The sequence below is a fragment of the Paramormyrops kingsleyae genome, chromosome 4, assembly GCF_048594095.1.
Source record: "Paramormyrops kingsleyae isolate MSU_618 chromosome 4, PKINGS_0.4, whole genome shotgun sequence".
Taxonomy (NCBI): domain Eukaryota; kingdom Metazoa; phylum Chordata; class Actinopteri; order Osteoglossiformes; family Mormyridae; genus Paramormyrops; species Paramormyrops kingsleyae.
Genome location: NC_132800.1, coordinates 32,951,790 through 33,095,968, shown reverse-complemented (window position 1 = coordinate 33,095,968; position 144,179 = coordinate 32,951,790). Strand labels below are relative to the sequence as shown.

Here is a 144,179-nt window from a genome sequence, read left to right as displayed (position 1 = left end):
ACTACCTGCAAGAGCCTGGAATGGTCTGTGGTGGGTGTGGGGAGCGGGGGGGGGGGGGGTCGATTTGCTGACGGTGGGTCTCACTGCTGGGGTGGCAGGTGCTGTAGCTAGGTGTCAAGTGAGCCACAGATTCAAGAGCTCAGCCTCTGAGGTCTCATTAAACACAATTTCACAAGTGTCGTTCAGAGACGGTACAGATCTTACAGCTTGCACAACATCACACAAGCAGGAGACAATTCATCAAAACTATCCTCTAAGAAAATGCATGGCATCATAGCTTAATTGTAGGAACTTAATATTTATTGCAGAACTAACTACTGTAATGGGTTTGGCAATGAATGGCTATTTTCTAAAGCTTGCCAGTGCCGTGCCCGGTGCCTTCTGGGTAATGGGTGGAAGTCTGGCCCCAGTGCTCAGTCTGCGCAGATGTCACGGTTTCTGTTTTTGAAGAGAAACCTGCCTTTGAAGAGGAAACCGCTTTTACCCCGTAATCCATTTCAGGGTCAGGAGCAGGGATGGGCACAAATACATCAAAAAATATCTTGTCACAAATGACAAAATAAAATACAAAACATTGGCGTGAGAGAAGGAATTTAATTTAAATGTGAGTAATGTGTAATTTGAAACTAATTACACGTACATGTTAAATAGTAATAGTTCATGATGAATATGTGCACCATTGCAGCCCTAGTGTCTGAGTCAGCGCTTGTCTAACCCTGCCCTTTGTGTCCACTCCCCGTTTAGCCAGCAGGTGTCGCTGCCCATCCTGTCCTCCCCCCCTGTTTCTTGCCTTTCAGCCCCATTGTGTCTAACCCTAGTTTGTTTTGGCTGTTCCCTAAAGTGTTGCATACTGTAGCTCAATGGGCAAAGCATGTAGCACAGAGACTGTAACCCTCTGGCCAGGGTCCAGTCTCACCTGTTCATCTGTATTTACTGTTTTTGTCTCCCCTGTGTTTGTTACTGTGTTTTGTTTCCCGGTTATCGGTTTGCTTTGCTTTTGTCCTGTTCGCTTCCATTTCTGTTTGTATTTTGGCTCCATGTTACTTATCCAAGTGCAGTAATTCCCAGTGTGGTTAGTGTTTCCTAGTTACAGTGTCTGTTAGAAATCCCTACTTCTGTACTCGTTATTGTAACTCGCTCCACCTGTAGTTTGTTGCTCTGTCTCAGGTTGACTGATTAATTGTCATGTTCCACACCTGCCCTCTTGTTGGCTGGTTGCTTGTTGTTTAGTCGTGGCACAATTGTGAAATGAAAAATGATTTTGTACCATTATTAATGTAATGAGAGCTGTTTCTGAAGTAGCCGGTTAAGGTTGGGGGGGGGGGGGTGTCGGAGTATGCATGTATTTTGTTACAAATTACACTGACTTTTTTTTCCATCAAGCAAAATACAAATGACAAAATACTGAAAAGTTATTCAATATATATTTTAAATATATTTAATTGAAATATTGCCCATCCCTGGTGCCCGAAATTACCTGGGTCGTGTTAACACACGTATCAATCGCCTAGCTAAGGACCATTGTGCCTCCTCCCCCAGCATCCGCAGATGGACGTCCTACCTTGGAGAAGTGAGGTTAATGAAAATGGACGGGTGGCTGTTCTTTTTTTTTCTAAACAGGATGCACCGACACCCCCCCCCCCCCCCCCAACAGCTAAAGGGCATGGAAAAAAAAACAAATCACTGGCAGCATCCGGCAGAGCAGTGGTCTCTAATGGTCTCCCTGGGTGTAACAATCGACTCTTTCTGATTTCCTGTCTTCTCTTCAGCAGGAAATCACAACGTCCGTCCCCCCCCCCAGGCTGCCCGGCTGAAAAGCCGTGATGTATCCGACTGAATGTCGAGAGTCCCCCCGAGCAAGGGAGTGAGACTATGAATGGATTTTCATCCTAGGATGACAGTAAGACAATTTTTTTCTGAATGAAAGACGGACAATCGTTTTTGGAGCACGAGAATGGACACGCTGAGCTTGCATGAACCATAAATGAATGTGAGGATTTTTTGTAGTTTGTATAAGTGCATTTCTTGCTTGGGATTTCTGTTTGTCCATAGTGATACTATTATCCAGTTTACTTGTCATTTTAATCAGGCTGCTGTATACCTTTCTTAGCCTTCCTGTTTGTGATCCAAAATGATAGACAATACTTTTCCTTTTTTGTTTTCTTTTTTGGAATCGGATAGCATTTGTATTAAGGTATATTTCTTTGTTGATGTACAGTGTATTCAGGTATGGTACCATTAGGCACCTTGTATTCACAATCAGCAAAGGCTAGATGACATCTGAGGCCTCTATCACAAAGCGGGATTTCTTGCTTAGCTGGATAACTTGTTGGATTTAAAGTAGCCTGGTTAAATGGACTTTAACTTAGTTCACTTACATTTAACCCAGACTACTTTAAATCCATTGGCTTAGGTTTGCGTATGGACAGTGGGGACATGTCCCTGTCAATATTGTGGGAGTAGCGTGTGTGTTTGGGGGGGGGGGAATTTGGAGATGATTTGCTCGCTACCAAACCTACACCCTCGCTTAAATCAAAGAAGTTATTCAGCTGAGCCAGAAATACGGCTTCGTGATACAGTCTCCTTGTCTTTGTTACAACAATAAATCGAATAAACAAACTGGCACATGCATATGGGAGTTCCCCGTGAAAGCTGTGATGTCAGCAAACAGACCCAGATTAGGGTGATGCTGCAGATCCCATGTTGAGCTAAAGTAAATAAATTTCTGTTTCTCAGCGGGAGAATTGGACGTGTGCTGTGAGCCTCTGTCCCTTTGCTTGTTTGTTTCAGGGACCCATTTGATTATTCTGCGCTTCAGTGAATGGTCTCCAGTGAAGCTGCTGCCCGGATAAACTCACTGACATCTTGTCAGAAACGTAAAACCTCTGGGTCGCTTAGGTTAAAACGCACAATGTACCTGCCAACAAATCCCAGCCTGATGAAATTAATGCCCACCAGTGGAGGTCAACTGCATTTATATAATGGCCAATATTCATTATCTTATAAAAACAAACAAATGATCAGGATGCTTCAAAAGGAAATGGCTACAGCAATGTATTCAATTAAAAAAATTCAATCATACCTATGTTAGCCTACAAAGGTGAAGCACAGTAACTGCATAGTTTATCAAATTAATCTATGACCGAAAGTGAGCCTCTTAGGTTCTGTTTTATCTTGTGACAAATTATCTAAGTTGAATTGTGCTTGGTTTTGGTTCTGAATAAATCATTGTTCATCTCACATCATTTTCATCTATCAGTGTCACAGTAGTTACTGTGTTTTTGCCCATGTGGGGTAATATAAAAAGCTTCTTAGATGGATGTGGGAAACGGGGGGCATATCCCCCCTAATATGAACCAACCCCCCCCCCCCGAAAAAAAAAGAATTGTGTTGTTATTTTCTTTTATTATAAATCCAATTCCAATATATAGCGCCTTTCACTGCAGAGTCGTCCCAAAACGATTTACATGGATGTGTTGTGATACATTAAACATCATTAGAGAGAGTAATACACAAGAAATCCACATGTTGCTTAGGCCAACTCACTGTGCATGTATACCTAACAAAGACTGTAGTCGTGTATCAGACAAATCATTTTATCATATGGGTGAGTTATTTTTTTAGTTATGTTTTGTTGGGAATCTGTACCCTAAACAGTGTTTGTCTTATTGTATATGTTGAAATCTGTATTCTTGAATTATCTTACAATCCTTCTTACATCGCATACTTTCTTGATGCGGTTACAGCATGCGTGCCCATTGAGTGGGCGTGCGCCATTGGTCGGACCAGGTGGAGGGGAGGCTCGTAAGCAACAGGAAGTGACATGGGTGACCAACTACGGCAGCACCGGATTTATGCCAGTCAATCATTTAGTTTCACCTGAACATGATTCATTTGAATCAGACCCTAGAGATGTCTTTGGGCTTTCACTGTAATAGTCCTGTAATACTTGGTGTGACGTACTTCAGTGTGAAGCGTACAGATAAAAGGAACTAATTGTCTTTAACAAATTTGCATTTTGACTAAGTGGCTAAATTACACAAATAATAAACAACCGGGGTCTATAAATTGTGTGACTGTGTATCTGCACTCCACTGGATTGGTGTCCAGTTCAGGGTGATCTCTGCCCATTATGCAAGATGAGTGGCTGGATGGATTAATTAGAATGATTCTCACATGCATACAGACTGAGAAGCCCAGTGCTGCCTATGGTAGGCCTCCAGGCTGTATGTTCTCGATAAAATGGATAATCATGAATCAAACACGGAAAGAGAACTGCAGCATTTCTGTTTTTGCTAAATGTCACCAGTTTCACATCTTTGTAACCGCAACCTGATCTATCATGTTGCAATCGATTAGCCCCAAACTGAGAATAATGTCCGACGAGAGTAAACAAAAATGGGATCGATGACACCGGTCGTCACGATCTGTAACGCTGCCCTTTGATACATTTCCACATCTGATTCCTGAGACTTCAAAGTTGGTCAGAAATAAAAGCCCGTGGGAACCAGCTTTGGCGCAGAGTCCATCCCTTGTGGGAATCTTCTTCTTAGCCCAAGTCTGACAGACAGATTTATAGTAAAGGTTCCTGTTCCACTGCTTTGCGAGTTCCATGGCTGCACATAGCTATCCACATCTAAAATGTGCTGTAAGATCGTACAACTTTCTCACAATGAGCACCTTTGCAGAAAATATTATTTTGGCAAAATTTTGAAGAACTACAATCATTTGCAGGCTTTGGAAGTGCATTGTATTTATTCCAAATTATTTAGTTTTCATTATTTTTACAAAATGATTGTTGTGTAATTTACTGATCTATTTCATGAATTGTGCTTTTAATAAACACGGTCAACCTATTACCTGCTGGTTTCGAGTGTTGGGGAATCTGAGCGCAGTTCAGTTGCGAGGGCTGGAAAAACATCTGGATGACTAGACTTTAAGCAAGAGTGTTAAATGTCAATGCCAACACAAATACCAGTCTACAGGTTTCACATCAGGATGCAATTTTCCACTGGTGGGTGCAGATTTCATGCAGTATTTTGAACCTCTACAGTGCCATGATTTACGGAGGAGATTTATTTTTGTAATGAAATCTTTTGATAGAAATATTATTGACAAGCAACACACCTACAAAACTGTGATCCAGTTTTCCTAATCCGGCCACTGTAATCTTAAATTATCTGGATCACAGAAGTGCTGCCATTTATAAAGCAAGGTCTTACGCAGCCCACGTATGGCTCAATGGTTGAGTGGAACATCTGGACCAGGGAGCAGTGAAGTATTTCAAAAGCCTTTGGAGCAGATACCATCTACTCAGGTTCTTCTCATATGGTCCATGTGGCTCCAGCGACCTCATAAAAACTTGACGCCTTTAAATATCACTCTGCTGGATGTACTGTACCCCAGTACCACTGTCAGCACAGCCACGTTCCGGAATGAACTGCGGCCGATCGACTTTGAACAATCAAATGTTAATACAGTCATGTATGATGCATTATAGATACCTTCATAATGCATTATAATACATTCATAAAGTATTATAGACATAGCTATTTATAAAAAGGCATAACACATTATAACAATGTTTATTAAGCATTATGGATGCTGTATGAAACTCTCATCTATAACACACTATAAATACCTTCATAGTGCAGTAAAAAGTATCCTTAATTCTAATATTGACCATTATAATGCATTATGAAGGTATCTATGCAGCCTTTGTAGGCTGCATCCTTTGACCTTGGGATCTCGGCAAAAGGATAATGCATCTCTAGGCTGCATTCGAAGCAGCCTTCCAAATGCGACGACCTTGTCACGCTGCTGTGACACATTCAATCTTCGAATGGAGCCTTAAAAGGATGCAGCACCAGAATTTGGACACAGCCAGCATTAATGTGACATTTCAGTAACTTTTTTTTGGAGGATTTTTCTCCTCAAAAATTCTGAAAATACACTGTGGTTTAGCTTAATCGCCACCATTATCTGCAATCTCTGTTGGTACAGCAAGTCACTTTCGGCTGCGATGCCTTACAGAATTAAAAGTCATATGTTTATCATGCAGTATTTCTGCGTAGTTGGATTCCTAACCGCCCTGTTTTTCTTGGATAGGCTCCTGGCTGTGACCCAGAATAAGACCCTCTACTTGGTAAGTGGATGGATGGATTCTTATACATTCTTAACAAATAATAATCATAGAAATGTAGGTTTCAAATGGAGGTCGGCTATTTGATTCCAGCGCTTTCTTCCTATCCTGTTAGCCAAAACGAATTTGTAGAAGCAGTTCTTAGATTTGAACAAGGGAGTAAAAGCATATAAAAAAAATATTGCAGCACTATAGTTAAGTTCACACCTACTGTAAATTCATGAAACGAAAGTAACACATTATTCCAGGTAAAGGGAATGAAAGACCGTTAGAATATGGCACTGAGAGAAGGATTTTGGGAAAATGATATTATGGTGAAACTTCTGCTAGAAAACTTGTTTCCATTTTTACATGCAAGAGGTTTGAAACAAAATGTCAGTGTATTTTTAAACCTACCAGCTTCCCTTGTTCATGTTGTTCACGCCGTCTGAATATTATGACTTCTTTCCCATATTCGCCCTGTACGGGGGGGTTAGGAAACAGCAGCCCGTGTTTCCAACGGAAATTAGGAAAATTGACACAAATAGATCTGAGTGTGGGAAAAATGGTTGTCCAAACAACAGCAGTTTGGTAGTATCTTGGGTATTGACATTAATTGCCATGAAAACTGCATATAAAAATCATCTGTCAGGAACAGAACATTTGGATCCACTGGTGTTCCAATTTGACTCTCAATTAATGTCTTCCTCTCAGTTAAAGTCTCATTGTTAGTCACTGTTATTGTCAGTCACTGTCATTGTCAGTCACTGTCATTGTCAGTCACTGTCATTGTCAGTCACTGTCACTTCCTTCGTGTCATTCATTTAAATAAAAAGGAAATAAGTCTAAGACTTATTATTTTTTTATTGCTTTTATTAAAGAACACCAAAATTAATATTTTACCAGGTGGAAACAAGCTAGCTATTTTTTTAAGGGAGGACCTGGTGTTAGTCATTCTGTCAAACAACTGCATGTTCTGCTTCCAAAACGAGCTCTTTTGCTCTTTTCGATAGAGGTTATTCTTACTGAACCTGGCAAATGTTATGTAGCGGATTTTAAAGACAGGTCAGACTTAGGTCTGCTGTGACTCCTACCCACCATGTCCCATGCGGCTGGTAGATGGTCCCACTTTGGCCAGTCTTCTGTTCTGTGCTCCTATGCAGTTCAATGCTGGAGAGCATGTCCACACTCAGCACACCTGCTCAAAGTCCACCAGCCACAATCCAACAGCATCTAGTGGCTTCTGCCCTGTTTGGTGCTGATCCAGGGGACCTAAGGGAATAACACAGCAGATGAGTAATTCTGGTTCTGGTGATTGCTGCTCCCAGGAGGAGTGGGGAGGATGCAAATGAGGAGAGTCCAGGGCTTCTCCTTCTAAGACATAAACAGCTGCTCTCCCCCCCCCCCACTCTGCTGTAATGTGGGGGAGAGGGGGAGCAAAAGGTGCTTAACCTCAAAGCCAGCTTTCAGCAAGCATAAACCTCCAAGCTCTGCTCATCTCGTTAGATAAATGCTTTACTTACAAAAATGCATTTTTTTCAAGCATATTTAAACCTCATTTTAAAATCTGGGACGTTTTACAATAGAAGAGAAAACTGGGTGGATAAATTTCCAAAGCCTGTTTGGAAAGAAGAAGGTAAAGGCAGTTAGTGTATCAGTGTATCTGAGGAGCTCTCGTTCGTTTCTGTAATCTTACAGTCATCTTTGACCAGTCATTGGTAAAAGCACTGGTTACAGTGTGAGTCCTGCAGTTACAGTTTGAGCCCTGTAGCAGGTGCAGTGTTTCCATGGTCACGCCCTGCCTTTCATCTTGTGCCTCCTGGCACAGCCAAAGAATTGCTGTGACCTCCATCCATCCATTTTTCCATACCTGCTTGTCCTATTCAGGATTGCGGGGGGTCTGGAGCCTATCCTGAAAGCTACGGGCGCAAGGCAGGGAGTGACCCAGGATAGAGCGCCAAACCAGTCGCACCTATGGCAAATTCGGCAGCTCCCATTCACCTTAGCATGGTTTTCTGACTGTGTGGAGGAAACCCCACGAGGACGTTTATATTGCATTGTGGGGACACACATGTGGAGAATGTGCAACCTGAACAAACATGGGGAGAACATGCAAACCCCACACATGGAACTGGAGCCCAGAGGTGTGAGGCAACAGAGCTAACCACTGGAACAGTGCTAACCACTGCACCACCGTGCCGCCCCCACTGTCACCTCCACACACAACAAATCTCCGTTTAATGAATTTTCATCTCATCACCCACAGGAAAACTCAAGACTCTCATTGCTCTTTTTCTGCTGAATTGAATTTCTAAAAACAAAGCATAAAAACTGCACTCGGAGTATGCCTTTGAAAGCATTTCACATTTTCGCTTACAGACTTGTATTCTCCAGGTACGTTTTGTTCTGTGATGAAAATTCACCCTTTTTTCCTGAATAAACTTATCACAATTGCCCTTGAATCTAAAATAACTGAATTCTGCTTAGGAACAATACTTAAGTTAAGCTTTAAGATGCCTTATGTCTATAAAGGCATTATTTAAACAAGACTCAATACCTTTCCCAGCGTCCTTGGTGGCCCACAGACACTCGACACACATTGATGAAAAATTACAAACTCTGGGAAGAGTGACGGGATTAACATTTCACATCAAAGGTCTTCTCACATCAAAGGTGTCTTACCCTACATGACTGTACTGGACCCATTATTATCAAGTGTAAAGACAAGTTCTTACACACATTTTATTATCTAAATACCCACATGCAATAGACTGAAATTATTTAATCTCTAGAGATCATTTACTAAAAAATGTTTATTATACATGTAATAAGACTTTACGACATGGCTTATTATAATTGTAAGAAATAAGAAATGTGGAATGTTGAGGAAATATTGGTCTAAGCTGCACTTGTAGGGCATGCAGCAGTTGATTTAATCATGATAGGTGAGGCTTTATCAAACCAGGAAATGGGAGTCCCTTCAGCTTTCTGCTTTTTATTATGTTTCTGATGCTCCAGGGGAAAAATAACAGGAAGTGACTGTCTCAGTAATCAAAAGCGGACTCTCTGAGTTTTCTTTGTCTCTTAATAAAAGATTAGAAGAGAATATTAATGTTATTAATGTGTCTTGCTCAGAAATACACAAAAAACACTAACTAAAGGGCATTACAAAACCAGATTCTCAATTAAAATGGTGTGTGTGTGTGTGTGTGTCTGTGTGGATTACATTTATATTACATTGTGTGGACACACATGGGGAGAATGTGCATACCGCACGCACATGGAGAGAACATGCAAACTGCACGCACATGGGGAGAACATGCAAACCGCATGCACATGGGGAGAACATGCAACCTACACACACATGGGGAGAACATGCAAACCGCACGCACATGGGGAGAACATGCAAACCGCATGCACATGGGGAGAACATGCAACCTGCACACACATGGAGAGAACATGCAAACTGCACGCACATGGGGAGAACATGCAAACCGCACGCACATGGGGAGAACATGCAACCTGCATGCACATGGGAAGAACTTGCAACCTGCACAAACATGGAGAGAACATGCAAACCGCACGCACATGGGGAGAACATGCAAACCGCACGCACATGGGGAGAACATGCAACCTGCACGCACGTGTGGAGAACATGCAACCTGCACGCACGTGGGGAGAACATGCAACCTGCACGCACGTGGGGAGAACATGCAACCTGCACGCACATGGGGAGAACATGCAACCTGCTCAAACATGGAGAGAACATGCAAATCGCACGCACATGGGGAGAACATGCAAACCGCACGCACATGGGGAGAACATGCAAACCGCACGCACATGGGGAGAACATGCAAACCGCACGCACATGGGGAGAACATGCAAACCGCACGCACATGGGGAGAACATGCAACCTGCACGCACATGGGGAGAACATGCAACCTGCATGCACATGGGGAGAACATGCAACCTGCATGCACATGGGGAGAACATGCAACCTGCACAAACATGGGGAGAACATGCAACCTGCACAAACATGGAGAGAACATGGTACCATGTAGGAGTCTCATCCACTGGAGTAATGAATGTCTCTTAAGAGTGACAAAATTATCGATAAAGCTGATGAAAAAAACACAATATTTATTGAACCGTTCACTTTGAGTCTTTTACTAAATTTTGGGATGTTAAGAAAAAAAGGTTAATGTTGAAGGAGGCAAACTGGCACTCGGGCAAGGTGCTATTTAGATATAAGGAGACAGACCTGCACTCCAAGTATAGGTGCGATTTGGACATAAGGAGACACAGGTGAGCTCCATCGGGTTCCATCTATATTTAAACCCTGGTCGTGTGTCTGATGGGTCTATGAGCAAGGAACACCAGATCAATGGCCTGACCCTGTGCTCAGACCTCGAGCTTCACTCTCAACTGTACTTGTGTGTGTGTGTCTCAAAGCAGAGCATGATGGGCCATATGAAAAGAAGCATTCTAATGTACTCGTACTAACCTAGAATATTCACATCTTACTCAAAGTATTAAGAGATGAGTTTTAGAAGACAACATCTGACCCAAGAAAACAAAATAGTATCAATCACTTTGGGTGCCGATAGACACATTTGTCCTTGTGGTAACATTAGCTACAATGGGAAAGCTGACTATCGGTTTTCCTGGGAATCCAGGAATGTCAGGAAGGAATTTTCAGTTTGGTGGTACCTTATATTTTTTACATCCCTTGAGCAACAGCAGTGAGAAAAAGCATTGAAAAAATCAATAGAGAACAGAGATTCATCATCTTTATGTGGGATGGAAGAAAAGGAAGGTGAACTTCATTCAGCGCTCGTGTAAATAAACCGGCCTGGTTATTAGACTCGGCAGAGACACAAACTGATGGACAGGATAATCCCCGGTTGGCCTGTAGGTGGCAGTGATCCAGGCTGTCTACGGTTAGCTGTGCGCCCTTGATGGATGAGCTGAGCTGTCGGACAAACCTCTCTGTTATCCTTCATTAGATCACCGCATGTATACCGAGCTACACTGTACTTCTCCCTCCCTTTTCAATCCCAAACAGCATAAACCAACCGATAATGCAATGCGGACATTTATCTCCCTTAACCTGATCAGATCCTTTCAGATTCAGAGCAATTTTTAAATTATTAAAAATGACTAAACATTTTCCCTACAACAGCCAAGAATTTGATCAGGAACTAGACTACACACACAACTCTGAAGGCTAGCTGAGGATTATTAGTGGAGCTGATTAGTGGAGTATTGTCTTAGTAGTTTTAAGTGGTAAATAAAAACCACCACTTACATATCAGATTACTTTTTTTCTTTGTAGTTTTATACAAGAAGGTGAATGCAGGTAACAAGCACATTATACAACCAAATTGCATCTTTGATATGAGGTGTTACTTTGTTTCACTGTTTATTTTTTCGGTGTTTAAATCACTGAGGCACAGCTATGAACAAGTGAACAATCATAAAATCATTAGGCTTCAAATTCAAAATCTGCAGGGAAGCCTATTATTCGAGCACTTTTTTCTTTGCATTTCTGACTGCGATTCAATTGCAAGGGGCACAAAACGTGATTGCTAGATTACTGTGATTGTCAGACGTCCCAAAGTTCCACGGGAGTACATCGGAGGGAAGTTTCGGCGTTTAGGCTTCTAATGGCATTCGATAACCAAACCTCATATCGAGGTTACTTTGCACATAGACCTGTTCTTATCAAATTCTCCAGGGTTTACTGAAATTTGAGATTCTTTTCAAGGTATGTAATGTGTTTATGATTAAAAGAAAAAAATCCCTTAGGCCAACTCACTGCCCTCAGAAAAGGTGAAGGGTTACAACCAAAATAATGCCATACAGTTCCGAAGTCATTTTAGACTTCCTCTATGATAACTATATTAAGTTTTTAATGATGGAGGCATTTAAGTACTTATACAAATGCGAAAATAGTTCAGATCTATAATACATTGCCAACACCGCCATCCAGAAAATATTAGGTGCATCATAAAATTTCAAATATTCAAGAATACATTGCAGGGCTTCTGAAGAGAGTAACACCTGATGTATAAGGGCGCCATAAAAAATTGAAAGGGTAGCCAAGTGCATTATGGGAGGGGGTTACATTTGCTTTTTTCTTTTTCTATTACCCGATGAAAAGGGTTTTGCCACCATTGCATTCAGAGATAGGGAGATGAGGCGAAGGACTGCCGGCTGACTTTATTTTGCAGTCACATGCCGGCACAATTTGCATCTAAAGTTAATCCAGGTCTCTGCTCCACTCTCCAGGACCATCCTGAAAGCCATCATGGGCCTATTTCCTGCGGCGCTTTGTGGTCTGCACCTTCAGAGAGGAAGTCTGCCACAGGAGGCAACTCAAATTGGAACATGCTGTCTGATGTCTGTCCGTTAACCAGATGCCAGATGGACTGACTGCACTGGAGACAGAAAGACCTGGGAGGACAGAGGAGTGGCACTGGGGGGAACACACTGGCACTGCCCCCTGCTCCTCTCATTCTCGCCGTACGTCCAGGGACCTCCTTCCCGGCTGCGTCAGCCACAACCTTACAAGCGTGCGAAAGCTGAAGGAGCTGGAGGATCTCCAAACACTGAACTTCACACCCAGGATGTCTCTGCCTATATGTTTGCACCTTAAATACAGTCACTGTATCCTTTTCAAGTACGTATAGTAAATATTGCTCCAGCTCTTTGTTTCTCATTTGGGTATCTATACTGCACATTCACATTCCATACTTACTGTGGTGTTTATGTAGGTCTGTTGATTACATTGCATTTATCATTAATACTTAAGCCTGCTAAATTAAATAAAGTGGAGTAAGGGTTTGGTTTTGGGGATACAGAAGATGCGTTCCGTGTGTTTTTCCTCGTATGACCAAGGGGCTTATCCTGATGTCCTCTAGCTGTTTAAATGGATTAAAAATCACCTTGGATCGGAACTGAACAACTACAACTGTAATACAAATGATTAAAACTTAATTTGCATCTGAATTCGGCCCATGTAACCTTAATGTTCTTTGTGCTTTGTGCTGAAAGAATTCCTTCTTTGAATGATGTAATTATTTTATGTGTCAAAAGCATTAACAATGAGGTAAGGCATCACATTCAGATTCATGAAAATTCTACATCTACATGCATATTTAAGTCCATCTCGTTATCCTTAACGTGACGAGGACAGTCCAACAAGACAACGTTCATTTCTCACTGAATGGATCGGGTCTGACAGCCTTATCCGTAGTCACTCGGGCCTCCCAAAATACAGTCATGATATTCGTAATGAAATCGTCCTACAGCTATGTCTTCCTGAGGGTCGGTGACTTTCGCTGTCTTTGGGCGCTCAGTAATTTTATCACAGCACATTCAAATGGGGACCTCGTGATTCCTGGAGAACTTCTCGCAGCTCGAGTTCACTGCCGGAAGGCAAATCCATTTCCTTCTAAGATGCGACAAGACGAGGAGCTACTGAGGAAGAAACATACATAATCATTTACTCCCTTTTTCAATTACTGGCAATTGTTCAGATTGGTTTATCCCCCCCCCCCATCTCCTGAAGCTATTGATTAATTAAGATTAGCTTGATTGACGAGATATGACTGGCAGAGAAGAAAACAGATAACCATGTTTACTATGGACCATGTTTAAGGGTCAGAGTTGTTTTGTTTTGCTTATATTCGGAAGTCATGCATCTGGAAGCGCTTTCAGTTAAGCAGCTGACAGATTATATAGAGGTAATAAATTCTGCACGTACAGCATGTGGTGTAGTATCACAGTGCAGACACCTTGTTACATGAAAGGCCGTTTTAAATGCGTGTGCTAATATTTCTACCATTTACAGTGTTATTTTCATAATTGGCGATTGCCTTGTTTATCACGAACAAAGCCGTATCATAAAACAGCAGCTTCCCTGTCATCCAGCGCATATGGGGATTTCGATGAAATGCACAATACTCGCTGAACAAGCAACAACCGAAATTTTTTTAAATCATGATAAAATCTTGAGAATTTGTCTGTAAGTTTGCTCGGGACAGGATGGTGAACAGACAGGGTCATGAAAGAAAGGACTTGGGATTTTACTTGGGTACCAGAGAGGAGATGATAGGGAGGAATGTAGATGACCTTGTAACCCCCCCCGAGTACAATTTGCACAGTAGAGGGGGTCCCCCCATGGTAGACTTGAAGCACATATAGTGGTATTAGTACACGTATAGTAAACATTACTATGGTAGAGTATGTTACGGTAGAGTATGGTAGAGATTCAGCAGCTTCTGTAGAGTAATGGGCCACCCTAATCTGTCGCCGTATCCATACCCCTTTACCGCCACTGATCAAACAGCCAGCAGAAAGAAGACATATTTCACCACCAGTGGAAGAGAACCCCTGTCTTGTTTACTCCCTTATACATAAACTAGGCTGCTATTAGTCCATTCAGCAATTTGCAGCAATTAGCTGACTCCCTGTGCACATGTGGCTTGTTCAGTACTGATGCAATCTTATATTAATCAGAGTTTCTTCTCCTGACAGACAAGAAACAAGGGCGGCTAATTCATGCTCTACAAAAGCATGGGAACTTTAATTATAATGATACAATCCCTAGACAACTTGTATTTGTAAAATACAAATTTTGTAAGCCTTTCATTACTTGGTTAAACCTGAACGGTGCTGTGCTGTAAATTGGGAAGTTAGACTTTTGTCATGGGTCTTCATTGTGGTGAAAGAGCCCAAATGTGAATTTGTAGTTGAATGTGGTGACTGTCACCACTGCATACAGTAAATACTGCAGAGATAAATAGAATTTAAATAGCATAGTTTGCATTATGCATTACAATGGAAACAAAATTGCACACACACTGTAAACTTGATTGTGATACCACATTACCTTTATTTTGGTCTAAGAATTAGTTAAAAAAAAATGCAAATCATAAGTAACCTCAGCAAATACCAAAATAGGTGTATGTCTAACACAATAGCTATGCCTCAGAACTACAGACTCTTCCAGGCAGTGGAACTCTGTACCAGGAGTTACCTCAAGTGCCAGTTATGTACAGTGTGATCTGCAGGACCATCACTGGTATGGAAAATGTCAAATATAGCATACCTAGGAATATAAGTGGAAAAGGACTGATTTTTCTTTATATGTATCATTTCGTGATTAACACACAATATACGTGTATGAATGTTATATTAGATTCCTAAAGAAGCTTTTATATGAAACAACTATTCATTTCTCCATCCTTGTCCCATATTCAGCACAGGGTTGTGGGAAACAAGGAGAACGAATATAGAAAGAAACTTTAGTGTAAACTTATAGTAAATTATTTCGTAGCTATTAAAAGCGTTATTTCACAGCTTCATTAAAAGCATCATTTGAATGACATTGCAATGTGACACTTCAAAGGAATGGAAATCATTCATTTGTTGTACCTCAATCAGCAAGCTTGTCTGGCCAAGCCCTCGGCCAGCTGACTGTGGCCCCCGTCACTGATTGGATGTCAGAGGGCAAGCAAACACTCACACAGTGGGCAATTTAGAAACACAAATAAATCCCACACAAGCCAGGGACAGAATGCAAATGCAGCACACAAACAGCGGGGACAGGATTCACACAGGATTCAGAGCCTCTTTGCCTCTGATCGGAAGGTTGTCGGTTTGAGTCCCCTCAGAAGGTCGCAGCATTCCTTGTTGCATGTTGTATAACATTGCCATGCATGATGGATTGTTTGTTGGACGCATTAGGGGACTTTAGGAGTCATGATGCTGAACCACTTGTCTGGTCTCAACTGCAAGGTGAGATCAGCTTGCAGAAGAGCTGATTTCTCTGTAGCCTGGTTAGAAATCTAAACTGTGAGAGTAGAAAAAGAACAGTCCCCTTGCCTTTTACTCTGACATGTTAAAACACCTTAAAAATGGTAGGTTGTGTCTTGTTTGAACAAGGATTGCACTTTTATTTATATTTTGCGAACAGCAGACTCAAAATTAGAATGAAAAAACACACAAGTCGCCGTTTCCAGCTGCTGTGCTTGTGTTTCCCCCCCTAACATCATTATTCCACTTTCAGCACTGAGCGGGTGATCTAATGATGCCGTAAAAGGATGACACACTTGCTGCTACCTCATCCCATGCCTGCTTCACCCCGAAAAGGCTTCGCTGGAACAGTGTTGCTGCCATAGACGATGTGCCAGCAGATTTTCACCTCTCGCAGGAGCACGCCTGTTTCCTCAGCTGAACAGCGATCTGGCTTGCCGGGTAAACATGCAACTGCAGTAGTAATCTGCCGTAGATCATGCGCGGCTACCATTTAAAAGGTGATAAAAAGTAGACGAATTTAGACCACACTCTCTGGTCTCTGAAGGGGACTTTAGGTCACACTCTCTGGTCTCTGAGAGGGGACTTTAGGTCACACTCTCTGGTCCTCATGCAAGGGGACACAAAACCCTGACACAATGGGATCAAACCCAGTGTCTTCTGGGGGACTTAAGCCCCAGAATATTCATGGGAGTCACCCCTGGTTGAGACTGGCGAAGAAAGGACGCGACCTCTCCTTCTATTCATCGTACACAACACTCAAAATTTCAATACCACTCACAATTTGCAGGACCACTCCCTCTCTGGTCTCTGTAGTAGACCATTTCGTTTATATTATTAAGGCGTGTCCACTCCTAATATCAAACTCTCTCTTACACCCTTGCCCACATACACTTACTTTACAGTAAGCTGATATGTCCAGTTAAGTTGCTAATAAAGACATTTATAGTATAGACATGATAAAGTAATGAGTAAAAAAATATTACAAATTACATTTGGATTATATGGTGAATATTCAGTGGCCATTTCTTTAGCTACTGCTGAGTAATAAAAGGTTGGACCCCCTTTCGTCTCCCGAATCACTTCAGAGAATGACAATTTGTGCATATAGAGAAGCTATTCTCATCACTGTCATTCCCAGCTGCTCTTTTTGCACTTGTGGAAATCCTGTTAGCCTTAACGAGTCTGGCCACTCTCCTCTGACTCTCTCATTAACCCGGCACCATTCTCTGCACACTCATGACATGGTCCATGAATAACCCTGGATGGTGGCCGTTTCCGAAAAGCAGGAACATCTGGCACCAAGAATCGCAGCACGCTCAAAATCACTTAGATCAGGCGTCTGTCACGTCACAGGCGAGAACGGAAGCAAAGGCAGATGTGTTCATCATTTAAATGAAACTACCCACAGGGTAAAAGGAAATGGGCCACAGTGGGTCAAAACAGGGTAGGGAGTGTCAGGAGAGGACACAGGGCAAACAGGGCAGCACATGCCAGCAGCGACATCAATGACTGGACTGGGGAGCTTGAGACGTGGAGGCATTATATACACCACTAACGAGGGAGCACACAAGAGGCACCTGGGCTGATCCACTTGAGGGCTTTAACGAGAGGGAAGATTAAACAAATAATAGGTGTGGCTCGTTAGAGCCACACAACACAGGGAACGAGGGGAAAGGAATGCAGGGCGTAGCCATATATCTAAACTGCAGAAACACCGCAGCTTTTAATTACATCTGAATATCTCAAAACGTTTTCCTACAGTGACCACGTAAAAAGTGCAGATGGATGAAGGGGGTGGAAAAAAAATTCAAGAGACTCTAATGAGCTCTGATAAATGCATCACAAATTAGAAAATCATCCCTGTAAGACTCTCTGAATGGGAAATTGTCTCACTAATAGATGAGTTTCACTCTTCCACAAAGCCAGGATATAGGGGTCGGGGACTCAGCAAGAACATCGCGATCTAAGCTGACTGGGCCATATTTTATTGAGGTTGTTACTGCGATTATGGAAATATATTCAATGCCAAATTAGTGTGATTGCGTTAAGGTCTGGGGCTTTCAGAATAGGGTACTGCTTTTTGGTTCACAGATGGCACGATAATAAGGGATTTCATAAGTAAATAACAAGTCAGTGAGAATTATAAGGTCATGGCATGTTGGACATGAGTCATGTCAGTTCCTATGAGTTTTTGAGAGATGAAATAGAAATGATTTTTTTTCACAAAAACCGTTAACCACAGCATCCTTTCAAGTGCCACTTTTGTGTCTTTCAAAAAACAGACAACTTGGCATGTGGATTTATTGCCTTTGCAAACTGGAATTTGCAAATGTGTTGGCATAAGTCATACGTCCTGTAAGATGTGCCATCATACAGCCTGTTGTGACTGTGACTCTTTATACTAAACCGGTTGGTTGAAACAAAATCTTGGTCTGGTATTTGAACTCTCTGGACCTGAAATCTCCACCTCTGGTTGTAATTCAGTCTGGAATCCAATATGAAGTGGCTGAGTACTACATAAGTACAGGACAGAAACAAATTTGCATTGTTTAATTATTCCCGTGTGTTGTTCAGTATACTGCAGATGACTTCTCCTGTTGAAGACTTTCAGTAATTACTTCCTGTCATCCATAATCGCTTATGGGTGTTAGTCTCTAATTTGCTCTTTGCATCTCTTCTGTCAATAAACTGCAGAGAAATACCTTCCAGGGAAATGCAACAACTGCTGTTCATTGATCTATTCTAGTGGCTTTGCTCTTGTCAGAAGATCTTTTCATCTTCCCATCTGAGAAGGCATTTCATTGCTCCGATGGGCGTGACTGCTGATTTAGCTAGAGGGTAACAGACACAAGGTACAAACTTTGCTAGATTGGTTTTTCTCAAAACGTGTCGCCTTCTGGCTAACCTGTTCTGAATCCTAAGATGCAGAGATAATTAGGCTCGTTTGGAGTATGGCTTCATTGTAACGACGCAAGAAACACAAAGGTGTTGAATCAAAAAGCAATGCCTATTCTTCCCATTGCTTCTTCATATACAGACAGGAGAATATTAATCCTGTCAAACTCTACACATTAATGGATGTGAACGACTACAGAGCATGTCAGCTTATATTCTTGAAGCAAACAAACCCCGCATATTCGTAAGCACAGGACCTACATTATTTCACCGAAACGCCTTCCTTCCTTTGCAAGATGTAATTTGCTTCAGGTAAAGGGCATTGTCAAATGAAAATGTCACCTGATTCATCACTAACCTATATTATATGTCAATGCCTTTTGTTGACTTCTAATTACATGCCATAAACTGCCAACCAAATGCCAGCCCATATGGAAAAGACCCTCCCATATAATAATAATAATAATAATAATAATAATAATAATAACATGTTCACACTCAATATTTTTCATGATTTACATATTCAGGAAAAGCTTTCACCGTTATCTATTGCTATTAAGTGAAATTAAACAAACATGGGAATCTGCGTTTATTGCATGGCGCTGTTATAATATGATTAACTAAAAGCTAAAAAGCAGAAACAGGAGGTCAGGTTGTTGTTCTGGTTGCTGGAATTCAAAAGTCAATACGTTAAGCCGCTATCGTCTGCAAAGCAGTGCTTTTTAGCCCGCTTGTATTTGACATTACTTTTAATATTACTAGCCTACTCCGGACGTTACAGTGTTTTCAGTAATTAAAGAGGAATCAATGAATAAAATAAAACAAGTATAAATCCTGTGAAACCATACATTTCAGGGTGTGGTTCTCAAATGAGGGCTGCTTTGGTGAAAGCTGAAGTTAAGAAAGAAATGAATGAAGTGTGACGAAGATTCCTGTGGTGGTGTTGTGTGTGGAGGTGGGGGTAGTGTAGGGGGGGCTCTCGACCTGCGATACTCATCGCCTATGGGTAACGTGTCTCTCAGCAGCGACCTTCCTCAGGGTCTGCTCCTCCCACAACACCCACTCCTCTGGAATAGACTGGCCAATGCAGGTTTGAAACCTAATATAGCTAATATCCTTCACCCTGCAGAAAATAGCAGGTGGTGCAGCTCTTAGAAAATGTATGGTGCCTGGCCTTTTGAAACTTCACCCAGCTAATACAGCTAGTGTCACTGGAAAAGAAATAGCGATTTGGGCGACTCACTAAACAAATCGGGTTTATTATCACTGGAATTTGTGCCTTAACCAATAAGCTGTCCAGAAATAATTAATTGCGAAAAAAAAACGTCCGTAATATTTCCTTTCCCTAATTTATTCTACTACTGTGAGATATTAAAAGTCATTTAAATTCCAATGCATTTTCTTATTCGAAAATAAGAAAAAGTAATGAAGTACTGAGAGATTACATAAACACCCGGCAGAGATTTCTGGCTCAATGGTTCTACTATTAATGCATGAACTGTCATTAATTTGGCCATTCGCTTTGGGGAAAGAAATGGTGAGTTGGGTGTTGAAGATCAAACCTCATTAGATGCGAACGCTCTCACATATGGACTAAAGACAGCTGTGATCATTTTAATTGCTCCATCCCCATCACCGAGCCCTAATTTTATTTGTTGAACCGGCCGTGTTGAACTTAAACAAGCTGTACAAATGACGTGCCTGTACAACGTTAGCACCCCTCCTTTGACTAGTAATATCGTAATCTGAATATATCACTCTACTGTTTCGAGTGCTGGTGGATTGGTCCATCAGAGCGAACGTGGGGGGTGCAGGCCAAAAGTTCCCCAAATCGCACCCCGTGACACATTAGTAGCGTGTTGCATAATAACATTACCTCTCCACCCATAAAGTGCTTTTTAAGTCAATTAAATTATTTGTGGGCTGCAATGTGTTCGCCCTAAAGCAATTATCGCTCATTCGGTGTGTCACATTAACATTGTTAATTTTTTTCTACCTCTCCATCTCTGCTGTATGGACGCCACTCAAAATGAACGTATTAATGCACATATCATACCTCGCCAATTTAAATTCTATAATAGAAATGGAGAGGCTCGTTCTACCTCATTGTAAACAATTCCTCCTGACAGAGTGATGGGCGGCTTTATGCTGCTTCAAGCGCAACATGAGAGCCAGACAGGGGTCTGCTTTGTCAAAGCCGTCTCCCCCGCTGCAGTCGCAGTTGCTTCTGTGCGGCGAGAGACCACAGCTCACTTTCAGCTGCTTTCCACTCCCTCCTCCAGCACCCTTGAGCCGCCAGGGCCTAGCTTGCCATAAGGCAGCCATCCTGACAGATAGAATCAAACCCGGTGATAAAATGTTACTCTCAGGGAGGCGATATGGCTGACGTTAAGCCCGAATAAGACAGAATGACAGGGCTTGCCAGTCAGAGCCGGCATCTTTTCCCAGAAATCTGCCACGAGCGATCACACCTCCGAACTCCATCAAACATAATAAAGGACGATTTATCGTCCGTTGTCAGATGGCGATATGTCGTACTAGCTAATTCTGACTGTTGTTTACAGTAACGTCTGAGCCGCAGTCCTCATTTTAATCGCTTATGCGACGCATGGTCAGACATGGGCCTGGCATCTACCCCAGGCAGCACAGGGCACAAGGCAATGGAAAATTCTAGGCCGGAATTTCTGGAACATTCCGTCTCAAATTCCTGTGTTTTCTGTGGTACTGTAATGTAACACACGCATATCCATGTGATCACTGACAGCACTGGCTTTTGTCAGACGTCTCCTGACCAGACGGGTCCTAGACGTTGCCACACCTACGTCAGCAGACCGAGCAAGATTTGACTCTCTTTATTCAGTGATGTTCCAGAGCATTTTGTTTGTGGAGAACTGTTTGCATCTTTGTGGTCATTTGAGAGAAAGACGTGTCTGGATTACTCCTTATGAACTGTTTGTGTCTTTTTTGATCCAGGTTGTGGTCAATGCTTAAAATACAAGGTTGGGGAGGGTGGAAACATTTGTAAACGGCGTCTCCGTATCCTGGAGGGATATCTGGAATTTGATGAAAAGCTTTAGAAACCACTCTGTGTCTGGAAACATTTTTTTTTTAATTATTATTTCGGACAACGAGACGTTTCGCTTCCTAAGGCCAAATTCCACATACAGTGGATCATTTTCGGTCTTCACTCTGTATCACATTTTTCTTCCTATGCTACGCCTGAGCTCGGCTTTGTGGCCATGCTAAGGAGATATCCTCACATTTCACAGTCAGATGTAGTGTTTTTACCACAAAACCCCAGAAAGGCTCTCAGTCATAACAATCAGGTTTGTTATGGATTTCAGCTGTGCGATTGTCAGGAAGCCTTATGGCATTAGCCTCTAAGCCGGCAGTGTGCATCAGCAAAATATGACCAGCCAAGGGGAAAATAAAGTCTTGACAAAAGTTGAGATTTCCCTAATGGCAGAAGCACTTCAATAGCCATTTATACCCTGAACGAAAGTCCAGAAACAGCCCCAAAGGTTTTTTTTTTAGCATTTCAACAGGATACATACTGGAGAAAGAGGAAGTCGTCTCATGGTATGTCACAGGATGTCACATTTTTACGCCGAAATGGAAATGGAAACAGAAGCGATATTTGTCTGATTCCAAAAGTTTGAAAAGGCACTATACATAAACAGAGATATCCCCTGTGAAATTCCATGATTCCATCTTCTAATCACTTACTCAAGTTAGGATCACAGGGGAGCCTGGAGCAGAGTAGGATGCAAGGCTGGGGTTCCACATGAAGTTCAGAGAGGCCGCTTAGCCTGGCCGCATGTTTTTGGATGGTGGGGTGAAACCAGAGTAGCTGTTGGAGAACATGCGAACTGCACATGCTGCCATGGTTGGCACCCATCCATCCCTGTCCTACGTGTCCTGTCCCATTGTGGCCAGCAGGTGTCGCTGGTTATCCTGTTTCCCCCCCCTCTGTCTTATACCCCTTCAACCCCGAGTGTCTCTCCCCACTCCCTGGGCTGCCGCATAGCTCAACAGGGTTGAGCGTTCAGCTCTGAGGCTGATCCCCTTTTGCCCTTGGTTAATTTATATTTGGTTTTATGTTTCTTTAGTGCTTGGTATGGTTTTCTATGTCTTTGCTTTGTGTTCCTGTTTTTAGGCTTCCCTCCTTGTGCCTTGTTTAATTATGTTCAGCTTGTATTTGTTCCTAGTTTTTCCTAGTGTTGTTAGCCTGCTGTGTTTGTTAATGCTACCTAGTCTCTAGTGCTGTTTAATTGTAACCCACTCCACCTGTTCCTTGCTGACCTGAGTCCTTTTGATTGGTTAATTGAGTTATGGTTTTCACCTGTCCAGTGTCATGTCCAGTTGTGCATTTAAGTGCCTACTGTTGTTCTGTTCCTTATTGGTGTGTTGTGGCTGTTTCCCTGTTTGGTTGTTCCCTCTGTTGCTCTGCAGTTTCCCAGTTATGTTTTATAGTTTATTCCCTGTTTTGTATTTGTAGTTTTCCTGAGCACCTCCCTGCCTTGTATCGTGTTCCTGGTGTTGCTCCCTGCCTTGTATCGTGTTCCTGGTGTTGCTCCCTGCCTTGTATCGTGTTCCTGGTGTTGTTCCCTGCCTTGACTGCCTATTATGACTCATCCTTCCTTTGACATGCCCCGCCTTAACATACACAGATCAACTCACCATCCTTGGTGGTGTGAAGGAACAGTGAGGCTCCCTTAGCCACCATGCCACCCTCCTGCGAAATGTCTCCATAATTTTCATTAAAGTCTAACATCCACCATTGTTAATCATTCCTGTTCTTAGCCCAGTTCTCTCTACATTCCCCTTAGGTTTCACACTTTGCTTTCCTCCAGTCTATACTTCTAAATAAGCCTAAGCACTGACATTTTGGTGCTGTATGATAAACTCAAACCACACACATGGTGTGCCCAGCCCCTGTGCATTCTGGGATAGACTCCAGAGCTTCCCATCAACCATATATTGGACAAGTAGTTCTGAAAAATGATGGACAGATGGATTATAATTAGTCCCACCTCAAAGACTTTTTTTTACTCTTGTAACTGCTTTGTATGCTTCAGTATTGAAGCTATTTAGACCAGTCTTTCCCAATCTATTCTATTTAAATGTACACAGTATCTTTTTTTTGATAATATTATCAAAGAGCGACGTCTTTGTCTGAACGCAATGCTGAATTTGCCCAGCTTCATGCTTCCTTCAGCGATTCCCCCACGACGCTGCCCACACGTCTCACACCTGCCTGATACCATCGTCTGCCAGGCTCCTGCCCGGAGCTCTGATGTCGACTCATACAAATCTATTACTTAGATAAAGTCACCGCATAAATGAACCCCGGCACAATGATGAATTGAGGCCAATAGTAGTGCAAGTGTTTAACTGAACAAATGCGCATCTAATTAGTGTGATAAGACACATCATGAAAAGTCACATGATGAAAAGTCACATGATGAAAGGTCACATGATGCCATCTTAAAATTAATCGAAACGATTTGAGGAATATAATGTATATGCATGCATCAGACATTGTGACAAAAAACTATTATGATACAGGTTAAAAGACTACATTGTGATACTTAACTTAAACAGCCAGTAATACCACCCTTAGGAAGTAAAGGGTTAAATGTGTGAAAAATATAAGGACATATCTGCTAGAAGTGTGGAGACGCGGTTTCACAACCCCTTCTCAGCCAAAAAAGAACCCATCCGTCTTGTATTTTGGGTCATTTTCTTCTCAAAGCATGCGTCTATTGTGCAATTTTCACCTCGAGAAGCACTTGATTCTAACACTTTGGACTAGATTCAACTGTGAATTAAAGGACAAATGAAGGAGATTAAAGAGTTGTCTTTCTCTATCTCCAGAATAATGACAGACTGACCCATAGCCGACAATATTTGCTACCAAGAAGAAGGAGATCTCTTAACTATGTGGTTCATTTAAAACCTTTTACCTTGGCTTATTTTTAACGATAACTTCAAACAGAATAAAGACTATAGATACAGATGCCAATCAGTCTCTAATATTCTGGGATGTTGCAGATTCCTTTTATGATTCTGATACTCTTCACCTTTCACAGTAATTAAATGCAAAAAGAATTTTATCTTGATTAAATGTCTTTTTTGCTTTGGAAATGCAAGCTCTTGCTTTGAATATAGTGTGAATTCGTGATGTGCTTTGTACTTTGTGCACTTCATCTTTTCACTATAGATCTCTAACTTTATTCATAATTCTAATATGATTCGTTTTCATAGCTGTGTGTCATTGCTTACCTTAATGTAAACACCGCTATCCATACTAAACAGGTACATTCCTAAGTAATCAACACAGACATAAAATCTACATCTCCTTTTTATTATTTTTTTATTATTTTTAGGGTCAACAGTTTGATATATGAAGCTGGTGTGGTATTCATTTATCTAGAGGACAAGTACTTAAGGTGGAATCATTTCACATGCTCACTGTCCATTAAAAATAGCAGGCAAGAAAGTGAGTCTATATATCTATTTCATGGGAGCTCTGCCAGCAACGGCTTTTATACTGGGAAACTAAAGACACATGTTTACTATCACTGTGCCTGTTTTTTAAGCAATTCATTAACGCCCGGGCAAAAATCCATAGCTGTAAAATACGAGGCAGTGGATTGTGGTTTGTGAAGTATGGTCACGGACTATGCAGAATTATACAAATCCAGAATGGTCAACTCTTTCTTTTTCCTGAAGGGAAACACTTTTTGTCAGATCCATGGAAACTGGAGGGCGAATGGAATTTTCCAGAAAAGAGCCAAAGATGATTGCGATGCTGGGATAAAACCTGCAATTCTGTGGTCCAGCCCTACCTAAGTGTGAAAGACGGACGGGCAGTGTCGGGTTAAAAAGCATATAAATGGACACTTGGTGCATCTTTTCCCTTATCAGACCCTGTGACCGAGTGTCAAGTTTTTATTGTGACGCATTGTGAAGAACAAAGTGAAATTTTTGTGTCACGGTTGCAAGGGAGAGGACAGGTGCATTGGGGGACAACAGGGCAAAAAAACAGTGAAGTACAGGACAAAGAGCAGAGCAATAAGAGAAGAGACGATGCATGGCAAAGGACAATACAGGTAACAAAATTTAAAAATATGCAACAAACAGCTGGTGCATCAGTACTGACCATAGTTACTGCTCGATTATTCACACGGCAATGTTGAAGTGGACGTTAAAACTATGGGATAACTGTCACTTGCTAAGTAAGGCTGTCATAAAAAGAGATGACCATCACGTAGCAGAATTTGGACTACAGTTCCTGCAAATTCACATGCAGAATTAATATGCATCGTCCTTCATATACAGTACATATAACTGCTCGGCAAAAACAACTTCTCTTGCGGACATTTTTGCCTTTTAAAGACCTGGACATCTTGATTTGACACATTAATTAGGTTTAATTGTTTTTTTCATTGGGGCTAAATAAAACCCGGTACAAAAGGTTTACAGGGTACGTCAAAAGGTTGCCTCAGATGTAAACAAGCGAGAGTGCTCCCTCGCTGAGGTACGGACGATGTAGGGTGTCTCTTCATGGGCAAGAAAGCGTAGGCAGTCTGTCTGACACTTTCCTACCTTATGATCTTCCCCCTTTGATGGGCTCCTCACTCTTGTATCTGGGGCTGCAGCAAAATCGGTTTAATCTTCAGCTTTCTGTGATATACGGATGGTATCGCTGCTTCGTTTCAGACGTGGCATGAGAGAGGAAGCAAAAGAAAGAAAAAAAAACTCATTTCTTTCAAATGCAAGAGTTTCCTTGCATAATTTCAATCAGCGCCAGATATGGAACTGCCAGCTATGTGGAGAAAATTCATTTTAATCGTTGTATTAAGTTCATCCTGTGTACGTATTAATAATTAAATTGATTGCGTTTTGTCCTTTGCCATCTGTCTGTGTCACAAAATCACATTCCCCCCATTTTCTGTGTCTGTGATCAGATCTGAGTGCTCACTTAAAAAGTCAAATGGCAGTGGTGGAGGGGCAACACGGAAACTATGTGGAATTAAACAGTTCCATGCAAGCAGGGGCGCTGCTAAGGATTTTGGGCCCCATGAAAAGAATCTTGACAGGGCCCCCAACACAGCTGAGACTTTTTTCTCTGGGCCCCCTTTCAGTCATGGGCCCCGAGAATCGTCATCGTTTACCCCCCCTTTACAGAGCCCCTGCATGCAAGTCGTGTTTAAATCGTATGAACTTTTCCAATAATCTTAACCAGCCGCAATCTACCTGTCCGTCACCAAAACTGTAAGTCTTCGAAAGATTTTTATTATGCATTGAATTAAGCATAAAGACAGCTTCTCGGAAGGGTTCTTTAAGAAACTTTGCAGCTTAAAATTGAGGAACAAATTACTAGCTCTTAAAATGAAAGGATTTACTAAAATATGTCCCTGCTGAAAAAAAAGCATAGACCAGTATAGCTGGTTATCAGCACGACCAGTATAACGCACGCTGGTTATATGAAATATTGCTGGTGGACTAGCTTTGTGTACAGGGGACCAGCAGCTACACCAGCACCAAACTAGCACTAATGATGGAAGTCATGCTGGTCTATGCTGGTCTGGAGCTTTTCAGATGCTCATGAGCAGTGCTATGAGGACCGTCTTGACCCTGGTGGTTCTAGAACATCATTTTAACTGGGGGCGGGGTGGGGGGGGCAGATGCATTTCACATTATTTTCCGCCAATAATTTCTTCCACTAGCTTGCCAGCATTATGAAGCAAAAGACCATTTGTAAAACCAGTAAGTTATCTGAGCAATGTCTCGCAGTCCCATTTCACAGATTTTACGGATACGTAACTCACTCTGATTTCTTGTGCTGACTGTCTTGCTTCCACAAGCTTGATTATTTTTTTCTGTCGCTAACATCGTTTTTGACCACGTGACACACCCACGTTAACTATCCGTCAAGAAAATGTCCTTACGTTTGTGCTTCTCCTATTCCCGGCACCCAAAATTTTAGCCCACATATAAATGTAAGTAATAATAATAATAATAATAATAATAATAATGCATTTATTTCAGGCCCAAGTAGCATGCGTATTTAGGGGGGGCACAGGGGGAACCATACATGTTGTAACAGGGACACTGCCCCCTCCCCAGAACCACCCTTGTTGACTCCTACTGTCCTCCTCCTCCTACTTTTTTGTTTACCTATTTACTCATGTTTATGTGTGTGTTACTTGGAGGAAGAGTTGTACTGGTGCCATGCTGCGGTCAGAATATGAACTGCACATTAATTTTTGCTACAGTCACTGGGTAGCCTACATACCAGTTATTCAAATGTGGATTTTTCTACTTCAATCTATTTTATATTCAAATATTTGACGCAACACTACAGTGATCAATGGGGTGGTATGTCATGTGACCAGATCCCGATGTGGTACAGTACCAGTACCTGCTAGGTGGGTGGATTTCTTGTTTTTTTTTTTTAAATGCATGCTGTATAATCCCTTAAGTCCCAAGTCCACTGCTGCTAGAGGACGTCTTTCACAGTATCCCATTCAACATGGGTCACTTTGACTTCTCTGCGCCGCCATGCCCTAATTCACACTAGCTGTCCCATTTTTCCTCGAATGTTTTCGTAAATAGGGCATCTGACAGCTCTTCCATCGCGTACAGAGAAATTTCTGAGATCGAGGGGGAAAAAAAATAAAATGACAGACGTGTGAGACGCTGATGCTGGCCACCTCCTGTGGATATTTCCAGGTGACCCGGTTGTGTGGCTCTGGGTCAGCAGGAAGAAGATATCGGTACGAAAACCAGAATTCATGGCAGAATAGGCCTACATGTGGGAAGGAGAGGGCAAATGGGGGCCTACAGGGAAATATAGAGGGGTCACAGAAAGATGTACTGAAATCAGAAGTTGGTAAAAGTTCTAGAATGTTCCATGCACCTTGCTATGTTTCTATGATTGTCATGTGAATCAGTCCAAACTGACAATCTGGATATGTTAGTCTTATCACATAATCACCCTATGGCTCAGCTCTGAATAGGCTTTGCTTTTCCCATTCACCGCTGAAACCAAAGTGAGGTGATTATTCTGGTCTGCATCCCACACTCTATCTAGTGTGCAGATAAAGTGAGCGACCTCTTCCAGGTCAAAAAAAAAGGGTTCCATTCACAAAAAAAACTATAGTGTAGTGAAGATCACTAACATGCTGGAGATTAAGTGTATGGTGCTGTTTTGCTATCGTGTGTATTGTGTTAGTATTTTTCAGGCTGCATAAAATGGCATATGGTTTTACAAGTAGCACTGGAATGGTTATAGCATTACTAATAATGTGTAGTTAACATCTTTACATTTTATATTTCCAGTTATTCATCCACCCATGTATAAGGACAAATAATAATGATAACAATAACTATAATTATAATACATTTCATTTGTAATGTGAATTTCTCACAAACACAATGAGACAATAGCAGAATATAAAAACCAGGAAGGAATAAATCAGAGGTGAGAACCCTAAGGAATAATTTCCTATCCTTAACTTATCCAAATAAGGCACAGGGCACATGACCAAGACTGTATGCACAGTCATCCATTCACCTTCCAACCGTTTACGCTGCACAGACTCACATTGCGTCCAAGGTGTCGCTGGTCAGTGTCACCGGTTGGGCCCAATGAAAAACAACATTTTAAACAATGACATGATGTTTTTTGGAATAAACAAACAGGATGGAGCGGCCAAGCTGAGGAGAGCGGAGATGGGGCAAACTAGAGTGTCTCTATGCTGCAGTGTCGCCCTCTGTGGGTTTGTTAAGGACCTGCAAAAACATTGGGTTGTTAGACGCTTAGTCAGCCAGGGTCCCTGCTGGTCTGATGGAAAAGAATGTTTCAGGTTTTGGGTGAAACCTCTTTTTCATAAATAAGACGTTCTGAAGAGGAAACAAAATGAAGGGTCCAAATTGTAATAACAGTCCAGCGATTTTAATCATCAGTCAGTCTAAGTTCAAGGAAGGTGAACATATGTGTCAAAAGATATTCCATTCACCTAGTCAACCATCAATCAAGGCTGGTCTTTGTAGATCTGAGTTTCCAGCAGTATGCAGGCCTTTGCCAGTGTCTGCCGGCCAGCCTTAAAAATGGCAGCCAGAACTGCCTGATTTTCTTCCCTTTAGAGTCAATCGCTCAACACCAAAAATATTCAGAATATGATTCGTCCAAAGCTCCTTTTCACTTCAAGCACATGAAACAAGCTAGGGGGGACACATAAAGTTATTTTTTGTATTATAAAGCATCAATTAAACTGAATTAATTAAATGAGGGGGCTTTTTTCTTTATTACACAGATTTCCCTTTGCTTTGCATTTTCTCATTTACATGGAGCTGAGGTCATAGATTCAACTCAATTTGATTCAAATTATATTCATTAAGCATCCTTCCCAACACAGCTGTCCTAAAGTACTTTATATATATAGAGAGAGAAAAAGATAAACAGAGATGACTATTCAAGCAGAAAAGACCAGAAGGCAGCAAGGAAAGGGAAGAATAAGTCTCTAGGAGTCCAAGCTTAACTGGCTGTCCACTGCACCTGGGCCTACTAACCAAACAAGGTCAGGTGATGCCCGAATACTAACATATAAGCAGGTAACCTATGTGACTGTCTGGAACTACCAATATAATCATCACATCATTATATGACATCATGAGAGTCAATATGACATCATGAGAGCCAGTATGACATCATGAGGGCCAATATGTCAAGCTTCAGTTAATATGATCATGCAGGAATGAGAGCGGGTTTCTCAAAAGCCCATCTGTACAGCATGGTTCTTTCTAGAGGAACCTGAATTACCTATATGTAATAATACACTATGTGTAGAAGGCTGTAGAATAAACATCCATTAATACATTCATGGAAGCATCCATCCAGCCTTCATCCACTTATCCCGTATAGGGTCACACACAGTTAGATACACCAGCTGAATTGTCTGGATTGTTTGAACTGTATTTATAAAGAAAAATGAACTGCAGCACAAGTGTAACAATGTGCACAGTGCTGACAGTATACAGACGTCATTTTTCACAGTGCATCAATGTAATAGCACATTTCTATTATCACCACTAGGTGGCACCACAGCAGTGGAAATATTGTATTTCTGCACCTTGCAGCTGTTTCAAAGCTCTGACAAAAATCCAACATCATATCAGAGTTTTCGTCTTGAACATCTTCATGATGACGCAAACCACAAATTCAAATTTCCCAACAAAGACTGAAACCTGAGCTTATAAAATGGCATCATTAGCATGGGATTCATTATGATGCCTTGAGCACTTAGACTGTGCAGTACTTACTAAGCTCAAATTTAATAATTCATACTTTATTGATCCCTGTGGGGAAATTCTTTTCACCTCCTCGCTCTTGCTCCCTGTAGGTAACAGCAAGGCAAGTTACGCTCCTTGCCTTAAGGACCCTCAGATATACTGAGACCAGGCTCGAACCAGCAGCCTTCTGATCATAGCCAGAGTGGCTTAACCCACTGAGTCACACGTTGGGACCTAGACTGTGTTTAATCTTGATCTCAGCATCATTGTCACACTAATGGGTTTGTAATTCATGAACTTCTAATGCAGCAAATCGATTTTAGAGCATGAAGAAAAATGACATTACACACACGTGCCACGTTGCTGACATGACCAAGTGGTGATTGCATTACCAGTTTAGGGCGCGTATGCGGCCACCATTTGCAGTCAGGAGAGATGAATGAGCTGGAAGTGGTTGGCTGATTTCCCGCCACTTATGGTTCAGAGAACGACCACTGGCGTCTGTGCAATTAGTTTTCTTCAGTTGAGGCCCCCGTTTTTGCCGTAATTGGAGGCTCCTCGCATTCAGCGCAGGATAAGTGTGGTCGGAGCCCCCCGGGGTAACATTCCACGCTCATCGCCTGAAGACTGATCTCCTCAGTGGAGTGGCCACTTTGCTGATGCTCTCTAGCTGCCAGTGACATTTCTGAGCACTCGTGGCAGAGTATGGGTTTGCGGGGGGGGGGGGTTGCAGGGTGGTTACAAGTGCCACATAAATACTATCAGTGTTTGGCAGATTACAGCTTTGTTTCCTCATAGTACTCTTAATTTTACTGTTAATTGATGGCTATAATTAATCATTTCCTCCTTATTTATACACTTCATTTGAAGTACGCTGCACATCTCTGGCTATATTTTACTGTATTTATTGTATCGCTATCTTATTGGGGAGTTGAACACCCTGCATTACACTGCAGATATCCAAGTAACTGTTTACCTTGCATGTGACAAATGAAGCCCTTGAATCCTTGAATTATAGTGTGAAATTGTTAAATGGTCATTGAAGGTGTCCTTTTGAGATTGGAAGAAAAAAAACAATTATGTGGATGTCAAATTCAAATAAAGATATCTTGGACAGGGTCAAGGAGGAGAAGGACACTCTGGACAAGGTGCCTGTCCATAAAAAGGCACAGGAAGTATGTCGGAGAAGGCAAAGGAACATAAGGAGAACATGTGAACTCCAGCAGACAGAGGAAGTAGGATTCAAAACCACAAATCGGTGGGACTGAGACAACAGTGTTGCCCCTTAACAGTGTTGCCCCTTGAGCAATCACAACACCAACATTTCCGAACTACAGCATTTCCCAAGTTCAGCCTCCACACATTCCTAAACTTCAGATCACCCTGAATCCAATGCTCCTCAAATTACACAAGGCCATTAATAAAATAAAACTGTTCAGAATTCCTGCTGCAGCATCTCTGCTTTTGTCCTGTGCAGTTTACCTCTAGAGTCTGTTTTCCACACTGTTGTTTTTTTCTTTCTATTTTTGTTTTTGTATTCATTTGTCAGGCTTAAATGGGACTTTAAAAGGATTTCCTCAACTGCATGAAGCATCTGCTCAACTTAATGCCCCCAGAGACAATCTGGCCTCACTGGCCACTTTTAGTAGGCACCTTTCGTGTTCCTGTCTGCCACACAGCGTGGGGGGAGGAAGCAAGGTTGAGGGTCAACGTGATTTTCGAGAAGCCCGATATAGGAGAGGCATTCCGCATGATGTTTCTGAGAATATGTGGGAAGCAGTAACAGCTGCCCCGGGCTCTCATTTGAGACGGGAGCCGGAGCCAGGCGATGACGTGTCACTGCAGAGTGCTTTCTTGATCTGTTGCTTCTTTTTGAAGGCCTTGAGCTGAAAACAGTCTGGTCAAAACGGGAACTCGCTTACACGAGAGACAGTTGTAGAATATAATGGAAAAGTCTTCACAGCCCATTGAAAGGTGTTCAGTGCGTTCATCTTTTCCTGTTAGGGACTTCCTGCAATGACATAGATGTTGTCAACAGCGATTTTTAACGCCAAAGCTATTTACTCATTCATATGGCAAGATGTTTCAGTCCAAAACAGTCAAACTCCATGAAAGCTATCCTTAAGCTAACATAAAGCTAGCTTAAAGCTAATGTAAAGCTAATGTAAAGTTATCCTAAAGTTAACATAAAGCTAGCTTAAAGCTATTGTAAAGTTAACATAAAGTTATCCTAAAGTTAACATAAAGCTAGCTGAAAGCTAATGTAAAGCTAACGTAAGCCGTTTGCATTTAGCACCTTAGCCAGCCACAGTTTCAACCGGGGAACCCACCCTCAAAGTCTGAAAGTTTCACATTCATCCCTGCTGCCCTCACACTGGGAACCCTTAAATACCCACCCATCCACCCATCCATTTTCCGCCTCTTAACCAGGGTCGGGTTGCGAGGACAGCAGTTTACGCAGGGATGCCCAGACCTCCCTCTCACCAGCCACCTCCTCCAGCCCCTCCGGGGGAATACCAAGGCGTTCCCAGGCCAGCCGAAAGACATAATCTCTCCAGCGTGTCCTGGGTCTGCCTAGGGCCTCTTCCCTGTAGGACAAGCCCAAAACGCCTCCCCAGGAAGCCATCCAGGGGGCATCCTAGATAGATGCCCAAACCATCTCAACTGGCTCCTTTCGATGCAGAGGAACAGCGGCTCTACTTTGAGCTCTTCCTGAATGTCCGAGCTCCTCACCCTATCGCTAAGGCTGAGCCCAGCCTCTTGTATCCGTGATCTCATTCTTTCAGTCACAACCCAGAGCTCATGACCACAGGTGAGGGTAAGCAAGTAGATCAACCAATAAATTGAGAGCATTGCCTTCTGGGTCAGCTCCCCCGTCACCAAAACAGAATGGTACATTGTCCGCATTACAGCTGATGCTGCACCGACTCCCACTCTCCTTCTCCCTCACTTGTGAACAAGACCCTTAGATACTTGAACTCCTCCTCTTGAGGTAGTAACTCATCCCCCATCAGGAGAGGGCAATCTACCCTTTTCTGGTCGTGAACCATAGCCTCAGACTTGAAGGTGGTGATAGAGTGGAACAGAGTCCAGGTCCTCTCCAGGAGTTTGGTTCCAGAGCCCGAGCCGTGCATTGAGGTGAACCCAACTATATCTAGTTGGTATCTCTCTACCTTCCGCACCAACTCAGGCTCCTTTCCCACCAGAAAGGTTACATTCCATGTACCAAAAGCCAGTTTTGGTAACCAACGATCGTTCTGTCAAGGACCCTGGTCTACGTTGCACCCCACCTTCACAGCTCCTCCTGCAGGTGGTGGGCCCACAGGAGAGTGGACCCAAGTTATTTTTTTTTAGCTAAGCCTTGCCCTCAAGCTCCCGCCCCAGTCTCCCCAGTCCAATCAGGTTAACTTGCATATCATCATGGGAGTCTCTTTGAACCACATTAGTACCAATTTACCTTGGAAGCCCCCAACAGGGGCAATTGCCCCAGACAACATCCTATAGCACCGGGCGGACCGAGGCATCGCAAGCTCAGTCAAGGACAAGGAGACGGAACACGCTCTATATTCCAGTCCTGAACAGGGCTGTAACAGCCACCCAACGAGCACCGAGCCAAATACACACAGCATAAACACAAGGTGGTCAGATGCCTACCTGCAAGGTGAACACAGGGTGGAGGAGTCATGCAAGCTAAGAACACACGAGGATCGAACAGGGAAAACAAGAGCCAGGCGAACATACACGCCGCGATCGGGAAGGCAACTATAACCATAACAACTACAACAACACAAGGGCTACTTCATATTAAGTGAAGTTTTGAGAAGTGGGGAGGGGGGTATTTCTCAGGAATAACATGAGGTCAGTCCTTTCAATCTGAATGTTCCCCCAGCAGCTACCTGGCAAGTCTCTGCGTCACACTTTGGTTCTTTTCCTTCCGGCATTTTCGGGCCCATTTACTAGAATATCAGTATTAATAATAAATAGAAATACTAATATTACCACCTAATAGTAACACTTTCATTTACACAAACGTAACAGGAATTCGAATTGTAGCTACCAACCACACTAAAGCAAAAACAAAAACAAAAACAGACATGTATTTATGAACGAAAAAGAACCCAAAGGATCAGATCCTTTGGTTTTTCTCTGGTACGCCACGGGCTATAACAGAGGATGTTTATTTGTGGCGACACACCATGTGTTTGCTTCCGTATTTTGGGTTTGCCTCAGTGTTGTTCTCTTTAAGCCTTTGATACTGTCATTTTTATCTTTCCCTCTAAAAAAAACAAAAAACATTTATTTGTCGGTCCATCTCTTCAGCATGGTTTCATATATATACACTGTGCTGAAGGCGAAAATGCTGGCTTTTCACAACACCGGACTGAGCTGCAGTTGCAGTTACATTTGCTTACATAACCAGGGACCCAAGTCCACTATGACTATTTTTTCTGGATCTGGTAGCAGGAGGTTGTCTAATTGCTTGACCAAAAGCTCAGGGAATGTATCAAGTTTCACCATTTTAATGATGAATGCTCTAACACAGAGAAATTACTTGGAAATGGATCTCAAATTACTCTCCCAATGATCAGTGTGCCAGACTATTAGCAATTAGGCCTCAATGCGTTTATGATTTTATCATCCTCAGGTAGGAATTCTTTCACAAACGCAACCTAAAACACATTACAGCGCAAATTTGTACCTCACTGTATAACAATTCTGTGATTTTTTTCAGAATATAAACTTTGTGAAAAATTTGCAATGTCCAACCAACACCATTTTTTAAATCCAGATCTTTTGTTGTTGTTTTTAATCATTGGTCATTGTGCTTCAAACTAGCAGTCCAGCCTTGTGTAGGCACACTACCCAGGGGTACTGCAATGTCTCGTCTCTGTCCCAGACTCATGGATCCCAGTGTCCTTCCCAGTGACCTCCCACCAAACACCATCTCAATATTTGATTATGATTTCTCTGACTTTACTGTTTATACAAATGACAAGGGTAAGATTTGTGTAGAGTTTGCATTTTCTCAGTGACTAATTGAATACTAATTGAAATTCCACAGCGTTACACAAATGTGTAAATAGCTTTGCTCTTCATTTCCGCTGCCAGCCCACCTTTATAAGATAAGATTTTATAACGCAGTATGAACATCCTTAATGCTTATGCTGACCATTATAATGCATTATAAAGGTGTCTCTACTGCATTATAGAGGAGAGCTTCATAATGCATAATACCTATAATGTGTTATGCTTTTCAATAAATATTTATAACCACATTTAGAATGCTTTGTGAATGCATTATTATTGTTTATGAATGTGTTTATAAATGAACAAAAAATGGACTTAAGCAAAGTGTTACTGAAAACCTTTCCTACATTGTCCATTATTACATTTGCTGTTACTAAAATCATTTGCTGATGGTGTTTTTAACAACCATCAACAACAATTTAACTACTAATACTTAATGATCCTCGTCGTGTTTTAAGGCCTTTATCAGAATTGTACATGTAGAGAGTCATAAGAACATAAGAACATAAGAACTATACAAACGAGAGGAGGCCATTCGGCCCATCGAGCTCGCTTGGGGAGAACTTAACTAATAGCTCAGAGTTGTTAAAATCTTATCTAGCTCTGATTTAAAGGAACCCAAGGATTCAGCTTGCACTACGTTATCAGGAAGACTATTCCATACTCTGACTACACGCTGTGTAAAGAAGTGCTTCCTTAAATCCAGTTTGAAATGTTCTCCCGCTAATTTCCACCTATGGCCACGAGTTCTTGTATTTGAACTAATGCTGAAGTAACTATTCGGTTGAACAGCATCCAAACCTGTTAGAATCTTATAGACCTGGATCATGTCCCCCCTCAGTCTCCTTTGCTTGAGGCTGAACAGATTTAGCTCAAATAACCTTTCCTCGTATGACATTCCTCTAAGACCAGGAATCATTCTTGTGGCCCTACGCTGCACCTTTTCTAAGGCCGCTATGTCCTTTTTAAGATATGGTGACCAAACCTGTACACAATATTCTAGGTGAGGTCTCACCAAGGAATTGTATAATCTTAGCATTACCTCTCTTGACTTAAACTCAACACACCTGGAGATGTACCCCAACATCCTATTGGCCTTTTTTATTGCTTCCCCACACTGGCGAGAATGAGACATGGAAGCATCAACATACACACCAAGGTCTTTCTCATAATCAGCTACCTTTATTTCAGTAGGTCCCATAAAATACCTGTACTTTATATTTCTGCTCCCTACATGGAGTACCTTACATTTGTCTATGTTAAATTTCATCTGCCAGGTGTCAGCCCAGTCACTAATTAAATTAAGATCCCGCTGTAGCTGCTGAGCCGCTAGTTCAGTATCTGCTACACCACCCACCTTGGTGTCATCTGCAAATTTCACCAGTTTACTGTATATATTGGTGTCTATATCATTTATGTAAATTAGGAACAAAAGTGGTCCTAAAATTGAACCCTGCGGTACCCCACTATGAACGCAGGCCCACTGTGACATCGAGCCTCTTATAACTACTCGCTGCTTCCTATCCGTTAACCAGTTATCAATCCAAGTCGCTACAGTTCCTAAAATACCTGTCGCTTTGAGTTTAAGTGAGAGCCTCTTGTGGGGAACAACATCAAAAGCCTTTTGGAAATCTAAATAGATGACATCATAGGCCTTCTTATCATCAACTTCCTGAGTAGCTTCCTCAAAAAACTCCAACAGATTTGTTAAACAGGATCTACCTCTCCTAAATCCATGCTGGCTATCCCTCAAAATGTTATTTGAGTCCAGGTAATCTACCATTTTCTCTTTGATTATAGCCTCCATAACTTTACCAGTTATACAAGTTAGACTGATTGGCCTATAGTTTGACAAATTACTTCTATCCCCTTTTTTGAAAATGGGCGTTATGTTGGCATGCTTCCAATCAGAAGGTACCACACCTTCAGATAAGGATTTTTGAAACAGTAATGTTAAGGGTCGGCAAATAATATCCCTCATCTCTTTTAACACTATAGGTAAGATGCCATCAGGGCCCTGTGATTTATTTATTTTGAGCTTAGCTAGGCTTTGCAAAACATCAGCTTCAGTTATATATATATTAGTTATAGACGATGTTGAATTAGTAATAAGAACTGGTAAGTTACTAGTGTCCTCGACAGTGAATACCCGTGCAAAACTATCATTGAACTCATTTACTATGTCAATGTCGTTTTCAATTATAAGACCCTTACTATCCTGCAGATTAGTAATTTCAGCTTTTAGAGCTCTTTTAGAGTTAAAATACTGGAAGAAACTTTTAACGTCATCCTTAGCCTCCAATGCGATCTTCCTTTCGACATTCCTTTTAGCTCGTCTAATGTCATTTTTTAATTCAGCCTGTAGATTTAGATACTCTTGCTTTATTATGTCATCATCAGTTATTTTCCATCTCTGGAACAAAGCCCTTTTCCTCCTTACTTTATACTTTATGTCCCTATTAAACCACCTAGGTTGCAATTTCCTAGATTTATTCTTGCTAGAAACAGGTATGAAGTCCTCTTGTACTTGCAATAATGTGCTTTTAAAAAATTCCCATGCCTCTTCAACAGTTTTGTTATTTAACTCCATCCAGTTCACGGTTTCTAGTTTTAATCTCATACAATTGAAGTTAGCCTTCCTAACATTATATATTTTTGATTTGGACTTTGCTCTTCGGGCACTAAACTTAACCTCAAATTTAACCATGTTATGATCGCTACTGTCAAGTGGTTCTAAAACATCTAATTTACCAATCCTGTCCTGGTTATTAGACAAAACAAGATCAAGAATGGCATCTCCCCTGGTAGGGGTGTTAACAAACTGAGTAAAAAAACAATCCTGTACTAATTCCACCATCTCAAGTTCATTTTCAGAAGAGCCAGCAACAATGTCCCACTGTATCCCCGGTAGATTAAAATCACCCATAACTACCACATCATTTTTATTGCTCATAATCCTAATATCACTGTATAACAATCTGCTTTCCTCAGCAGCTACATTGGGTGCTCTGTAACAAACACCGACAATTAGGCTATTTGAGTTTGTAGCATCTAATTTTACCCATATAGCTTCCGTACTTTTACTTATATCAGTAAGCTCCCTTGCCTGCAAGATTTCCTTTACATATACTGCAACACCACCTCCCTTCTTACCTATACGGTCTTTACGGAACAATGTGTAACCATCCATATTATATTCTTGTCCATCCTTATCACTCAACCACGTTTCAGTTATTGCTATAATATCATAAGAGTCCGATGAGATAAGAGCCTCTAAATCATGAATTTTATTCCTAATACTCCTGGCGTTTAAATACAGACAACAAAGGGTAGGCTTATTACAGTGCCTACTTATAATATGATTTTTTTGGGCTTTCCGTTTCCCCCCAGTTACATACTTAACTAACCTCCCTGCCCCCCCAGTCCCTAGTTTAAACATTCCTCAACTACTCTACAAATACGCCTTCCCAGTACACTGGTTCCCCTCCGGTTCAGATGCAACCCATCCGGCTTGAACAGGTCCCACCTGTTCCAGAAGGTCCTCCAGTGCCCCATAAACCTAAACCCCTCTTTCCTACACCATCCTTTTAGCCACGCATTTAATCTCCTTATCTCAGCTAACTTAGCCTCACTTGCGCGTGGCACGGGGAGTATTTCGGAAAATACCACCATGGACGTTCTGCTTCTAAGCTTATTGGCGACTTCTATAAATTTATCCTGCAGAACAGCCCTTCTACCCTTGCCTATGTCGTTGGTGCCAACATGCTTTCAATGTGCTGGTGGCACCATTCTGTACACCACAGTTTTCAGATCCATTGATTCTGGTTTCTGCAGAATGTTTGTGGTACATTATCGCAGCCATGTGAAAGATGTGGTCGTCAGAGAAAGGTAGCCGATCCCTTTGGGGGGGGGGGGGTGTTGGTCGCAAACAAGGAGGTGAAGCTGAAGGAAGTGGTGACAGGATGGAAGCAGGATGCTGTGAGCAGCTATTGAAACCCCACCCCCACGGGCTAGACCAGGGGTTCCTTACAGTTGGCATACAAGCCAAATCCGGCATTTAAGACCAAATGAATTAAAGAAATGTTTTTTGCGCAAAATCTTCTCATTATAAGATCTACTCATCAGGAAGCTGGGTGTCTGAGAGACAAACATGACAAACCACCTCAGGGATGAGAACCTGAGTGCAGCCATGCAGTGGGTGAGACCTCAGCACCACACGAGTCCAAACGGACCAGTGTGAGATTTTTCCGGTGGCTGGAATGCCAGTCCTGCCACCAACCCTCCCAAGTTATTCCCAGTAAGTTGGAGGACCTCCTTACTGGGCTGGATGTAGATTAACGTCACACACAGGACGAAGCAATTGCAGGTTAAGGTTGAGTACTCTGGGTATTCAAGGGATTCAAACCAGCGACCATTCAGTTGCCGGCACAGATCCCTAGCCTCAGAGTGACCACTCTGCCCACTCTCTAAGCCCCCAACCCCCCCAGTACCATGTTGCCCCCCCCAGAACCTGCCAGGGTATCCATTTTTTACTCCCGAGCCTCAATGTCAGGCTCACCGCTCCCTGCCTGGTTCTCCCGCCACTGCGTTAAACCTGTCCCCCTAACTGAAGCTTTGGTTCCTTCCTCCAATCCCCACACTGCAGGGATCTACCCAACGGCCCATTCCATCACACTCTGGCTCGGGGTGTCATGGGAAGCGAGCGGCGGCACTGAGAGGCCCGTGGAGCGCCCGGCCGACCCCGTCTTGTGTTCCTGCAAATTCGACAGACCTGCAGGTTTAACATTTGCCACACGTCCGATGTATGAAAAGGCACCCCTGGAGGGAGAGGCTGGCAAGCAGAAAGGAGGACTGAGTCCATCACAAACGCTTCACCAGTTATGCAACTTCTCTATCGCTCCGTCTTTGCGATGACAGTTAAAATTCAATCTCTGCCCCTGGTATGTGGGCGTGTAATGAATGAAATCTATACAGGACACGCTGTTTATTATTACTAATCAACACCATGAAGACCTTGGCAATAGGATCTCCCTGCGCATTTTAACCTTCAGCTTACAGTCTCACACAATTGTTGTGACTTAGTGCAATTTAAAGCAAGTAGTAATGAAACACAGTTCAACAAGTAAAAGGTATGTACATCATAATAAATTCTGTGGAAAGTGTATCAGACAGGCAGAGCAGCCATGCTCTTCATCACTAGGCTGAAGATTCAAACGTCACCCTTGGCTCTCAGGCCTTCCTTCTTCTTTGCTGCTGGGGCATCAATTCGCCTCTCCATCACCGTCTCTTTAGAACGGACCCACAACCTTTTCAGAAGTCTGACAAGAGCGTAACTATGTGACCTGGCTGTTGCTGATTTTTTGGTCGGCCACCAGACTGTTGTTTACAAGGAAGCCCTCAGATGATTGAGAAATATGTGAATTATGTAACAATAGGAGAAAAATCAAGATTTATTAGCCTGAGGGGAAGTTAGAACTGTGGACTGTTCAGGTCATTTGGATGTTATCTTGCTATTGATATATCTGTGGAATGTCCTCTCTGGGTTACCTCATGAACACAAATATGTTGTTTATATAAAGTGGGTCTATTCTCTATTTAAGAGTACACATTTTACGCAGATTCTTGATTTATATTACACAGTGCCAACACAAAACCACTAAAGCTTCGTTGTGATTTTGTCTGGAATTGCACAGAAAGACACTAAATACCTGTACAGTAGCTAAACAGTTCAGTTAGTTTAATTAGATTTGCATATTCTTAAGTTACTCCTAACAGTGATTCATTCATATAGCTATAGATGCTGACTTGGCGTTAAAAAACATGGAAACAGCACCTTCCAGATAAATGTGGTCATTACATTCTGACACAAAAACACGTTTTCCCTAGAATTCAGTAACGTACCCCTTTGACTACTAGCGAAAGTCTTGGAAATCCAGGTAATTAATGCTCTGCCGCAGTCTTCATGGTTTTGGACATGCTAGGCCAACATAAAGTATGGGAAACGGTTCTAGAAAAGTCCGTGACTGTTTCCCACAAAGGCCTCTGTCAGGAGAGGCAGGCAGCAGTAGGGGATGTCAGCAAGACCTGTCCCACAGTGCTGTTGTTCCATCTTCACTCTCTTGGTGTCCGGGATAGCAAGCGACCTGTTCCAAGAGCAGCATCAAAGGGCTCTATTGGTTTTTTCTTGCATATTTAGAAGTGCCCTTTGGTTTTTAGAAGAGTGCATTTCCACAATGACAAGGAAATACTAGCCCTCTGTTCCATCGGTGGCTGTTTCCGACGTCCATTGAGTTGCGTGAATGGAAGCGTTTATCTGATCTGAAGATTTTGGCAAATACACTTCCTTTTTTTTTAGGGACGGAGAAGATTGAGATAATAGAAAAGTCTTCCTTTTTTCTTGACTTCTGGGGGTTTTGAAAGAAAAACTATCTTGAGGTTTGAGGACTTCTGTGAAGCAAAGAGAACCCATCTTGGGAGAGCTACTGCTTGGCTAAATTGGGAAAAAAAAGAAAATTGTTGAAATGAACATTTTTGAGTCACGGAACACGGAACCCTGTCAAGCTAGCAGAGTTAATTCCTAAGTAAGAGACTTTCTTCAGTCGCATTCCTTGTTGTCTCCCAGCTGAAGACAAAAATATAAATCTTATATTGTATGTAGACCAGATCCAGAGCCCCAAGAAACCCTGGGGGGACTTAAATTGTTTTTTTTTTGTTTTTTTTTTTTTGGGGGGGGGGTTTCTGGAGTACCCCAGGTCAGAACTAAGAAGTACAAATCAAAAGATTATGCATGTTTTATTAATCATACACATGTATATCGCTATAATTTATGTAATTTCCGTCAGTGATGTATAAACGACGGCATGAAAGCCGTCCTAACAACCGCTGCATTGTGTTTTACATAAATAATCCCAAACGCAGTTCTTCATCTGAGAAATAATTGACGTCAATAGAAGGAGCCTAACGCTGACTGCCGTCAGACATTTTTCCTGTCGGGGGACTGAGGGCTTTTTTTTTCGGGAGCCAGTGCCACACAATCAGGGGAAGCGGCTCAGAGTTCGCTTCCTTCCCTGGGGAGTTGTGCATCACACCGTTACGGAGGAGAGAGGAGCCTCTCGCATCCCAGGGGCCCGGGCTCTTCTGTGAGAAGATCCTGTATTTTCCTTGCCGACGCCGCATCCTCGCTGACGTCCTTGAACGTCCCCGAGTGTTTTTCGGATAGCATCTAGGTGGTACTCGGCGGAAGCGCCCAGCCCGGCTGCTCCGATATAGGAACAGTCTCTGTCTTTGATAATGCCGAGGGCCACACGTCCCCCCCCCGTCCCCCCGCATCTAACCGTGTCCGCATCTGCTCTGATGTTTGTGTTTGTCGCATGCTTTTGCGCATGGCGTGCGGCTCTCGCACAGCTGCATATTCGCTTGACGCCGCCAGCCGAGGTTCGGAATTCGGTCGACTGTAGGTGCTTCCCGCCCCAGGACATTCGTAAGCAGATTCCGTGTGAATTGCGGCGCTGTAACAGGAATAAAGAGCTTAACTACATCAGGTAGCTGTCCTTCGATGCTAAAGATCTTAAAGTTATCGATTTACAGTGTTGCGCATTTCAGATCCGGAAACTACAAATCCAGACCAAGATTTTGTTTCTACCAACCAGCTGAGCATAAAGAGTCACAGAGTACTGGTTGGTATGAACAACATCTTGGTCTAGATTTGTATTTTTTGGACCTGAAATGGCCAACATTGTCAATTTATTATCAAAGGTTGTATTCATAAATCCAGCTACTTCTTAAATGAGGAATTTTGTGCATTGCTGAACAGAGGATTATACTGCTCCAAGCAAATTTCTTTCATTTATGATGGAAAGCATGAATACAGGCTTCCACTGGTATGTGGTTTGATACAGTGAGTGAAACCTATGGGTGATAAAGATCAATAAAACTGACATGCTCCTTTGCAGATTTTGTTGGCTTTGGGTCTTCCGTTTCAAGTCCCTGTAAACCAAACACAGTTAACACCACTATCTTCCCCTTTTGCTAAAAGCTTGTTTTCGTCTTGTTTTGTCTGGCTACAAACATAAAACATTTTCTCTGAGCATAAAAAGGGAGCCACCCTAGCAAAAGCTTGCATCATCTCATAGCTTCTTAACGGTCTTCCAAGTGATGGGGCGTTCATTTTGACAAGCCTCCCAGAATTTTCTTGTTGTTACACAGTGGTTTTCTAAAAGAGCCACAATAATTTAATTTCGGTGTTAGGGTGTACAAAATATACACAATAACCTGATACAATTCCTGAATTTATAAGTAGAAATTCTGTAACGTGTTGTTAAACAGGCTACCCCTGTTGTTAAAAATACTTTTTGAAAGCTTATGTAGCTGGTTTTATGAAAATGCTGCTGGATCTGGCATTATTTTCATTCTCAGTAAAAAAAAAGAGTTACGCTGAGCTCAGAAACAATAACAGTAATCAGCCAAAGTAACCACTCCCCTGTATCCTGATAAATATATATTCCTCTGCAGTGTGCTGTTACTTTCAGTTATCCTGATTTAATTAAGTGATTGTTTTTGGTTCGTCTAAGGTCAGCGAGAGCGTCACTTTAATTGCGCAAAATTAACAATCCTTTTCTATGAAATCATTAAATTATTTAAATGATTTTGCACAATTTTGCCCAAAAGTAACTTTTTACATATGTGCTGGTCAGTATGGAGCAATTTTTTTTTAAATTTCCAAACCAGAAATCACATTTTACATCTGTTTTGCAAAATATGACCTTAATCATAGAGTGTACAAGGATATATTTAAAAATTATTAATCATTACCCTTTAAAAGCTAAAAATCTAAGTTAAATTTGGAAGCACATTTTCATTTTCCTTATATAAATATAACAAATCAACACAGTCACTGAAATTTTCTGAATTTATATGTCGGGTATCCAAACCTACCCAAACACTGCTGACCACCTATGCACTTACATTTTTAGATATATTACATTTTCAGATATAGTTCCCAAAAAATGTCATGTATGTCTATTGTGTATTTTTAAGTATTTGAACACTTTTTCAATTTCATACACTGTACTTTATATGATAATAATAATTATATAATCAGAATATTTAAAACAAAGAGAACAACACATAGAGATGGAATACATGCACCGTCCTTTGCATATACAGAACAGAATAACAAATTCTAAAAGAAAATCTTAATTAACATAAAATACATGATTGATGCAACTTGTCCTATAGGTGAACTGAACACGGCCAGCAGTAACATATTTGAAGAGGATTGATGTGATGCTTAAAATAACGTAGCAATGCTTTATTCCTGGCTATTTAACTTTAATTCACTTTCAGTAACAATTTATGAAAATATATTCTCCTCTGGAACGTACAGTATAGCGCAGCGCACACCTTAACTGGGAGATCAGTACAATGCAAGGCATACAATCACTGACACAGTGTCTAAGACGTATCAGACGCCCTATTTGCCCACAGCCCATTTTGGCCAGCATAACACCTAACTTAAGCAGGAATCGTATGGGAATACTGATCAAATCTGGTATTCTCCATCAGAACTGCATGAATCATGCAAAAATGCATGATTTTGTTTTTAAAGAAGCGGGAAAAATGTCTCCAGTGTTTGATAACAGATTATGCAGGTTTTGGTTTTTTTTTTACCTATTACAGTTTCATATCTCACATAATCACAATCAACCCTTCATTTCTTTATTTTAACAACTGTATAAGTAATCTCTATCTTTTGGATAAACAGTACACGCAAAAAAAAAGGAAAAGGAAACATTAAATTTATTCCCTCAGGCCTCTCACAATGAGATAAACAATATGTTTCTCGTATGTTAAAACAATATGTGTACTGAAGGAAGATACAGAAGGGTGTAGAATGTTTTGGATGAGGTGGGGGGGGGGGGGGGGGGGGGGGTGCGTATAGATGTTTGGCATGAGGCGTGAATACTTGAAAACTTTGTTTTTCCAGAAGGATTTGCTGGCTAACATTCAGTTTCATGTAATCCAGTCATTTTATTCATACTCTGATAATAGACAGTTAAAAACTGTGGAACAAACCCATGTTTCACAACAGAGACACGTGATGCAAGCGAGCCCCTCATATTGGGATGTGCAGACTGAAATAATGTGAAATTAATACCATGTGACAATCATAATAATTCATCATGGGGCAGTGCAGTGGTTAGCACTTTTGCCCCTGGGACCAGGGTTCAAGTCTCCTCCAGTCATCGTCGGGTTTCCTCGGGCTTCTCCAGTTTCCCCTATCAGTCCAAAAACATAATTGGATTTACGGAATTGTCCACAGGTGTAAATGGTGTGTGAATGTGTCCTGAGGAGGAACAGGCTGAGCACTGTCACAGCCCTACAGAATGACCTCCAGCAGGCCACTGGTGTGAATGTCTCTGACCAGACAATCAGAAACAGACTTCATGATGGTGGCCTGAGGGCCCGACGTCCTCTAGTGGGCCCTGTGCTCACTGCCGGGCACCGTGGAGCTCGATTGTCATTTGCCATAGAATACCAGAATTGGCAGGTCTGCCTCTGGTGCCCTGTGCTTTTCATAGATGAGAGCAGGTTCACCCTGAGCACATGTGACACGTGAAAGGGTCTGGAGAAGCCATAGAGAACATTAAGCTGCCTGTAATGTTGTTCAGCATGACCGGTTTGGTAGTGGGGAGGCATATGCATGGAGGGACACACAGACCTCTACAGGCTAGACAACGGCACCTTCACTGCCATTAGGTATCGAGATGAAATCCTTGGACCCATTGTCAGACCCTACGCTGGAGCAGTGGGACCAGGGTTTCTCCTGGTGTATGACAATGCCCGGCCTCATGTGGCGGGAGTAAGCAGGCAGTTCCTGAAGGATGAAGGAATTGATACCATTAACTGTCCCCCACGCTCGCCCGACTTAAATCCAATAGAACCCCTCTGGGACATTATGTTTATGATCTGGGAGGAGATCCCCCAGGACGCCATCCGTCGTCTCATTATGAGCAGCTCCGATGATGTCAGGCATGCATACAAGCACGTGGGGCCAGACAAACTACCGAGTACGATTCTGAGTTGGTGCAATGAAATTTCGGTGAAATGGACCAACCTGCTGCATCATTTTTTTACTTTGATTTTTGGGGTGTCTTTGAATTCAGCCCTCTGTAGGTTGATAATTTTCATTTCCATGATAATTTTCAAATGATGTGGCATCCTTTCATTCCTAACACATTACCTAGTGATATCTGATGTGTTTTCAAAGTGTTCCTTTAATTTTCTCGAGCAGTATATATATATATATATATATAAAATACTAGACTACTATAAAAGCAAGGATAATATGATTTCCCTGTTGTATCACAAATATAAAGCATAATTTTTTTATTGGCTAAAGTCAGTAAGTAAACTGTTACACAATTTCTTGTAAACAGGGTGGAGTAGCTGGAGAAGGCTGATGGAACACGCTAGGACTTCGGTTCGAGCCAGACCTCTGGAAGTGTGAGGCGACACGGCGGAGACCGCCTCACCACGTCGCCCGCTTCTGTCTTTATCGCGCGGAATATCGACCTTGGCACGGACTTCAAAAGACGCCATCTTGTCGGATGTCGGCGGTGAATCATGAGGCGTCACGTCCCGGGCCGGTGAATGGCTCGCGGGGCTTGGTGACGTGGTTTTTTTCACCCTGGGAACGAGTCGATGTTTGATTTATGACCCATTGACCCCACCACCACCACCACCCCCCCCCCCTCCCCCCCACACTTCCGATGTAAAAGCCAGGCGCACTCCGTGTGAATAGAAAATACTAGAGAGTCCGAGATTTGCCATTGTTTTGGTGTCTGCATGCATGCTCGTGGTTTCCAGCCATTGTCCGTCAGCACACTCCCAGGAAGCAAGCCTGGTGTGAGGGGGCCCCATAAAAAAGCCAAGGCTAGGAGGATGGTGGGGCATTCCTCACCCTGATTGCGACTGTCTCTTAATGACGGAGGATGTATTATAAATACACATCTTGCCAGTCGTCATCTATTATTAGATCACAATTAGTGCCTCGCTTGTTTGTCTTTTCACTTCCTTTTCCAGTGCCCACCAAGCCGTGCCCCCCAGTGGGCTGTTAGCCTCTGTCCTCAAGGTTAGGACAGGTTTACCAAGAGAAGGTACCCATTTCTCCATGCCAAGGGGGCTATTCAAGGTACTGGTCAATGACTTTAATGCGTGCAAAGGCCGTGTCCCACAGGAACCGACCACACACACATTCACTCTGGGACAGGCTCTGACGCACATTGGTGCTGACACACATGTGCGTGCAGGGCTCAGGTTAGCTACTCACATACGCATTTAATTTTTTTATTGTACGGCATAAGTAAATGGTAACGGTTTACATTAACTGCACCTTCATAATGCCTCTATAACTCATTCGTAGAACATTCAGTGCATCTTCATAATGCATTCATAGTAACATGTAAGTATTCCTGAACATCCTAACATTTCTTAACACCTTTAATATACATTAATAACAAATATTATATCATAATAACAAACAACCGTATCATAAACAATGACAAACAAACAATTACAATCATATAATCACGTAATGTTTGTTATCGACGTATATTAAAGCTGTTAAGTTATGTTAGGATTACTTACATGCTGCTTATGAATGCTCTATGAATGCATTATAAAGGTATTGTGAAGGTGCACTTAATATAAAATGCTACTAAATAAATAAATTCAATGATGAATCAAACAGCTTTACTTGAAACCTACAGCCATTGTGCTTTCCTGTAGATGCACTGGAGTCACTGAATTAGATGTGACATTGATAGAAGGCATCCCTCTGAGAAAATGCATTTAAGTGACAATTAAAAATATAATATTGCATTACTGTGAAATCTTCCCCTAATCTTCCCTCATCCACTAAAGAACTACAGTATAGGTGCCTTAAATACAAGATGATTCAATGCTAAGACAAATGAACAGCAACACTTGTTACTTTGTTACTTTCCTGTTTCCACCTTTGACCAGCAAAACATCTGGTTAGTGATTGGGGTTACACATCCTTCTATAAAGTCTTTGATTTGCATAATCAGCAAAAGCTTTCTTAGGAAATACTGCTAATACCACTGTCCATCTTCAGCACATGTTTGCGGACTAGCCGAAGATAACCTCACCCACTCTGGCCTGGGCTATTTTTCCTCTCCTGTGGTCTCTTAGACAAAATTTGTGATTATCTCGATCGTCTTTCATAACTTAAAATTAAATCATTAAAGCACATTTATTATGAAAATGCAGAAAAGGGATATTCATTGTGAAAGAGTCATTTGGGCTGTTCAGATGTCAGCCACACAAATGTTCCAGGAAACAGAAACTTGATTAAAAGCAACTTAACTCTGACCCTGTTCTACATGCATTGTCCCGTTTTGGCCAGCAGGGGTTGCTGGTCATCCTGCTTCCCCTCTCTCTGTCTTGTAGCTCTTCAGCCCCTAGTGTGTTTTCCTGCTACCCGGGCTGCTGTGTGGCTCAGAGGCTGTACCCCTACAGTCACCAGTTGTGCAATTTAAAACTGGTTTCTCCTTAGTGTCTGTTATGGTTTAGCTTTGTGTCCCTGTTTTGGTTTACCCTGCTTGCGTCTTGTATTATTTGGTTCTGCTTGTACTTTTATCCATAGTATTTCCTAGTGCTGTTAGCCTCTGTGTTTGATAATGTTTCCTAGTTCCTGTGCTTGTTAATTAGAATTTTTTTCCACCTGTTTCTTGTTGATCTGTGCCTGTACTGATTGGTTGATATTGTCATGGTCCACACATGCCCTCGTCGGTCAGGCATTGTTGTTGTTAGTAGCTGTGCTTATCTCCCTGAATAGCTCCCAGTTTTACTCTGTCTCCTAGTGTATTATTTTGTGGTTATTGTTTAGTTACTCCTTTTTATTCCGTTTTTGACCCTTTGTGGTCCCTTTATTTCATGGTTCCCCTTTATGTTCTGTTTAGCTAATAAAGTCCTCTGCTCACTGGATCGTCACTCTTTTTCATCCTGTGCCATGCCCCCCCATAACACATACAAAATATTCTTGTTTTGAGACCACCCAGTGCTCCTTCTTGTGTTGTATATGTGAGAGAAAAAAAATTGCATTCCCAGTGAGTTTATCTTAAGTACCCATAAGTCACCTGGTTAGTTATTAAAGACATTTGATACTTAAGAGTTTTGTTATGTCTGATACTTGTAATCACCCCAGTGAAATATGGGTTCACTTTAAGGTTTGCATTCCTTAACTTGGATTTCTGTGTTTTCTTCTGACCAGTAGTACAAACACGTCTTAAAACTTTGGCCTAAAGCAAGGCCTTCAATTTGCATAGCTATATGCTAACAGTAGCATTTAGCTGCTATTCATAACTGCCTGTGATTACAGTCATTTATGCAGGAGGCATGAATCATAGTTACCAAAGCAGCGCTGATTCATTTAAACATTTAATGCACTTTATTTTAAAACATGTTGTCTTTGCTTCTTGGCTAGATTCATCAACAAGCTGTGTATAGTAGTGAATGAAACACTTATTGTAGCAAATGCTTTGATTTTCTTCTTCATATTCATTTACCTTTTATACCGCTTGTCCTGAATAGGGTCACAGAGGTCTGGAGCCCATCCCAGAAACAATGGAAACAAGGCAGGGAACAACCCAGGATGGGGCGCCAACCCATGGCAGGGCTCAGTCACACACCATTCACACACACATGCACACCTATGGGCAATTTGGTAACTCCGATTAACCTCAGCATGTTTTTGGACTGAAGAAACCAGAGTACCAGGAAGAAACCCCACAGCAATATGGGGAGAACATGCAAACTCCACACACATAGACCTAGAGGTTTGAGGTCACCCTACTAACCACTATACCATCATGCCGCCCTTCTTATTACTCATAATTAAAATGTTAACCTGGTTTAATGCAAGCAGTGACTAGTTTATCCATCCATCCATCTTATACACATGAGTACAGGGTGCTCATGCCAATAATCTAATAACAGTAAAGTCTGTTTGGGACAGTTGATACAAACAGCAAACTATCATGCACCTCACCTTATATTTCACTGGAACATTTCTCACATATCCTCATCTCAGTGTTCCAGCATCAAATGACAGGATAAAAGGGTAGATTTAGGAGAGAATGTGATGGGGGGGGGGCAAAAACTGCAGTCTGCAAGGAAAAACAGGCCTGCAGTTTGTGAATAACTGGAGAAAAAAGAGTGGATATGATGGAGTGGATATCACATTTACACAAATAATGAGACAGTATCCCCGCAACGTGAGATAACACCCTTACGCTGAGGACCTACACTAGTGGCCAAAATTGTGGGAACACCTAGCATTTTTGCCATTGCATTTTAAATATAATTACACATATTTTGGCATTTAGAAACAATCAAAGAATGTCACAAATATCATACATTGGACTATTAAATAAGTAACTGGTGCAACATTTGAATGACTTTCTGCAGTCTCTAAAAACTGGAAGTGTTTCCGCAAGTTTGGCCAGTAGTGTAAATGCGCCAGGCTGAGATGCAGGGTTTGAGGAGCCCGTTCCTCCATTCCTGCTCCCTGGACCTGTGCCAGCAGTGTTATCCCCAGGGAAACTGGCACTGGGAGTAGCCATCAATCAGCAAAGGAGTTTGCCTTTCTCTACCATCATCCACACACCCTCGAGCCAAACCAGACCATCCCTCCTAGCATGCCTATGTCTTCAAGTAAAGCCGACACTTATGTAACATAGAGTACATCGACCACATCCCTAACACCATCATTTACTTTAATACCCTAATCAATTGTTTCATATCTATACTTAATCTTAATGCGAAAGATAGATAAAATTTTAGTGAGGGAAATGAATTGGCAGTGGAGTGGAAACAATCATGACTATCATGCAAGTTCTAGGAAAGACTTAGATATTCATCGTCTTTTGAACAGCTCCTTACCACTGAGCTGGGGCTGAAAGTCAGTGTGATGTGAAACCCAAATTCAGCTTTTTGAAATTCAGGATTATTATTTTTCTTTATTTCCATGTTATTTGTTAATTTCATTTATTCCCTAGTTGAGTTAATTGGTTCAATCTTAGTTAGTTACACCTGTGTCTTGTTACTCTGTTGGTAATTAAGCCTGCTCTGAGTTGGTCTGAGTGTGAGATTGTTATAGTCTAGCATTACTTTTTAACAGTATAATTATAATTTTCAACAAAATGATAATATGATTGAATATGCGATTAATCACATGATTAATCACTGTTTACATGATTAATCTCTATTGAAAAAAAATTAGTTGTCTAACAGCCCTAGTATTTTTACTTGTCTGTAAACATGTTTTTGGCCATCCAGAGACAGCAAATGCTTCTATGGTTCTCCTATACCTAAGATCTCGACCTCCTGACAGGCGTGACACAAGACAAGGTCCTCTCCGACTCCTGAGTGCCAGCTGTGGAATCCTCCTGCCTCCTGGTTTCTCTGGCCAACAGCAGCAGCAGGTACGAGCCGATACTGTAACCATGATCCCCAGAATCTGCATTGCTCCTTCAGCTCGTTTCTGCAGTCCAGATTCACTTTACATAACAGTGGGTTGTGTTCTGCATGCTTAAGTGGACATTGGAGTGAACTATAAGGTACCCAAAGCCACTTTGTCTTCAATGGATGATGGACACTTGGAAGTCTTAAAATAACACAGCTTCCATAGTACAACACTGACATTTACACAAAAAACTTGTGTGAAAATAGTTTTTATTTTCCTGCCCAATATTACACATTAATGAACATTATTTATATTTAAATACTTTTTTTCAAATCAAGCAAAGGTAAGTGTACAGCTCAAAATGTATTTATCTATAAAGCGTACAGGCTTAAAACACTATTCCTTTTGTTGAGTTATTACAATAAACAATACAAAGTATTGGCAGAACAGTGAGTTTATAGGGCGCTGTGTATGCATTATTCATCATGAGTCACCTAAAGGAGCGTTCAGAAAACGCAGGAAGGAAAAAGTATCTCTCCCTGTTTACAAAGACAATTGTGTTGTTCCTGGAATATGTGGTCCCCTGCTTTCATCAATCAGCACTCAGTGGAATTAAATTTATTTTATATCTCGACTGAGAAAGTACCAGCGACCAAAGTACCAATGCTCCAAACTGGGCCATCCCACGCAGAACATAAAACTGCTGGCTAACAGAACCACAATCTATGGAGGACAGAAAAAGGCCCGGAAACCCAGAAGCTAGAGTCCAGACGGGACCGAGCTCAGCTGAACATTGAGCCTCAGCTCTGAGCTAAGCTCAACACTGAGCCTGAGCCCTGAGCAATTTTCCCCTGCTTGGTCTAAACACAACATTACAGGTGCAGCAGTGTATCACTCTACATAAACAAGGCCTACACTACATATTCCTTAGTATTACTATTTTTATTCATTCATTCATTCATTCATTTTGTATATCGCTTGCCCCATTTCTGGGCCGTGGGTCTTCAAATCCCATCACGGATTGGCACAATGGGCACAAGGCAGGAAATAACCCAGGATCGGGCATCAACTCACTGCAGTACAGGCAGTCCCTAGGTTAAGTACGTCTGATTTACAGACAACCTGTACTTTCGAAGAGATTGCCATAACATAAAAAAAATTAGTTAAACACAATGGTTCGTAATAAGAAACTCACGTGCTACTTTGTGACGCTCACAAAAACATTACATGGCTTCAGCGGTCCGTCAGCTCAAGCAGGGATTAAGCCAGGTTGTGGAACCAACTCTAGCGCAGAGATATTATTATTATTATTATTATTATTATTATTATTATTATATGCTTAACAAGCAGTTGTACTCAACTCAAAATGCAGTGTTCATTAGGTAGTGCATCCTAACCACTGCATTTTGCCAGTGATTTAACAGAATTGGCCCTCCTGGTCACCCCCATCTGCTGACCTACACTGCGTAAAATGTTTACATTGACCTTCTCCCTTCTCCCAACCACGATCTTTTTTAGTCCCAGACTGATTTACCCTCCTGTCGGCCATTATCTCCCGCTAGTGTTTGTGCAGCTGTCCACGGCGGCTCTGGCCCTCGTCGACCACGGCAGCGACAAGGGACCGACAGGAGTAAACAGGGCAGGGCCGAGACGTCAGCTTCCTCGGCAGAAATTCCGGAAAAGGGCTGAGGAAAATAATTCGGCTATTGCAAGCAGTAAAAAAGGTTTAACTTCAACTTTCACAAGAGAAAAAAAGACAAAAAAAACAATAGATATGGAAGCAGTTTAATAGGCCTGAGCCGCAGAAGAGGGCAAAGAAAGGTCACATGACTTTGCAAGAACGCGTGAGCAAAAGGAATTGTATTCCCCCCAAGAGCATGTTCAAAAGGCCAAAAATTTGGATTTGCCTTTTTTGGTGAACCGTGATTTCCACAAGAATTTGGGATTTAAGTGCAAAAGGCACCCAAAGCAGCCATTTAAACATTTAAAGAAATTTGCCAAGTTTGCAGAAACATCCCTCAGGTAACTTCATGGTGCTTTACTGATGGTCACGGAATAAGGTTCAAGTAAGGGCCAGTCATTCAAGCTGCCCCACGACACCCGTCAAGCCTCTGTAGTACGTGGAGTCCGATCGCAGCAGAACATGTTCTCCAGATGAGCCGTCACATACGCTGGCCACAGAGCCCCAGCGTCGAAAGCGAAGAGGGGGGGGGGGTCCATCGTGTGTAACGGCTGTCACAGCTATGCCTGATCTCCAGCTAAGCCATTCAGTTGGGTTTCTTGTACTGGTGGTTCGTGTTGGGAGGAATATTCACTCAGTGCCCCCCTTAGTCATAAAGGAACAAAGGGGGGCGGGGGCGATAATGGAGCAGATCTCGGGTCGAGTACATGCAGTGACGTTCGAGGTGGCGTCCGCTGAGTGGAAATGGGCAAGGCGGCTTCCTGGAGGGTCCCCAGGCTCCGGGGCACATGACATCAGGCGAATGATCGATGGAGGTCCATCACTGGCGTCCGTGTGACTGCAGTTCCAGTGGGCCGTTATGGGCCAGCAGGGCTAAGAGCACAATCCTTGGTCTCTGGCAGCATGTTCATGAGAACTCAACATTTGCTCCTCAGCATTCTGATTGATCAGAGGGTTTCCGCCGTTGATCCATGAACTAAAACCCCAAAGAAAACCTTCAGTTACCCCCGGCAACTGGCTACTCCTCATCCCCACTGTCATCACAGTTAATGGGAATTTCCCACTTTCACTGTCCATTCACAGCCAGTGAATACAGACATACAGTATCTCTAAACTCCTACAATTACTGATACAGACATATTACTAAACTGCATAGCAAAACTCAAAGAATTATTCTAAACCAATTGTTAGCCAACAGGCTCTCTCACATTAATCCAAACACAATAACGTTCCCACATTGGCTATTCATTTGATATCAGAAAATCCAATTTAGAGCATCTAAAATACACAAGCCATGTCCAATCAGATAGACTTCAACTGAAAAGAGCACTTTATGGGATTTTATGTCCTCTAGACATCCTTACTGCATCCTTGTCATTTCCTGCCAGCATCATCCTCCCCTGCTAACGGCACTTTCAAGCTCAACATGTCTCCTTTTCTCTTTCTTCCTATCATTTGTGCTATGCACGACCCATCAGAGGAAGTCCCATTGCAGTCAAGAAAAAGAAAAAAAAACAGTTCACACCATGGCCGACTAATTACAATCCCTTAGTGGAAGTCAGATAAGCAAAAGATACCATTAAAAAAAACCATCAGAATTGTTACAACTTCCTGTGTTGAGCTAACACACCAAAGGCAAGATCAAGGATGTTTTGTAAACATGTGGCAAGAAAGATGGAGGAGGAAATCCTCAGAACATCGAATTCCTCCAGGAATTTCTATGCTAAAGTCTGAAGATATGTTACGCATATTAATAACATGACAAGATATATAATTCATTTGAGAACAATTGGCTTTTCAAATTTATTCACAACAACTGTCCTGAAGAGGGCAATATTTATGATGTTTTTTTGTAGAGTTTAAATGCTCACTTTCACAGTACCAACAAATATGAAATCAATCATCTATATGCTTTATCCATCTGGGTCGCGGGGAAGTTGGAGCCAATCTCAGCATCATCGGGCGAGAGGCAGGATACACCCTGGGCAAGCCGCCAGTCCACCACAGGGACAAATATGAAATATGTTATTATATTATATATACTTTATAAAAGAAAGATATACGATATACTAGGTACCCAATGCAGTGAACATATTAATTTGGAGTGATGATGTTTCTGTTGCTCTATCTGAATGCTGTGGTTGTCTTGATTAACGAGCTTCTTGTGGTTGCTAACCTTAATGTGCACATGTAGTGGAAGCAACACCTGGCTTGTTGTAAACGTTCGTCCTTCTACAGCAGTGTCCAGAATACGCTGGCTATCTCCCTGGTGGGATGACATCTCATAGCTTCCATGCCTGGGGAGAATCTGCTGACATAACTCATACTGCAGTGTTGGTTTCAGCCTGGATTTTCTTTCTTCTACCCCGTTTCATCTGTTCTGATCCTGTAAATATGTTTAATCGCGGATCATGTAGTTGGAGGCCGCAATAACCACAATTGGATCTTTAGATGTATAATATTTTTACAGACTTTAACACAGAAATTCCTGGAAACCAGTAGATTTTAGAGCCCCTAACCGCACCGCCCCCCCTCCCCGCCCCATGACCCTGCTGATAACAGCAACACTTGAATCTCATAGACACCTTACATGTAGGTCAAAAGAGAAGCGTTGTTTACAAAGGCCACAGTTATACAATTAAAAAAACCCAAAGGCTTCTCACAACCATCCAGAAATATCCCTTCAAACAGCAGTGACTTCATCGTGATAGTAAACAAAAGACAAATATAGCCTGTGGTTTAAATAAGGTAAGCCTAATCTTGGTAGAATTTCCTTTTTTCATTTCTTGTCGGCTTGCCTTTCATTTCAGAGTTTGCGTTTGTCTTTGGATTCTTCCTATAATATTTGCGTTCATTTAGCCGTCATGATGCCCCGAACACTTTTAAAAATGTCTACAGAAAGAATGAATTCATTAGTCTTTTAAATCGTTTAAATGAAAACGTGCCTCTTTTTATTCAACACACATCAAAGATTTATTTTTGTTTATTTTTATTTTTTAATGTTTTATTTGTAGCTAGATAAAAATGGGTGTTTGAAGATGTGCTGCTCGTGGGACAGCGTAAGCCAGGCAGGAGTGTGTGACGAGAGCCACCCCCAGCAAGCCTTTGCTGTCCTGGTCTGTTGTTTTGGTTTATTTTTTTGTTAGGGGGAAGGTCGTTGGGTCCGTAACAATGGGATGACAGGCACCCCCCCCCCACCACCACCTCAGCCACCTCATGCTGCTGAATGGACCCCATTGATGAAGACTAGCTCTCGCTAGTGGGGGCCTCGTCAAGGCGCACATGCACATTGCAATGCCATGCATAGGCATGAAGGTTCAAGGGCATCAGTCACATCCATCCCTTCTACACTCCCATCCAGTCTCTCTCTCGGCCTCGGCCGCCCATCTCAGCCTCTAGAGCTGCCTCCCTTTCAGCATGCAGAGGACACACTAACAAATACATCAGTAACAACTAGATCAGTAGGACTCATTATAATTTGTTTTACGATAGCTCTCTTATCTGCAGTTATTTTACAGTTAGTTACGGGTTCACTGTGTCATGGGAATCTGTCTCTGTTAACAAACGATTTCTTGATGATATGAACACGTGGTTTTTTTTTGTTTATTTATTTTTTTCTCACCGAACCTCGGACCAATTAAATTAGTTCGAGCAATTAGCAGAGAGAGGGTCCATCCTGTCACATGTAATTTCATGGGTTCCTCCTTTCTGGAATGTTCTCCTCTGCCCACCCGGGCTCATTTATCGTCCAGACAAAAGCGAGGAGTCTGGGACGAAGCCATTATCGACGAGATTACTGTAACTCGATGGACGCCTCTGGGATAAGGCCCATTGAAGGCTTGCTCCGGGGCAGGCCCCAGGGATTGGCAAATCAGGCGCCGTTTACGGAGTTCACCCCCCTCCGGCGCCCTCGGTCGTATGCCACAGATTAGGAAAATCTTTGCCTTTCTGTAAATGGTTGCTATGGCTATTTTCGCTCTGCTCACACTGTCACGATACACACATTCCTTCGACTTGCTACTCTGACCCCTTTGCAGGCTGAACCTGCACTGTTTACACGTCCGTATCTCAAGTCATTCCCTGACATATGCACTATTCACACGAGCTTACCCACAAATAGGCTGGGGGGGGGGGGGGGGTGGTGGGCAGGTTCTTCGTTTTTAATGAGCCCCCTGCCAAACCAGTTACTATAAACCAAAAGTAACGACTATAATGCTGAGTTTCATCCTACCATCCAGTGTCCCTCACCTTACGGGGCTGGCGGAATCGATTAAACGCTGCTTCTGCCTTCCGATTTACAAAAGGAGTGTCCTCTTGCATCTGAGCATGGACGCCCCCGTACGGTCACACTCAGGAAAAGCACTTCTAAGCGTGAGTCTCTCCAAGCAAATGACTGCACGCGTCTCCCCAGGAATACAAATTACTAATCTGCGCACAAACAGGCAGAGAAATACGTCCGAATCTACATTTAATCTGCCAATTAACGACGCCAGGAATAGAAACGGTTATAAAATATCCAATATCAGGGTCAGTTCTCACATTCATATGAGGCATCGTGGGATCATGTCTTGTTTTAGGTGTCACTCAGCCATCCTGCATAGGCTGAGGGTGGGGGCGTGGGGGGGGCAGATGGACTTGTTGATGGGTTGCTAAGCACGGCTATGGCGGAATGCCCCCTGTTTTTTACAAACTAAAATCTGTGACTTGGACCCGGTTCCCAAATTCAAATCAGGATGGGGGGGGGCTTTTATTTTATCCATTGATGACAACTAACAAAAGAGGGGGACAAGGCTTTGATGCATACTATGAGGTGTTTCTGAGAGAGGCAGCGGGGTGGCGGGGGGGGTGGGGGGGGTGCTGGGGTGATGGCAAGGGGGGGGGGGTGAACTGCTAGATCTCTAAAGAACAGCTCGCTCTTCATGAGGTCGTTCATATGTGTACATTACCGCGGTATTTATTTGCACAGCAAATATGCTTACATACTTTATGACTCATTTTGTGGCACTTTGAGATTTATTTTAAATGTAAAGTGCGTTATAAATTAAATCTATTATTATTATTATTATTATTTATACCTTAAAAAGCTAATTTGCCCCGTTTTTGTCATTTTACATTAGTCTGGTGCATATTCATGGAACACAGGGAGAGCAGGAACCCCAATCTTAGTGCAAATGAAAGAAGAGATTTTCTGTATCTAAACATGGACTGTCACCCAAAAACTTGTAAACATTCTGAACTATTGGGCAGTTTCAGTTGTTCTCTCAGCGTGGATTTAAAAGCTGATGTAAGAATGATTATTATTTAAATGAAAGTTACAGCTCAAGTACCCAGAGGGCATAGCATCTCAAACGTTTAATTACTAATAAAATGCTTTTAGATCCCATGCAAAATATTAAACATTAGAAAGGTTTAAGATGGTTGTCGGGGGGTTATTGCAAACTCAAAGAGTGAAAAAACACATCTCAGCAGTTTTAGGGACATCGGTACAGTGATGTAACACTGTACAGTGTGATTTTACTTCTACAGTGAAGGCATCTCTAAAGTGATTATACTCTATAAATTGAAGGGATATCCCGAGCGAGTCTTTTATAGAGTGAAGAGATCTCTAAATTGATCATATATACTGCACAGGGATTTCATCTGCAGAATGAACTTGAGGAGTGATCAGCCCAAAGAGTGCAAAAGCATTTCTTGTTTGGACTGTTAATCAAATAAAGTGTCTGCTTCCCTTTTGAAAATACGGCCATCAGAAGAAGTGCAAAGGCTTATGGGGCAAGGAATGAAATCGTGGCGAGTGGCCACTTTTAGCCTGCGTGACGTGAAGATTTCGGTCCAAGCAGATGTAATGGACTCCAGGACAGTTAGAAAGGAAGCTGCTGAAAACTGCATTTTTCCCCCCAATGTATTTATTGATTTTGAACAATTTTTCATGGGGGTAAAGATAACAAAACATACAGTTTAACACAAGAAGTCATATATTAATAACTATGCAGCAGAAAATGTTTTTTTTTTTTTTGAAAGTTGCATTTTAAACTTACAGTTTATAGAAATTACATACAATGAGGAAGAAATAAAAAGTAGATTTCAAAAGGAAAATACTCAATATTTTTGTTGTTGGTCTGAGATATTTGACTAGCAAGACATCCACACCTCAGAGATATTTTCTCACGAATTAGCTGAGATATTATGGGCCAAGGGACAATATTCACCCCCACGTGGGATTTTGAACCTACGGAGAGTTAATACTGCGGTGATAGGTTTGAAACGGTTTAGTGGTTCATGTGTGGCTTTGGCAAATCCGGAGGGGAACAGAGAGGAAAGAAACAGCATCCTGTCAGCCCTGATGGCGTATCAACAGAAAAGGGAGGGAGGGAGAGAGAGAGGGAGAGAAAGAAAGAGAGAGGAGGAAACTTCAGGATTTCGAATGAATTGGCCATGCCCTTCCTTTTCACTGTGACAGAGCCCGCCTCCTTCTAGTATCAGCTGAAACATATAAAAGCATCTTGGGTTAGAAGTGGTGAGTAGATACGAGAGAGGACCACCACAGGCCCAACCATGAAGAGGGAGTTCAAGTGCAAGGCGTTCTGGAGGGCCGTGTTGGCCGAACTGGTGGGCATGACCCTCTTCATAGTCCTCAGCATTTCCTCCGCCCTCGGGAACCCGAACGACGCCAGTTCAGGCAAGGAGGTGAAGGTGTCCCTGGCTTTCGGGCTGGCCATCGCCACCCTGGCCCAGAGTTTGGGCCACATCAGCGGGGCCCACCTGAACCCGGCCGTCACTCTGGGGATGCTGGCCAGCTGCCAGATCAGCGTCTTCAAGGCGGTGATGTACATCGCGGCACAGATGCTGGGGGCCGCCGTCGCCAGCGGCATCGTGCTTGGAGTGAGGCCGAACGGCACTGACGCGCTGGGGCTCAACGAGGTAAGTAACCCTTCCCGCTTCAACCCCCCCCCCTCCCCGCCTCTGAGTGACTCGGGTGACGTTTGAAGGAGCAGGCGACGGAATTCCCGAGCGCTTTCTCTCTGTCGGCGTAGTGACGTCTGACATTCAGCCTGACCCCTTTTTAATAGGTCACCTTTCTGCTACCAGACTGCCCAAATAAAGCCGCTTCCTGAGCCAGTCCATACAGCCTTGAACAGAATGGAGCTGTTTATAACTGTGGAAACGCAAACGTTGCGTGCCTGTAAATTCAGAAGCTCATGAATAAGCGTGTGTTGTTATTGTTGTTGTTTTGATCACCCCCAAGTAGTCGCTGGTTGTTTTGACACCTTCCAGTGTTATCAGTGTAGACCACCCACCACAAACTCCAGCATTCAACTGCCAACTCCTCCTAATAACTTGCTAAAATAATATAATAATATGACATCAACATGAGTTGGTCTACATTTATTTCAGTTCAATATGAAACCTTTACCTTTTTAATGAAAATATAGTGTTATTACTTTGCATGCTTTTACTTGCATTTAAATCGTTTAATTAGGAGACACGAGTGTCATTAAAAAAATTTTTGTAGCAATAGGAGAAAATTATACTACCAACCACTTGGTAATACTGGGTTAAATTTGTGAGGTGATCAGTAGGTTACATACAAAGCAATTTTATATCCCCACTAATGCTAAATGGCAACTGTTGTTTTCTGTCACTCTCTTATACAGCTAAATAACATCTCTGCGAGTCAAGGCGTTGGCATCGAGCTCCTGGCCACCTTCCAGCTGGTCCTGTGTGTCATAGCAACCACAGATAAAAGACGCCGTGATGTCATGGGCTCCGCCCCCTTGGCCATCGGCCTGTCAGTCTGCCTAGGCCACCTTGCAGCTGTGAGTACACTCACATGTCCAAACTTTAGGAGTTTAGAGGTCTAAAAAGCGACTACATATTCTGCAGTTGTTTGCTGAATAGCAAGGACACAGACTGACATAAATGATGATGTCGATGATAAATATGTATATTCTACACAAATACAAGGGTCTATTCTTGTGAATATACTGGGTAGCTTTTGAATCTAATAACGCATCTTTCTGCCCACAGATCAGCTACACAGGGTGCGGTATCAACCCAGCCCGCTCATTTGGGCCGGCTGTAATTACTGGCAACTTTGATAACCACTGGGTAAGTCAGAACCGTGGCAACTATTGCAATTAATTCATTGTACATTAAATTTTAATTTCACATCTGCCACACTGGACAACATCTCCTGGGAAGCACAAATGTGTTTCCAAAAAAGAAAAACAGGGATTCTGGGAATTAAGAATAAATCTTTGTTTTCCAGGTGTACTGGGTGGGTCCAATGTGCGGGGGTGTCGCGGCCGCACTCTTATACGAGTTCCTACTGTACCCGAAATTCGACGACTTCCCTGAGCGCATAAAGGTTCTGGTCAGTGGGCCTGAAGGGGATTATGACGTCAACGGAGCAGGGGACCCCCCAGCGGTGGAGATGTCATCAAAATGACGAGTGGGGACCCCTACCCCACCCCTGCCCCCCTTGTACAGAAACCCGACCCGATGAGCCGATGCTTGCCTATCTGCTTGTAAAGTCTTCACTCCAGTTAAAAATAGATTTTAATGAATCCATATTTTGAGATATAGACGAGTAAAGGACAATCCAATTACTCTGTCAGATCCAAGTCCCATTACAGCCTAATTCAGAGTAACACTTTCTTTTTGTATTTTTCTTATTGTATATTATATTTTTTCTTTACCCAACTATTCAGTAGTGAAACAAATATTGCATGTTGTGAGTGCACATTTTTTAAAAACTTGACAGGAACTTGATGCCTCCTTGGTCTTTAACGTCAGTATTATAGATTTTTTTTAAAAAAAAAACAAAATTGCTCTTTTTTTGTATATGTGTATGATTTGCATTTTAAATATATATTTGTATCATGTGTGCACCATTTTGTTCTGTTCCCCTTTTTGATAAATAAAACACCCATCGTCACAGTCCCCACGTACTGGGGCATTTCCACCAGATACCTGTGTCTGCCTTTGTTTACTGGGGATAATTTTTTCGGAAATTTTTGCAATGATCCAGTCAATTACTGCAAAACCGCCACAGTCAGTCCTGGGAGGGACAAAACTGGACAGGGGGTAAATCTTGCTGCTCACTCATCATAAAAAAGGAGCTGGATACCCGTGAAATAATAATCTATATTATAACGGTAATATCTTGTTTACCTTGATCCGTAAAATATCTCATAGCAACGAACACAAACCAGTATCCAGTGCCTTGGGTGCATCTACCTGTAATTGCATCGCACGTCATTTTTGTCGCATGACTTGTGATCGCTTCATATCCCACTCTCCCACCGTGGCTCTGCCTCCTGTTCTTCCTGCTGTTCGTTCCGTGATCCCCGCCTCCGATTACCGGCTCTATGCGTCCTCCTCGCTCCGCCGAGGCTGGTGTTTGTCTTGCACTTTGGAACGGGACACCGGGCAGTGACACGCTCTGATTTACAGAAAGCACAATAGCTGCGAAACCACACCGAAAGCCCATTATTTCGCACGTAAACATTTCTGAGTGGTAAGCGTGGGATGCGGCGTCGCGCCACGTGCACGAGTCCACAGCAGCGCCTCTGCGTCACTGTCAAAGGCACGCAGCTCAAGTGCTGATTAAAGACCTCTTGCAGCTTATGTGCTGGGCCAAATTGTTTTATACTTTTCACACTCCTAGTGCCTTGCCGTACCAGCACTGCAGAGTTTAATTTTGAATGACTAAGAATAATTTTCCTGCCAGTCAAAGAACTGGACACTTTACTGCGGAGTAAAGTCCTCGGGGTTGCTGTTATTTTACGACTTATCGTACTACTGATCTAAGTTCGTTTTGAGGTTTTCTGTGTAAATAGAAACGCTTTTTTCAAAGATGAACATTAAGTCAGTAAATTATCGATTGAAAAACACCTATATTCAAATTCCCGAAGATTGTAAAATGTGATGCTACACCAAGGACATAGAAAAAGGAAAATGACTTACGGAAATAAGCCTTTCAGAGTGAAATGCGCACCTGTATTTAACCAGCCTAATTATAACATACAAATAATAAAATCCCCCCCATACAAATTAATCAATTAACAATAGAATGTTCAGCTGAATGTTATACATGCTGTGCCTACCCTGTAGCATGTCCTTTTTGGGGGAAGTCCATCCATCTGTCTTTCATAACTGCTTATCTAAGTTTAGGGTTGCGGTGCATCTGGAGCTGATCCCAGCAAAGACCTGACGCAAGGCAGAAGAGAGAACGCCAAGACAATCCTGGGCTCACACACAATCAAACGCTACGGACAGAGACACCAGCTTCCATAACCACATAATTTTGTGGGGTGAAAATGGAGCACTGCACACTGTAACTCTGCAAAGTGCATAATATATATTTTCACTTTTTCAGAATCCATCCCTTGTGGATGTTATATCTGCTCTGCAGATGCCTTTATGCAGAGTGGCATACAAGGGAAGAGAGCAGGGTCAAGGAATCCCCTTCGCTCAAAGGCCCGGTGGTGATATGATTACCCTGCCAGCCGTGAGATTTGAACCCACAACCTTCCAGACATGAGCTACACAGCTCTTTCTTAACACTTACTTTGTTAATAGATTTAAGTCATTATGGTATGTTCATAGTAGGGAAGCAGAAACACATTGTGTTGTACTGCGTTTTTTTATTTTGTCGCATGCATTTTTCTTTGTTTTCATCTCGCGTTTGTTCACGTTCTTGTGCGTCTTTATACGTTTTTAATGTTGTTTCTTTGATTGTACGTGATTCTCCCTAGTGTTTGTGGGGGGAAAGAGTAAAAAAAAAAAATGCATACAAACACTTTGGAATGCGTTTGTATCCATTTTTCATTGTCATCAGTGGGAGTGCGCAGCGCAGAGAAATGCGTGCAGCAGTGCCTTTTTAAAATGCAGTGCACTGGCGGCAACATCATGCATAGCTTTCTATGCAATATGCGAATCGCAATGCGACGCTTAGAACCGATGCATTTTCTCTAGCTGCCTAACCTGTTCTGCAGTTCTTCTTTGGAACATCAGTGCTTAAAGGTGTGTTTTCAGAAGAAACAGGTCAGGACCTCATCTACTTCCCTAACCAGCTCATATTGGATAACATGTTAGCCACTCAGGGTTAAGTTTGTTTTACGGTGCATTGAGTAATGTAAATTACATGTAAATTACAAGTCTGTTAAAACAATGAAATGACATAGACCAAAGGATCACATCCCTCCAACTTATGGGGAGTATATATGCAAACCTTTAAAATATGCAAAATTACCTGATATGGCAGGTGAATGTCTATGACTGTAAGAAAATGAATCATGGATCAGTGTAGGGCTTATGCAACTTCTGGGAAATTTCTGTATCTTCTGGGATGTCCACCCCCGCCAACCGCCCCCTCAGACCCGATTTGGGAAAAGCCAATGTATGATACGACCCACTTTTAACGGGAAACACAACCTAGAACCTCAAGGACGTAGCGTACGGAATGTGTGGAATTTCAGCAGGCAGCGCGACTCCCAACCAGGAGGTGAAGGTACCCCTGGCTTTTGGCCTGGCCAGCGCCACCTTGGTCCAGAGTTTGGGGCATGTCAGTGGGTTCCGCCTGACCCCGGCCGTTGGCTTGGGGATACTGGTCAGCTGCCAGATCAGCATCTTCTGACCTGTGTTGTGCATTGTGGCCCAGAGGATGATGGGAGCAGCCTTTGCCAGTGTCATTGAGTATGGAGGTATGGAGTAAGTTAACCTTATGAGTAGCCTTCAGTTACTCCTTGCAACTATTGCATAATTGACCTTGATGGGAGTCTTTCCTGAGCACTGCGGAGGGGGATCAGAAAGTACTGGGCTGCTCTAATACTGTCTCATCTCACAATCCTTCATGTGACGGCATATGCTTAATGCTTTGCCCCCCCCCCCCCCCCCAACCCTAAGTTTCATCCACCCTTCCTTCCCTCCATTCCTTTTCCATACCTCCTTCTCCTATATGGGACCGCAGGCATCTAACCCTAACCCTATGCAATTTTTATATTCAGACAGAAAACTTGGATTAGCCTTGAGTGAGTTGGTTAAACTTACAGGTTATCCTTCTATATCACACATGCTGTGGGATGAAGCAGCTTCCATCTTGATGTGCGTTGATGACTGTAACCAGTATCCTGTGGTGGGCTATGGTTTCAGAAATGCATTTTATGTCTTTCATGATCGTTTCCCGCTGTAATTACATTACCTGTTTTGACACTTGAAAGTGTGAATGAAATGTAATGCTTTGTCCACAGATCATCTGTACTGGAATCAGTCCCGCGCATTCATTTGGCCTAGCTTTTGAACGAATTAATGTTTCATTTATATAGCACTTTTTCAAACACCTAAAAGACTTCAAGGAACCAATGGGGGGCCACTTCAACCACCACCACTCTGTAGCCCCCACCTGGATGATGCGACAGCTCACCACATAGTAGAAAATTCACCAATCAGATACAGGGGAGGATTAGGAGGCCCGATCTGATAGGGCCACAATGGGCAATTTTAGCCAGGACATCAGGGTACCACCCCTACTCTTCTGAAAGACACCCAGGGATCTTTTCTGACCACAAAGGCAGGACCTCAGTTTTTACGTCTCATCCAAAGGACAGCACAGTGCTTCCCATCACTGCCCTGGCGCATTGGAACTTACACAGCCTGTTGGCCACACCAACACCTCTTCCAGCAGCAACCCAGCTTTCCTAATTGGTCTCCCATCCAAGTACTGGCCAAGCCAAACCTACTTAGCTTCAGGTGGCTTGCCTAGCCTGAACTGCAGGTGTTAAGGGGGCAGTGTTTAGGAATTTACTCACAAAAGTGATCCATTACAGACAGAGGTGGAAAGATCAGGTCCAAAGCATACAAATCCAGACCAAGGTTTTGTTTCAACCAACCAGTTGAACCAGTTGAGTCACAGTCACAGAGTAATCAACTGGTTGGTTGAAACAAAACCTTGCAATGGATTTGAACTCTCTGGACCTGAAATTTCCACCTCTGTCTCTAATGGATTACTTTTTGTGAGTAACTTCCCCAACACTGTCAATGGGTTAAACAGCGATGGCAGTGGTCCAGAAGATGCCAATTGTGGCATCCTGCCTTGTCCCTGTATCCGCTTGTGAAAATCAGCATTGCTGAAATCCAAATTGCATGCCAGTGATCCGGACTCATCATGTTTGTGTGAGTGTACACTTGGCAACCTGCTCACTGGCATCCAGTGGTTAGCTACTTCTTGTGTCTTCCTCAGGAACTGGAAATAATAGCAAAGTAATCAAATATTTAAGGGTCACAGTTTCATGGTTGAAGGATTTTAGTGCCTCGTAAAATAGGCCTGAAGTCTGCCTGGCAACAAGCCAAGCTAAGCACATCAATCTTAGGTCTATGTCCTTATAAGAACTGAAACTTACTCAGCAGTTTGTGCATTAGTGCCATAGGGCTTCTCCTTTTTTTGGATATTTACCACCTCCTCCCACTATAAAAAGTGCCCTATAAATACTTTATTGGCTAGTCTGAGTCCTGTATTTGACACCAGATAGAGCAGAAGACCTGATCACGGCAAAGGACCGAACCCGACCAGGAAGTGAAGGTGTTCCTGGCTTTTGGCCTGGCCATCATGAGCCGTGTTGCCTGCCGAAATTCCACACATTTCGCACGCTATGTCCTTGAGGTTCTAGGTTGTGTTCCCCGTAGAATCATCAGTGGGGCTCCCCTGAATCCAGCGGCTACCTTGGGGATGGTGGTCAACTGCCAGATCAGCATCTTGAGGGCTGTTCTCTACACGATTGCTTAGATGACGGGGGCCATTATTGCCAGTGGAATTGTATGTGGCGCAAGACGGATGGGCAATGATGCACTAGGATGGATCACAGTTGTGCACGGTTAATTAGCTATGTGTATTTACAATGTTTAACCTCAAAATGCAATGACGCTAAGATGATTTTCTTTAGCGGTTATGCTTTGGTCAAATATCAGGAACCTATGTGGAAATTATCAACAGGGCAACCTTGGTTTTTGTGTGGTTTGGTGCTAATTTCTTCAGAAAGGCTCTAACGTTTTAGACTAAGCATGGCTACCATTTCTAAGGAGCCTTTTTCAATTGGGGAAAGAGTGCCGAATTTAACAAATTGCTAAAGCTTTCCATGTGAATTTATGCTACATAAACAATTGCCCTCCTGTAATTTGTTTCCAATCTTGTCTACTATTCCCAAAAATGGATCCTTTCCAAGTCCTCTTAACATTACACTCAGGTTTTTGGTTGCCTGTTAGGCAAGTATAAAATATACGGTTTCCTCTTTCCTCTCCCTCAACAGCTAAATAAAGTCACGGCAAGTCAAGGCTTTGGCATTGAGTTTCTGGCCACCTTCCAGCTGGTTCTGTGTGTCCTAGCGACCACAGATAAAAGGAGAAGGGACGTCACGGGCTCTGCCATCCTGGCCGTCGGCCTTTCGGTGGGCCTGGGACATCTGACAGCTGTGAGTGAACAATCGTTTTTAAACTAGTCTGCCTGCAGTGTCTGTAAGTGCTCCTGTGGGATAATGTGGCCTCTAACATATCCTGACCATCATGCATTTCAAAAGGTTTATGATCGTAACCTAACAAATGACACCCAGAGGTACGAATGGAGCCTCTCCCGCCAACTCACCCTCTTTCACATGATGAGAGTTGATTAGCGTGTGTCCTAAACAGCCATAATTTCCAATAATATTATGATTATGACAGTCGTATTATATTATTAGAAGGTCAATTGTTCAAATCTGATGATTGCCAGAGTAGTCGCATCACTGTTTGGCAATTGAGCAAGGTCTCCAAGCCTGAAAATCGCTCTGGCGCGCCGGATAAATGGCTGACCGTGTGCTCTGGCCCTAAGCTTCGCTCTCTCACCTGCTAATTTGTGTGTCTCACGCCATGTGGCATGTGTGTAAAATGGGATAAGCGGAAACCAAATACTTCCTATGTACCCGTGCCTGTGCAAACAGCGGACTAAGCCTCTGTGCCTCTGATTGGACGGTCGTCGGTTTGGGTCTTGGCAGAATAGCCACGTGTCCATGGGCCCCTGAGCAAGGCCCTTGAACTCCAGCCCCTGGGGGGGTTGCATGCTGGCTGACCCTGTGCTGCGACCCCCAAGCCTGCTCTCACCTGTGTATGTGTCTGTGTGTCTCATGGAGAGCAAGATGGGGTAGGCAAAGAGTGAATTTCCTCACATGGATTAATAAAGTATCTCTATTCTATTCTATTGTCCAAAAATATGGCCTTGATAAAAGTAGTGGTCGTGCAGCTGCTTCTTATACGTGAAAAGAGTTGTGTGATCCTTGTGAAGTAAATTTACCTCTTTTGAAGCTGCAAAAAGCCTGTGAATTCCTACCAAGACTAATGTCTGTTTTCTCCACAGACCAGCTCCACTGGGTGTGGAATAAACCCCGCCCACTCGTTCGGCCCAGCTGTCATTACGGCATCCTTTCAAAACCACTGGGTAATCTTGATTAATTTTAATAAACCCTGCCTTCCATGCAGTATTTTATGATTAATAATCCCCTGTAACATCCTCCTTCTCTGACAGCCTGATGTATACGTTGCGTTGATGTTGTCTAAGCTTTTTGTGGGCTTTTATGTGTTTAAAATGAAAAGCCCTAAGAATAATATATAAAAAAAAAACATAATTCGCATTTCAGCAACAAGTTTGTCAGTTTTGGATGTTTCAATTCATTAATTTTAGTGCAATTCATTAAGCTTAGCACACAGAGACGTTGACGTACAAAAAGGCTGAATTCTGTGTTCTTACTAAAAGGGTAACGTAGCTTGAATTCATCACGTTTCAATTCAAAATGGTACACCGCTGTAATGAGAGAAACAGCCTTTGCCGTTACAGCTTACTGCTCTCGACACACTACTCAGATGTACTGGCTGGAGCCCCTGATAGGGGCAGTGGCTGCTGTCCTGGATTACGACTTCCTGCCGTCCCCCAAATATGGAGATTACTCAAATCGCAGGAACACGAGAGCCCCGCCCCCGTAACGCAGCAGGAAGGTTCCTGGCAATTAATCCTGTCAAAAAAAAACAAAAAACTTTCTTCTTCGCATCATTACTTTTTTCCCTAATGTTTAATTCTTTATTTGCTATGTTTTTTCCCCCCGTTAAACGACTCTGCTAACGTCGCATCTAGCTAACGAAGGTTTAAATGCTTTTTGCTTTAGGTTCCCTTGTTTTTATCTCTCCATAGAAAACACATGGATATCGCGCTAAATGTTTCTTGAATTCTGTAAATGTTCATCAGATAAAATGTAAACAGAAAACTAATAGTTATCAGGTTACTAACTTTATATTTGTGTTAGTTAATGCCCCCTTCAAGGCTGATGGTAGGTGATTAGTCCTGTTAAGCTTGAACCCCCTAGAAAACCCAACAAAAGTTCTGAATGTTTACGGCATGATTCTGAACTCGACACGTAAGGCCATAGCCAAGACAAAATGTTTTAATCAGTGTATGTCATTGATAAATTTTGTACAGAGACATGCACTATGTCCAAAGCTCAGTGACCGTTTTTGCTTCTCAAAGAATCAGAAGGCTGTGGTTAGAAATCTTCTTCTCTTCAGCATGATAATTATTGACAAGTTTTATTCTGGTACACATTTGCACAAATGAGCACAGAACTTGATTGTCTCTGTATGTGTGTTACGTGGGGAATGGGCACAGAGCGGAGACAGAGGAGCGGGAGTCCAGGAAGTCGGGGAAGCGAGGGATTTATTGGGGAAACAATGGTTTTACTGGGGAAACAGTCAGGCACACGGGACAAAACAGGTAGCAGCGTCAATGACAGGAGTGGGAAAAGACGAACAGGGAGGTATTTAAATACATCAGACTACATTGAACAAGACTAGACACAGCTGGTAACACGGGGATTCCACACGAGGCAGTGAGGGGGGGCGTGGCACACGGGAGGATCGGACGAGCAGGGCATGACAATGTGGCTGTTTGCCTAAAAATTGAACGATATGGTGAATCTGGTCATCACTTCAGGGTGAAATCAAAAGGTTCTCCATGGTTTCCTGGAAGAAGCGTGTGCAGTGTAGCGCACCACGTGCGCATGACGCCTTCCCAGCAGCCCCGGGGGTTTTGAATGACCCACGCTTCACCACACTGCGTGTACTCATAAAGAGTTTAAAAGCGGGAAATCCTGGCAGCAAATTATATACATTGTGCAAATGATCCTCGGCCAAGCGCCTGATTAAGGGAAGGAAGAGGCTTGTGCAGCTGATAGTTTGCCGTTAACATGCCTGTCATTCAATGTTTTGTGTCGGTGTCATTACCTCTGATGCACTTGCTCTGTAGCTCTGAAATTCGGCCTCTCCATTCCTGCGTGCGGGGCTGTGGCGATAACGCGGAGGGCACGGCCACGTTTGTGCTGGAAGCAAGGCACTCAGAGCTATTTTTTACCCCTTGTTTACTTTCGGCGAAAGGACAAGGCGCTGAGTGACAAGCTAACGAGTGATATTAGATGCAGCCAGAGCCACGACTAGACAGGGCGGTGGGGGGGGGCGGGGGGTTCTTAGTGGGCCACATCTGGGCTACCTTACACTCCACGCGAGTGATCTGGAAGCTTCGGGTCAGGGTGGGACAGAAAGTCAGGGGGCTCGGTCTGCCTCCCCAGGACCTGGGCGATACACATCTGTCCCTTGTTGTTTCCTGGCCGCATAACATCCTTGGTTACATGGTAATGTCTCAGAGGGGCTGTGGGAGCAGTTTGTTAAAGATGGGGCGCGGCTCCCCATTGTGTTGGCCCCGAGTACCATATTGTCTTCTGCCATAGCCCACCGTCCGTGCCAGTAAGTAGCTTCTTCTTCCTGTGTGTGTTTGACCTTTGAGGTCCTAACATTGTACTTCACCCTAATAAACAAACTCTGTTTTGCTGTACCTACACATTGTGGCAGTAAGAAACATTTTTGCTCTCATTTTTTCCCCCAAGGTTCCTCCTGTCTGCAACATCTTATTATAGTTTAGATTGTTTTTATTTAGTTTTTATTTCTATATTATTTTCAATTTTCACTTGAAATCCAATTTAGTTTTCAGTGTGGTTTATTGGTTTTTATTTTAAATATACATTTGCATTTAGTTTCTATATATTTTACTTCTAAGGGATACACTTAAAATTGTATTGCAGTGTTATGTGTCTGATCTTTAGTGAATCCTTAATGAATTCACACTGCACATTATATACTTTTGTCCTCAAAATGGGCAAAAATTTTTCCTGGCGTTATTAATGGATATTAACAATAAACAAATCAGTACTCAAGGTAAATATTAATAAAAATGCAATTAAAGGTATCTGATACCAGATTTCATTTTATTTCAGTTTGTTTTGGAAGCAACGTTTATAGTTTTCGTTTAGTTCTTTTATTTTCACATCTTCTTTTACTTCATTTTATGAAGTTGTACCCTTGCAGTTTTAGTTTTTGTTGACAATAGTAACCCTGGTCTACAAGCCGAATCCCTTCTTTTTCATCTTTCATCTGAGTCTGAACAAATGAACATCACTCTTATGAGCTCCAGAATTAAAAATGCAGGTACAAACCAGATTTAGTATCTCCCACTGGGTTTAAATGCTTTTGTTCAACAAGTATTGCAAAGTTAATTTAGCAGTACACTTTATTTTGTATCCAAAAAAATTATACATTTCAGCACACACCAAGTTTCTGGAAACAAGGTTAACAAATATATTATTTCTAAGGTGAAATCTGTGCTTTGTTGACAGTGGCATTTAAGACATCCGCAATCTGCAAAACTTTTACAAGTATCACAGTTAAACATTGAACAGTTTGCAGTTAAAAAGCTGATTCCCCAAGTGAATTTTATCAACGGAACATACGGAAAATAACCTATGAAGCCATTTTGGAAGTTTTACAATTCTATGAGATGTAGGTGAATAGTGCAGTGAGCAGCACACATATGGACAGAGGGGACTGAAAAAAGGGTGTGTGTGTGAGTGTGTAATGGGGGGGCTGGCATTTCAGGTGAGCTTAGAAGGAGGAGCTGTCTAACTGCACGCTGAAGACTTCGCAATGTCACAAGCGCAGCTGAAAAAACGATGTACTGCTCTAGAGCTAACTGCACATTCGTGTCAGCTTCTTGACACTATCTTATCTCTCCACAAACACTAAAACTACCATGCTGACCAAACACATGAGCCAAAATCACTCCCCCCCCCCCACAGGCTGACAACACAGTGAATCTCGCTGCGCTCCACTAAGCCTGAGGTCCTGCGGGCCCCGTGACGGGGCCGGGCTGAGCCGAGCCGAAGGCCCGCTTCCCGCGCCAACAGCCGTGTGCCAGTCCGTGGACGTGGGGACCCCAACCCAACAAGAGTGCGTTAATTGTGACAGAGAGTGATACTCCGAAATCTGGCCCCGCCAGGGACCTTTTGCCCCTACAAAAAGAAGGAGTGGTGGGGGGGGATTCTCAGACCAATTATAAATAACACAAAGGACTTTCACATGGAGATACTGAAACAAAACCGCACAGCCAAAATGGGTTCCAGAGTTATAATTGTATCATTATTCACTTAGTACTGTTGTTACCAATGACTGCTTTCACAGCTTGAATTTTTTTTTTTAAATCTATTATACAGATGGACAGGAGCATGCAGAAACTGTTATGCTACATCACAGTGTTACATAGGTCATACTTTTACCAAATCACACTGATTGTTTCTGGGTATTTCACTGGCGATTCTGCCAGACAGCCAGCAGCACCAGAGGTGCTAATGCAGGAGGTGCCTTAGAACAGCCCATTCCTAAAAAACAGGATCATGTGACTGTAGACCACATACCAGCAGCAATTTACTTGAGGGGACACAAATAATGTAGTGGTACTCTTATTTAATGTATTAATTAGCCAGAAACTATGTGTTAGTTACACACTGATCCCTATGTGTTAGTTACACACTGATCCCCATTATGAATCAATCGGTTCATGTATTTCATGGAGTCACTATATTTTTTTTAACTCAGTAACTAAGTGCCTCTCAAGTAAAGTGTTACCAAATTGTCTTCTGTAGCAAAACCGTCAGATCCTCCATCATGGGCTTAACAGTTTTCAGGCAGATGTAATCCACAATAATTACTCATAATCCCTTGCTTATAAGACGTTCTGTAACCCTAACCCTAACAAATCATAATCAAAATGCTAGTTAAGAGATTTAACCTTTTTTAGATTTAGTTATATATTAGTGCAATTTTATCAGCGTTAGTCAGTTTTTAATCAGCGTTATCCTTCAATAATGTAAATCGATACCTATTCCTGCAGTACCCATAAAGAAAAACCTAAGCATACAACATAATGCACAATGCATGTCAAAATATTTATGATATTTATAGCGTATATTTCATTAAGGCCGTGAAGATGAAACCTAAATTGGAGGTATTTGACTGCCCGATACGCTCTGCGTGATGTTCCATCCAAATTCCATGCCGCTAATTCAAGACTGGAAACTATCCCAGGAAACATGGGGCATCAGGCACGGCCCCAGGACTGCATGTTTAAAAACGGAACGAAAAAAGCTGTTTGTCACACCCGAAGGTTTTGATCGCATACATGTGCATACATAAGAAACACTTATCTCACACAAGCATACAGGCGCACGCCTCGTGATAAAGTTTACTGTCACACCCGCATATTCACAGCAACGTATTTCTTTTAGCGCCTGAGACGTTTGTTGAAAAATACGTGCACACACGTACTAAATCTCCGACAAAAAACAATCAGAAATCTACGTTTGTGCTTTTGGGAGGTTTTCCACTGATCGATGATGCGAGGGATCCCCACATTCCGATTACAGCGTCACACCTCCTGTGTATATTTTTCTTGTACTTAGAAGCAGCGGCGATTCGTTATTTTAATAGTGACACGACAGTGACACCTAGTGGTAATAGAACAACTGACCGAAAGCATCCCCTTTACTCTAAAAATTAATGCTTCTGATGATAATTGGTGAGTTTGAGAGTGAGATTAAGTGTCAATAACTTATTTCATTATTGTTAACATGTAAATAGAATTTTAAAGCATCACGTTACATTCTGATAATTCACTGTTTACGTCGTAATGGCGGCTACAATTGCCTTACACCTCCACTGTTAGCGGTTCAAACCCTACCCTGTGTTCTCCATGTCCTAAGACGTTCCGTGGTCAGGCATCTTAAATGCTGTTTAGTGCCATTTAACCCATTAGGCGACAAAAGCGACAGCCTAGGGCGCCATCTTCTGTCCATCTTCTAACCAGCCGATTTCACTATGTTCCGGACTGAGTGCTGGCGCCCTCTAGAGTGTCATCTCGGAACATCTTCGGGGCAAGCGATATACTGTAGTTTGTATTACCTACAGTCCTACAACACCTCCTTCCATTCATTATGGAAGGTGAGGAGATTTCGTAAATTTACATTTATGTACAAAAACTATACCATAGTAACAATGTTATTAACCAAAAACTCAATATTTTTGTTTCGTAATACATAACCATATCGAATAACCTTGAGAGAAGGAAACTCCACAGCCAGTCAAATACATCCAAACACAACTTATGGACACTTATGCAATTATAAAACAAATGGTCAGTCGTCTCTATTTGCGAATCACACAATACCTCCAAATTAAAATGTAATGTTAGAAACCCTTTTGATTTTTAAAACGCATTTCTTTCACTTTTGGAGCAACAGGTTATTTTAAATGCTTTGTTCTTATGGATTTAATTTCCAGTTGTCCATAATCTCTTAAATCTCTATTACTTTTTGCTGGCCCAGGATATAAAGAGTTAATGAAACTTTTTCTTGAAAAAAGTAATATTAGATTTTTTGTCCAACAAATCCAATTTGTCAATAATTAACTTCTGCAATTTTGGCCTATGATTATTCCCAAAGCCTCTAGATAAGTGCAGAAATGCTGTAGGTAGAGGATTCCGCTAAAGAACAATTCAGATTATATCTCTTATTAAAATCCTCATGTCCCAGTAACTTACCTTATTCATCCATTAGATGAATCACTGACCATATACCTCTCTCCTGCCAGCTCTTAACAAATACGGGCTACCTTTTCAAAATCACCCGATTGTTCCATATTGGAACATCATGTGGGCTAAAATTGTGCTTATAGAGTAGACCTCCAATATTAACAACACATATTGGTGAAAAGCAGAAAGTGTGACGGATATCACAGTTCAGTAAAAATTCAACATCCCCCACCAACTGGTCAAAGTACTGAGGTACATGAAAAGTAGGGTAGATTACTATTCCTTATGAAAGACTCGAGCCAATTAATTTTAATAACTCAATCCATCACATCAAAATCAACAATTTCCCCATCTTTATAGTTTTTAATGATATCCATTTTCCTTATATAATTATGCTTGTTCTTCCAAATAAAGTTGACATTTAACTGATTTATTTCTTTAATACACCTAGATGATACGAGTAAGGAATAGATCTATTATGGCAGGTAACGGTACAACCTTATGGGCGATTGTTTTTTGCGTCATTTCCGGCGCCCTTTTTCCGCGACGGAAGATCGCAGTGTTTCGCTGCATCGCACTATATTTGTGTGAAAGATGTCTCCGTCTGTGTTCAATTTTAATGAAGCCAAAGATAAATTTACGGTAAGGGTTATGCAGTTTAAGCATGCCAATCCACCGCTTGTGTATGCTAAACTGGGTTATCGTCTCTTAAATGAATTTGCCAAAGTTTGCATACGTTTGAATATGAGTGCGTTATCCCGGCTAGCCGGCTAGTTAGCACGGTGGGCTGTTTTGTTAACATTTTGGTATGTGATGGGGCAGTTTATGTCTTTGTATTAACGAAGTTAAGTTAACGATCGTTATCTAGCTTTCATTTTCTGAAACGTGTCCATAGACTGGTTTCCAGGGCCACGCTATCTGACCATGATGCTTTAGATTTCTTACGCTTTCTTGTCTGTGTCATGGCATACCCGTATCGATTATTGATTCGCATTGATTATTATCTTTCATTCAGTAAACGTACGTGTCTGTCTTTTTTCCAAGGCTGCAACTATAAGTGCGTTGGACAGTAAGACCATCAAACCCTTGATAAACATATTCAACCAGCTATCCGGAAAGTAAGAGTTTTATCTATCTAATTAACGAAGTGTTGCGTGTCTTTCCGGTCGGTACATAGTTTTCGCACTCATTAAGGTTTAGCTAGTCACTGGGTGACTAACGAGTAACCAGAGACCATCGATTTTTTCCCCCCCAGTGAGACGGAGAAGAAGACAACGTTCGATCAGGCCCTTCGAGGGGTGTTGGAGGGGGTAATTGTAAGCTGAAATTGGTTATTAATATCAATAATTAATGAAACATATAAAGTGGGTATCATGGTTAATATTTGGCATGGCAACTTTGTATTCCCTAGGTGAAACAGAACACTGGCTGTGATGATTTCCTGTCGCTCATTTACCTCAGTATTGATGGAGTCACTGAAGGTATGTTACCACAACCAGTATCTGACTGCCTCTTTGTGGCTGCCTAGATAGAAGTCAAGGCAAATGCCAGAAGTTGTAAAACCTTGGAATGAAACTCTACTTCTGGTCTGCAGGTATCTGCTCAGCCACAACCCCTTTCCTCCTGCTTGGAGATGTGCTTGACTGTCTTCCTCTCGACCAGTGTGACAAAATATTCACTTTTGTTGAGGAGAACGTCTCTACGTGGAAATCTGTAAGTTGGCGGGGGGTTGGGATGGTTTATGATGCATCCCTGTTTTTTTTGTCATGCAAAGATATATGACAACTGCTCTTTGGTTCTTTGGAGACCCTATTCGTAACATTCTGTGTCTTCTTCTAGAGCTCATTTTATACTGCTGGGAAGAACTACTTGTTAAGGATGTGCAATGGTAAGGTTTTATACCAGTTTAAACTATGTTTCATGCCGAGTTAAGCATTAAAGCCTCAGCAACAGAGTACACAAAATGCTCCAGTACCTATTAAAGTGCATTTTAAATTTGTATTACAAACATCACTTGCTGCAGGTGTGGTATATTATTATTGTTTCCAGTTTACATATCTTGAAGTGAGCTGTCATTTGATCACTGTTTATGCTCCATAAATGTATGGCACATCGGTAATAAGCATATGTTTGTGTCTCCCTGCCCAGATCTCCTGAGGCGTCTGTCCAAAACGCAGAACACTGTCTTCTGCGGCCGGATCCAGCTATTTCTGGCTCGACTGTTTCCCCTGTCGGAGAAATCCGGTAGGGAGGGATTACTCTGCCCTTTGATTTCAGTGTATTTGTTAACAGACGTCAGCGTAAGGTGACATCTGTGATTTATTCGTGTGTTGTTTATATATTTGTCTTGAAGTATTCATTTTGCTTGCCTGTTTCTGTGCCCTCAGGTCTGAACTTGCAGAGCCAGTTTAACCTTGACAACATCACAGTGTTCAACAAGAATGAGCAGGAGAGCACTCTTGGTCAGAAGGTTGGTGTCCACTCTGAATATGCTGCATGTTAAAAGCTGCCCATTCCTGTGATGTGCAACCTAAAAAGAACCAAGCAGCAGTTGTGTGGAACCCAACAGCAGGCTTGTTCTAGAACTCCGAACACGTGATTGCCAGTATCTACAGATATACCATAGTTGACCGTGGTTCAGATATGAAGTACAGGACAATAGCACATTGGAGAAAATGTTTTTATTATTATTTAAATTTTTTTAAGGATGTGGTACAAATTACAATGTTACAGAAACTGTGCACATTGTATTAAAACAATTGCCGTAAGAGTAGCATTCGCAGCAACGACACTAAAGGGAACAGCATGTAGCCATGTGCCGATTCCATTGTGTTTGTCATTGTTTTGTCTCTGTGGGTCACAGTTGTGGCATTTTAAGGTGGAGTGGTCACACTTGCATTCTTGTCACCCTCACAGCACACAGAAGAGAAAGAGGAGGGTATGGAAGTGGAAGAGGGTGAGATGGGAGACGAGGAGCCGACTCCCTGGTAAGAGGGGCTCTCTGTGACAACATCAGCCCTGGTAAACAAAAGGGTAGTCAAGTGGGACAATGTAGAAGTGTTATCTTAATGAATATTTGGTTAAGGACATCAGTGTAAGTTATAGGAAAGGCTGAATTTGCCATGCAGTCAGTTACGTAATAAAATGTGTGCAATCCTGATTTTATTTTTTAAGAAAGTCATTCTTTTTATGTCCTCTTCTCTAGCACCGTTCCCATTGATTACGCCCTGTATAGAAAGTTCTGGACATTGCAAGACTACTTCAGGAACCCAGTGCAGTGCTACGACAAGTTTTCCTGGATGACCTTTCTGAAGGTGCCCTTCTCAGACGCTTGTACCACGACTCGTGTCGTTGTACCCATGCACAAAGCAACGGCCAGATACTGGTGCGAATGTAATCAGTGACTGTTTAATGCTAATCTGTACTCAAGAAATGTAAAAGTTTAAGCCTCATAATATATTTGTTTTAATGGCATGTTCGGGCCAAATTGACCAAGACAGCGGTCCATTTGAGCTACTTCCATATATATAAGATATTCATCAGTCATCTGCAGTTTTTGCTTATCCATTGCTTAAAAAAAATACATTTTTAATATAGGTGCATGTTTTTACTAGAGCAGTTCAGGCGAGGAACAAGCTAATATGCCAGGCTCACTCTCCGGTGGGGAGCCTCTTTGTTAAACCGGCTGCTTTTTCAGTAACATTCTCATTTGTGTCCCGCAGTACTCGGATGAGACCCTGGCGGTGTTTAAAAGCTACAAACTGGACGACACACAGGCGTCGAAGCGGAAACTGGAAGAGCTCAGGACAGCGGGAGGAGAGCATGTGTACTTTGCGAAATTCCTCACCAGTGAGAAGGTGCTGTGCTATTATCAGTCTGAAAACACCGGCTTTCTAGATGCTAACATTTACTGTATATCCTTGGGCGAAGGCTATTTGGCCCTCATTGTCTTGTCCTCCCTCCGCACAGCTGATGGACTTGCAGCTAAGTGACGGTAACTTCCGACGCCACATTCTCCTGCAGTATTTGATCCTCTTCCAGTATCTGAAAGGCCAGGTCAAGTTCAAAAGGTAGGGGATATTTCTCTCTCCTGTGTTTTTGGGAATGTTGAATAGATCCTAAAAATCCCATAATGCAGCTATAGTTTAGTAAAAACAGATTGCCAACTATCAGAATGGCCTTTTGTAATGAGCATGTTGTATGTTTGTTCGTATGTTTGTTCAAATGTTGCAACTCACTTTCCTCAGCTCCAATTGTGTTTTAAATGATGACCAGTGCCTATGGATGGAGGAAACCAGCAAACTGGTTTACCAGGTCAGTTCTTTCATCCCCAGTTGTCTTTAAATAGCTCTTGGTGAAAATTTTCAATCCAGGTTTATTGCTTCTATCCAAAGAATAGTAATTACTTCTGATTAATTACCCAATAGGCTGAGAGTTGGAATTAATTATTACCCAGGGGAGATGTTTCCTTTTTGTGGCAGACACCTGCTGGTGCACAGAAGGGTGTCTACCCAAAGCATCTTTGTTTAACAGCACAACCTTTCCTTTGCAGTTGCTCAGAGAAATTCCACCTGATGGAGACAAATTTGCCAACACGGTGGAGGTAGGCCTCTTGATGAAACTGAAGATGGTAGAACTATTATAAAATACAGGAGTTTTAAACATTTTCTTCACCTAAATAATGCTTAGCATAATTATATTAACTGTACAGAACGTTTAATGGGGAATCTTCTTGAGTGATTTGTACCCTGAACCTTAGCAAAAGTGGATTGTATATTTTTACACAACACTTCAGAAATATTCAGAGGTGTCAGTCTCGGCTATGTCTTTACAGCACATTTTGAACAATGAGGAGAACTGGAATGCGTGGAAAAATGAAGGCTGTCCAAGTTTTGTGAAGGAAAGGTAATGGCTTGTTCCTCCGGCGCGGTGCTCATTGCTACATGGTCAGCATGGACCTCTTTGGGATCTCGTCGTGCGGCTTGCAGTTGAAGGCTGAAGACCGGCGTGAACATTCTCTTTACCTCACCTGCTTCAGGCCTGCTGACGCGAAGCCCTCAAGGCCGACTCGTAAGCGACCGGCGCCGGAGGACTTCTTGGGGAAGGGTCCTGACCGGAAGATCTTCATGGGCAAGTCAGTAGACGTTCAGTCCTATTTTAAGGTGTTAGTCATGAAAACTCATTGATGCTTTTATGAGATACGAGTATTGGTAAATATTCTGAATATCAACCTTGCCCCCTCGTAACATAGGGTGTCTGTTTATACAATGGAAACCCCCCCAGTCCTGTTAGAAAAAGGAATGTACTGAATTATTCAAGCACGCTGAGGTTTACTTCTGTTGCAGTGATGAATTGACACGACTCTGGAATCTCAACCATGACAACATGGACGCCTGCAAGTCAGACAGCAGGTGTGTGGAATGAGGTTTGGTCATGCTGTGGGGAGCCAAACTCTGTATTTATCATCACTTTTAATCAGCAGCTTGAAATTCCACCTGCACAGGGCTAAATTTACTTCACAGTGTGAATATAATGCAGCATTTTTTTTCCCCCCCTTAGGGAGTTCATGCCGTCTCTCGAAGAGTTTTTCGAGGCGGCCATCGAGCAGGCCGACCCAGCCAATATGGTGGAGGATGAGTACAAGTATGAACACGTAGACACTTGTCTCCATTGCTGCAATACATCATTCAGTTTGTCTTGCATTACTAACCCTCAGATTTGGTTGTCGTTAAATCAACTTTCTGAATCTCCTACAGATGTTCGTCCTTGGCCACTTATCATAGGACTGCAAAGCTTTTAATTTGTCATTGGCCTCTGTGATGTGCAGCATTGTGGTGGTCTTTGGCCTCTGTGATGTGTGCAGCATTGTGGTGGTCTTTGGCCTCTGTGATGTGTGCAGCATTGTGGTGCTTTCACAGCAGGCCTTAAGCTTATGCCCCTCCCACAGGGTGGTGAGAAACTCCAACTACGGCTGGAGGGCGTTGCGCTTGCTGTCCCGGAGAAGTCCCCATTTCTTCCAGCCCACGAACCAGCAGTTCAAGAGCTTGGCGGACTACCTGGAAAGCATGGTCATCAAGCTGGCTAAAGAGCTTCCGGTGAGGGCGTGAGCCTGTCATCACTTGCCCTCAAGGCATCCCCCAGGTGGGCTGTAGCCAAGCTCGATTAAATCCTATCTTCTGTTCTGCCCCACCTCAGAAAGATCTCCCATCTGAAGAAATAAAAACTGGCGAGGAAGAAGAGGATGACGACAATGGCGATAATCTCCTGAAGGAGAGCAATGATAGTGAGTTTGTTTCAAGTTTCCCTCAATTACGCCATTTTACCCTACTGTGTTAATGGGTGTTGGAAAATCCCTCAGTAGAAATGCCATTTCAGGTGTACTTTTCCTCTGCCTCTAGGCCCCGGAATCCAGAACAAGCTTGTATCCAACCAACAGATGGATGAAGTAGCAGCGAAGCTGGGCTCCCAGTGGAAGACGCTGGCAACGCAGCTGGAGATGAAGGCGGCCGAGGTGCGGGAGATCGAGACGGAGAGCGAGGACGCGGACATGCAGGCCAAGCTGCTGCTGGTGGCGTGGCAGGACAGGGAAGGCAGCCAGGCCACGGTGGAGAACCTGATCACGGCACTGAACGCGGCAGGGTTCTCCAGCTTCACAGAGGCTCTCAGTGACACATAGGCAGGACGTGTCCCTGTGCGCCCGACCACAGCGAATTCTTTTACTGTATACCGTCATTCGTTAAATAAATGTTTTTGTAAAAGTACCCGTTTGCCCCAAGCGCAACATGTTGGGAGGTAAGGGGGGGGGGGGGCTTCCAAGTCATTCAAATTAGACAGCCAGTGTTCATAGAGCAGTTTATTTGTGCCCATTTACGAAAAGCCAGCAATCAATCACGTAGGACAAGGTTAAGGCCCACTCCGTCCGCAGACTTACAAGAGGAGTTACGAGGAGAACGTCAGGCAGCAACACACACAAGCAAGGACCGCGGCCGGCCGGCCCTGGAAGCGGGGTGGGGTCCTAGCCGCACGACACGCTCACGGGAAAAGAAAGGGACCATCAGACTGGTATATCGAACTATTAAGCCACATCTTGCGGAGTTAGCAGTTACAATAACTGATTCCGGTTCCCGAATAAACGGCCCGTAACACTTCAAAGGGGCTAAATCTGAGAGAGGCCAGCGAGGCACCGGCTTGACCCCGTCACTTGCAGTAGGTGTACATGCTAAAATAAAGTGCAGAAAGCAGAACACTACCAGCTGTTAACTCATCCCTCAAGGAATAACTAGCAGTCATAAAAACTATATGCTTCACAATTTTTTTTTCTGTTTTTTTTAATGGAACCATCTTGACAACGCGGGTCAAAATAAAGTTTTAAAAAAACTGTCTGACACAACCGTTTTGGTAAAGGCTGGATACAGGGAAAGAAGGGAAAAAAAAAAAAAGGTCAAGATTCAAAGAGATGAGTATTTATTGGACATCTATACAGACAGTGCTTCCAAATGGCATGTTTAAGCTTCCCGCCTGGATTTACCGCTCCTCCGGCAGGATCTCTAGCCGGCGAGGCCCGTACAGCAGAATGTACGCTATGTGCCAGTCCCCACCGCCAGACAGCTTCAGGATGTCCTCCGGGGCCACCAGACTCACTTTGTCATCATCAAACTTCACCCATTCATCTGCAAGCGAACAGAGAGCAGGACCCTGTAAGCCGGAGGAGGAACGTTTCTCGTTGGGGTGGTGGGCTACTTGAGGGCAGTGTTCCTGAAACCTAGTCCTCAGGGACCCCCCCCTACCCCGAGACAGTCCACATTCTTGCTCCCTCCTAGTTCCCAGCCAATCAAGAAGACTGGATACCTGGTTCGGGTGGGTGGGGATCTAGGAAGGAGCAAAAACTGAAATGGGGGTCCCCGAGGACTGCACCGAGGGGAACGGTGCTTTAGGGAGACCGCATTGCTGGAGGAAACGGCGCCCCCACTTGGATGGCCCAGGAGGGAACGGCTCACCTTCTTTCCTTTTGACCCAAGCGACGTAGTGCCCCGAGGAGCTGGAACGGCCCTGGTGCGTGAGCACCGCCTGCAGGTCATAGTAGCCGCTGTTGCTGGAGCCCCAGTCTGAGAGGGAGAAAAAGCAGCACTGACGTGGTGACATCACATGACATCTCTGTCGCGGGGACAGCAGAGGGACACGCGGCAGATGTGACGCGGGCTTACCGTCAGTAAAGGAAAAGGGCTCGTATTTCACATCTTTCAGAGATGTCATGGTTTTTTCACCCTGTTTAAAGAGAAGAGCAGGTAGCTGAACAACTACAGGGTTATAAACCTGAACCATCTTCGTTACAAGGTGACAGGAGATCATTAGGGGGAGCGGCTCTGAATATCTATAATTCCAAGAAATTTCACCAGGACTTCAGGCTCATCTACTGGGAGCTGAAACGTACCCAAAGGGGAAGGGTCAGCCATTTTTAAGACCGTCGGTGTGCATGATGGGAAAAAGGACTTGCCTTTTGCTGCTGTTTCTCCAGCTTCTTGTCTTCGACCTCTTTGAACTTCGACCTGAGGGGCAACAGCTTCTCCTGCAGCTCAGGGGTGCACAGCTCATAGACGTCCAACATCAGAGGGAATTTCACGTCCTACAGAGGATGTCTGGAGTCAGCCATAGCCACGTGCATGCAAGTGGAGTTTGGTCCAAAGAAACGGGGAGGTCTGACCTTTAAGACTTTGGCATTGACGGACTCCTTCTCCTTGTAGAAAAAGCGGACCATCTGAACGGTCAGATAAGCAGGCAGTCGGCTGATTTTAGACTGGATAGAACGGGGAAAAAGATGTTTCTTTATGGAAGGAAATGTCTCAACGCAGCTTGAGCCATGAACGAGTCATAAATTGCACAAACGACTTTTCAAGCGGTGAAACACAAACACTCACAGATTTTATGTACAAAGCGTTTCTCTGCAGAGATGGGGAGAGCTTAGTGATTTCCTCTTGCAGGCGCTGCGTGGGGAAGACACGTGTTTAGGTTAGACCTCGGGATGGGAGATCGAGGTGGAGGCGACTCGAGCCCCGAGACCCAGAGCCCACTCACCAGCCGCAACCCCGTGGCCAGATACTTGACCTCCTGGTTGATGAAGCAGCTGAGCTGCAGGTGGTTCTCCTTGCCTTTGACGAGATCCTCATCGTCTGCTTCAGTGCATTTCATGCTGGGCAAGCAAGAGTTAAGGGGAGGGAGATGATGCAGTAAACTAGCAGCCGATTGGAGGAGTGCTTAGAGGGCAGGGCCTAAGGTGCCAATAACATAGATCCTACAAAACAGGAAGGCAGGGCTATTTACAAGGCAAAAACAGTTTTGAAGGATACGTGGTCTCAAATTCCACCCCAAAATACTGGTCAATGAAGTTCTTCTTGGCTGAGGCAGCAGTAGTGCCACTCGCAGAATCAGACTGGGGAAGAAAGCAAGTTATGTACGTATGCATTGAGTCCACCTTTCGGAAAAGCTTGAAGACGGAGTGAGTGAGTCAAACATTTCATGTGTTGGCTTCAGCCTCATAATAATAGGTGGTCCTATTTTGGCCTATTCAGCCACCCCGGAAATACTATTTAGCGTTACATCCCATATTTTCGTGGCGCCCCCTAAGGGTTCCATGCTAGATTCGCCCCTGCTCAAACCCTGCAAAGTGTTCAGCTTGAGAAATAAACCCCCTTCAAGAAACATTACAAATGGGCACCAACACAGATGCTTGCTTCTCCACGTGGAGCAATGATCAGTCTCCTTTTCCTGAACTGGGAACACGAGGCTCTATACTCCTAGAGAGTAAACGAAAGCCGTTACATGACCCCTGTTTAAGAGTCATGCCATAATGAGATGAGACCTTGCAAATCAAACATAAAGAGCAGCTCTTCTCAGCGTGTTAGCATGAACATTCAGAGTCCTGTGGTCACCAATTCACAATTTTCCCGTTACCATCGTCCCGTAGCCCAGATCTGGCCCACAGACCAACCTCCATTGGGGTTTCTGCCTCCTCTGGCTCCAGCTTCTGCTGCAGGACCCTCATCATCTGCACCCAGCATTCATTGGCGTCCTGGGGTTCAGAGATGGAAACGGCACAGTATTAATACGGTGAATTACGACCAAGAACCTGAATTCACAATATAAATATACCAGAGTTTGGTAGATTGCTTTAGTAATTGAGCGGAGCTCAGTGCATAACATCTGCATGCCGCGAATACTTGGCCTTAGACAAAAGCTTCTTCTCCAGAAACCGACATGCAGGCTTAGGACTTGAATCACTGTTAAACGACGAGGCTTATTAGGCAGAGCCCCCACCCACCTGCTGGAGATACTGGCCCTGGTCGCCCTTCTCTGCGAACTGCGGGAAGGCCATGTGGAGGAACTGGAGCAGCATGATTGGAGGTATGCTGGAGGAGGTCTTGTCCATGGACTCGTACAGATCACGGAGGGCTGAGTGGGGCGCAGAGGCCATACGTAAACAAACAGACCCATGCACGGGGAATATAGGTATCCCCCATTTAACGTTTGCAATACTTTCTGTAAAACAGAACGATTTGGACAGTGATCGAATTAACATAAAAATCCGTAACATTTAAGAAGTAGAATATGGTTAACTAGAGTTCATTACAGTACTGTAACATTGTACGTCAGGCAGACTGCCACGTGTTTTAAAAAACAGCAGCTGCAAGGTCTGGCATTAAAACACAAACTATTTTTTCCATTGTATTTTTATTATTTTTTTTTAAACGCTAATCGATGTTAAATGGAGGATACCTATATATAGAGCCTGATCACACAAGGGTGGGTGGAAGATTAAAGACAAGATGTAAACAGAACAAATACTGCGAGAGCGTCTGCAGCTGCAGATCTCTTCACTACAGGCAACAATTCCCCTGTAGCCAGGTGGGCTGGAATGGTCAAACAGGTATCACACACATTTGGCCCAGTCCATGCAGTCCCCTGTAGCCAGCTGACAGGGTTTAAGGGCAAGGCTTTAAGGAAGGGCTCCCCTGACCTGCTGTGATGTACTGTGATGACGCGTTGGCCCCAGAGGATCTCAAGGCGCCAGAGTACCTGCAGAGGGAAGAAGAGCGTCAGCCTGAAGGTGGCGCTGGTGCATTCACAGAAACGTGATCCCCGGAATCCCACATTCTTCACAATATTAACCCTCTGGGGTCTAGGGGTGGGGGGACACGCTTTCACTGACTGGGGCATGGTCACACATTTCATTCAACATCATAAACTTAATTCATGGCAAATAAATTATTTCTTATATATTTGTTTTGGCATTAAACTCACCTTAATCTTAGTGCACTTTGTAAATATGGCAGATTTATGTGAAGTTTGTAATTTGACATCAGAGTATAGACATTGCAAAATGCAGTTTGGAACACTTGCAGAAACATTAAACATAGTAAGCAATGCTGGCAGTTTGTCTTGATCCCAGATATCTGATCACCAAAGTCTTGGCTACATGAAGATGACTAAATGGTGTAGATGCAACATTAATTTGGATAAATAAATAAGAAAAAGCTAACTGATGTCACTATTTCTGGCTCCTTCCATTGAATATGTAGGAGCTATCATGTGTATGAATGAGCCATTGACACCTGGCCACATCCCCCCCCCTCCCCCTTTATGGCGCTGATGGGGACGTATCTGGATTGAGTTTCACCGCTGCGTTGTTCATCAAAATACCATGCGAATGCGATTTGAATACGCGCTAATGTGGCTATTTAGAATGTGAATAGCGATCTTCGGGTGAGAGCGGTACTACACGCCCCCGACGCAGGTAAAACAAAGAAAGGTGACATTCTTAATGTTTAACCTGATTTTAAAAACTTTAATACTTCCGACAATGGATGTTTTGAAAAGAAGACAGATTACGGATTTTGCCAGCGTTTTTTTTCTTCTTCCATGTTTCTACAATAAGATTTCAGCTAGTTGTGAACTGAAATACACGGGAAAGATACGCGGCATCGCCGACGATGCCGTCGGCCCCAGAGGGTTAAACCCAGGCGGCTACAAACAACAAGGGAGACACCAAAACCTGCTGAGAGATCCCTTCAGCTCCGGCACCGAGCGAAGACACTGGACCGTGGCATTCATGTAGCAGGTGTTGCCCAGGTTCGTTAGGCCACATGGCAGCTCCATCTGCCGGGGGGTGGGGGGGAGGTTGGTCAGAAAGCACAGGAAGTTAGTCAGGAACAGGAAACAGGGAACCCCAATGTGCTGGCCTGCCGCCCAGTCCCCTGATCATAGCCTTGCCATTCAATTGGGGCCAAAACAAAGCAAGGCTGAAATTATCCTCTGTAGACCAGGGGGGTATTCCATGGAGGATTTCTTGCTTAGCCAGATAACTTCTTGGATTTAAGGTAGTCTAGGCTAAATGGACTTTATTTTCATTCCCATACATTTAGCCCAGACTACCTTAAATCCGACATGTTATCCGGCTAAGCAAGAAATCTTGGTTCGTGGGACAGCCCCCAGGCAGGGCCCCAGCATGACAACAATCATTTGATCTGGTTATCCCAATATTGACACCAACAAAACAGACTCTAGGGAGCGCCAGAGAGCCTGAGGGCAGGGAACAGAAGTAGTAAAGTCGACCCACCGCAGAAGCGAGCTGTTCTTCAGTCATGTCCTCCACAAACATGGGCCTGACGGCGGGTTCCTCAGGCAGGGCGTCCGCGGAGCCCATCATCAGCAGGGTCATGCCCTGGTGGGGGGGGCGGAGAGAAAAGTGACTTCAGTGTCTGTGGTAATAATGCCCCCCCCTCCGCTCCCACACACACCAGACACTGGAATACTCACATTTTTCAGCTTGATGTTTCCCCATTCATCGTCCTGGGAAAACGACAATTAAATCTATATTAACAATGTTTATCACATGAACCTGTTGATTTCGTTAGACAGTGACTTTCTTCTTCCATATAAACCACTAGACACAAAACTGCGAACTGACAGCCAGGATCAAATCTCCATTACCAAAGGATTTAGTCTCCAAATATCTGCTCAAAGGCCAGGAAAATTAGGCCCAGTTTTTAACAGATGTCCCACTTCATATTCATTTAAATTTCAAGAATATAAACGGGAAAACAGAGAGAGAAGATCCACTTTCAAATACAGCAACAAGTCCCTCGCACCCAAGGATACCCTGGGCTACTTCAGATCACCGATCGTCACTAGCACACCCCAGAACTTCCGCGAGACGGGGAAGCATCTCCCAGCATCCGCACAGGGCCATCCTGAATTTCCCAGTAAGTAAATGTCCAGCATCTCCCTCAAACATGTGAAATAGTTTTGCGCAGGAAAAAAAAACCTTAAAGAATATGGGCCATTTCTTGGAACATCCATTTTCCCCATCCTACTTGCTCACCCCAGATTCATCCATCTGCCCGAGCTCCGATCCGCACGGGCAAGACTATAAGTCTCAAAATGAGAGATTGCTGAGATTTAAGAGCAGCAGGTCTCAATGGCTCTCTTCTTATCCTTATGGATAAGTGAGGACGGTACCTTCAACGTCCCTCCTTTGACCATAACCTTCTGCCGCTCGGGCTGGACGCCCGTCAGGGCGAACAGCTGCGCTTTGAAGACCATGGGCGGCTCCTCCGTGTTCAGCTCCACGCCATCGAACTTCTCTTTCCCCCATTTCACGTTCACTGGTGACAAAAAAACACACCGGTCACTCCGGCATAACGTCCAGTAAAGCTACAACGTCTCAGGCGGCGTGAATGACTCAGCCGAAAAGCAACATAAACACACAATACAGCCCGACTCTCCCAAATATATTTCCAAAAGCTAAACTGAATAATATTATTTAGTATGATGTACATTCAACTATTTTCTCTAAATTAGGCATGCAAACGTAGACATGTTATTCCGATTAACCACAGGACATCTGCACATCTGTATAAACTTACTGATACTTACATTATATTATCATTTGATCTATGCTAGTATTAAAAGTATACTCATCTAATGAAGTTAGCACTGTATTTATCCTTATATTTACGCGCAGACCTATACTCGGGCTTATCCAGACCGCCAGCAATGCAGGTTTCTTTTAAAATGACAGAATCATTACAAATAACTCAGCTGTTGTGTTTTGTTACATCGACTGGATGTAATCAGTGAAAATAAACGGACAGTCGTGTCAATGGCCCAAAGCACACGGGGTGCAATACGGAAACAGTGGACATCCATCAGACAGACACACCACCGCCGAACCTGCCCGGGCCTTAGTTATAACCGAAATGCTATTTGAAGCAGCTATCGATCACTAGTACCCGGTCACTTCCTGAGTACAAGGCGTTTCCTAACTTACGGTGAAGTTGCAGAAACGGAGCGCTGGCTTTTCGCAGCGCCATTGCGGCGCAAGTAATGCTGCGAAAACGGACCGGATCGATCCCGTAGCCGGCGTGAGAGAAAGCAGGAGAAATTAAGCATTAGAAAATGGGGAGATTGAGGAATAGATCGATGTGATCGCCAGCATTGCCGGCTTGTGGGAGGGCTGCCTAGCCGCGTCAGTGTGTGTGCGAACGGCGCCGTTTAGATCTCCGTGTAGTTAACCGATTAGTAGCGTACCGCACAGGGTTCGTTCATCCCGGTAGAGCAAACAAAAGCATGTGGCCGACGCTCGTGTGTCGACTGCACCCCGGGCTGCCGCCTGTCCGCCTGTCTGCGTCCATCTGCGGCCTAACCCGCAGCAGTCACACGTGTCAGAAAGCCGGAGCCAAGCTCCACCAACAAGACAGTGTAGGCCGATCGACTCACCCATAAACACTGGCATTCTCCTTTTTCGCTTTTTATCGGGTATTCCGAGTGCTGGGGGCGCTTATTTGGGCGTACAGACCTCTCCACTCCGAACTTCATTCAAACAGTCCTTCACGATGACGCTGCAACTAGACTGGGGTAAACCATCGACGCGCTCTGGGTGCGTCTACCAGGTCTGCATGACGATGTCTGGGCGAGGGGTAGGTGTGATTAACTGTGTGGTTTCACGTTCAAATGTCAAATTAAATTAATTTCATACTTACACCATCGCTCTCTGTCTATGATCGTATATATAGTCAGGGGTGTGTATTGAGAGGGGGTTGTTATTCATAGTTCTTTAATTATGGGCATTTGTCATATCCCATGGCGAGTCAGACATTTTAATCAAATCGGATGAGAAGTTTAATGTAGGTATTTACATTGCAAATGCATGCATGCCAAATAAACTGGTGTCTGCCTAAAAGAGTGCAAGTATATCTCTTTAGTGACAGCTACTATTTCATAATTTTAATGAGGTTCATTCGGAATTTCATATGTATATAAATAAACAATATATAGTGTAATTGCTGGATTAATTTATATTAATTTAAATGGAAATATTTGCTAAGTAAATTAAGTAGTAAAATGAACAATTATTAATCTACAAAATTAATCTATGTCGTATAGATCAGTGGATTTAACGCTACGATCAATTACGCGTTTCCTTGGTCCAACAAGAGATGTCACTATTTCTCTTACCAGGCACAAAAAGTTTTATAGATATAGGCAAGAATCTGAAATGCAAACGTAAAAACTCTTTGAATCGATTTATTAACATTTAATCCATTCTTACAGATTAGTTGGGAACAAAGCTGAACTTCTGGGTAAACAGTAATTATGAATGAAATATTTATCATATCCTCATGCATTGTTGTCAGTAAGGTCCTTGCAGGAGATCGAATCATAGTGCGTAATGGAGTCTTGGATCTGGATTACATTAGGTCCACGGCTGATTCAATGGCGTCGACTTCTGGCCTGTTTCAAATGCTTTGGCTGGAAGACGAACCCTCAGAGGAACAAGTGAGCCTCCAGGGTCCTCTACTCATTCAGGAAAGCCTCAGTTTGTATGTATCCAGAGTGTGGGAACCATGGAGCTGAATACTGGTTGGAGACATTCTCAAGTCCAGCCAAAATAAACAATCCGAGGCCGGAGCAGATTAAATGAAGAATTTAGCTTTTTTTTTTCTACCCGTTTTATGGCCTGCAGGACATACGCATCTTTGTTGTTCCCCGTCACTGAACTGGCAGTCGTCAGCCTTGGATGTGTTTGGCAGGTGGGTTTACGTGACTATGACTGGTCAAGGGGAGGGGGGCTAAGCACTAAGTCTAGATGTGAGAGAAATAGGTAGTTGCCACTGGGTAAAGGGTTGACAACTTGGCCTCTTTCACCCATGTCTGCCTCTTTGCTGCAGCAAGTGTGTAGACTCACATAAATGGGAGGACAGAGACCGTGAAAGCAAGCCGATGTCCTCAAGGAGAATTAAGCAAAGTTGGGAGAAAGTTAACAACGTAGGTTCCCGTCACAAAAGGGAGATATCCACTTTACCTTATGTTTATGGGTTGACTTTACATTTAGCTCCTCGACAACCGGTGTCTTGAAACGTGTCATTTGGTAAATCACACAGGTTCCGTACCGTTCGGCTCCGGAGCAGGCCGGCCTGAATGCCAGCCGCTGAAGGCATTCCTCATCCTATCAGGATGTCCTTACCGCCAAAACCACCAGCTCCATCGGCAAACAGGAACCTCATTAAAAGCAAAGGTATGCCAGTTTTCGGCAGAATTTTAAAATGGTGTGAGTCTATAAGCAAATAAGCAAACATAATAGATAAGATTTAAATATTTTTTTCCAACCTCTAATGCATTAAGAAGAAAAAAAAGCCTAAATAGTATAGAGAATACTGTTGTAGTTGTAATAATACTTTAGTCATTTTAACCCTTGAAATGCACAGGCACTCCTGCGACATGTCCAACAAAGACGGCATATGTTAGATGGTAGATTAAGATATGTTTATTAACACATATCCATCAGTGCGACCAACGCAATTATCACATGCAATTAGACCAAGACAGAATAAAAAAGGTCAGAGTTCCAGTGCTTCTTTTAGTGAACACAACTGCAAAGCCATTTTTAAAACTACGAAGGAGCCGTTTTATTTCCCCCTCCCCCTTCGCTGCAAAATGCTGTCGTCGTCCCTGGTCACGTGTCACAAGTTTGTGTGTGTGGGGGGGCAAAAGGGCCAGTGCACAACCGGAGTAAACTAAGCGAGGCCTTGCCTTCGATAGGGCGAGCTTTTATTTCCCAAGATCCCCGAATCAGGTAGCTGACATTTCATTGGCTGACTATCAACACAAAACATAATGGAGAGGTCCTGGAATTCCATACCAGAGATAAAATCAAAAAGGCTTCTTTAAAAAAACAAAACAAAACAAAAACATTTGTGAACTTGTGTCCCGTTTTGGAGATTGCTACTCAAACATATGGCAGTATAACTGTTATCCAAACGTTAAGGCACTAGGGGGGCAAAATGCTACACGTTAAGTGTTCTACCAATAATTTACAATTCAAACAGTGCAGTTTTACTTTTGTTAACTTAATGTCTTTTTCCAACCATTTGTCTATGAATCAATAAGGCATACATTACAAAATAGTAATAATAATATTACAGAAATGTTCTGCAAAAACACTCAAAGTCATTGGTTTCTTTTAACTGTTAGGTTTGTCTAATGCCATTACAATGTGTTGTCCTTATGGCTTAGCAAATAATAATTACAATAATAACAATAAGAAAATGCATAGATTTAAATGGTCTATTCTCTCCTCCCCTAATACTGAATACCCATTACTCAGTACCCAAAAACGTTTTGCCAAAACTGTCCAATAGACAAAGCTATTCTGTTAATTCTATGAAACGTGTTTGCCTTCCATATTAGGACAGAAGTGGGCAGGACTGATGCCATAAGATCCCCAGAAACCACCAGCGGATTGTGTCGTATCCTAACTACGCTAAAGCTTCTCTGCTAATCTCCGATTCCACTACGTGGGCTACAGATGCACAGAACAGGTCGGTAGCTTCCCAGAATGCATCTTGTGCAGCGTCAGGTGTTCCCAGTGTGGCCTGCTTACACACACCCCCCCCTCCCCCACCCCCCCGATACATGAGATACGAAGCTTTCTACGAAGTACCATCTCTTGCATGCTCCGACCCTTATAGACTTCCACCTCCTGCACAATCGAAATCTGTACCTATGTGCTGAAGCCACATTAACAGCCGACCTTCCTGCACGTTAGAAAACAGCAGCCGGAAGGAGGAATGATCCTCACCTCTCTGCTAAAGCAAAGTGAGGTTGGACATGGTGGATTCCAACAACTGTTAAACACGCGGTGCCTCTTGGTGGATAAAGTTCCCAAATTTTCAATGTTCTCTGGTTCAAATTTCTTATTTCATTCCTTAAAAAAACATGTAAATTTTGTTTTCTTTTTTTTTGTTTTTTGTTTTTTTTGCTGCATAAGGTGATACCCAAGGTCTTGCAGGAGGAACAAACACAGAAAGTCCCCAAAGAATCCATTGGTGCGGATGGTTAGCTGGAAAAGAAAGAAACAAGTGTCTGGTAAAAGTGGAATTAAAAAAAAAGGTTTCATTTCAGTTAGTCTCCCAAAGATTACACTGTAAATCAGGGGTGTCAAACTCCAGTCCTGGGGGGCCGGAGCCCTGTGTAGCTTAGTTCTTTCCCTGTTCCATCACAAATGATTCAGCTCAAGAGCTGTGTGGTAATTAGCACAAGGAGTTGAATCAGGTGTGTTAATTAAATGAGGGTAAACCAAAAACTGTGCAGGGCTCCGGCCCCCCAGGACTGGAGTTTGACACCCCTGCTGTAAGTGGAGTCCCCTAGAGCCGTGCTTCCGAATCCGGTCCTCGGGGACCCACAGACTGTTCATGTTTTTGCTCCTCCGAGCTCCCTGCCACATTTTTGCTACCGGGAGCTGTCTGTCTATGGGTGTCCGAGGACTGGACTGGGAAACACCGCCCTAGAGGGTTAATAACGAAAGACGACCACAGCAACTTAGGCCTGCAAAGTGCCAGACCATCAACTAACGGAATCCCCTTGGTCACGCTTACTGCAAATCAATCAGAAAATTGGTAGAAGTTCAGCACCACAGAGAGAGTTACAGAAACCCAAGACGCTATACACAGAAGCACGGAATAACGACAGTTTGCAAGGTACCTTGATCCACTTCACATCTGATTCGTTTATCAGCCCCCAGGAAAATGTTAACAACCCCAAAGGCTACGCTCAAGCATTCGTCCTGCTCTGACGTGAATTCTACATGTGGGCATCTTCACAGCTTGAATGGTACGAGGTGGAGAACCGGTTAGGAAATGTGACAAAATCACAGGAACCTCTGCTGCATTCTTCAAGAAAACACACTAAATAAATGCAGATGGGATTACGGGGAAGTTTAGCAACGCTGCACATCAGCACTCAAAGGCTGTTTTTCTGCACGATAAAACATGTCAACTAGAGGCAAGTGATGCGCGTCTTAAAGGAGCCGGCTGGTATGACATCCTGCTCAGAGGGAAAAAGGAAGCAAGCGTTTGATCAGCATGTGCTGGACGTCGACTCTGTATCCTGGAAGCTGGGCGGGATCCTGCTATGACAAAGGAGAGAAGGCGTACATCAGGAGGGGCTGAGGACTCGTGGGCACAGGCAGGGACATCACACTCGGCCCCTAGGCCCCTCGGCCCCTCGGCCCACTCCCCAGACGCCTCGTCGGGCTGAAGGCAGCCCCGTCTGCTGTTACTCAAATCGACGACGCAGGGTGTTTCGCGGGGCCAGTTACCTGGTTTTGCCCGTGATGTTTTTCGGATTTCGCCGGAAGGACTGGTTGGCTACGGAGCGGGTGGACATGGTGCGCGGCGAGGCCCTGGTGAAGGTGGAGGGCGGCGTCTTGGGGATCTTCTTGCCCAGGTGGCCGATCCACTTCTTCTGCTCGTCCTGGGACAGGGCCAGCAGGAGCATGTCGCGTGCCGAGGTCACGTCGTAGTTCACTGCGGGGGGGGGGGCACACTTAGCCTTTAGCATCCCTCTGCCCATACGGACTACCGATCCTCAAAAGACCATATGCATTTCACGCTAATGGATGGTCCCAGGAAAGCCTGCGCCAAAATTCAGAGCCTAGTAACAAAAAGCTTATAAAGTTGTGAGCTTCAGGCTGTTGACATGTGAAGCCAAGAGTCACAGCAGCTTCAAAACAGGTGGCATCCGCATCCGCTTTTCAGTAGAGGAGGATCGGCCAGCTTGGTGGGTGTCGGCGGGCCGTACCTTTGCAGGGGGCGATGACGTCTTCCTTCCGGTCCAGGTGGTCTTTGTGGCACTTGACGTGGCAGCGGCGGCACTCCAGGGCGGGCGGCGGCCTGAAGACGTGCCATAGGGGCTTGGCGCAGGCCTCGCAGTTGGAGGGGAAGTGGTAGAGCGTGGGGATGAATTCGTGGCCCTTGTGGGGCAAACAGTTGGCCTTGTCGCCCTGGAGGGTCGTCTCCACCTCCGCCTCCTTCCGACATTCACCCTCGTTGGCATACAAGATCTGAGCGGGGGGGGGGGGGCACCGTCAGATTAGCGGCCTCTCACAGACAGAGGGCACGCATCGCATGGCATTAAAGCAGGTATGTCACGAAGATGCTCTACAGCCAAGTCAGCTTACAATCAGCAAGCCATGCTGGCTGCTGCTTCGTGTTCACAGAAGAAGATTTGACTTCCAAATGCATATTAAAAAAATTAAAAATTGTAACCAGTTAAAGAGTGCCGTCAAACTTCACTTCCTACCTGGAATATTCGAGGGATTTCATCCGTCTCTGCGCGGTAGACGTCCCCCTGAGTAACTGGACGTACGTGGAAGAGTTTGCTGCATAGTTAGGAAAAAGAAGAGTAGCTATTTGCTGGGGGGGGACATACTGCATTGGTAGGTTAGGTGGGGAGGGTAAATTCACCTCATCTGTGGACAACTGAGCTACAGATCTGTCCAGAGCAGAATGCTAGAATTTATACTACAAGCTCAAGAGCGTCCCCTACTGGGAGTGGAGTGCAACCACAAACGGCAGTCACCGCTCAGCTCCATTACTACCAACTACAGAGTAACTGAATCATTACAAATTCAAAAAGGGTCCAGCAACCACTAGTGGTCATTCCATGGAATATCGTGTGATTATCTAAGCAACTAATGGAAGTTAATATTTCATGCTTATGGACTCTGGCACTTTCAAAAATGTGCTGATTTGAACAAGACAAAGTACTTGCAGTGAAAGGGAAAATTCTGAGTGGCTCAGTGTAAACGCAGCAGCGAGTTCACATCCAACAGCGAATTCACATCCAACAGCGACTGATATAGCCCCAGCCACCAAAGACGGAAGCACGAGGCCAGACTCACTCGATATCTAGTACCATCGAGGGGTTGGATTGCTCTTTGTCTTGCTCGTCATTGTAGAAGAGGATCTTCTTGCTGCTGACCACCACATACTGGAGAACGAGTAAAAATCGTTGAATGATCCCAATTATCATTGCTGTTTTCCCAACACATAGTAACTTTTAGCTTAATTTTTTACCGATGACCTTAAAATACACTTTGAGGTTTAAATTCTCAGAGTGACAGCTGTACAGACGAGCGTGTATCACATCACAACAACCAGCCCCATAGAAGCGGACGTGAACAGTCTCCAACCTGCTTCTTCCAGCCATATCGCTTGATGTTAGTTCGGTTCGGTATGGAGAGCCAACCTTCAAGTCTTGAATCTGGAGGTACAGGCAGCTTCAGTGAGTGAAAGTGACACTGGTAATCTGCTCTATCCACAAGAACATGCAGGGAGTAGCAGAAATCAACTGAACTCATAATCCAAGGGGACAAGAAAACCAAGTCAAAAAGCAGCATGTCAAAACAGCAGTGTTTCACCGTCGAACGGTGAATGTATAGGGGCCACTGCCTAAAGGTCATGTGAACGTCACTCGAGGTGCATTGTGGGAAATGTATGCCATCATTAAGGGCCTTAGGCAGCCTTGGGGAACTAACAGAAGGGGATTCCAGATTGCAGGCTGTGGCACTTATACAGAAGGTAACAGGGAACGCTGAGCGGATACGCCAACGTGTCACCTCCATCCACGTCAAGGGCATGCTGCGGCATGACAAGCAGGCAAGAGTTAAAGAAAAGGAAAACGACAAAAAAAACAGGCGAGCGAAGCGATGTGAAGGCCGCCGCCCCTAAAGGCCGCCGCTGCCAGAACAGAGAGCCGCCTCTCTCTCTCTCGCTCGCTCTCTCCGCCAAGAGGAGGAATGTGAGGCCCGCAACGGGCCAGAGGAAAACCCCTGACCAGGAGAGAGCCTCATCATTTCAGACGCTTTTGAAAGGAGTTCACAGTGAGGTTTTATATGCGGGCACGCTGCTCGAGTTTAAATCGGCACGGAACGGCTCCAGACAATGTCTCCCAGACCCATCTGAAGCTACGAAATCAAGGCAATTTACCAGAGAAACTCAATCGTGGACAGATATTCCGCTCGGTACCATCAATATGGCCGCCATCACGTCTCCAGGAATATAAATATAGTCCACAAAAGGGGTTCATCAACACTTGATAGCACCAGCAATTTTCTCGCTGTAGAATCTGAGTTTGTCTTCACTCTGAACACTTTCAAAAACGGTATTTGCCATGTACAGCATGTACAGGAAGGTGCTTAACTGAAAATCCAGAGCCAAAAAAGGATGGGGGGGGGGGGGGTGCAAGAGACAATACAGGCCAGGCATGACGGGAGCCCGCAACTCCAGGTTACTCACAGAGGAAAAAGAACAGAAGATACAAAGATAGGGAGAGCAAGGGGAACCAACTAGACATGGGAGAAGAATAAGAGAGGAGGGCAGTTTAACACACTTATGATGTTTTCACTGCACACCTAGACAAGGCAGTAAACACGACATGGACCTTTGAGTTTCTGAAACAGTTTCTGAGGCTTGTTTTTTGGGGACAGAGGGGTGACAAGGGCACCTAAACACTGCAGAACAGTCCCAGTGCCACCACAGTTCTGTGGCACAGTGCGCTTTCAGTTCAAATAACCTGATGAGAGCAAGACGCAAAAATTAAAATCCAATACAGCTGGGGGCCTGCGAGAAGCGGTTTAACAGACTACCAGGCCTGGTACAGAGATCAGAGGTCAAAGGGCACTCTCTCAGCCACTCTCAAGAGGTTAATTATCTGCAGACTAAAAGGAGAGGATCTACTACTTCTGAAAAAGGACATTCCCGGAGATCTCGGGGTGGGGGGGCTGCCAAGCGTCCCAGCTCCAGCGCCGCTCACCTGCTATGTTGCCGTCCGTTTCGTCGGTCAGCAGGCTGGTGACGCTGGAGCTGTCCATGCGCTGCTGCAGGTCGTTCAGCTTCTCGCTGAGCTGCTCGATGTCACTGTCCTTGCTGTACATCTGCATCTGCAGCTCCGTGAACCGCATGGACTCGTCGGCCAGTTGCTAGGATGGGAGAAGCGAGCGGAAGAGAGAGGAGGTGTTAAGTGATGAAGCACTGCGTACACTCTAACCACGCTGAACAGAGTTTAAGAATCATTACACACATGCAACTCTTTCACATGGACATTGAAGCAAACACTGATGTTGATGGAAAGTTTACATCTGATCCCTCACTGCTCCCGACCCCCTACTCACTGCTCACTGCTCCCGACCCCCTACTCACTGCTCCCGACCCCCTACTCACAGCCTGCATCTCGCCCAGCTCTTTCTGGTACTTGATGGCCATGGAGTTGAACTTCTCCTTCTCCTGGTTGAGTTCCAGCTGAAGCTTGCGGTTCTCCTTCTCCTTCTTGCGCAGGTCCGTCGTGCTGGCCTTCTTCCTCTGGTCCAGCTTCATATCCTTGCGGTTCATGATCTCCGCCAGCTTGTTCACAGCCTGAAGGGGGACGCGGGTTGGAGGAATAAAAGGGTTTCCACCGGCTCACACACACACCGCTAAAACTGCATGAGAGCAAGGCCTTCAGCAACACCAAAAGCCCTCGAAATTCTCATGGAAGCATTTTCCAGTGCATCTGGGGCAATTATGCTGACAGTACCAGCTGGTTTTATGTGCCTGCCAGCCTCATTTTTCTGTAAACAGAGCTGGGCAAACCGCTGACTTGACATTGCTAAAAGATTCTTGTGGTTAACTCCACCCATGAACCAGCAGTGGAGAGACTTATCCAGAACCAGAGCCTTAGCTCAGCTGGAATGCTGGTATAACAGAATGCCCTGAGGCTCACCTGAGTCTTGAGTGTGCGTTCTGTATACAGCATCTTCTCATAATTGGCTTTGATGGTATTTGTCAGCTCCTCCTCCTGTGTAGCATACTCTGCGGGGGGGGGGGGGGGGAGGGGGTTAGGTCAGACTGACTCCGCTTATATGCCGGAGATGACTGGCAGGTGAAGAGCAGACCTCCCCACATGCTCACCTGTCTCTTTCACACCCAACTTCTGATCAAGCTCTGCCTTCTCCTTGGCCAGGTTCTCTAAGTCTTTGGCGAGATTTTTATTGGTTTCCTCAAGCTAAGGCGGGGGGGGGGGGGGGGGGGGGCAACAGAACACGTGTCAGCGCACAGAGGAAGATGAGCTTAGCAGGCAAATCACGTCCCCTGCAGGCACACGCAACACCGGTACTCTGGCCTTGTACAGGAAGCACGAGGACACAGACCCAACATCTGGACCAATCGCCGCATGTCCTGGCAAGTTAGAGGTTAACGGTAAAATACGACAGCTTAAATGTCACTTAAACGCCAAACACCAGCGCAGAAGGTGCCCGGGCATTAATAAACCGAGCCGCTGGAGGATGCCAAGGGCTGGACCCACCTGGGTGATGGTGCCGTCCTTCTCACTGCACTCCTGCTTGTGCCGTGAAGCCGCCTTCTTGCTCTCCTGGCTGAGCTCGAAGTACTGCTCCTCCTGCAGCGCCCGCGCCAGCTGCTCCGACTCGGCCTTGGTCACCGTCAGGTCCAGCTGGGCGGACAGGGACTCCCTGCGGCGCGCGGCCAGCCACAAACACACACGCGTCAGCCGTTAGCGGCGCCCGCGGACGGGCTGGAAAAGCGAGCCCTTCCCGTTACTCCGCGAACACGCTGATACGAGGCTTGGAAGTGCTCGAGCGGTGGTACGACTGGGTCACGCCAAGGCAGGGAGAAGGTCTGATCGAGGACCATGACAACCTCAGAAAAAAAATCACAGTTCCTGCTATCAGGGCCTCTCAGGTATTTCCAAGTCATCTGGGAGTCTTAAGCGGAAGGATAGCTCCGAAAAATATCACTGGGCCGATCCCCACACTGTGTCCTAATTACTAGAGGAGAGCAGTGATTACAGGGCGGCGGTAGGTAACGGCGGATGAAGCGGAGGCCCGCCCTCTGGAAGGTCACTGGATCAGAGGGCCAGGGGGCTGTTAGAGGCCTACCTTTCACTGTGAAACTCCTGTACTTTTCTGTGAACTTCCTGGATCTGTCGGTTCCTCTCCTCAATCTCCTCCTTCAGCTCCTTCACCTGAGTCTTGTACAAAGTCTGCAAGAAGGGCCAGGGTCACACGGGGGTTAGAGTTAGGGTCACACGGGGGTTGGCCAGCGTTCTTACCTGCAGGCCTCTTCACAGCAGGGGTCAATTAATGAGCTGCATAAGTTACCATCCAAGTACCAGACTTAGAGCAGCACTCAAGGAGAATAGGAGTATCAAGAAGATATGGTTCAGCCCTGAGGGAAAATGGTTCAGCCCTTCCAAATCCCCGAGCTGTCTATTCCTGCAAAACCTCAGAATATGGGCACCACATGACAGCAAGATTTTTTCGCTAAATTATTAAAACTATAAGCTCAGCCACTATAAGTGCAGCACTGGGACTATAATTTGACAACTACGGCACAGATCAGCATTTTCCCCTGGAGAACGAGCCATATGAAATCAAAGCGCCCAACAGCAGTGCAGCTGAAAGCTTGAATCTGGCCAGAGCCAAAATGAAACCCAGGCCTGCAGTAAACAGCTGCTCTGGTTGATTCAAAACATGATCAACGAGTACAATGACAATAAACACAGCTAACATCGTTTAAATGATTAAGAAAAGAAATCCGGATTGAAGCTTCAGCAGAGCCAATTGCTCAATTGTTTTAAACATCCAGACAATGCAAGGAACTAAAGAGAAGGATAAATGTTTGCTGCATGGTAAATATCACACCCCCCCCCCTCCCATACCCGCTCATGGCGGCAGTCTGAACCATGGGGTAAGTATCAGAATGAAAACACTGCCCACAGACTGAGCAAGGCCCTTATGTGTTAAGCTTTAGAATCTAAACAGACCTGGAACACGACAGAGGATTATTTTCACAAAAACACACCACTTATATCACGCCTGCCATAAAGACCAAATGACATGGTACGAAATAGCAGGGAGATGAGGACCCGCAGCCGAACCGCATCAAATAATGCAACAGAAGACACTTCAATGCACACTGCGTGCAGGGTGCATGTTAACAAGGGCCGAAGCAAGTCCACAACGCAGAGTAATCCTTCACTTTGAATTCCTGGTACCTAACATTCAGGAACGACGGCCCCAGAAAGCACCTGGGTACACACAATCCATCCCATAGCTAATAGGAACAGTCACTCACACAGAACAGCTCATGAACATACAAAATCCATCAGATCAGATCGGCTTTTTGCACTGCATTAAAGTCAAACCCGGCTTTTTGCACTGCATTAAAGTCAATGCCGGCTTTTTGCACTGCATTAAAGTCAAACCCGGCTTTTTGCACTGCATTAAAGTCAAACCCGGCTTTTTGCACTGCATTAAAGTCAAACCCGGCTTTTTGCACTGCATTAAAGTCAAACCCAGCAGAGGTGGAGAGTTCAGCTCCAGAAAGTAAAAATCCACACAACGTGCTTCGGTATCAGAGTTTAGGTCCCGAACGTAAAAATGCAGACCGAGATTTTGTTTCAACCAACCAGTTGACGTTGACTCTTTAAGTCATTGTCATTGAAGCACATTGTAAGAAGTTCCTGAACAGGTCTCATACACAACCACACATAACCATGCCAATTCACAGAGCAACCATTTCCGCTGCTCTTTCAAAGCTCAAAGCAGGGAAGGCGACGCCATTTAGAAAGGATGAACGTCTGGAACTCACAGAGAAATACTGTTCGGCCTCCAGCTGGTCCTGCAGCTCTCTCATCTGTCCCTCATTGCCTCTGTATTGCCTGGAAGAGATGGAAGGATGAGCTTAGTGTCTGAAGTCGATTTCAACATGGGCGTAACATGGCGACAATGTGAGTGGCCGGCGAATGCATCGCTGCACACGGTCGCAACAAATGATGTGGTTTTACATTAAAATTACCGCCCTTCGGAGTTGAAGTACAACCAAAGCCGTTCCAGTCAGACGTCTATCGGGCTAAACGTGTGGCACTACGTCGGCTTGGATTACCGTGCTCACCGAGCAGCAATAAAACGTTATTGTTAAAAGGCGCAATTCCAGACACCTTTGTGCGGAAGTGCAGCTTAACTTTAAAGCTAAAGTAACTCAATGCTGTGACCTTCGGCAGATTTCACACCAGCAGAGCTTGGAGGTGGAGCAAAGGGCAGCTATTAATCCCAAACCGTAAACACTGGCGGAGCTCGAGCGGTAAGCCGAGGCTGGAAAGGCTGCGTGAAGGTCTGCAAAGAGCAGCCACAGTAATCCGGAGAGGTCTTAGCTCAAATATTACTCAGAGCTGGACACAAATGCAACAAATCGTCCAGAGCCCCCGGGTTTACACTACAGTAATGGAATTATAATCACAGAATTAGGTCTCTCATAAAGCCCTACATCCTGCGATAGGAACTACCAGAATGAGTAATGTGGCCAAAAGGTCAAGGAGATTAGCAAGTGCTCTTTGTTCCTGCCCAAATTAATTTACACCTTAAGCACAGAATGCAGTTTCCAGCCTTTTTCAAAAAAGGATCAGGGATAAGTCCCGCAAACCCGGAGAAGCCTCGCACCCACTGCTGGAGAACAGCAGCCTGGAGGATTGACCTGAACTACAAAGCTGACCCTATCAGAGGCTGGGCCTAGAGATGCCTGAGCATGAGGCTCTCCGCACGGTCTCACGTGGCACTCACTTGGTGAGCTGTGCCAGTTGGAACTCCAGGGAGCGCTTGCTTTCCAGAGCCGCGTTGATCTCCTGCTTCAGCTGCTTCTCGGAGCCCATGAGCCGGTCGGCCTCCAGGTTCCGTAACTTTAGCTCACTCTGGACCTGCACCCTTTTGCTGGCCTCCTGCTCGAACTGCAGCCGCAGGTTCTTAACCTGCGCGGAAAGAGAAGCACATGCATGTATCCATAGAAGCCAATGAGTGACCACCATCACACACTCTGCGGCACCAACCTCGTCTTCGATCCGCTCCTTCTGCTTCATCAGCTGCTCGATCTTCTGCACGGACTGTTTGAGGTCGAACTCCATCATGGAGCACTGCTTCTCCACCTCCACCACCCGGCTCTCTGCTCGCATGCGGGCCACGGTCTCCTCCGAAACCTTCTGCTCCACGACTGCGGAGAGAGAGATTGTGACACGCGACTCCGCTTATTAGGGGAGCATCCAAAGGTATCTGGACACAAGCCAATCCAGACAGACATCCAAGCAAGCGAGATGACAAAGCCCGCCCTAAGGGTGCACCTACCGGTCATGGCTGCAGACTTGGCCTCCTCGATAGACTCGTACTTGTCCGCGAGCTGGGCCCGTGTCATGCGGTGCTCAGTGATCTCCTGGTCCAGCCGCTGCTGCAGGGTCTTCAGCTTGTAGTTCAGGTCAATCTCCAGGCCGTTCTTCTCCTGCAATGGGTGCATGGCTCGTAAGAAACACTCCAGGCCCGCTGGCCTCCGGCAAGTTGCTCACGGCAAGTTTTTAAGCACAAACCTTCTCCAGGCTGTTACTGCGCTCCTGGGCCTGCTTCCGCTCCCCTTCCATCTTAGACAGGTTGGTTTTAAGGCTCCGGATCTCCTCCTGCAGGCTCGCTGTGCGTGCTGGGATACAGGGATTCGGAGACAAGATTTATTCTCAGAACCTATGGCTTACAGTGTCAAAATCGTGGAATGAAAAATCAGAGGACTCATACAAGCTGACATAATGGTTAGAGGGAGCCTACATGGAGGTAGATTCTGGTTGAGCTTGCACCCGGAGGTTTCAATTCTAAAATGCCAGCAAGTCATCCCTCATCCAGCTGCACTGCAGCCTTACCTTGGAGTTCACGGATCTCCTCTGAGCCCTGGCTGTAGTTCCTCTTCTCCGAGTCCAGGGCGGCCTGCAGCCGAAGCAGCTCCTTCTCCAGCTGCAGCTTGACATCGTCGGCCACGCGGCTCTTCTCCAGCAGCTCGCAGTTATGGTTCTCCAGCTGGTTCATGGACTTGCCCATCTCCGTGTGGTTCTTCCGCAGGCGTGCCGCCGTGTCCGACTCCACCCGGAGCAGGTCATTGGCCTCTTCGAGCTGTCAGGCAAGACTCAGGGATGTCAGATAGCTTGACGATGCAAGGAAGCCTCAATGTTGCCTACTGCTCTTTGAGACTATTTTAATCGAGCATTCAGAAAAGGCTTGAATCATGTCAGTTCACCAGAATTACCATAAATTAAGATTCCTCCTATTTCAGGGTTGGCCAATCTTATCCGCAAAGGGCCGGTGTGTATGCAGGTTTTTGGGGTAACCTTTAGGCCAGCTGTTCAAACCCAGGTGTGAGGACTCCTCAGTCAGTCAGTCCTCTAATTAGTAATCTAATTAGGGAGTTGCAGAGAAAACCCACAAACACAGCAGCCCATTCTGGCCACCCCTGTCCTGATTGGTATGTAGGTCAGCTGGGTGCAGAACGACATACGCGAGCCAACAAAGGTACCGGCTGCCATAAACACACCCCCCAATCTTACGAAACAACAATCGCGCTACATTACAGAAACACTATGTTTAAAAACTATTTCTAACACGCATAGCACAACCTAACATGCAGGATCCACATTGGACTTTGGGGTAATGAGGGAGGGGGGGGGGCTCCCATGAGACTGACTTGTTTCTGCAGCTGTGAGATCTTGTCGTTGGAAGCCTGGGAGTTTTGGCTGACGATCCTCAGGTCCTCCAGCTGCTCCTTCAAAGTTGACACTGGAAGGGGGGACGGTGGGGGCAGAAAAAGGTTCAGAGCAGTGGCCCATCCCATCAATCCTCAGGACGCCCCGTCGCCCCCCTCCCCCCCATAACTCAGCCACTTGCCCACAGCTCCACCCCCTCCTCAGGGCCTTCCGCCCCCGCTGAAACTTATCCAGCGTCACAGGCGGCGGCTGTCGCTCACTTTATAACGGTCGGCACACGAACGTGACCCCTGCGCCTGCCACTTTAACGGCTCGGCACCCGGGCCGCACTTAGGGCGCCGCCCTGAGGAGAGCCGGCAGTGAACGGGCTTCAGGAGGACTGGGTCACACTGGGAGGTCAGCGGGGGTCACCGCACATCTGAAGGAGCCGCTGCTCCAGCCAGATGACGGCTCTGTTCAGCATTAACAGTCCGTTAACCCCAACGTGGCTTTATGGTGCAGGTGAAAAGTATACGCGCAGCTGTGAAAAGCCCCAGAGCCCATCTGTAAGTGTGCGCGCCCATATGGACAACCGTAACTCACACGCAAGACAGTCTATTTCACAGAAACCACTGTAGATAAGTCACTTATTACTTTAAGGTACTTGATTCAACTCAATGTCATTAACCAGAACTTACATGCCAGAGTTAATCTTGACAGGGACACCCATAAATCAAGAAAGGAGCATAACAAAGCCAAAGCGTGTCGCTTCTAGAGGTCACACAAACGCTCACAGGAAGAGCCAGACCTGCTGTGTCCTCTAGAGATACTCTCATACCAGTCTCTAAACCACTCTGCTCTGCACCACACGGTCGCTGATATCCTCACCCTCATTCTCCAAGTTACGCCTCTTCTCAGCCTCCTGTTCAGCCTTCTTCTGGCTATCGGTCGCCCGGTGCTGGATCTTGATCTTGTCCTTCTCCAGCAAGGACACCGTGGACTCTGCACTCTTCCTCAGGTTCGTCTGGCGGAGGGGAACATACTTCAGCACACGGGCATCGCACAGCTTATTGCTAATCAGTCAGCGTGGGGATGGGGCTAGCTCAGGTGATCGGATCTTAGCCTTCAGCATCTGGATATGAGGCTCTGGTGCTGAACTCAACTCAATAGCAGCTGTCAAGGAGTCTGCATGCATCTGAAGCACACTCATCTCACCCTGAATTGAAGTTTAATTTAACTAAAAGGGCTACCTAACGTGAAAGGCAATATAAATAACCATTAGATATTAGGCTTCTCATTTCATATCACTTAAACCATTCCAGACATCCAAGCAATCATAGCAATGGCTGAATGGAGTATGGGAAAGTCACACACACACGAACACACACACGAACAGCTGTACTACTGATTGCTGTTTATTAAAACCATCCATCTACTACTCATGACCTGGATCAAAGTCACTTACCTCCTCATCCAGGTCCTTCAGGATCTTGTCTAGCTTTGTGCAGGAGGCCCTGGAGAGCAGACACACACACAGACAGACAGACAGACAGACACATACAGGGCTCGCGGTTAATCGCTTGTCAGAGCATGACACAGATAAATGTCACAGACTGGCGTCAGGATCTCGCGCTGACTGCTTTTTTTAGAGGGCATGACGCTTTTTACGGGACGCTGGGGACACGTGCATGCTGACGCCCGTGAAAGCTGCTGAAATGTGAGTAAACGGGGCGAGGCCCGAGGTCACGGAGCGACCTCTTGGGTTGCATTTCCACTAATGTGTGTAATTTGGCGTCGCCGCGGTTGTGGATTCTGACGTGACGTGACGTGACCTGGCGGTAGCGAAGCATCGCTGGACAGGCTGGGAGCCAGAACAGACCACGGCCGTAGAACCGCGGCGGGAAGCGGAAGAGAAAGGAGGGCACCTGTGCTTCTGCTCCATCTCGTCCTTCTGCTGCATCTCGCTATGGAGCTGCTCCTCCAGCTGATGAACCCTCTTCTGCAGGTTCTCAAGCTGCAAGAAAACGACATGGCATCTTGTCTCCAGGGTGCTCACCGTGCTTCTAAATAAAACCGTGGATTTTTCCAGAATTTTAACAAGCACTTCTGAGTGACTTGTCTGTTAGCTCCATGTCGTCGGGTTGTGTTAATGCAGCTACCCGCCACACTGGTACTTACGAGGTTCTTCTCCTCCTTGGTGGAGCTACTACACTTGTCGCTCGTCTTGGAGCTGGAGATCCGGGATAACCTGGGCCAGGGAGACCTGCCAGTTACCACCAGCGCCGTTCAAGACGCCCCAAGAGCTCATGGAAGCAAAGCACGCTCAGACCAGTGTGGGATCTAGCAGGAGTGACTCACTGATGGCAGCTGTAGTAGGTAAAGCCCACGAAGGGGAGCTGATTGCCCACGAAGGCCTTCGGTACTGGGAACGTTTCCTCTTCACCTCGATCCTCCTCGATGTCGTCAAAATTGCTGGTGTCAATGTCGCTGCTCAGTTCCGGGACCACAGGGGCGGCAGCTGGTGAAAGAGCAATTTGCACATTCCAGAAAATGCAGACCTTATGAGCTATTGGGTCTTTTTAGCTTATTAGCTAACGTAGCCATTAGCTTACACATCCATGCACGCAAAGTCCCATCCCCGCTATTCACACTGGAGGTGGTGCTCACTGGACCCGCGTGACTGCATTTGGCCCCGTGGGATTTTTAATGAACCAGAAGACAAGACCGAAGACCACAAATCCGCACTTGAAGATCTTTAGTAGCTTTTAGCCCACCCTGGGCGTCTGACATGATAAAACTTAGGCAGTAATTCACAGTAAATTCACAGTAAAGCGTTCCTGAGGACAAGCGCCCCCCCACTCACTCTCCCGGATGTTCTCCCACGTCCACTGGTCGTTCTTGAAGAATGGGTGCCGCTTGATCTCGTCCACGCCATTGCGGCCCAGTCGGACCTCCCTGCAACGGTAGGGCTGAGGATTAGTGACTGTCTGTCGCCATGGCAACTCTTTGACGGGTCACCACGCCTTGTGCTGATCACACATGTCTATGAGCTGACCTGAGGGTCAAGGGGACTTTGCTGCGGACTCCACATGGACCGTTTGAAATTTAAACCAAGAGCAGAATGTGAGGCCCAGAGCTTCAGAAAGCATGTGCCAGCAGATACTAACAGAAGAGTGTAAAATCCTGGCAAAAATGTTTCAGATTCAACTCATTTCCCTGCCCAGAAATGTCACACGAATAATTTTTCACAAAAATTAAGGATATTTCTTACCCTTTCTGCCAAGTCATTATTTCTTTCAAAAACTGTACTGACATTATCCACTAAAATGCAACAATATGGTCAATTTCACAATTAATTCTCTCATACAAGCCTATAAAACAGCCACTAAATTAGGTTGGAGATGAACGAGCTGTTTGCTCATCAGGCGAGGGGATGTCCCAACAGCCAAGGAAACAAAGAACAGTCTTTGTTTGGTGTCAAAATAAAACATATTCCATTTAACCTAAATTCTCAGCTTTTACCTGCGAGCACCTAGTGACAAGTAAAATAAGTGGCTGCAGGAATCCTGGTGCCTCATAAACACCATCAGAGCCTTGGCCCTCAAAAGGGGTCCAAGACGTCATAAAGATTGACTTTTGATAGCTTCCGGGTTCAGGGACGTGAGTCTGGACGGGTGACACAAGGTGGGACCTGCGATGCCGCTCTGAGGCTCCCAGCTCACGCACTCACCGGTCCGTGAGGAAGGCGCAGATCAAGTTCTTGGCGTCTTTCGAGATCTCACTGTCTTCCGGGAAGACGAGGGCATTCTTGTGGTTCATGATCTTGCTGTAGGTGCCCACCAGTGAGTCAGCGTAGAACGGCGTATCTCCTGCGGAGGAAGTGGAGGACGAATGAGACTGCGGCCCACCAAAAAAAAAGAAAAAAAGAACAACTTTCGCAGGAAGTATCACAGTGTTTCAAGCTACCAGCGGCGTCCTCAATGGCTTCCAACACTGATTTTACAGCTTTTGATCATATCACTGAATTACAACAGTATCTTTAAAATAATTGCCACTCTGAAAAAAACAAGATGTCTTTGACATGAATTGAGGAGTGAGGGCAACATGAACACTACACCAGCCAATTGGGGAGGGGGGCTGACTTCTGATGTCAGACCAATGAGATTTAAGCAGAAGAAAAACAAGGCTCTGCAAGAACGGTAAACAGGTAAAAATAAAATCGGCCAGCACATTCAACGAAAATCCCATTGAGGAGAAGGAAACAAATAAATTGGAAGTGAAGGAAAATCATTTTTCATGTTCCTCCAAAGGACCACTCACCGCTCTGTGGCTGATATCATTATGAGCTACAGAGCATTTGCTACAAAGTAACAAGTCAAGCTTGGACTCCAACGTCACATCACACACACTTATTTATACCCAATACCTGTCACAAAGTAAGAGCGAGGAGGTGGCAATTTCAGACTCACCGACGAGCATCTCGTACAAGAAGACTCCGACGGACCACCAGTCACACTCCCTCCCATAGTAGCCGTCCCCGCCCTGGGACTTCAGAACCTCGGGGGAGATGTAGTCAGGTGTCCCGACCGCCGTGTCACACCGCACCATCCCGTCCTGCCCCCAAAACAGCACTTTAGCACATTCAGGTGACCCAGCACAACCACCAAGTGACACTAAGCCGGCCCACTGAATACCTTATTCATCTTCATACAGGTCCCAAAGTCTGCCAGTTTCAGGTGGCCCGATTTATCCAGTAACATGTTATCCGGCTTCACATCCCTGCAAGACATGGCACAAAATATGGCTGAATAGGCATGAACACGACCTCCCAGCAAGGAAAAACATATATACGCAGCTATTGGAAAGGGACGACACATAGGTGGGCTTTGCATTCGAAGGATGGAGCGTGACGTTCTGGAAAGCCACCGCGAGGAGCTGGGTGACGACGTGAAGGCGAGAGGCGTCGGGACTCTGGCCCCAGGAGGAGCGGATGATGGCTGCAAGACACGTTTATCCGACATGGTCGCACTTGGCACTTACAGCCGGGGCTGGAGGACGGGCTGTGTTATCGCCTGGCCAATTTTAAACCCCCCCTGTATAAAAACCCCTTCCTGCTATGATCGGTCCCTCGCCGGAAGGGCACCGGATGCCAGGCGTCAAACTGAACGAGCACTTCACACGCAGATGCCTGGTTTGTATAACCATGGCTACGCTGGCTAGACCACAGACAGGTAACATCGAGCCGTCTGCTGTTCACCAATGACCGCAGATGTGGGGAGGGAGGGGGGGGGGGTTCCATTTCTCACATGCTTGGGTCTGAGACCTGAACATGTGGCTTGTGACAAGGCCTGCGGGGACAGCTTCCTGTTCGTTACAGTCCAGGAATTTGCCAGTTCTGCACCCAGGGAGCAGAGGAGCGGGATGGGGTACCTGTGGATGAAGCCCATGGAGTGGATGCCGTCCAGAGCCAGCACCACCTCGGCGGTGTAGAAGCGAGCCCATTTCTCTGGCACGTCGTAGTTGCTCATCAGGTTGACCAGGTCGCCGCCGGGCATGTACTCCATCACCATGTACAGGTACCGGTCGTCCTGGAACGCGTAGAAGAGCTGGGGGGGACAACACACTCACGTTAGGGCCATTACCTTCATGCTGGGTGAACCTGAGGTTGAGACTCAACCGGACTCCCTGGCAGCCTGACAATTAAGCTTACGAGCTACGAAAGCTATTTTTCCACATCACATGTGCGGTTTCGAGAAGCAAGAGGAATGAGCAGATTACCCTAAAGTGCCTAAATCATGTGCGACAAGGGTCTCCTCCCTCTTCAAGCTAAGACCCAAGGAAACGGGAGACCTTTCAGCAACGGTGAACCTGTCTCGTAGTACTAAACACTGCCAAATACAGTATTCCGTATCCAGCAAAACTCCATTTCTCAATCGATATAACCACTGACAAACGAGTATTACATTATGGAGGGAATGTTTTGAAACCTCGACTCGGACGAGTAAGAAATCACAAAGCTAACAGAAGGTGCGGACAAACACAAGCAGTCAGTGCAGTTCCCACAGCGACGACCGATAGCTGCTTGAATGGCAAGAGAGAGAAGAGTCTGGTCAACACCGAGCTGAACGTGGAGTACTGTACCTGCACCACCCAGCCGCTGTTGGCGAAGGCCATGATGTCCCTCTCCTCCCAGAAGAAAGCAGAGTCCGACCTTTTGATCATCTCAAATTTACTGAGCAGCTTCATGGCGTAAACCTTCCTCGTGGCTTTGTGTCGCACCTGGGAAGCGTGTGGCATGGTGAAGAGACACCCACTTAGTACGGGAGAACCTTTCCATAATGAAAGCCATTTAATTCGTTTAAAAGAGGCAGAAACGTTCGGGAGGTAAAGTAACCTCAACCAATGGGCAACGTGGGCCATCAACCAGAAGACTTGCTTTCATGAGCGGATCACCGGGACTCCCCATTCCAGTCCTGGAGGGCCAGTCTGTAACACACTTTGCAGTTTTCCCTGCTCAAACACACCTTATTCAGCTCACCAGCCAATTGCATGGTTTAGTATGTGTGTTTCAGCAAGGAAATCTGTAAAGTGTGGAACACACTAGTGCTCCAGGGCCGGAACAGGGGAGCTCTGATCTAAAACCTCCAGCAACGTTATAACAGTTGCTGGAGTACATTTGCACCATTAGGAAGCTCACAAAGCAATGAGTATGTCTACTACTGCTCACTAGGTGAGTAAACGTGATTTATCACTCCCACAAGTATTGTCCTAGTGCTACACACCATCAAAGAAAACATCCATCTCTATACTCTCGCTGTGTGGAGGGTATCGATTAAAACAGTTTAAAGGACACATGAGACACTGTGTGGCGGGGGTGGGGGGGTTAGTCTTACCAGCTGCACCTCCCCGAAGGCCCCCCTGCCAATGACTTTGACCACCTCATAGTCCTCTGCCTTCATGCGAAGATCTCTGATCTTGCTGATTGTGTCTTTGTCTGGGAGGGCAGACAGAGAAGGTGAGAATACAGCACAATAGCCATTGTAAACTGACAAGACTGCAGCCTCACACCCATCAGGCCTCGGGTGACACGAATCCATTGAGAGTTGAGGGGGGGGGGGGGGAAGTTGCCAATAAAAGCATCCAGACTTGCCTGTACACTCAGCGGCCACTATCAGATACACTTATCGCGCTTTTCCACTGCCAGCAAGAACCCAAGCCAAACCCGAGCCGAACCGCAGAAAGATGGTTTTCCATTGTAAATTGAGAGCCGCACCCGTGTTGAAATGGCTCCGCTTACAAGGGCCAAAAGCGTGACTAAACAGAGCTGCTTGCATCACCATCTGATTGGTCGAAATGCACGGCTAATACCAGGCAGCATCCACTTTCACTTCCAAAACTGCTTCAAAGGGTGATGGGTTATGCGTTCAGAGGGGCAATTCCGCACACCAGTGTCGTCCAGAGCAGTCGCCTTTGCACTTGTGACCTTCCTGTCGGCTTCAATGACTCTGGCCATTCACCTCTAACCTCTAGCCACAAAAATGCCTGACTTTAAAAAAAAATAAAAATTCCAAACAGGACCATTTCTCATCTCTAGACAATGTAGTGTAGGGGGGAAAACAGGAAGGTGGAGGTTTTGAAGATGCTACACCCACCATGTCTGGCCCCAACAGTCACATCACACTCAGCAACTTAGATGACAGGTTATATATATATATTCAGCTTCAGCCACATGATGCTGGCAGGCTGATCACATTAACAAGCAGGATACCTAATGAAATGGTGACCGATTCTACTTTAACAGAAAGTTAACAGTCTTAAGCACAGCTAAAGTGAAGTACAACTTGTTACCAATAAGAAACCTGTATTGACTAAATTCAGCTAAATACAAAAAAAAAAATCACAACGCATCAGAAAGCAATAGCTAATACTCAAAAAAAAAATAAAAAAAAAATACTCCTAAAGGAACCGTAGGGAACACTTTATTAAGCGAGGCGTTCAGACCTCTACGTCCACAAAGGATTTGCGAAGGGTGGCAGCTGAAACAGAAGCTTGTCTCTGTTATTAGGAGGCTGATAGTGGAGCGTAAAACCTGTCCAACCACAGCACGGTTCCACAAAAACAAGCCCAAAGTCGCAGGGCTATTTATTTATACATGCATGAATCCACCCGAGTTCCTGCCAGTCACACCGTGTTGTTTGGGGGGGGGGGGGGGGCTGGAGGCTTCGCTCCTTAGGGAGGCTCTGACTCTGGGCCTCTATGGGGCTCAGGGCCGTCACACGCTGCACAGCTACTGAAGGGCACAGGCCTTATCTGGGCCCACGGGTTTGGTCCATCGAGAGCAACGACATCACTCAGCCAAATTTGGTCATAGCTGAAAAGGGGAGATTGTTTGCAATTCACATGGGTCACAACTGGCAAAAAAAAAATGCTTGGAAAAGGGGGCATCCAAGTTCAATTGATCTAAAAATAACAACAGAGAGCTATTAAAGAAAGAACAGTGAAAATAAAAGCGCTTTCCATCACACAAGGGCTCGAGGCCTGCCCTAAAAACGGTCATTCCGCAGAAAAAATAAAAGGAATAAAAGGTTCAGGAAAGGCAACGCTGAGCGTTTGTGTCCCATAAATGAAAATACCTTAAGGCCACTGAAAACAAAATGCAATAAGACTTAAAGGACTTTGATCATTTTAAAATCTCTGAAATAGATACATTAAGACAGGAATACTCCATATGTCGAGGTGGACATTCACACCAGCACAATGCACTACAACACAGGCATGTTCTGTAGTATCATAGCAGTAGCATTTCCAGGCGATGAACAGAACTTCAGTCTTCAGCCTCTATCAGTTACATGCCAAGTGAGCATTGCTGTCCAGAGACGATCCATCATATTCTGGGACAATCGGGAGTATTATGCGGGTTTGAGGGACATTAGGAGGTTGAAGACCAACACCAAACTGCTTCAGGCTTTGGGCAGAATGAGAAGCCAGCATCTCTCCGGTGGCAGTGGGAGCTGTGTGCTATACTTTTGACTGCTGGACCCAGCAGTAAGAGGATACATTACTGTCAGAAGTTGTGGTCCTTAAACGCCAGTGTGATCTTTGTGGATTGTGGCCTCCCTATTGTCTTGGTATTGAATCAGTGGCCCTAACAGTCTACGTGTCTTTAGGCATTGTCTCACGCAACCATTCTTTTTTTTTGTTGTTTTGGGAGGGGGGGGGGTGTTCACACCCATTACTTACATCTGTTCAGGAAGTTGTCAATGCTCTTGTTCTTCCTTAAGGCCGGGAAGTCCAGGTCATAGACCAGAGCATCCAGCCCATCCTGCAGAGAGAGGGCACACTTGTTATAGAAACATGACCATGACAGCTCATATACTTCATTGAAGAATCAGTGGCAACCATACTTTAAAAAAAAAAAAAAAAAAAAAAAAAAAAACTCAAATAGTCCAGAAATCTGCATGGTCACAACAGTCTTTACGCTTCACATTCTGACATATTCTCTATGGTAAAACTCGGAATCAGCAGCATTCAAAAGCCGTGCCTTTGATTTGGAAGCCTGCGAACGTGAAAAGCACTGGACTCCGGCCAGGAGCAGGGTTAATAAACTGGACGGGGAAATATCACTGTGCTCACAGCTGGCATGTAAAATCCTATTTCCACTAATTGTTGGAGTTCCTCTGACAGGGGAATAGCACAAAAGTGAATTATACAGGCTAAAACACCCTATGGCACGAAGCGCACACCTGATAAGGCGTTACAGGATGTGGCTACACTGCCATTTGGCTCACTGGGTAGCTGTATTTTGCATTTAGGGGACTGACTGAAGCACTTAAGTCACTCTTAACATACAGTGCATTGAATAGCGGGTCATCCACAGAAAAAGCAGGGCGTCGAACATCCCTCCCGAGGTCCTGAGCTTCACCGGCATGAGGCCAGGATAGCGGGTAGGGGGACAGCCAGCAAAAGTGCACAGAAACAGGGTGGGTGCTGTTTGGGCTGTGATGTGCCGATCAGAAGTTGCTGTGACCAGGACAGGCCTGAGGTATCAACAGCAGATGTGCATTGTGGGAAATGGGCCGACCATATTTATACACCCAATGAACAAAATGGGTTTCCGCCAGCAACAGTTCCCGTGGCTGAGAAATGTAGAAGTGCTATTGGAATTTATGACACAGGAATCATGCACCTATTGACGTCACATGCAGATAAGTTCTCCAGGTAATTGCAATGGTAAGACAAATGTAACAGGAAAAAAAAAAAAAACAGCTGGGAACCGTTAACCAGCACCCAGTGACTGATTAGTCTGCGGGGAGGTGGTAGCCTTAAGGACAAGGTACACAGCTATACTCCGAGGGGCCTATGACAGCAGCCAATACCTAAGCTGGCAGGCCAGGAGTCAAGTTCACCAAAACCCAACAAATGTTAAAAAAAAAGTCTAAAATGGGCCCCTCACTGTTTAACAATAACGCCTCTGCCCAAACAAGGTCTGGTCAGAAGAAGACTCAGTCAGCGAGCTGGGATCAGGGAAGAGAAGAAAAAGCTCCGATGTCCAAAAAGGGACATTATATAACATGAGTCCCTCTCGCCAAAGCAATTAGTCACTGTGACAAGGAAGCACAACCTCTCAAGCTGTTGTAGCAACCATGTTTGGTAACCAGATGAGGAGTGAGGAGCGCAGGCCTGTGAAAACGCAAGCAGAGGGCGGCTGCTGACTAAATAAATATGCACAGTGGTAGGAACAAAAACAAGCACCGCAGGCAAGTTGTGCGACCGTAGCTGTGTCACGTAATAGCATGCATTCCTACACAGGGTATATGGAGCAGAGCACAGGCCACGCTAAGTTGCCGCGAGTGTACACCTAACGTGCCCCAGGGAAACGCCGGCCAAAGACAACAGCAGCACAAGAATGGGCCCATAGAAGCTGGACGGCAGCCATGTTTATGCTGGAGACGGAGCCGCATTGCTTAAACGCCGGGACAAAAAGAGGAAGAGAAGGGCATTGAAGTGTTACTCTTAGACTTTTCAGTCCCCTACAACTTCAGGCAAGCCAACAGAGATACAGGCTCGACAGTAAAATGTTCAACAACCTCAGTCCCAAAATTATTTTTTGGTCATTGCAGCACTTATCAGGCAGATTTGGCTTCCGCCGATGTTTACATACATGCATACATGTGTTTAACACATTTTAGCACATTTAAGAAACTGCATCTAATGCTCCCAGGTGCAAGAGCAGACAGAGAAATTCAGGAAGCTTCAGGAAGAGGATCCCATCAGGCCTGGACCTCACATGGCAGCTACAACCACAACCGTGGGTGAAACCCCGGCCGATGGAACACGCGAGTGAAACTGGGAAGGAGAACGGCTGCTGCGAGCAAAGGAGGTGGGTCAGCGCCAGAACCGAGAATAGAGAAGTCATTCATCTCATTTTATTTATATCTGCCGATTAATCGCATCACAGCATACAACACTGCAAGATTATTAAAAATAATAAAAAAAAACTTTATTGCACAATCGAAACCCATTTTCTCAGAAATGCTTATCCAATGTAGGATGACAATGATTCCGTCCCAGGAAACAGTACTTGCATTAGACAACTGGGAAACCGCAATTAAGTCAAACAGGAGTATAGACAACATGGCAACTCCACACAAACAGGCTGGGACAAGAACTGAAGCAGCAACCCCCGGGGGGCACCAGGCCGCAGCTCTGACTACTGACACAGAGCACAAAACCACCCGGAACGCAAAACTAATTTGCCTGCACTGAATATAGTTTTCTTCATCATTAGAAAGATGCCGTGCCAGCCCTTCAGGAAATCAGATACGGAATTATGTACCACTGAAATGTAAGATTCAACCTTCAGCACCGCCATGCTAGAACCAACATATACTACATTACCCAGCAGCCTCGGCAGCTTCAGTTTTCCTGCCTGAAGTCAGCAATCTACGATCGCCTATGATCTATGATGGCTTTTGGCCGCTGACTCCAGTTCCCAAGACCCAGCTATTCACCTTCCTGTTCTTTATACACACTGAGACAATTCACAGCACACTGAGGAGAAGTGACACTGACCAAAGGACCAAGTGTCAAGCCAGTAAACTTTTAAAAAGTCACGATGAGGTTTACATCCGCTGGCATGTTAGCTCATCTTTCAAAAGGAAATGAGAGATGCCCGCCCCCCCCCCAACCCTTTGGAGCCGCCGGACTGCAGCAGTACCACATAGATCTGACCTAAACCAGGTGTCTAAAATGAAGGCGTATGCCAGCCGCACAAGAGACAGAAACATGTCCTGACTGCAAGGGAATACCAAGGAAAGCCTTCAGGAGACACCTCTGCCAGCAGGGCTGGGTTTAAAAAAGAAAGAAAAGAAAAGAAAATGGATTTTCTGATTCAAATCCATCTCCATTTGCATAATCTGATATAGATTCCTAAAGTTCTAATATCGATTTTTTTAGTACGTGCCCTTTACAAAATGGCCTTTTCCCGTGGATGTGTGAAGCTTTACCCCGTTAGTCTCGCGTGGCCAGCCTCATGCAACAAGGTGTAGCAGACAAGCAGATTTAAAAAAAAGAAAAGGAAAAAAAAAAATGGTGGGAGCTGCTCCGACGAAGGTAAAGGCAGATGTTAGGGTGGAGTTCAGACTTCAGAAATATGAAGACAGTGAAGGGTTGGAAAAAGCAGAGTCGTATGCAAGATGAAATGCCACAAATCTCCGAAACCATCATCCAGATGCACAGTCTGCAAAAATGTCTGATCTGACACTTGAACATATTTAATAAAAAGTTAATTAATGCAGCAGTTACGGGGTAAATTCTTATTCTTTCTTTTATTATTTTATATATATTTATTATATAATAGCTAATATTTAAGGGTGGCATGGTGGTGCAGTGGTTAGCACTGTTGCCTCACACCTATAGGACCTGGGTTCGAGTCTCCGCCTGGGTCACATGTGTGTGGAGTTTGCATGTTCTCCCCATGATGTCGTGGGGTTTCCCCCCACAGTCCAAAGACATGCTGAGGCTAATTGGAGTAACTAAACTGCCCATAGGTGTGAATGGTGTGTGTGTGTGCCCTGCAATGGGTTGGCCCCCCCCGTCCTGGGTTGTTCCCCGCCTGTAGCTGCTGGGATAGGCTCTAGTGTCTTGCACCATCTACAGCATTAATTCTCAGAATCTCCAATAAAAACAAAACTGATATTGTAATGGAAACATTTCTAGGTGAATCAATATAGAATTGAATCAAAATTAGAAATCAAACTGAATCAGGACCATGAATCACTGGCAATTCCCACCCCTACTTGCCAGGCTGGGCAAAAATGCGTGTTTATACCTAAAATAAACACGGCAAAGGCTGTAACTGAAGACATCCAAATATCCCATAAGAACTGTATACTGAGAAACACACATATTTGGAGTAAAATATAAATTAATGCCTGCAGGTCTCAGTGATCCCTTAGAAGCTGAATTTTTTATTATTTTTTTTTAAACGATCCTGGCAAAATATTAAGAAAATGTATCTGAAATCATTGCAATCCAGCTATTTGTTTTGAAGCGTATTTAGGAGGTGGAGCGCTAGCACTGCCCACTCCCCAGCCCCCACCCCAGCCCCCACCCCAGCCCCAAGATGCATTTCTGGGCCAGATAAGTCTTCCCAGTAGTTAGAGGTTAGAGACAACCATACCAAAGGCATTCACCCTTCTGGAATCCAAGCTGTAAAATATGAATGAAAAGGTCCATGCTTGCACACAGAAACACACAATGAGCCCGCTGAGCCGGCACCCTCAGGAGGACAGCCTGTAGAGCCAGCCAAGCACAGGGGCCATTCTAGTGGGTGATAAACATCTCCACACAGGAGTCTGGCCACGGACAGGCTTGCCCACTCCGATTCTGAACAGCCAGGGAAAAGGCGGAGTCAGAGCAGGGCAGCAGGCTGGGGGAGACGACCCAGTGCTGGCCAGCCCGCAGGCAGCCGGAGAGGGGCAGGCGGAGAGGGGCAGGCGGAGAGGGGCAGGCGGAGAGGGGCAGGCGGAGAGGGGCAGGCGGAGAGGGGCAGGCGGAGAGGGGCAGACGAGCATCCAGCTCAGAGCTGCGCCTCTGAGAGGGTGTTTGCGTAACTTCCTGCTGCCGAACGCCGACTGCATTCTTCAGCAGGACGGCACACGTCAGAGAGCTATTTTAAGTATGCAGCCAAACAAGTTCCCAACGAAACGGTAAGGGGAGGGTGCAGGGGGGAGTCAGAGAGCCACCTCTGTTTTCAATTATGCGTCCTGCATTCTGGCTTAAGCGTGGGGAAAGGGCCTCCTGAACACAGCGAGTTTCAGAAACGACAGCGCTCTCTCTCAAGCAGTGCCGGGCAGCCCAGTCCCAATGCCAGTGCTGAATAATGCCACCACCACGCCCCCCCCCCCCCCATTTTCACAGCTGCCAGCCAAGACCTCCCCCCCCGGCCCCTTGTCCCAGCTGCAGCACTTCACAGTGGAAGCCAATGCCAGCTGTCACGGGGTCAAAACCAATTCTTGAGGTTGGGGGCGGGGGTCAAAGGTCAAACTCGAGTCTGTTTAGTGTTAAGCTTGCCTCCAATAAAAAGCACGGCAAATTACTTAGAAAGTGAACTTCTTAATCTGCCACTTTTTACTTATCTTCAGACGCTGGGCAGTCAGGTTTTATTTTACTCTGTCAGTAAGTTCTTTGTGCTGGAAGGTGCCGATATGACAAGCAAATTATGTTCATCAATGCAGTTGCTGATCTCAATTTCGCACCAACTGAGAGCAGCAACAGTTCTAGTTTCGGGGTTCTCCGTGCCACCCTGACGGGCCCGCCTCAACCATGCCGCTGGTGGTGAGACACAGACCGCCGCGTCCCGGCAGCGGCGGGCACAGCCGCCCCGGGGAGCGGCCCAGCTCGTTGCCGGATTTGTACGCCAATTCGCCTCACTCGAGTCTGGGCCTCGCCCCTTCTGACACAGCGTGGGCAGACAAAGGGCTCCACTGTGAGAGCCTGACTCACTGCCCCCCCTCCTCCTAGGGCTAACAGTACCAGCTCTGCAGAAAATCAACTCAAATCCACTTTGCAATGTCACTTGGTAAGTAAAACAATTCCCAGTTTAGCTTTTTTTTTTTCCCCCCATGTACAAAAATGGAATCTAATATCCCGATTACTCTAGGGAGAACACAGCGCAGGAAAGCAATTTACAGAACAATCTAGGACAAATAAAGATCGCTCTGTGCTTATTAAAATGAACTCGTGTTTATTCATGTAAAGTGTCCGCATCAGATTCCCTGGGAAAACGGCATTTCCTGTATTATTCAGAAGAGCTGCATAAATTAAAATGTCGTACTGCTCAGAGCTAAATTACATCTATTCTTCATGCAAGCATAAACAAACGGGGGGAAAAAACTAGTCAAAACACTCGCAGAGTCCATGTTCTTGAAGGCTGAGAGACACTTGGTCGGAAATGGTCATGAAGCTGTACAACAGTTGGGGGAGGGGAACTCAAAGCCACATTCCTTTGCTTATTAGGCTTTACTGATTCTCATAAATCCCCAAGCGTTTGTAAAGCATTTGTCCCTTCAGGTATTTAAATGTGTTATCGGACATTTCAAAATTGGTCTTTTCCCGGAGGAGTCATTGATTTCACATAAATTAATAACCTCAAAAGACACATTTACAGCAAAATGGAGTAAAAAAAGATTTTTTTTTTTTAAACTTTAGTTATGACTTTACAAAAGGTCCCAAGAACACGCCTTCAGTTTGAGAATGTGAGAGAAAGCCTGAATCACGAAGTAAACCCCCTCTAACCAAGACCGGTTGACTGAGATGCACCCAGCCCGCTGCAGGACAGAAGCGGTCAGGTGCTGAGACGGGAGAAAAGGGGGGGTGTAACCAGCGCGTCTCCACAGGCTGCCCTCCACACTCAGCAGGACGCCCCATCGCCAGATTGGCTCATTCCTCCCTCCTGGAGGGGGATTCGGGCACCCACTGCTCTCCCACCCACAAAGCAGATTACTCATCATAGGGAATGGCCTGTTTTTCGCCCAGCCTATCGTCAACCAGATGCTCTCAAATTGCTTTTCAGTTAAAATAGTCAGCTATTCCTTGACCACAGAAATGGTTTCACCAACTAACCCTATTCCAGGACTTTGCTTCACAATTCATTTTAGCAGGTTCAGACAGACAGACATGAGGCAAATGTCTTCTTCCAACCTACTCAAAGGTAACCATTCTAAGAGGTCATTTGCATGGGCCATTCTGACAATCCGACATCAACTACAGGCAACTACTTGAGAAACTGGGCCAGCCAGCTAGCAGAAAATCTCAGTCAGTGATTAGTCTGGAAAAGGCAGAAGGCAGTTATTGTCTATCTAATCCACCAGCAGATTCACCACCGGAAACCCTCTATGCGGTTGGCCTGATGTCTGCAGCCAAGACAGAGACACTCTTTCCCACTTTTATGAAAGACCCCCTGATGACGGATTTATCTCCATTGAGCCGGGGGGCGGTAATTAGTTCATAAGCAGAAAAAACTACTGACAGACACATACTGAAATAAGAAAGCATGCTCTAGTAACTTGATTTAGGTGGCAAAGCTTAGCAGTACTAATTATCTTTAAATTTAACTGCAAACATCTATTGAACATTCGGGTATGTGCATGTCAGAGTGGAGGTAAATACAGCAAAGCAGCAAAATAGGGGTGGAAATGAACTGCTGCAATAAAATTAGCACAACTGTAAACCCATTAAAACAAGCAAACATACAATTGCATTATAAATTATATTTGGTATCTAGAGTATTGCTTTATTAGTGTGTTTTACTTACCCTACTTGTTACAGCTTGCTTAGGTCCTGTTTAAATATTACAGTATGTGTATTACAATAAATCATCAGTATCCTCTTAATGTTTCACTTTAGACACAATAAGCCACTATATGCATAAGACTAAGATAATGAAGGGGGTGATGTACAACGTGTCAGGGTGGCCCAGAAGAGTTGTCGGTATTTCTAACTAGGCGGTGCACAGACTAGTCCAATTTATTGCCCTTTGATTATGCTTTAAGCTTGACGTTGACTGGTTACTCATCACGATTATGACACTAACAGAGATGCCACAGAGAATACCAGTTAGGCGGAAGTGAGGGGATGAGAGATCAAAATAGGAGCAAACATTTGAGTAAATGGAGTTATTTTTGTACCTCGGATACATTTAATGCATTAATAAATACGTTTTTACTTACGTCTCCATATTTCTGCATCAGAAAATGTGATCAATAACCAATATACCTTTAATATCGCCAGGGCGTGATGAAACCGGCCAGCGTATATTAGCAGAATGTTACATCGCTTTTTATTCTGTGGAAAATGAAAGATAAATCTGCTAGCCAGATTTAATAATGAATAAACTAGCCATGAATCGTATAAATAAAAGGCTGTGTTCTATTTTGATCGCGGTTGATCCCCCCCAATAGCTAGCAATTAACAAAATGACTTCTTTATCCTCCATTGTTTTGGGTGGTGGTTTCAAATGAAAATGTGCATATTTACTGTAAAGGTCACAGTTCTTGTTGTGAGGTGGGAAATCAGCACAACAAAGTGGCCAAGAGTTACAAAAGTTCCCGGTAGAGAGGGCCCGGCCACTCAGTTCCTGAACTTTGGCAAGAAAGCACCTTAGAACAGCGAAGAGCAGGTTTGCAGGCTGGATCTGTCATGTGATTTGTTTTCCTCCCCGTGTTTTATACCTACAGTTCAATCTTTCTTCCTTCACGCTTAAATGGAAGTAGAAGCATAGAAGTGCTATTGTTGCATGAATAGTTGCTACCAAGTTGCAACCTGTTGTCATTTCTACTTCTGTTCCACATAAAAAAAGAAACGTTTGAGCTGTATTATCAGCATATGCACTGAATTCTGCAAGTGCAGACTATTGCTTGTTGCAAAGCACTCTCTTCTCCTGGTGTTTGATTACATCATCAGCAATAGTCAACACTGACTCAACTTTTATGACATAACTGTTGACCAAAAAAAAAAAAAAAACTACTTCCAACATCTTACCCCTAACCCCCCCCCCCCCCCCCACTACCTGCAAGTAATCCATCTGGGCTCCTCCAGGATAAAGCAGAAAAATTATGTACCTTAACAGATTAACAACATTTAAACAAACAAGATGCACAGCAGTTTTACTCTTAATAGGCTCCTAATGGCACCTTCTCAACTGTTTTCAAGATGGTGGCCTCAGCCTTCATTACAGGCGGAACGTCTCCAGAGACACTAGTCTATAGCAGACCTGGATTATCTAAAGCTTTAGATGACAGACCTCCTGCAGTTTGAAACCCATGAAATGGTGCCTAATCTCTCAAGACGTCTGTGCGGTCCTGTCCTCCATAAAATGTTACTTATGGGGGCAAGTCTGACAATCAGATTAAACAAAGAGTGCACGGGATAAAAATAGCACAAAGTTTACTCAACAAAACGGTGTAGGAAAACGCATTTGGGCACCATGCTGTAAAAGTTCCACCACTTGGGCTGTTGCATTCTGGTTGAAAGTCCCAGACGGGATGGCAGCGAGCCGCACAGATCCATGAAGATGGGTTCTATTTGCAAGGCGATGTCAAAAGGCCTCCCGAAGGAAAACAAAGGTTGCCTCATACTGGCCTTTGATCCCCTCTTTGCTGACACATTGACAGAAAGAGCTGAGAAAACGCCCTCGATTAATAAGGAGAAAGAAAGAGAAAAAAAAAACGAACAGAGCATGATGGAGTTAATTGTGCGGCAAGTCTCCCAGCCATATAAGGAGGCGCGGGTGGTTACAGGCTGGATTCAGTGAGCTGCACTTTGAGTCAGGCCCTTCTCCTGGGCTAAACTCAGCACAATTCTCTCCCCAAGACCTGCCGGGCAAGATCCACACGTGATATTTCAACACAGCACTAAGAATGACAGCCCAATGAACGGAACGTGCACACGGAGGTGGCCGAGCAAGAAGGCTGCATACACTTCAAGGTGTATTTTGATTCAGTACTAAAGTATTCCTTGCATGCTGAAAGATAAAGCACTAAAGCCAACGGAATATAAACAGATGGTGTCCCTGGTGCAATGACAAACATGTCGGAGAGCCGCACAATCCTGTCAGTCCACACTCTTAATTAAGTATCAAGTGTTAATGGTTTACACCTCTCCACGTAGCAATGCAATTCTCAGAGCTTCATCTGAAGCAGGTGCTTCAGTGAATGGCAAGATTAAGCTGATATAAAAAGAATATAAGGCTGTGCACAAAACTGGAGACAGGGAAATCAATACCAGAACCAGAACCCAGCCCATTGATTTTAAGACAATGTTTTGGCAGTGTTTGTACTCGTAAATTAGCTTTCCCCTGTCAAACAATCGAGTTTAAACTGAAAAATCATGAAAATCTAGCATTTAAAAGAGAAAGAAAAAAAAAAAACTTTAAACACTGTGTCCCAGTACGACTTGTGAGGTTCAGTTCCTCAGACTGAGTTACTTTTTCCAGAGATGCAGCACAAATGTCAAAATGTGGCCACATTCTCGTCAGTCCACACAAGCACTGATTTTCCACATACTATTCTGTATAGTCCATCCATCCATCCCTCCATCCATCCATCTTCTAACCAACTACCCTGGTCAGAGTCACAGGAACATTCAAACAAATTTACATTGACAACTTACATGCTGCTCTTATGGGCAACACACTTTTAAAAGAAAAGCCGAAGATAACACGATGATATGATAAAAACTCAAATGACTGCCACTTTGACCAGCTCAGTCCTGCGGAAAGTTCTCTTTCAGCAAGGAGCTCCATGATGACCCACAGCACATCACATCAAATGGACAGAGCTTCAAGATGCTACATGGAAAAAGCAGAACTCTTGGTTAACCCTTTAGATGCCATCAGATGCAAGGCTTCCAGAAAGACGTAAAGTGAGAAGTCAGTAGATGGGCGGCAAGTTCTTTCATGACTAGCTTGAGGACGTTTCCTTGTAGACACCCTCTCACACCACCAGCGAGACCCCGTCCTTCTCTTACACAGCTGTTCGATTTCATTCATCTGTGATCAACCTCACCTTCCACCCAAAAGCGAAAGTTGTAAGATAAGTCTTTAAGAAAGAAATCACACAAAATCTAAAGCCCATTAAAAACACAATTCAAATAAACACCTGACCTCTGACAGGCTCAGTTTTCTACAATGATGGGAAAAGGCCATTTCCCTTTTAGTTGTATGAGTACCCGGTACTGTGCACAGTCCTCCATTTAAATCCCGAACGGGAACTGCCTTTTAATGCTCCATTAATTTCACATTTACTCATCCAGCAGAGATTTTGTGCAAAGCACTTTGCAGGTGATAAGCATTAGAGTATGTCAATTTTATTCTTTTAAATTAACTTTCATAGTTTTGGAAGCCATTCGAAGCCAACTTAAAAGCAAGTGATTTTGCATCAAGTGACCAATAACCACTGTCCCTCAAACAACCTCAATAGCCTTAATAAGCTTCAGAAATTAAGTGAACAAAAATGATGTAAAATTGAAACTGACCAAGCAAGATAAATAAAAATAAAAACCAAACAACTGAATCAGTCATTCTACATTCTTGCAGAGGCTCAAAGTGTCATAGGAATGCTGGGTAATGAGAAGATCTGTTCATTGTTTTCAATGAATTGAACTAGAACTCAAGGCAGAAAGTGTGATTTACAATGCAAAGCCAGGTCAGAATCTAACACATCCAGGAGGTTAAGGAGTCGTCTTCTCTGGTTTTAAAAGGACTGGACTTTACTGTCACTGCACTCAGTGACCTTCTGCTGCTAGTTGTGCCGATTCTCTGTCAGGCTTAATGCAGTGACTCAGCGGGAAATAACCTAGCATCCGGTCCATGATGGCAGGTGGAAACAGTAATCAAACAACAAAAAATGAATAAATAAATAACAAAAAAAACACAACTGCCTTCAGGAAAAGGGAGCAAACACAGCAAGTCTGAATATCAGTTTCACCCCAAAAAGTGAACCTAGCAGAAATGTCTCATGAGTGTAACCTAGTGAGTAAAATTTGATTTTAACCAAAAATAAATGCAGGATAAAGTCAGAACTTGGTAATATCTCTGTCCAAGGTCATTAACACGAGTTTAATGTAAAGAAATACAACTGGAAATACCTTCATTTCACCATTTTAATATGATGTCACACAAAATATGATGGAGGTGGTGTGTAGCTCAGTGGGTTAGGACTCTGTACCTCTGATTAGAAGGTTACCAGTTCAACTCCCAGGTTTGGTAAAGTGATTTTTGGGGCCTTGAGCAACCGCCTTAAGCCCAATCACTCCAGAGACTGGCTGACAAAGCTTCCTTAACTGCACATGGCTTTAGATAAAACTGCTAAATAAAGTAAATATTACTGCACAAAATAAGTAAATTCCTTTAAGAACACAATAAAACTGAATTTTAAACAAGGGGTTTATGTAAAGTGGAAATATAGGAACATATCTGGTCTGGTGATGTTTCTGCTAAATTTCCAAGTGTTGTGACTGTTCATTTTCAACATTGTAGACAGGTACAGTCCACTAGAAAAGCTGCACTTATGCAGCTTGTTTGTTGTGACCAGCAAACGGGGCACATGAAACATACCCCCCCCCTCCTTAGCAAGATACAGAGTTCCCCCAATTCTGGCAGAATAAATTTCCATGACTTTTCCAAAACTTTTCCAGTACCATGAGAAAATTTTCCAAAACCCACAAGTTTGTAAAACTAAAAGTAGATAGAGCAGTATTTGTATAAGGTAGTTAATTTCCGTTAGCGCGTTACGGAACGAAGCGGGAAACAAAAATGAGCAAGGCTAGTTTCCAAAACTTTTCCTCTCTATCCAAGAATTCCAAAACTTATCCAGGGCCTGGAAAAATTATTTCAAAATTCCAAAACTTTTCCAGGTTTTCCATGACCGCAGGTACCCTGAAAATAGGACATCACCGACCAGTAAATTACTTCACTCCTGGCCTTCTCAAATTGCCCCATGCAGTTCTGTGCAGTGCCAGTACTGACCAGCCTGTGCACAGGACAGAGATGGGTGAGCAGGCAAGGCCGTGTACCAATTGCTCCTGGATTACTCACACCTCCGATGGAGGAATGTGCTACTAGGCGGATACATTAACAAGGTATCTTCCAAAACTCAAAGTGAACGGAGCCACGGGGAAGAGTTGTTTGTGTGTGACACACGACTCTAAATAAACCAAGCCGTATCAGGAACAAGCTCACAAATATCTGTCATAAATTACTGCATTTATAAAACGGTCAAGTACTTAACTTACTGGTTCATGTCCACAGAAAAGCAGTGGGGAGAAAATAAATGGGAAGTGTGCTTTTAACTTGTGCTAAAAAGGTAGGTAAATTCCCTGCCTTCACTTGCAACGTACTACAGAAAAGAGAAAATTCAGCGGGCACCATGTTTAGAAGCAGCTGGGGTGTCCATCACACACTGAAATTCCTATCAGGAAGTCCTCCCATCTCTAGGCTCATACCAGGCGAGTTCTGACAAATTTGCCCTGCTCTTGCATTACACCGGCCATTTCTCAACATATGATTATGAACACAGTGACTAACAATTAGAACATATAAAAAAACATCCATGTTCCTCCAAAATCAGGAGAGAAATATATTTTCAGATTCTGTTTTGTGACTGATGTGCTTCTGGAAATGCACTACAAGGCTGGACACTAGTCAACATATCTTTCCAAAGATCTTTAAAATAATAATAAACCTAGAGACAACTGAAAAGGTATTTTACAGTACCAGGACGACAGGGGGACACCCCCACGGGTTGACAAAAACTGCACCCTTAAAAGTCAGCAGACATTCAAATATCAGTTCCAAGAATCCCACCTATCCAGAGCAGCTTGCCAGGCCAAGAGCACGGCAGATAAGCTAGCCATTATTTTGGACAGAGATAAGCAGTGGACAAGGCTGGAAACATGTGTCACAGAGTCAGTCCAGGAGCAAAAAGCACAAGACTTCCAAATGGGTATACAGGTCAGGAACAACCAGGAACAAGTAAAAAGGACACTAGAGGGAATATTCCATGTCCTGTCACCAGTACAAGAGAATAAAACCATTTACAGCACACTTCTGGAAAAGCTTCATCATAAAATAAACAATCCAGAAAATAAGCCACTGGCATCATTTTTCCTGCATCTGAGATTCCCTTGCCGCCAGATCTGTCAGCCACACTAATGCAGGCCTGCTGTGAGGGCAGGTCCATCAGAATTAAAAGGCAGATCCCAGGCTAAATATGGCCCTAACATCACTGCAGCATTTTTGTGACGGATGGAAGGCCTCAAAATCTGGCATACATGAGTTTCTCTCTCCCAGAACTTTTTGAATGCCACAGAAGTGTGACCATAAAGGTAACAAAACAAAAACAAAGTGAGGGAATCCGCAAAAACAAAAAAAAAATGCAAGACCACTTAATTACTTAAGGAGCTCGTATGGCAGGCAGTCTTGCAAGAGAGCATGCTTTCCTACGTCAGATACCAGAGCACACATTGAGGTGCAGCAACACCGCTGTAGATGAAAGCAAACATGGAAGTCCATGTATCCGGTTTGATACTCACAATAGCACCATTTCCAGCCAACAGCTACCAACACATGGGAACGGACATGTGCCGAGATTGCAGGCATACCTCAAAAAACATTCAATCAAAAGAAAAAGGCCTAAAAATCAATAGTGGAGAACTCATGACCAGCACTGCAGAAATCATTTCTATAATAAAATAATAAAAGCTATATGCAGGCGAAGGCCTAACTACCCGGTGTTATGCAGTTAAGTATACAATCTCACATGGAGCACCGATTTCCATGTTCCAGTTATTAGGCGAATGGGGGTGGGGGTCCGCTGGGAAACACAGAGGCGGTTATTTTCAAACGGCAAGTCACATACAAGAGGTTATTTGATTAGACAGGAATTTTTTATTAAGTTGTGGGCGGCGTGGCGCGGAGGGATCAGGCAAAAGGCCTGCATTCATCTATAAAGGGGAGACTGCTAAGACACAGGGCACTTGTGTCTTGCTCCGGCGATACGTGGCCCCGTAGCATTACCATTCAGGGGGCATGCGAGTGGACAGGAGCCTCGACAGCTACTCTCCCAGCTCCAAGCGAGAGGCTGAAACAGAGGGGTTGACCAACCACAGCCAGTCACCAGTGTTAGCAATGTTCAGAAATACAAACTCTGAGAACATGCATATATTTCACTGCAGCCTCAGCTTCCAGTTCCCTTTTTAATAACGGAAGTAATTCAAGTTCTGCTTCCAGTGGAAACAGCAGAGGTATAACCTAGTCCAGTACTTGTAGCTAAGGTATCACGATTCATTTATTGATAAATCAGTCAGGAGATTTCCTACTGTTTCCTACTGTTTTCTAATAACAATGGTAGATATAATAATTATAATAATAACAATGATGCAGCAGTGAATCTTTTATCCCAAAGACATGCAGCACATATAAACTGCCCCTTTTTTAGTACCACTAACCTTTTATAAAATGAATCGCACACTGCACAGGCCATGACAAAAGTTCTTGCCAATTACAATGGATCCCCAAAACAGTACAACTCATGAGAGATCAACTTTCTTCAGACACTGAAATTCACAAAACATAAATGACTATTACAGGAGAGATGAACATTAGGTAAAGTGTTTCACATATACGCTCTCAACTTTCTATTCTTACTCAGAAGGTGCAAAACCTGTTGTGTGGGAAGATTACAGCAGTTTACTGCAATACTTTCTCCTCTATGATGTAAGAATCCTACCTGTTTCTAGTGTGGCAAGAGAGGATGGAAATGAAGTGAAAAGAGTCCAGATGTGCGCCAAGATCTGCCAGTGCAAGGCAAAGGTATGGATAGAGGTGAGTCTGCTCCCATGCATGCAAGATTAAATAGTAGCAGCAGGAGGAGGAAAGGCCTGGGATGAATTTCACATACAAGTTCTGAGGCAATAAAGCAACTTATCATTGTGGTACTGGACAGAAATAAAGAAGATCTCATAGATGCTAAACCATTGGCTTCAAGGAGACTTATAGACAGATGTGGAAGGAGGGCAGTATTATATACAACTGGGCTATAAGAAAGGACAGCAGGAGAAGGGCCTCCTATGCCTCCCTCTTTCAAAGCATTTGTACTGAAAACCAACACAAAAAAGTAACATTTTCTAATTGCCTACCCTATCAAAACATGGAGTATTTGCAAAGTTGAATGGATGCGCCAAGAGCTAACCCCACAGCTCAGAGTAAGGTCCATTCCGACACCTCCCCTTAATTGGGATCCCAGGGACCACAGACAGGCAGTACCTGAATGCATAGTCAGCCCTTGCTTAGCTAGAGATTCCCCTAGTAGAGATAGCGAATGAATGGCAGAATGTTCATGTACATAAAACAAGTCCATTTAAGTGCTACGCTATAGACGCGTGCAGGCAACACTTTGCGCAACGTGCGATTTCTAGTGATGCAAGTTTCAAAAATACCACAGAAAGGGGAAAACGCTTTCTCTTTGGGCATGCAATCGAAAGGCCAAATAAACAAATTAAAAATACTCCAGCGATGCATTTATTCAACATTCTGGCATAAAACTGATCACATTTTCCACAGCATGTGAGAAAATCCATCTATTATGGATGATTATTCTGATGAGGGTCATGGGGCCTGACGGCTATTGCAGATAGCATGAGGTACAAGGTTGGGGTAACACCCTGTCCAGATAGCACACCATCACATGGCACATACACAAATTCAGGTACCGCGGGCAATTCGGGGACAATCAGACAAACTGCAAGACTTTAGACTGCAGGAGGAAATCCAAAAAGACACACGACATAAGGAGAACGTGCAAACTCCACTCACAGAGCAGAGGTGGAATGGAAACCTCTGGAGATGTGGGGCAACACATCTACTCACTCAGCCACTATGGCACCACCATCCTAAGGAAAGGTTTCCACCAAAATCATCTTAATGTCAAGATAAATAAAAGACAAGTCGAAAAAGGTAAAGATCCTTGTCATTAATTTTAATGGACCCAAATATAACCTTTTAGAAACACTCACCTAATTCCATTCCATATTCAGTTAATATACAAATAATGAATAATAAAAAAATACATGTTTAAATTGACCACACCACGTGACGTTCGCACGAAAAACAAAAACAAAGCAACTGGCAACATAATTAAAAAGGCGGCGAAGCATCTAAAATTTCAGAGAATGAATAGAGGAAAAGGAATTTACCGTCTTATTTGCACAATTAATAAAAGGTTAAAGGATAAAGGAGATCCCAACCATTAGAATGGCAAAAGTGCAAGTATCCTGTCCAGAAACTCGTTGTCCCTTTAGGGGAACTACATTTACATGCTTATTAGCAACGGGGTGACAACCGACTGGACGGGAAAAACACTCTCAGTCTCGGGGACCAGTCTCGGAAACTCCATTAATCCAGTTCGTCTACACTCGTTGGGGCGGGCTTCTTCTAGCGGGCAGTATGCGAAGAGGAATATGGAAAGCCATGTCCCCACTTAAATGTTTTGCTCCAGCCCCTCCCGCCCATCCCCCCCACCACCGGTATTTGTTACATTTAAGAGTGACACCCGGTTTAAAATACAATGGGTCAACACCAGTTTGGCTGATGCCCGATGCACATTTGCAGGAATTAGCAACTCTACACTTTGAAAGATCAGCACACCGTATAACTACCCACCCACCCGACTGTCCGGCTCTGTGCAGCCAGTCGATCTGAATAAACACGCCACGTCTGACTTTAGCCTCTTCCCCATCACTTAACAGGCTATACTGTATATCAACCACCTTTAATTGGATCGGTACCGGGGCCGGAGGAGAGGCTCGGTATCTGCAATGGTCTGATCCTTAATACTGTATTTCGGGCGGCAGAAACACGCTAGGAGGGACGGCGGAGATGTGTCAGGACCTGCGGCCTCCTGGCGGTGTGTCACGACCAAAAGCAGCGCGTAAACTTCAAGGTTACACATCTCTCTACAGTCTACTTCCCAAGCTCTAAAAAAGCCCGAAAACAGCCACACAGTCGGCGGTCTGTCCGCCGGTCATTATTTCATAGACGACCAAGGACCGCAGTCTCAACCAAAAATAAACCCAAAAAGACTAATTTGTATACAAAACTTCAATGATTTTGATTCCAACTCTTCGAGGGAAGGGGAAAAAAACGTACCAGCAAACAGTCGGTGTTTATCTCCGATTTCGGGTCCTTCAGCATGGCATCGATTTTCCCAAAACGAGCCTCTAAACTTTCTCCGGCGGACATTTTTTTCCTGTCACTTCTGGCTGCGTGATTTTAAAAAAAGATTCTGTAAAACGCCTCCAATTTATATATATAAAAAATACTTAAGCTGGCAAACTAGAAAGCGCAGTTTGCTCGCCTATCAAAGTTGTAGGGCCATTAATCAAAGGAATTTCGGTTTCGACGATTTATTCCTCTCCATTTTACATTTTAACGTCATCTCGGATGGTAAAAATCCACAGTAAAAGAAGGAAATGATCGATAAAATATCCAGTCCGCTTATTTACACACAGGAAAAAAAATGCAGCAACGGATCGCTCTGCTTCCCTTTACAGTGGCAAAACAATATTCCTCAACTTAAAATAAAAAGTGAAATTATTCATAAGAGCTGTCGCTTCCTTCCTCCAAGAAAATATCCACAGAAAGATGCATTTCTGAAAAAAATACGGAGTGGAAAAAGGTCAAATGACTCTGACAGCTGCAAAGTAATCAGCTAGTTAGCCAGCTAGCATGCTAGCTCGCTGGAAGTGACGAAAAAAACTTCGGCTTCCATTTCGACGGATGAAGCGCGGCCCCGGCGAAACATCTCTTCACAGTCCGCTTTCTGAATCACACTATCCGGGGTCTAGAGTCGATCCAAGGCCGTGGCGGGGAGCACCATATCCGCGACAGGGGAACTTTCTGTTGACAAACCAGCTTAAATCTCTGTATGCTGTCGACGGACACCGTAGGCTTGCGAGGTCCTCCGCCTTTGCTTGAAAAACATGTCTGTCTTCCTGTTCTGCGGACCGGAGAAGGAGGCGCGCGGGGGGGCAGACCGCGATGCCGTGAATTCTGCGCATGCGCATCAGCCCGGCCAGCTCTAGAAAAGCCGCAGGAGTGCGCGTGAAGACTTGTGCTAGACGTCCCGAGCGCACATGCTCGGTGGAACAAAAATCAGTGATCGGTGGAACGAAAATGATCGGAGAAAAGGTAGGGCCGGAAAACTCTATAGGCGACAACTTCGGAGGGGGCGCCTCCTTGCCAGCCAAGCTCACTTTGCCTGCATGGTGGGTGCCAGCGCTGATGCTCACCTATAGCGCGACGTCGGCTAGGACCGGTACTGAGGGAAGGTATAATATTATTTATGTGATCCGGTAATTCACATATATACATGAATTACACTGTTCATACTTCATATATACTTCATATATAACTTTTTCCCACGCAGTACTTAAACTGTGCGATAAGCCGACAGCGCAAATTCATCCGCACTTTCAATGAACATAGGCCAGGAGGCATCGGTTTCATTAATTTAGCTGGTATTTTTTTGAATTGTGATCAAATGTACAATGAGGACTTCATTTATAATATTTGGACCTGTGATGTAACCGTGTCGTGATGGACTGGATGGGACAGCTGTCACACTGATCAAAACAAGGATGCAATATAAATGCTCATAATTACATATTGCCACGGGGACGGTTGTTAAAAATGAAGACAACATCAATCCATCCATTTTCTGTACCCACTTAGCCTATTCCCAAAGCTATGGGCTCAAGGCAGAGAATAACCCAGGACGGGGCACCAACTTATCGCAGAGCGCACTCACACACACTCACACACACTCACACACACTCACACACACACACACACACACACACACACACACACACACACACACACACACACACACACACACACACACACACACACACATATTCACAGCTATGAACAACCTTTGCATGTTTTTGGACTGCGGGGGGACAACATGTAAAATGTAATACAGTATTGAATTGTGAAGCAACTGAGAATTTTTGAATAATATGTTGTCAGCTTCGGGGCAAAATCCAAACCATTCGTACTTGTGATTTGTTGAGCTTCAAAGTCATGTCAGAAGATGAGAAAGTCCTCGTCAGGGTCACATGTGCTTGGAGCCTGTTCCAGGGGACATCCTGGACGGAAAGCCAGTATATCACAGACCATCAACTTAAACGCAGTCATATACTCTATGGCCAATTTAGAGACACTAGCAGCATCGGAAACCAGAGTACTTGGAGGATTGCTGCACTACACGAGATAACATACAAACTGCACAAAGAGAACAGAGGCGGGTTTCAAAGCCATAAGCCTGCGGATGTGAGGCACCACATTTACACTAGCATTCATGCACTCCTTATATATGGCGAATGAAGCTGACTATTTACACTGCTGTGAATTAAAACAAAACGAAGTACTGCTTCATTGTTTGTATATAAAAATGAAGATACGTATTCGTAACTACTAGTGCAGAGTAAAACAAAACACGTGTTTTACTAGCATTTGCAAAGCAAAATGCATCACGAATAAAAAGTTGATGGAACCTGTCACTTTAAACAAAACGGTCCGGTGATGCAAATCTGCTTATTTATAGTAATGTATAGCCTGCCATCTAGTGGCCATAACGTGTTCCTGTCATATTAGATCAGGGAGTTCTGCTTCTTCAGAGAGTAGGGGCTGCCCCTGTGATTAGTTCGGGGCTGTGCACGTGGTTGGATTATGGGGCCAGGACAGAGGGGCCACTACTGCCCCAAGGCCTCAGGCTTGAGGGGGCTTTGGAGCACTAGTGACCATGAGGTGCAACATTTATACTGCATGCTAAACACTACAACCCTCATAGACAACGTTGGTTGACCACCTGGGCCCTTGGCATAGAGAGCAAAAGTTGACCACTAGGATCCTTTGACATATACAGCACGAATTATCAGGGGCCCCGGGCCCCTCAGCATATACAACACAAGTTAACCAGGAGTGCCCCCCATGGCCTTCTGCATGCACAGCACAAGTTGAGCACCACCGGGCTCCTCGGTATGTACAGTGAGTTTTGACCACCAGGGCCCTAGGGCTCCTCGGCATGTACAGTGAGTATTGACCACCAGGGCCCTAGGGCTCCTCGCTATGTACAGTGAGTATTGACCATCAGGGCCCTAGGGCTCCTCGGTATGTACAGTGAGTATTGACCACCAGGGCCCTAGGGCTCCTCGGCATGTACAGTGAGTATTGCCCATCAGGGCCCTAGGGCTCCTTGGTATGTACAGTGAGTATTGACCCCTAGGGCTCCTTGGTATGTACAGTGAGTATTGACCATCAGGGCCCTAGGGCTCCTCGGTATGTACAGTGAGTATTGACCACCAGGGCCCTAGGGCTCCTCACTATGTACAGTGAGTATTGACCATCAGGGCCCTAGGGCTCCTCGATATGTACAGTGAGTATTGACCACCAGGGCCCTAGGGCTCCTCGCTATGTACAGTGAGTATTGACCACCAGGGCCCTAGGGCTCCTCGGTATGTACAGTGAGTATTGACCACCAGGGCCCTAGGGCTCCTCGGTATGTACAGTGAGTATTGACCACCAGGGCCCTAGGGCTCCTCGGTATGTACAGTGAGTATTGACCACCAGGGCCCTAGGGCTCTTCGGTATGTACAGTGAGTATTGACCATCAGGGCCCTAGGTCTCCTCCACTTACAGCTCAAGTTAGCCACGAGTTAATCACCCGGGGCACTTGGTACGTATTGTATTAGCCCAAATATAAGACGACCCCCCATTTTTTGCAACTATTTCTATAAAAAATGTTTTTGGAATACCAAATCTTACCTTTATAAGAAAAATAATTTTATTTGACAAGAACGTATAAAAAGTTAACCAGCAACCACAGGCAATGAGATTACAATAAGTGTATTAAACAGCAAAAATTAAAAAAAACAAACGCATTATTTCAGGGGGATGGTGGTAGATAATGAATATTACAAACTCCACAACACTTGAGGGTGCAGAATGTCTTTGATGCAGCAAACCTACATGAAGAGGGTAAAAAAAGCATTTCAGAGAAAGGTAGAGCCATGTTTATAAATGATATGGCAGCTCTTTTAAAATGAATGTTGATGTCTTTTATGGACAGTCAGTATCAGTTTAATACCAGCAGTGGCACAGACAGGGAAGCCAACAATTTACACGACACTCAGGGATACATGCTAAACACACATTAGGTAAATAATAAATTAATTTGCCCCCCTCCTCAGTATGCTGGTTGGTATTTTACAGTAGGACATTATGCTTAAATTGAAGGACATTATGCTTTATGTATCACAGCTACTACTACAGTAATATGTGTGGTCATTCAAAAGCTAACATTATTTTCATATATTGGTATCCAAGACATTCATTTTTAGTAAAATTACCTCCCCCTCTCACTTGGACATAGGCCAATAATGCTAGCTGGCTAACTGGTCTGATAACGTTTGTTCGAGACCTGACAAGTCAAAACAGAGCACACTTGTGAAAACACAACTAACAATGATTTAAATCCCTTGGCTCCACTGTAATCATGAAATGTAACGTTAGGCCTTTCTTTACTGACACTGTTCGTGAGTTAAACTTTGCAGAATGTTTGCACGCATGTGCGATTTCCCGTTAGCTAGCTAGCTGGTTATGTGGATGTGGGCATCATTCCAGCTAAACAATTATTAGTTCTAAACAAAAGACTCAACATTTTCATGCTGGGTTGCCGTAGTTTCGCTGTTAATCCAAAACATGCCTTTAGTAAAATTACCTCCTTGTGTCACTTGGAAATAATGGCCCATAGTGCTAGATCTGTAACTTGACAGATAAAGTTAGCTAGAACTAGATCTGACAAGCCAGAACATAGCAGGCTATCCCAAACATAAAGCTGGGATAGTGAAACAGAATCCAAACCGTTTATGTGGTACGTGCATGGTACCTGTATGTACCCCCCCACCCCACCCCCTCCTATGACAGGGGGCCCTCTGAAGGAGGGTGCGCAGGGGCCTCACAGGACAATAATCCGGCCCCCTCAGTGCAGAAACGCCCAGTCTGCAGGATTAAAAAGGAACATTATTGTACTCTGTTTTATGAAAGGGAGATAAGGGATGCATGTAATCTAGCCAAGTATGTTTGATTGTGTTTTCTGGGGAGTATAAGGGTTTTTTGGGGGGATAGGGGGTCAGAAATGATTAGCTGGCACTGAGGGTGTGGAGTGAAACGGCAGCTGAATTTTGTTAGGAGGGGTGAAGAGATTGCCTTCTGTGGGGAGGGAGGATTGTAGGTTAGGGCTTTATTTTGTTTTATTTCCTCGGATGTATGCCAAGGACTCATCACGCTCAAAGTATTGGGTCCTGCCAGCTGATTCTCGGTTTGTGAATCGAAGTGATTGTTTGGTAGTGATTTACATTTGTGGCACCTACATAATGTCTTTACAACACATTTGTGGGACATTAAATGCACCATAATGCATTCATAGAAGATTTATAAGCAGAATGTAAGTATACCTTGACATCCTAACATACCTTTACAGTGTAATCGTAAAACGTTTGTTATTAATGCATATCAAAGCTGTTAAGGTATGTTAAGATGTTAAGCAATAGATATTTGCTGCTTATGAATGTTCTATGAATGTTTTATGAATGCATTATGAAGGCGCACTGAATGCTTTATGAATGCATGATGAATGCATTATGAAGGTGCAGTTAATGTAAAGCATTACCAGTTGTTTTACTGGTGCGAGTGAGCTTTATTATTAAAGGTCCCAGTGGGCTTTGGAAGGGTATGGATACCCTGGCGGATTCAAGGGGGCGGCACTTTATAGGGGCCTCAAAATTTACCGCAAAATCCTATTTTGGGTAACACTCCCTCCGCTCTGCAAAATCCTGAGCAGCGGACGCAGAATATTTTGTCACACTTTTGAAAGGCCTTAACATTTAAGGAGCCTTATACTTATTAAAGGTAGTGGGAACGGCTTATACTCGTTTGCTAGAATATTAAATATACAATGAATGTGTGTATCTGTGTCACCAGCCTAATGCCCTGCATTACAGTGTGGGCTGGAAAAAAAACAGTTCGGACCAGACTGTGCTGCAGAAACTGTCTCACATCATTTTAGATTTTTTTTTACATAAAAATAAAATAAATGTATTTCCTTGTATCATATCATTCTTTCCATTATAAAGTTTAACATAGCAGATAAGTAGCAAAATTAAGCATTGCATTAATTCCTGATACCTTCTACAAGTAGGTATTAAACTAAAAGGTAAACTAATATTTAAAATAAATAAAAAAGGCATACTTTAAATTCCACCGATCACCCAACCTCTTATCCAGTACATGGTTCTGGGCATACATTACTTATTTAGAGGAAATGGAAACTTAATTTTGTCTGACAGAGGGCCAAGCATAGAACTGAAAATCTGATTGGCAATTGCTTATGCAATATCACAGTCACCGGTGTAAACAGAAATTGCCCTGTTTCCTCGTCCGCTGTTGGTAGCCCCACCCCAGCCCTGAAACAGAATTCATCTTTTCGGTTGTGTCATTGAAAAACAAGTGAAAACTTGCAAAACTTACATTCCTAACCAAAGCTGGATAAAGAGCGTAGATAGTGTTATCAAGAGCAAACAGCAAATTCCTACGAGAAAATGACATTTAAAACACTTCATCTTAGGTTTCTGAAATGTGTTTTTTTTGCTAATCAAAGGTCTTAGGTAAATATCAGGTAAGTATATAAAGGACACATCTATGTCTGGGATTGCCAGCAAATATGGCAGCTCTGAAATGCCTCAGTCTCCCTCTTGTGATCTGTGCTCTTGGCATATATGTCCAACTGAACTCAGCCCAGCAGACGGAAATGCCCCTTGTAAGTTAAGCTGAGATAATTTACATTGTTCGTTAGTTGGAAATGTGAAGGATGTGTATGGAGACTCCCACGTGCGACTGAACTTGTGATTAAAATAATTTATTATGTGATAATGTTACTTTAATAATGTGCATTCCATGCATGGGTATTCAAACAAATTATATCGGTTACATGTGAAATTTGATAACTGATTTTGCAATCATTTTTACTTGTAAAAATGTGACAATGTAACTGTTGACGTTTATATTTATGTGGTAAATACAGGTGTAAATCTATATCAAAAGGGGGATATCAAAATGATCCAAGTGTAGGAAATGTTGTTTAAACAAACATTTGCCACTTACTCTTCCCTGTAAATGATTTCTATACAGTAATTCACACTCACCCAGTGTTGTGCTTGGCAGTGTTCAGTGTTAGATTTGGTCAACCAGACAGTCCCCTTGCTAATGTTGCTGATATGTTGTAGGCTCGGGAACCTGGCATTTCTACATGGACAAACTGTGGTTCTTCTGATATATTAAACATCACCAGTTTCTCCATCCCGAGCCAAATCACTATCCCAGGGTCAATCAATGTGTCTTTCCTGGGTGAACTTAAAGTCCCAGTGAGTGCTCCTCTCAAGGTAGGGGGACAATAGTGAATAGTGAATAGTGTCATCCCCATGGGGAAATCTGACGGATTTCACAAATCCCATTTTGCTCTCCATGAGCCACACAGACAGTAACATGATGATAATGGCACATACACACACACATAAACTTAGGTTTGCAAAAGTGTGTGGGTTTTTCAATTGTGAATCTTCTACAGAATATATGGTAAAAATGGGTGTCTAAACATGAATGCCTATTTATACACATTTAATCACTCTGACATTGTAATATATTTTTGAAACGTTATAATGCATTTTATTCCTCTCCAGATTGCCGTTCTGTTGAGGCGGAAAGTCTTTGGTTTGTGGGTGTGGCTCCCATGTTTAAATGGATACGGAAGCTGTACTTATAAAAATATCTGCGAGGATATAAATGAGATCGGCGAGGAAGGCGGATGTCCGCTGTTAATTTCACTGGCTGGAGGGTCCTGCGTCTGTCCTATTCAACCGGTATTTTCACTTCTTTTACTGCGTGTATATACAGCCGCGGGAAAAATTGAGAGACCACAGCACAATCTTTTTTTCACTCATTTTATGGGTGTCTCTGAATTTTTCTCATTAATGAAGGGCTTCTTCCCTGCTTTATGGGACTTCAGTCCTGCTTCTAGGAGCCTGATATGAACTGTCCTAGCAGTGCACTTCACACCTGCATGTAATGTTTCCCGTTCCTTTCGAAGGTCACCTGATGTCATCCTATGATTAATGAGAAACTGTCGGATAAGTTGACAGTCATCTCTTGCATTAGAAATTCGTTCTCCTTTACCTGGCTGGTTTCTGGTCCTTCCCAGTATCTCCTGCTTCACCTTGTTCTAATGTGCTGCTGTCTTAGAAATTTTGAACCTGGAAGCAACCTGCTGCTCAGCGTATCCTTCTGCCAGCAGAACCACGATTAAAACGGGGTTTTCAAATGCAGATTCGTTTAAAATCATGGAGTGGTCTCTTAATTCTTTCTATGGCTGTATGTTCTCCGGCAGCGGAGGTTGGGATTTGTGTCCCCCTGCTGGGCACAAACAGTCACTACATCAAATATTAAATAAGCGCTGTCCTTATTTAGGAGGTCCGTATTCAGGCAGCGTGCTATTGCTCAGCAGCAGGCTAGTTACAGTCTTCTGACTCCCCTTGTTGGCTACTTATTTTGTTTTTAAAACTTATCTGCTGGGTCGGTGCAGTGACCTTTTGAGTCGGGGCGCAGAAACAACAAGGCCGCCTGTTAAGATATCGTATGACTTCACATTTTGGTGTACTGGCTTACAGAGAAGCCAGGGGAGGGGGCTATAGAGAACATTAATTACATAAAAACACAGGACAGACATATTTTAATAATAGTATGAGACATGACAGTGGACTGATAGGAACCGTTCTTTCTGTAATGAGCATGAAACAGCCGTCTAACAGCCTGTCCCTTACTTCTCCAGGTGGTGCTTCACCTGCCGCCCACCGTCTTGAACATTAGCGACGTCGAGGTGCCGTCGTTCCTCGCTAACGGAGAATACGAAGTTCAGATTACCGTTTCCAGCGGCACCCAGGAAATCGCCTGCCTCCGCACCAGCTTTCATCTTAAACTGCAGTGATACGTCACCTTTTCCAGTTAATTAATATCTCTAAATAATTTCCGGGTTCAAATCTTCAGGGCGTGTTGTTTTTAACGATGGCCCGTTGAATGTGATCTGGTTATTAAACGCAACATTAAAGGTTGAAAAATAAAATAAGAGTTTCACAAAGATGGACTTTCATCACTTTTAAGGCGTACTATTGCACATATTATAGTATTAATCTAACTGGATATTATGGTGTTTGGAACCAGCACGATGTCAATTAGCGATACAGGGAGTCAGGGAATATATAGAGGCACAGAGACAAATTGAATGTCACTTACTCTTAAGTTTTGACTTGTTCAATTCATACTTAATATCTTTTTTCTACCAATAGTCGGCGCTGTTCGCTAATTTTATGTAGATTACAGTTTTTCTCAATTGCATAAGGACAATTTTGACAACAAGGCTCAATACTTCAAATCACTAACCACAATTCACAAAATCACACACCCAAGGAGCAAAACACCTCACCTATCCTGCAAAACGAAGCTCTGCATGCAAAACTATATAAACACTTATCAAAATCAAACTTTTGCCCCAAATACTAAACACTTCATTCACATCCCGAAATTTTGATCTAACCAATCTAAAAGACGTTTGCCTTTTGGGGGATTCTCGTAATCGTGTAAGCTGAAAAGGCCACAAAGAGAAATTATTGCAGACAAATTCACAGACACATGAGCAGAAACAAATGTGATTGAAACTTTTTACTTCACTCTTCAACGACAAACAAAAAAGGCAAAGCACATTCAATGCAAATCAAAACTTTAGAGAGAAAAAAGCGAAGGGAAAAAACCTGTAAATAATGTAGGCATGTGCATTGAGCAAAAGCAGCTGTGAGACAGTCAGTCATGTCTTCTAGCTGGGTGTGGCCACAGCACCTCATCTACATCACAAAAAATGTCTTCCCTTGCCAGACAGCGAGGGAAAAAGCTCAGGGAGTCTAATCCAGCTCTGGACAGCACCGACAACAGTGTCCTCACATGCCTCCTGCATTGCCTGAAGAAGGCTTTCACGGACATGTGGTTGACGGTCATAGACCTTCCACCACCATGCTGAGAAAGAACTCTTCTATTGGGTTAAGGAATGGAGAGTATGGGGGAAGGTAAAGGACCGTAAACAGTGGATTGGCCATAAACCAGTGTTGCACCCGGGCAGCATGATGGAAACGTACACTGTCCCACACTACAACATATCTGTGCTGCCCATCATCATCCACACGGTCTCCCAAGATCACTATATGTCACACAACCTGTCCAGAAACGAGATGATGAGGTCTGTGTTGTAAGGACCAAGATTGGCATGGTGGTGGAGAACTCCATTATTTGTGATGGCGGCACACATTGTAATGTTTCGCCCACGTTGGCCAGGAACAACCACGACAGCGCTGTGACCAATGATGTTTCTTGCCCTTCTCTTGGTTTTGGTGAAGTTGAAGCCAGCCTCATCCATGAAAATAAACTCATGGGAGATTGTACACAATTTTACAAAATAGGCTGGTTTTATCAAAATATTTCACACAATTCACAAAACCACACACCCAAACTGCAAAATACCTCATATATCTTTCAAAAATGAAGCACTGCAACCAAAACTACATATTATATAGAATTATCAAAATCAAACTTTTGCACCAAATGGCACACACGTCATTCATATTACCAGATTTTTGTCTAACCAACTACACACTGTTGGGCATAATGAAAAGCACTCTCATCTTTAGTATGCTTTGCCATAATACTAAAATAGTTCAAATTGTAGAAAATTCTTCAGATTGTTCACATGCATAGAAATAT

The 144,179-nt window shown here is 44.1% G+C and overlaps 4 protein-coding genes, 2 long non-coding RNA genes and 1 pseudogene across 7 annotated transcripts; 4 read left to right on the top strand and 3 right to left on the bottom strand.

Annotated features, from left to right (window-relative positions):
* Positions 1-54,432: 54,432 nt before the first annotated feature.
* LOC111845983 (uncharacterized) lies at positions 54,433-63,987 on the bottom strand. The gene is made up of 2 exons (XR_002838785.2): positions 63,583-63,987; positions 54,433-55,318 (listed from the first exon to the last, which is right to left on the bottom strand). It is a non-coding gene; the product is annotated as an uncharacterized lncRNA (long non-coding RNA).
* On the top strand, positions 60,833-63,312 carry LOC111845982 (aquaporin-1-like). The gene is made up of 4 exons (XM_023815761.2): positions 60,833-61,263; positions 61,998-62,159; positions 62,371-62,451; positions 62,612-63,312. Exons 1-4 carry the CDS (start codon positions 60,898-60,900, stop codon positions 62,789-62,791), a joined length of 789 nt encoding a protein of 262 aa, XP_023671529.1. The 5' UTR covers positions 60,833-60,897; the 3' UTR covers positions 62,792-63,312.
* A 1,822-nt stretch (positions 63,988-65,809) lies between the features above and the next one.
* On the top strand, positions 65,810-70,350 carry LOC111845845 (aquaporin-1-like; annotated as a pseudogene).
* Positions 70,351-76,834: 6,484 nt separating this feature from the next.
* Positions 76,835-83,088, top strand: thoc1 (THO complex 1). The gene is made up of 21 exons (XM_023815702.2): positions 76,835-76,969; positions 77,372-77,445; positions 77,583-77,643; positions 77,739-77,808; positions 77,922-78,040; positions 78,167-78,215; positions 78,476-78,571; positions 78,715-78,797; positions 79,244-79,314; positions 79,533-79,641; positions 80,050-80,184; positions 80,297-80,397; positions 80,575-80,641; positions 80,880-80,930; positions 81,162-81,232; positions 81,366-81,461; positions 81,673-81,738; positions 81,887-81,970; positions 82,275-82,422; positions 82,523-82,610; positions 82,726-83,088. The coding sequence occupies exons 1-21, from the start codon at positions 76,922-76,924 to the stop codon at positions 83,001-83,003; spliced, it is 1,965 nt and encodes a 654-aa protein (XP_023671470.2). The 5' UTR covers positions 76,835-76,921; the 3' UTR covers positions 83,004-83,088.
* Positions 83,089-83,774: 686 nt separating this feature from the next.
* On the bottom strand, positions 83,775-91,291 carry usp14 (ubiquitin specific peptidase 14 (tRNA-guanine transglycosylase)). Its single transcript, XM_023815703.2, has 16 exons — positions 91,100-91,291; positions 89,840-89,985; positions 89,138-89,170; positions 88,938-89,042; positions 88,374-88,477; positions 87,339-87,397; positions 86,643-86,773; positions 86,313-86,393; positions 85,672-85,754; positions 85,400-85,514; positions 85,243-85,308; positions 85,029-85,121; positions 84,822-84,950; positions 84,532-84,592; positions 84,325-84,432; positions 83,775-83,997 (listed from the first exon to the last, which is right to left on the bottom strand). The coding sequence occupies exons 1-16, from the start codon at positions 91,113-91,115 to the stop codon at positions 83,852-83,854; spliced, it is 1,476 nt and encodes a 491-aa protein (XP_023671471.1). The 5' UTR covers positions 91,116-91,291; the 3' UTR covers positions 83,775-83,851.
* A 599-nt stretch (positions 91,292-91,890) lies between these two features.
* On the bottom strand, positions 91,891-134,287 carry rock1 (Rho-associated, coiled-coil containing protein kinase 1). 2 transcript variants are annotated; one of them, XM_023815581.2, is made up of 33 exons: positions 133,407-134,286; positions 115,442-115,523; positions 113,095-113,195; positions 112,343-112,480; positions 111,632-111,807; positions 110,896-110,980; positions 110,671-110,815; positions 109,932-110,070; positions 109,065-109,156; positions 108,560-108,719; positions 108,380-108,449; positions 108,127-108,215; positions 107,667-107,715; positions 107,090-107,225; positions 106,204-106,295; positions 105,389-105,635; positions 105,068-105,174; positions 104,832-104,982; positions 104,540-104,700; positions 104,277-104,461; positions 103,309-103,378; positions 101,595-101,698; positions 101,003-101,168; positions 100,609-100,702; positions 100,421-100,509; positions 99,883-100,074; positions 99,476-99,641; positions 97,854-97,924; positions 97,563-97,651; positions 96,962-97,040; positions 96,461-96,722; positions 95,979-96,186; positions 91,891-94,721 (listed from the first exon to the last, which is right to left on the bottom strand). In XM_023815581.2, the coding sequence occupies exons 1-33, from the start codon at positions 133,497-133,499 to the stop codon at positions 94,718-94,720; spliced, it is 4,092 nt and encodes a 1,363-aa protein (XP_023671349.1). In that variant the 5' UTR covers positions 133,500-134,286; the 3' UTR covers positions 91,891-94,717. The 2 variants fall into 2 exon arrangements, 1 of the variants encoding a protein (XP_023671349.1); XR_002838757.2 differs by lacking the exons at positions 91,891-94,721; positions 95,979-96,186 and adding an exon at positions 98,959-99,008 and having other exon boundaries at positions 96,660-96,722; positions 133,407-134,287.
* Positions 134,288-140,014: 5,727 nt separating this feature from the next.
* Positions 140,015-142,509, top strand: LOC111845878 (uncharacterized). Its single transcript, XR_011990026.1, has 4 exons — positions 140,015-140,139; positions 140,606-140,761; positions 141,059-141,238; positions 142,204-142,509. It is a non-coding gene; the product is annotated as an uncharacterized lncRNA (long non-coding RNA).
* The last annotated feature ends 1,670 nt before the right edge of the window (positions 142,510-144,179 follow it).

Bases quoted from the DNA above. Each gene is read 5' to 3' on its own strand.
- thoc1 (XM_023815702.2), top strand. From the start codon at position 76,922: ATGTCTCCGTCTGTGTTCAATTTTAATGAAGCCAAAGATAAATTTACG. The intron at 77,446-77,582 runs GTAAGAGTTTTA...TTTCCCCCCCAG, and splicing joins TTCAACCAGCTATCCGGAAA to TGAGACGGAGAAGAAGACAA. The intron at 81,971-82,274 runs GTATGAACACGT...CCCCTCCCACAG, and splicing joins ATGGTGGAGGATGAGTACAA to GGTGGTGAGAAACTCCAACT.
- rock1 (XM_023815581.2), bottom strand. From the start codon at position 133,499: ATGTCCGCCGGAGAAAGTTTAGAGGCTCGTTTTGGGAAAATCGATGCC. The intron at 108,450-108,559 runs GTGAGTCACTCC...TCCCTGGCCCAG, and splicing joins ACCTACTACAGCTGCCATCA to GTTATCCCGGATCTCCAGCT. The intron at 100,075-100,420 runs GTGAGCCTCAGG...GTCCCCCTTCAG, and splicing joins AACGCACACTCAAGACTCAG to GCTGTGAACAAGCTGGCGGA.
- LOC111845982 (XM_023815761.2), top strand. From the start codon at position 60,898: ATGAAGAGGGAGTTCAAGTGCAAGGCGTTCTGGAGGGCCGTGTTGGCC. The intron at 62,160-62,370 runs GTGAGTACACTC...TTCTGCCCACAG, and splicing joins GCCTAGGCCACCTTGCAGCT to ATCAGCTACACAGGGTGCGG. The intron at 62,452-62,611 runs GTAAGTCAGAAC...TTTGTTTTCCAG, and splicing joins GCAACTTTGATAACCACTGG to GTGTACTGGGTGGGTCCAAT.
- usp14 (XM_023815703.2), bottom strand. The intron at 85,755-86,312 runs GTTGGTCTGTGG...TTTCTTCCCCAG, and splicing joins AGGCAGAAACCCCAATGGAG to TCTGATTCTGCGAGTGGCAC. The intron at 84,593-84,821 runs GCAAGTCCTTTT...CTCTTTAAACAG, and splicing joins TGGAGAAACAGCAGCAAAAG to GGTGAAAAAACCATGACATC.